This window comes from Triturus cristatus, chromosome 6, assembly GCF_964204655.1.
Source record: "Triturus cristatus chromosome 6, aTriCri1.1, whole genome shotgun sequence".
Classification (NCBI taxonomy): Eukaryota; Metazoa; Chordata; class Amphibia; order Caudata; family Salamandridae; genus Triturus; species Triturus cristatus.
In genome coordinates, this window is record NC_140589.1 from 370,310,300 (window position 1) to 370,454,478 (window position 144,179).

At 44.9% G+C, this 144,179-nt stretch overlaps 1 long non-coding RNA gene across 1 annotated transcript; it reads right to left on the minus strand.

Moving 5' to 3' along the window:
- Positions 1–16,883: 16,883 nt before the first annotated feature.
- Positions 16,884–102,201, minus strand: LOC146817179 (uncharacterized). Its single transcript, XR_014962499.1, has 4 exons — positions 102,132–102,201; positions 53,974–54,129; positions 17,680–17,836; positions 16,884–17,008 (listed from the first exon to the last, which is right to left on the minus strand). It is a non-coding gene; the product is annotated as an uncharacterized LOC146817179 (long non-coding RNA).
- Positions 102,202–144,179: the final 41,978 nt, after the last annotated feature.

Consider the following 144,179-nt stretch of genomic DNA (forward strand, 5'->3'; position numbering starts at 1 on the left):
ATGTTATCGCCGGCCCTTGATAATATGCCCCCTATTTCCCTCTTCTCTCCCACAACTTACCCTTCTCTATCCAAATAACTGAATAACATACCCACCACTCAAATTACTTCATACTTCACTATACTAATTTTCAACACTAATCCTTCATGGGTTCCGGAGTAGCGTCCTACTCACCAGAAAAGCGCTCCAACACCCATCAGGAGTAACAAGTGCTTCATGAATGCAAACCTTTCTTCCCTTTTATCCCTCCGCTACTCTTCTCACTCGAAATAACTGACTAATATCCACCACTCAAATTACTTTTATATTTCACCATACTAATTCAGCACTAATCCTTTATGGGTTTCCAGAGTAGCGTGCTTCAACACCCCATCAGTGGTAACAAACCCTATATAAGTACAAAACTTTTTTTTCCCTTTTCCATCCTTCTGCTATCCTTCCGACTCCAAATAACTGACTAACCTATCAACCACTTAAAATTTACTTGCATGTTTCACTATACTAATTCAACACTAATCCTCTATGGGTCCTGGAGTAGTGTGCTACTCACCGAAAAAGCGCTTTGACGCCGCGTCAGGGGTAGTAAGTGCTATATAAATGCAATTACAATACAATACAATACAAGGTAGAACAATGCTCTTTTTGGGTCAAGGCAGTGGAGTCTCTCTTTCACGTTAGTAGGATGTGATGGTGCATAAAAGGTAGGCAGAGTAATGGACTGACCTACATGGAATTGAGTTGCCACCTTCAGCAGGTTGGATGGTTGAGTCCAAAGGGATACCAAAGGGGATGATGGACGAAGCGCTTGAGCAAATCAAACACTCACCCCCCGTCAACTGATCTGGGTTTAATCCATCATCATTCTTTAGCTCACTCCACCACCCCAGTTCAGACATGGCCATATGCAAATCAGTCTGACCTGTGCCTCATGGGAACAGTCCAGGCCAAACTGCCAAGCCATGTCTTCCCTGGACCGTAAACAAGCATCCTAGGACCGGTTTCGGGTTCATAACCCTCCTCAGCCAGGCTATCTTGAATCCAGTGGCAGAGTGTGCAAGGGACCCACGTCTGGGCATACCCTGACAACTTAGGGCAAACAAAGCGATACCAAAGGGGATGATGGATGGAGCGCTTGAGCAAATCAAACACTCACCCCCATTCAACTGATCTGGGTTTAATCCATCATCATTCTTTAGCTCACTCCACCACCCCAGTTCAGACATGGCCATTTGCAAATCAGTCTGACCCTGTGCCTCATGGGAACAGTCCAGCCCAAACTGCCAAGCCATGTCTTCCCTGGACCGGAAACAAGCATCCTAGGACCGGTTTCGGGTTCACAACCCTCCTCAGCCAGGCTATCTTGAATCCAGTGGCAAACTGAGTAAGGGACCCACGTCTGGGCATACCCTGCCAACTTAGGGCGAACATAGCGATACCAAAGGGGATGATGGACGGAGTGCTTGAGCAAATCAAACACTCACCCCCAGTCAACTGATCTGGGTTTAATCCATCATCATTCTTTAGCTCACTCCACCACCCCAGTTCAGACATGGCCATATGGAAATCAGTCTGACCCTGTGCCTCATGGGAACAGTCCAGCCCGAACTGCCAAGTCACGTCTTCCCTGGACCAGAAACAAGCATCCTGGGACCAGTTTCTGGCTATTCAGCCATCATCAGCATGGCTAGCTTGAATCCAGTGGCAAAGTGAGCAAGGGGCCGACGTCTGGGCATACCCTGCCAACTTAGGGCGAACAAAGCAAAACCAAAGGGGATGATGGACAGAGTGTTGAACATTGCAAGCACTCATCCCCAGTCAACTGATCTGGATTTAATCCATCATCATTCTTTAGCTCACTCCGCCACCCCAGTTCAGACATGGCCATATGCAAATCAGTCTGACCCTGTGCCTCAAGGAACAGTCCAGCCCGAACTGCCAAGCCATGTCTTCCACGGACCGGAAACAAGCATCCTGGGACTGGTTTCTGGTTCCATGACACTGGAATCAAGCCATCCTGGCTGAAGAGGGGTGAAACCCCGAAACCGGTCCTACGATGCTTGTTTCCAGTCCAGGGAGGACCTGGCTTGGCAGTTCAGGCTGGACTGTTCCCATGAGGCACAGGGTCAAGACTGATTTGTATATGGCTGGGTTCAAACTGGAACGGCATGGTGAGCAAAGAAACGATGGATTTAGGACCAGATCTCTGTACTGGGGTGAATGTATGACATTGTTCTGCATTCTGTCTATCAACTGTTGTTTTTGCATTTGTCACCCTGAGTGGGAAGGGTATACCCAGACGTGGGTCCCGTGCTCTCCATGCCACTGGAATCAAGCTAACTTGGCTGAAAAGGGGTGAAACCCCGAAACCGGTCCTAGGATGCTTGTTTCCAGTGCAGGGAGGACCTGGCTTGGCAGTTCGGGCTGGACTGTTCCCATGAGGCAGAGGGTCAATACTGATTTGCAAATGGCTGGGTTCAAACTGGAACAGCATGGTGAGCAAAAAAACGATGGGTTTAGGCCCAGATCTCTGTACTGGGTTGAATGTATGACATTGTTCTGCATTCTGTCCATCAACTGTTCTTTTTGCATTTGTCACCCTGAGTGGGAAGGGTATGCCCAGAAGTGGGTCCTGTGCTCTCCATGCCACTGAAATCAAGCTATCCTGGCTGAAGAGAGGTGAAACCCCGAAACCGGTCCTAGGGTGCTAGTTTCCAGTCCAGGGAAGACCTGGCTTGGCAGTTCAGGCTGGACTGTTCCCATGAGGCACAGGGTCAAGACTGATTTGTATATGGCTGGGCTAAAACTGGACCGGCATGGTGAGCATAAAAACAATGGATTTAGGACCAGATCTCTGTACTGGGGTGAATGTATGACATTGTTCTGCATTATGTCCATCAACTGTTGTTTTTGCATTTTTCACCCTGAGTGGGAAGGGTATGCCCAGACGTGGGTCCTGTGCTCTCCATGCCACTGGAATCAAGCTATCCTGGCTGAAGAGGGGTGAGACTATGAAACCGGTCCTAGGATGCTTGTTTCCAGTCCAGGGAGGACCTGGCTTGGCAGTTCGGGCAGGACTGTTCTCATGAGGTACAGTGTCAAGACTGATTTGCATATGTCTGGGTTCAAACTGGAATGGCATGGTGAGCAAAAAAACGATTAATTTAGGCCCAGATCTCTGTACTGGGATGAATGTATGACATTGTTCTGCATTCTGTTCCTCAAATGTTGTTTTTGCATTTGTCATACTGAGTGAGAAGGGTATGCCCAAATGTAGGTCCCGAGCTCTCCATGCCCCTGGAATCAAGCAACCCTGGCTGAAGAGGGGTGAAACTATGAAACCGGTCCTAGGATGCTTGTTTCCAGTCCAGGGAGGACCTGGCTTGGCAGTTCGGGCTGAACTGTTTCCATGAGGCACAGGGTCAAGACTAATATGCATATGGCTGGGTTCAAACTGGAACAGCATGGTGAGCAAAAAAACGATGGATTTAGGCTAGGCGGAAAGCGCGAAAATGTCAAAATTTCCGCATTCTGTAGCTTAGCGATAATTTGGTTCTTACTCGCGCTGTAAAATAATACATTGTCGCGCGCGCGCGATTGCCTTACCTGAATCCCTACGTTCGGCAACAAGTTGTCTTGATCCGGTCGCGTTCTCCATGAGATGTTGTATTGTTTTTAGCCATTTGCGCTGTCTCGCGACAGTTCGCGCCCGCAGTGACGTCATGCGTCGCGCGATCACGTCTTTCTTCTCGCGATCATGCACCGCGAGACAACTGAAAACAAGATGGCCGCGCCCGCGAGCAACCACATGGGTAAGTTGGCGAGCCGCAACCATGCAGAAAATCTCGCGAACATGCGGGGAAAAAAACATCTTCGTGATATTGCCGCGTGTTTGCGATAATTTTTAACATTTTCGCGATAATTTGCGAAAGTGGATTTCGCAAATTCCGCCCACCCCTAATTTAGGCCCAGATCTCTGTACTAGGGTGAATGTATGAAATTGCACGTGGTTTAAACATTAAACAAAAGAACAAGGAACTCAAAAGAGAAAAATGAAAAAAATAAACTACATTTGGCTTCATCGAAAATTGTTGAGAAAAAAGCAGAAACTTTATATAAAGAGATGCAGAGTTGTAGTTCCCTTGTGTGTTTCCGACTACAATAGAAATAGATAAACAAATTCAAACCCCAGTTGGTCATAAGCAAAATAACATATCCTAAAATTCATGGGGGCATATCATCAAGCGGCATCGATAATTATCTCTGGCCACACTCAGCGGGAAAAATGTTATAGCCCTGCTAGCGTTGTATTAACAACGCATAGCGCAATGGCGATAATTGTCCAGCGATAGCAGTATTTCCCATGGAACATCGCGATAACCTTGCTGATACGACCCTGTGGCCGTATCAGCATAATCCACCCCCAATGGTAAGTCAGCATTTTTGCAGACGTTAGTTTTGGGGGAAAACCGCGTTTTTTGCTAAAAACTAACTTCTGCAAAAGTGTGTGGGCCTCCTTGTAAATATCGCGATGTGCACATCAGCGATAATTTACAAGGAGTAATGCCCAGTGACGCCCCCTTTGCATCTCATTAAAGCTGCAAAGCGAGGCGTCGGGAAAAAGGGTGCTAACATGCGATAATGCATGTTAGCATCCCCCTGGAGATAGGGCGATGTCATTTTCGCCGCTTTTTTGGCTTTTGAAGTCAAAAAAGCGTTGAAATGGCCCTTGATAATATGCCCCATGATATGTTAATTTAGGGGCCCAAATAATAAAGGGCTAAAATCACCACATCAACTGTTGCCCAAACCACATAATTCATGTAAAAACAGATATAGATATAGTATAATTTTTGTCACTATGTGTCAAATAAATTCAGTTTGTCACTAATCTTCATTCAGATTGAGTCAATGTGTCTTTGAGTCCAACTTTTCAAACCCTTAAAACTTTTCAAGTAAAAGTAAATTTGACTTGTCTCCACCTCTTGGGCCCAACTTTACTTGCTTGATCATTTGCCAGCGTATGTTCTCCGATATTTTGTTATGAAGCTGGAAAGGTTCGCCCATTGGCGCTCTTACAATTCCACATTTGATCTGGCTCCGATGTTGCAAGATCCTGTTCCTAACTTTCTTGGTTGTTTGACCTCTATCTATCAGGTCACAAAGGCACCAAACAACATAGATAACATCTTGTCTATTACAATTAGTGATTAGTTGATGTTCACATTATGGTGCAAACATACCTTTGTGTTAATACAGAATTGGCATGCTACACATTGCCCACATTTGAAATCACTGATAAGGGAAGCTAAACCCCAATGAGAGTCCAAATTGGATTTTGGTAGAGGGGATAGGGTGGGTATCACTAATGTATCCTTCAAGTTGGTACCCCTCTTAAAAAAAAAGGGGAGCTTCCTTACTGGGTGGGTGATCTGTAACCAAATAAAATCTTTTTTACTTTATTACTTTATTACTGGCAGTACAGAACGTAGTCACATAAATAATTTGATCAAGGTCTCTACCCCGTTCTCAGGGTTCCCTTGGCCAAAGTAGCCTGCACTTATTGAGAGTGCAAGGAGTGATGGTCCCCCATCAGCTGATCGTAAATGGGTGGCATGTGTGGTGAGGTAGTCACAAAGGGGAGGGAGGTCTGATTTCACAGATCGCCAGCGGGACAGATGATGAATACAGAGACTATCACACAGCGAGAGTCTAAAAGAGAGGAGGTAGAGAAACAGTGGAGTTTAAGAAGGGGACTAGAGGGATATTTTACAATCCTGGTGCCAAAGGAAGAGAAGCCTGAATAGGTAAGCACACTGACCTATTTTCATGAATCAGTATTTGAACACCAATAATTGTCTTTTCTTTATCAAAGTTGCTGGAAGATAGGGAACATTGCACAAGACCATGAATAACCATGCGACCCCTGACCCTCCTGGTAGGTCGCTCCCCGCTGCACAGCTCTGCCTGTGTGCTCCTGCCCCAACTGCCGCTGCTGAAATCTCGCCCGTAAGTGTGCTTCCTCCGTTTCTGTTCCCCGTTGCTTTGCTCCTGCACCACTGTTCTTTCCCCTTTGCTGCCCCGTTTTTTTGCCCTTTGTGCCACTGTTTCTCCCCTTTGCGGACCCGTTTTTTGCCTTCTGTGCCACTGTTTTTCCCCTTTGCTGCCCCGTTTTATGCCTTCCGTGCCACTGTTTTTCCCCTTTGCTGTCCCGTTTTTGCCTTCTGTGCCACTGTTTTTCCCCTTTGCTGCCCCGTTTTTTGCCTTCCGTGCCACTGTTTTTCCCCTTTGCTGTCCCGTTTTTGCCTTCTGTGCCACTGTTCTTTCCCCTTTGCTGCCCCGTTTTTTTTGCCTTTTGTGCCACTGTTTCTCCCCTTTGCTGACCCGGTTTTTGCCTTCTGTGCCACTGTTTTTCCCCTTTGCTGCCCCGTTTTTTGCCTTCCGTGCCACTGTTTTTCCCTTTGCTGTTCCGTTTTTGCCTTCTGTGCCACTGTTCTTTCCCCTTTGCTGACCCGTTTTTTTGCCTTCTGTGCCACTGTTTTTCTCCTTTGCTGACCCGTTTTTTGCCTTCTTTACCACTGTTCTTTACCCTTTAATGACCCGTTTTTTGCCTTCCGTGCCACTGTTTTTCCCCTTTGCTGTTCCGTTTTTGCCTTCTGTGCCACTGTTCTTTCCCCTTTGCTGACCCGTTTTTTTGCCTTCTGTGCCACTGTTTTTCTCCTTTGCTGACCCGTTTTTTGCCTTCTTTACCACTGTTCTTTACCCTTTAATGACCCGTTTTTTGCCTTCTGTGCCACTGTTTTTCCCCCCTTGCTGCCCCATTTTGCTTTCTGTGCCCTCGTCTCCCCCACCGCTGTGCACCCTGTGGCCCCGCCCCCTGACAGCCCATTCGCTGATCCCGCCTCCCAGCTGCACCTCCCTCCCACCTCCACCATATATGTCGGACGATGCGCGGTGAGGGGAGCGACCCCTGACCCTCCTGGTAGGTCGCTCCCCCGACGCACAGCTCCGCCTGTGTGCTCCTGCCCAACTGCCGCTGCTGAAATCTCACCCGTAAGTGTGCTTCCTCCGTTTCTGTGCCCCGTTGCTTTGCTCCTGCACCACTGTTCTTTCCCCTTTGCTGCCCCGTTTTTTTGCCTTTTGTGCCACTGTTTCTCCCCTTTGCTGACCCGTTTTTTGCCTTCTATGCCACTGTTTTTCCCCTTTGCTGCCCCGTTTTTTGCCTTCCGTGCCACTGTTTTTCCCCTTTGCTGTCCCGTTTCTGCCTTCTGTGCCACTGCTTTTCCCCTTTGCTGCCCCGTTTTTTGCCTTCCGTGCCACTGTTTTTCCCCTTTGCTGTCCCGTTTTTGCCTTCTGTGCCACTGTTCTTTCCCCTTTGCTGCCCCGTTTTTTTTCCTTCCGTGCCACTGTTTTTCCCCTTTGCTGCCCTGTTTTTTGCAATCTGTGCCACTGTTATTCCCCTTTGCTGCCCTGTTTTTTGCCTTCTGTGCCACTGTTCTTTCCCCTTTGCTGCCCTGTTTTTTGCCTTCTGTGCCACTGTTCTTTCCCCTTTACTGACCCGTTTTTTGCCTTCTGTGCCACTGTTTTTCCCCCCTTGCTGCCCCATTTTGCTTTCTGTGCCCTCGTCTCCCCCGCCGCTGTGCAGCCAGCGGCCCCGCCACCCTGACTGCCCATTCGCTGATCCCGCCTCCCAGCTGCTCCTCCCTCCCACCTCCCCATATATGCCGGATGCTGCGCAGTGGGCACACCACTGGTGCGCCAAAGGTGTGCCTAAGGCAAGCCCGTCTGCCCCCATCCGCTCCTGGACCACGCCCAGCGCCAGGAACCCTGGCCCCTGCACGCACCACGATGCCCGCCTCCGCTAAGACTCCAGCACCCTCCATGCACTCAACACCAGGCGATCACACACAGGCTGCCTGGCCACCCGAAGCGCACTCAAGGACCCTTCTCCTGCTGGAACTGCAGCTTCTCCAGCATCCGGCCCAGCAACCTGCCCAACATGGAAACCAACTCCCTCAGATGTATCCTGATCAACACCCGCTCCGCCCACAAACAAGCCATCGAACCCTAGGACCTACTCGACTCCACCTCCCCAGACGTCGCCTTCGTGACGGAGACCTGGCTGACCCCCTCCTCGGCACCCGACATCTCCATAGCCATCCCGGAAGGCTACAAGATCACCCGCAAAGACCACACCAACGGAACGGGAGGAGGAATCGCCATCGTCCACAGGAACACTCTCAAAATCTCGACACACGCCGACGACACCCTCAGCACCGCCGAACACCTGCGCTTCCAGATCCACACTGACCCCAGCACCACCCTCAGAGGTACCCTCGTCTACAGACCCCCCGGACCCCGACCACAGTTCAGCGACTCCATCACCGACCTCGTCAGCATACATGTCCTCGCCTCCATGGACTACATCCTCCTCAGGGACCTGAACTTCCACCTTGAGAACAACAACGACCCCAACTCCTCCACCCTGATCGACAACCTGGGCAACCTCGGACTCAGACAACTTGCCACAGCACCCACACACTCTGCCGGCCACACGCTTGACCCCATCTTCTTAGCGAGCACCCACGTCTTCTTCGACCCACCACCAAACTCCCCTGGACCTACCACCTCTGCATCCACTTCACCTTCTGGAAACCCACCACTACACCCAGCAGATACCTCGCCGCAGCTGGGGCAAGATCACCGAGGACCAGCTAACTGCCGCCCTCACCCAGAGCCCACCTACAGACCCAACCAACCCAGACGCCGCAGCCCACAACCTCAAACAATGGATCGACGCCTGCGCCAACACCCTCACCCCGCTCAAGAAACCCCCCAACAACCACACCAGCAAGAGAGCAAGCTGGTTCACCGAAGACCTCCAGGCCTCCAAGCGAACCTGCCGAAACCTAGAAAAAAACTGGACCCACTAAAGAACACCGGAAAGCTACACAGCCAACAGAAACACCACCCCCCGACATCACCAAGTCATCAGATCTGCCAAAAGGTCCGCCTTCAGAGACCGCCTCAACAACAACGCACACAACAGCAAAGAGCTCTTCAGCATTGTGAAGGAACTCTCCAACCCCAGCTCCAACCCCAACGACATCCCACCGTCACAAGAACTGTGCGACTCGCTGGCCACCTTCTTCCACCGCAAGATCACAGACATCCACGACAGCTTCAATGCCGTCACCACCCCGACAACAGCCAACACACCGCCCCGATGACCACCACCCGCACCAACCGCCTGCTCGCCTGGACCAACACCAACGATGACGACACCATCAAAATCATGAACACCGTCCACTCCGGATCCCCGGAAGTCCCCTGCCCACACCTGCCATCATCTTCAACAAAGCCAGTAGGGCCATCGCTCCCCACCTTCGGAAATCCATCAACATCTCCTTTGAGACAGCAACCTTCCCGGAGAGCTGGAAGCACGCAGAGATCAACGCCTTACTAAAGAAACCCAAGGCGGACCCCAAGGACCTCAAGAACTTCTGACCTATCTCCCAGCTCCCATTCCGGGCGAAGGTCATCGAAAAGGCCATCAACAAACAACTGACCAGCTTCCTCGAAGAGAACAACATCCTAGACCCATCCCAGTCAGGGGTCCGCAGCAACCACAGCACCGAAACTGCCCTCATCACCGCCACCGACGACATCAGGATCATGCTCGACAACGGAGAAACCACGGCCCTTCTCCTCCTGGACCTTTCAGCCGCCTTCGACACAGTCTGCCACTGCACACTAAGAGCACGCCTCCACGACACCAGAATCCAAGAGAAGGCCCTGGACTGGACCCCCTCCTTCCTCTCCGGAAGAACCCAGAGTGTCCGCCTCCCTCCCTTCCGCTCCAAAGCCACCAAGATCATCTGCGGCATACCCCAAGGCTCATCTTTCAGCCCAACGTTATTCAACGTCTACATGGCACCACTCGACCACGTTGCCCGACTACACGACCTAAACATCTACTACGCCGACGACACCCAGCTGATCCTCTCGCTCACCATGGACCCCCACACCACCAAAACCAACCTTCGCGAAGGATTGAAGGCCGTTGCCGACTGGATGAGGAACAGCCGACTGAAGCTGAACTCAGACAAGACGGAGGTCCTCATCCTCGGCTCCACCCCCTCGGCATGGGATGACTCCTGGTGGCCGACAGCACTAGGAGCACCCCCTACACCCACCAACCACACATGAAACCTAGGGGTCATCCTCGACTCCACACTCTCCATGACAAAGCAAGTCAATGCCGTCTCCTCCTCCTGCTTCAACACCCTCCGCATGCTTCGCAGGATCTTCAAGTGGATCCCCACCGAAACTAGAAGGACGGTCACCCAGGCCCTCGTCAGCCGCAGACTGGACTACGGCAACGCACTCTACGCAGGAGCCCCGGCCAAACTCCTGAAACGACTCCAACGCATCCAGAACGCCTCCGCTCGCCTGATCCTGGACATCCCCCGCCGCAGCCACATCACACCCCACCTGAAAGACCTGCACTGGCTCCCCATCAACAAGAGGATAACCTTTAAACTCCTCACCCACGCACCCAAGGCACTCCACGACACCGGACCAGCGTACATCAACAGACGACTCAGCCTCTACACCCCCACCCGCCAGCTCCGCTCCGCGGACTATGCCCTCGCCACCATCCCCCGCATTCAAAGAGTGACCGCCGGGGGCAGATCATTCTCCCACCTCGCCGCCAAGACGTGGAACACCCTCCCCTTCCACCTACGGCAGACCGAAGACCTTCTATCCTTCAGGAGACTCCTCAAGACCTGGCTCTTCGAACAGTAGCAGCATCCCCCCACCAGCGCCTTGACACCCTCACGGGTATGTAGTGTGCTTTACAAATGCTATGATTGATTGATCGATTGATTGATGAAGTTCCATTAAAATATTCTTTGCGAGGACTAATCTCCCATAATTGTCAGCATTTCACATTACAGTTTTTTTGGCAAAATGGCTGAAATTTTGCCACTATGCCCCATGGATGCACTAAAAAGTACCTGAGCCACACTGCCAAATACTGTTCAACCTAAGTAAAAAAGATGTGCATGGTAAAAGTAATTGTGATGTACAAAATGTGTTGTAATTCATCATCATAATACTTTGTTAGGGTTATGAGCCCATAAAAGTACACATAACAATACAGGCAAATAGAATAATAATACAATTGATTCCATAAAATTATGTATAAAATAACACATCCACAATAATACATTTGTAGGATAATTAAAACCATAACCATCCAGAGAATATACAACATGCTAAAAGAAAGCACTAACTGACAAGCTTTCGTGTGTCTCTTACATGACCCATTGTAGTTTTTCCTATGTTAGCCTCGATGTAGACATTGTAGGCTGCATTTTTGTACACGTTACTGCATAAGCATGCACAATGTGTCACATTATATTTTCACATAGACCCTGCATATGTTTTCATGTTCTGTTCTTTTCCTAGGATTTAGTGTTAACACTATAGACATTGTCAAGCAATAATGCATCTTGTTATTTCTCTGTGGTCTGACATTAGCACCTAGACATAACATGAGAATGCAGCTGCTGTTTGTGAGCAAACATGTTTTGTCAACTGAAGACAGGAATTCAAAACACACACTCTGAGCAAAGGTAATATTACCACATCATCTGGGATGTAGAATGTTCATCTACATATACTAAGGTATAGGGTTCGCCACTAATCTCAGAGATCTTTTATTTATAATCATTTAGCTTCCATAGGAAAGAGGTGGGGTCTTAGGATGATCTGTTTTTATAACATGACAGGGCTTTTATGGTATATTGTTCACCATGCTAGTACTGTATCTTAGGGCACGGTAGCTTAAATAAATATTCTATACTTCCTTTGTGTCTCTTGTTTATCTTATTGTGGACAAGTACGAGTGAGGCCGCTAAAGGGTGTGACCTGTTACTGCGATCCCTTGGAGGATCAAGAGTGTTGTGTTCTGGGGTGCCAACACACTTGTTTCTCTGAAAGCGTTAGGAGGGCAAGCAAGGCACTATAGCTAGTTTAACTCGGGCTCATATATACTGTGGTAGTATGGTGACTCAGTCCCTAAATGCAGATGATCAATTGTCCCAAGCACAGTTCTGTTCCTGAGCAGAATCCCTGCAACAAAGTGAGACCATGTGATAGTGCCATCAGACCAGACATTTAAACAGGAGAAAGTATTGGCACAGCATTTTGGTTTAAAGTGGCATGTGCAAATCTACACACAAATAAACATCCTCTTACAATTTCATGCTAAAAAGAACCCCTTAAGTACCATCATTTGATTAACCTAGGTCTGTGGTTCCAATGATCCAGCTCCAATGCAAGTAATTGGAAACTGCACACACAACTGATCCTCTTGTCTCAGTGTGCAACAATCTTCTTGGACGCTCGTATCTAGAGCAGAAAAAAATTAAAATTAACCAGTGTTTGTTCTGCTTGTAAACAAAATGAACACACTGGAGTAGGATCAGAACTAGACTTCCACTTGGAGCAGTAAGATCGAAGCGGTAAAGAACTGTACCGCAGTTTGCGATATAAAAGTCCGATAGTTGGAGAAGTTATATAGTCAAGGAATGGTTTGAATGTGATTTGTAACTTGATGTCAAAGAATTCGTTAGTTGAAGTGCAATGGTTGTGTTACGAATTTCCTGACTTCACATATGGGCATGGAGGGTAACCTTTACCTTTTCCTTAAGTAACTGTTGCAATTTTTCCTTATCCATTCAAACCTCATAAAAAAACAAGCTCTACCAATGCCTCCCTAATGTTTAACACCCACTTGATCTTCTAGAATTTATCAAGCGCCACAATTTCTTTGAAAGATTTATTGTACCCACTAACACCGGGGTATATTTGGGTCTACACCAATATAGCAAGGGTCTTAATTGGACTTTATGAAATATAGGTTTGATGCCCATGTCCGAGCGTATAGGCAATAGTGGAGTGCATTTTGGGTATTCCCACTGGAATCTCAGAAAGTTTTTTTTCTGCAGTGTCTAATTGGGCAAAACAGGAGGCCAACCACAGCTCAGTCCCATAAAATGCACTCCCTTCTTCTTTGGAACCATAAACCTTAAAGGCTGATGATATTGTTCTCACTTTAGTGGACTTATAAAGCATTAAGATTGCCGACGCAGGATGAGTTAGGTTCAGAGTGCCCTTATTAATTTCCAAGGACCAACTCATGTTCTAGTTAATTTAATACCAAGGTGTGCAAAGGCCAAAATCATCTCCAAGGGGACACCATCAAGCTTAATACCACCTTGGTATGTTTTGTGGTGGTTAATTGTCATGAGCTTTATTTTAGCCTTATTTATCACCAATCCTCGTTCAGTGCAACATACTGCAAATCTGTTCACCAAGCATTGTAGGCCGGCAGGGGTCTCTGACACCAACAAGGTGTGGTCTGCAAAAAGAAGTAGAGGAATCTTCCAGCCCGCAATCCTCATGGCATCGCACTGCCAATCTTCAAGTAGGGCAGCAACGTCATTGAGGCAGAGAAAACAAAGTAGAGGCAAGACACATCCCTGTCTTACGGCCTTGTGTATCTCAATGGGTTCAGTTAATTCCCCATTTTTACCCGAGCGTACTCGTATATGTCGTGATGCAAATGCATTAAGATAGAGAGCAGATCGTTGTGCTTGCCAGTCTGTTTTTTTTAAGTAGAGATGAGACTTTTGGAGTACAACTGTTTTCCAATAAATTGTCTGAAACTCGAACATTTGCAATGTAAAAAATGTGATGTAATTGTATTTCACGGTAATAAATTTACGGTAAAGGCTATTCCTGAGCATGGACCTAGTTGGCACCCAAGTTAGTGTCAAGTGACACTGCTTGGCTCTGTGTTGGAGCTGGGAAAATGATGGGGCTGTGCCACCTAGGGGAGTTGGTGGCGCCTGGGGTATCGGCACTGGAGCAGGCATCGAGGAAGGTCTTGGTCTCTCCAAAAGCTTTTCTGTGGAGCCAGCAAAGGATCAACAAGGACTGACTGGTGCTGAGGGCAAACCCGCAAGGGTGGATCCAGTAGGGACCCTTGCCACGCCCCTGGGGCCCAAAGGTGATACACAGGGGCCAGGACATTTAAATGTGAGTTGAATGCCTCATAAAACTCTGAGCTGGGTGGGGGTCACCCCAGCTCCAGGAAAATCGTGGTAGCCTGCAGCAAATGTAGGTTCAGATTCCACCAACACACAGGGCCTGGAGTGCCGACACTCCCACATCTCATCAAAAGACTTTGATGGGCGCAGTTGAAGATCTCGTCAACTTCTTAGTCTTCTCGTGTTTGTGAGACTTACCAGACTTCACAAATTATTTTGAGTGGGACAATGACTATCGGGACGAGCTCCATGAAGGGTACCGGGAACATCAGTGTGAACTTGACCTAGAGAGTTGCAGAGTTGACTGACATCAGGAGGGAAGGAGTGCTACCTCAGCATCTTTCGGTGCATGGCATGGTTTTCTTCGCAGGCCTTGGAGTATGTAGTGTAGTTCCTATATCCTCTGTGCATTTGAATAATATACACTATAGATTTGACATAGGACTGAGGTCAATATGTCTCTATAGAGTACATTAAAATTAATTACTTGTGTGTGCCAGCTAACTCAGAGGTCACTAGAAACTCCTTGAATATACAAGAAGGGATTAGTTTCTGACAACGGCATAAACATGACAACTTTGTTTCCCTTTGAGTCGGAACAATCTCAGAACCGTGGAAACAATAGATAACAGTTTCACTCAATCAATCATGCATGCTTCGTTTCTACAGAGTTGCACAGAAATAGAGAGACGGGCGTTTCAATAAAAAGGGTTTACTGAACAGTCTTATTTCTCATGCAAGAGATATGAACTGCTACAATTGTAAGACAGGCTGCGAAGTACAATATGTACAGAGTTAGCAGTAAGATAAAATAATACTGCAATAGCATGGTTTGTAGTCATGACATATATTTATAAAATACATACATAAATAACACAGGCTAAAATGTGAATACTCATCTGATGCTTCTAAATAGTTCTAACCCAGTGTACCTAACCTAATTGTAGTACGAGGTAAGAAGTAGGTGCTGTTTTCTAAAGCATATCTAGCTATAGCTATAGCTTTCCAAGAGATGCCAAAAGTTTCTCTAAGTTCCAGTCTGCTCCATACCTTAGAATGTGCGAGGTTGGAATCTCTTTTCCGGGACTCGATATCTAACACCCCGCAAGGGGAGTCAGAAACACTGGAGCTGGATTCTCTGCGACGAGGATGACAGCGTCTGGTCAGTGCATCAGGCTGGGACTCGATCTCCTTCCGAACCTGCCGTGGCGAACCACAAGTAGGCAGTTGAGCTGGACCGTACAGGAACCGTGGTTTGCCAGGGCAAGTGCAGGTATATTTATACCTTGAAGGTGTTTAGGAATGCCTGTATTGACGTAAAAGTCGGGCATCGGAACATCATGAATGAACCTCTAAGGAATAGATGTTCATTCATACTAAATGAGTTCTTGGAGAAATCAATATCTATTCAAGGGAAATTCCTAAAGGCTTAAGAGTCTGGTTTTCCAAGAACTCGTTGTGACGTGGATTAACGGATGTAGGAGACCATGCCTTTATTTGGTTAGCATGGACAATGCCTAAATAAGGGCTGGATTTTCTATGCCTAAATAAGGGCAATATAAAGTGTACCTATATAAGGGCATAAATTGGGAAACCTATATACGGAATCTAAATCTACACACAACAAGTCCTGCCTCAAGCACCAGAACCACACCTAGTGGGGTCTGTCATGTGCCTGTGACAGACCCCACATGGTTTGAAACCAGCTGGTTTCTTAGGTGACATACCTACACACCAGGAGTGATCTCAAAAAGGTCAGCACTATCTGGTGTGGAAAGGAAAGAACTGATGTCAGCTCGCTGAAGTATCATCTATATAAATACCAAGCACGTCACTTCTTGTGCGGATGGCAGGAACAAGTGCAATGACGCAATGTGGAGCTGAATGATGCCAACTACTGGCTTGAAGGGGGTACTGCTTGTATTTTCTTTAGATCCAGTCTGATGCCTGGGGGTAATGCTAAAATAAGGAATCTGCAGATAGAAGTCGCTTTCAGATAAGGTGCATCCAGAAAATAGAAGCAGTTTATACTGATAGTTTGTAAATGGCTTTTACAGAATGATGCAAGCTATAACAATGCTGGAAAAGATGGGCTGCCTTTTCCACACCCTTAATGAAAATGTTATTTATTTTGCATACAAGACCCCAGAGAAACAGAGCATTTTACATAGAACATAGTCTAGAGCAGGGTTGCTGTGTTCTCTGCCTTATGCTTTCTCTGTTAATCAATCACTATGATTTGGTTTATACATGTGTCTGTGTTCATCACATAATGGGATCTTAAATGTTACAGGGGGAGATTTGTTGGTAAAAGTGATTTGGGTCCGAATCGCATTTTTTCCCCAAAATAATGTTATAAGTATTGATCAAGTGATTGCACTTAGGTTAGCTTTTATTTCGCCAGATTAAAACAGACGCCTTAAGGAGTTGAGATACTCTAAATTAAAAAAAGGTAATCGTCTGCATCATCTATATCTTCTGTGTTAACTATTACTGCAATAATTGTACAGAATTAAGGAAATCAAACAACATAAGAATAATACAAGAATGATAATACATACTGTCAATTAGAACCTAAAAACAACAGTGGTTGTAGCAAAAATACAAAACAATTGTTATTATACATCAAAAATATATAAAAACAATGTAATAATTCTTGCAAAGGCTGACGTATCCATCATGCACACTTCCAATCATACGTTCAAGAATACAAAAACATATAAAGATTTATCAACAGTAACATATAAGTGATAATTAATATTGTAGAGATTTCATAAACGTTGTGTGGCACAATTTTGGTTGACTAGAATGTTTTCTACGCGCGTTTCGGCACACAAGGGTGCCTTTGTCAGGAAAAGTTGGCCACTGGGGGAGGAACAATGGCGATTCTGTAAAAATAGGAGATTAAAGAAGGGAGGTATAATTAAAAATCTGGGTTCAGCAATGACAGTAAAGATACAACATGATACAAATGGTGTGCATTGAACAAAGGAGTGTGTCCGCCATGGGAGTGGATAGATAAAGATAGTGAATAGTGACTGATAAATTGAAAGCAATAATAATGAAAGAAAAAAAGAAAGAATAGACTACCACCAAAAAGTGCAAGGGATAATACATACACCCTTATCATAAGTGCTTTTTAGTGCCTCTCTTTTTTATTTAATTTATAATGCCAAAAGTTACATAGAATTTCTTTATGGTAAAGGACCAAATTCTTATAATGGGGTATACACAATAAAATTGCGTTCAGAAACCGGATGAACTGTAAGAAGGAATATGAAATTATGTATTCGAAATCGTTTACAGTCTTCTTATAAATATAGTGTTATGTAAATGAATTGGTACCTTGAAAATTAAAGTCACAGGTTGTCTAGTAATATTCCTAGTTTTAACAAGGGAGGTGGTTATAGCATCTTGAAGAACAATGATTAAAGTTTACTGGAAAAAATAATAAATAATAATAAACAAAATGATATGTAAATATAGATATAACTACTCTAACTATTTGGTTTATGTAGCTTATTATGTGATTATTCTTGAAACTACCCAAATATATTACCTGAAGGCCTCTGATATGAAGACCAACAAGGGACGAAATGCAAATTCGTAAGGATGCGAAATGACGCAAGATTTAGGAAATCACAGCTCTAGATCGTCAGTAAGCTTCTAGGTCCACAATAATATGTTAGATCCATTGTTTCATGGTAAATTTATATCTGAAAAGAGAAAAGCAGTCGTGTAAGGCTCTTAGTCCGATTCGTGAGCTTTAAACAATAGATGTCGATTCACTATCTTAAATGATGGCAACTGTAGCTGAAACACCAATTTAGAGTGAGATGTGAGTTGATGTCAAACTACATAATCCTAATGAGAAACATAAACTGTTATAAAGGAGACTCGCTAGCAACAATTAAGGCATATCGAGTAGTGACATGTTGTGAGATAGAGGCAAATGAGCTGTCACTGACATGCAATTTTAGAGTAAGCGTCTCATAAATATGTAACTGAAAACTAGACGCCAATTCCGGCTGAGGACATGCTCGAAACGATTAATTAAGCGTGACTAGAAGTAGCAACCGAGCTAAGTACCAATGGCGCTAACGACAAGGAATGTAAAATGAGAATGAACTTTTAAGGAAACAAAAATGATAAAAAATAGTTTATAAACACTAAAGCATTCGACAGTGCTTACTTGATAACATCTGAGCTGCGGGGCAGCGCTTCCGGTATTGCGCACGTCTTTTCCTACGCTGATGGTAGCGTACGTGAAGTGTGGTCATATGACCAGCGTAATGTATCACGTGGATCAGGATAATCCAATGGATACAGAGTCAAAAAAAGGATTGAAAACGTAGAAATGTCAACTTTAATAAAGTGTTTATGTGCACACATCGGTATTGATAAGTACACATATCCGGGGCTAACTCGAGATTGAAAAAATGAAAAAATAATGCCCTCTATCTGAAAGATCTGTAATTGTCCACAGTGTAGACAACAGATGTATAAAACAAGAATTATTCAAAAACAGTGTAAAAGCAAAAAATTATAAGACGAAAGAAGTATAACAAACACTGTCCTATTGAAAGAATGAACCTGTAAAAATTCTGGCAGCCTGTAGTATCTTCCAAGGGTGGAAAAATAGAAGATATTGCTGTCAGTGATGTATCATGAAAAGTTTCTGCTAATTGTATGGCATGGGGCTAAACGTGATAAAACATGAAGGAAAGCAATAAAGGGGATCTATCCTGCATTATAGCGTATAGCCTGTTCCCACAGAATTTCCAGGTTTTACCCATTTTGTACTGTGTCTAGGGAGAAGATCCAGTAGACTTCTTGACTTTTTCTAATGTTGTCACTGTCTCTGCCTATTGTGGGACTGATTTTTTCTAAAATTAACCACTTGATGTCATCATGGCTGTGATCTTTCTCTAAAAAGTGCTTCACAAGAGGTGCTGCCATCTTGTGTGTCCGTATCGCAGAGCGATGTTCAGTAAGTCGTATAGCCAATGTTCTTGATGTTTCACCAACGTATCCTAGTTTGCATGGACATAATAATAAATAAACAACATTTTTTGTTTTGCAATTTGTCAGTAACTTTAATACAATGGGAACCCCACTGTATTCAAATTTTGAGGTGATGATAGCATTGTCACATGACTTACATTGGGAACATTTCTGATTTCCCCAAATGGGTACACTGCCGTCAATGGTTTTCTGAATGAATGGAAGTTTGGAGTTAATGCGCGAATGGACAATGTGATCCTTTAGATTTTTATTGCGCCGATGTGCAAACATTGGACGTGGTAAATTATTTGTTTCCTCAAGGTTGGCATTTAATATGTGCCAATTGGCACATATAATTTGACGGACTTGTTCATTTCCTGTCGAATGTCTAGTGACGCATACTGAAGGAGGTGTGGTTTTTTCTTTAGTCTGATTTGATAAGAGATGATCTCTATCATAGAATCTCGCTCGTTTGTATGATTCTCTTATAACACGTCTTGGATACCCTCGTGCACTAAATTTGCTTTTCATATTGTCTGATCTGTTATCATAATCAGTAATGTTCGTGCAGTTTCTCCGTAAACGGAGGAACTGCCCGAACGGGATACTGTTTTTTTGTTTCGTCGGATGGAAACTTTTGTAGTGTAAAAGGGTATTTCTTGCCGTGGGTTTAACAAAGAGGTCAACCTTTAAAATCTGCTTATTTTCTTTAATCTGTATATCAAGGAATTCTATGTTGGTGGAACTCATGTGTGCTGTAAATTTAAGATTTAAATCTCACATATTAATCCAACTTAGAAACTCCTGTAATGTATCAGAATCATTGGTCCAAATGAAAAATATATCATCTATATATCGTGCCCAATTTTGTATAGATTCAAAGAAAGGAGCTATTTCATTGTATATAAGGATGCTTTCAAAGTGTGCCATATATTTGCTACAGTTGGAGCGCATGCTGCCCCCATACTGACTCCTTTAGTTTGTCTATAAAGGGTGCCATTGAAGTCAAAGCTGTTTTCCTCTAGTACAATTTTCAGAATCTCTAGGATGAATGTAGAACAACAGTCAATTTGGTGGAATTCTATAAACCACTTAACAGCCGTGAGCTCTTGCATTGTTTGTATATATTTATCAGTGTCTACAACCACTATCCCACCTCCTTTGTCACAATTTTTTATTGTTACATTCGGATTTTGTCTGAGATTAATTAGTTCATCTAATTCTTCTCTATTAAGATTAGGTGAGGGACAATGAAAACTATTACTGCAATCTTCTTTCCTACTAATTTTTAGTCCTAAACTTTAGGAGGTCCTGGGATAAATTTTGTCTAAATCAGCAGTGAACCCTTGGGTCAGGGATACGATCCACGACCGATTCCTAGAAGCAGAATAGACGTAGTTAGATTTCCCCTGCACAGCGCTTGCGCTGTGCTTGTGAAATCTATTGTATTTGATATAAATCTTAAAAGAGGCTTACATCCCACCCCCTTACTTTCCTTGCTTTTCATTAGTTCCTGCACTTGCCACTTAATTTTCCTCCATTTCTATTGTCTGTAGCATACTGTTCCTCATATGTGTCTCATATCACTTTTACGGAACAATTTTTAAAAGATTTATACCTCCACAGACTGCACACATTTAAAACGTGCTTTCTCCAATATCTTTTACTTAAGCTTTTTTAGCACGCAATTCAAGCGTGCTTGCGAGCCGACAGCAAGACTCAAACCCAGCTCAAAAGTTGGCAGTTCTGGTGGTTACGCCACATCCTCTGTCCTGACCCCTTATGTCTGTTTGTTTCATTTAATCTGTAGCACTCCAAACGAGCACATGTTTTTGCAGACTGTTCTCCTCTCATCCCCGAACATTGTTGGCATCTGCCTCTAGCCCCGTCATTGCTTGTTCTTCTTTTTTCTCTTCTCCTCGTCATATGTAATAGCCCATAGCACACAGTCCTGAGACCCCCACAGGCTCATTCACATGAGTATCTCATACCTATTAGCACCACATCAGGATATTCGTGCCTGATCTATCATTTCTCACATTTATTCAACATTCAACTAGGGGTGGTTAAGAACCAGAGCCTTATGAGCCTGGCGGCGCAGGGCACGCCTTAATCTCCTGAGTTCACCTGCTTTGTTGAACAGAGACACAGGACATTCTGTTGAGCGTAGAAGATCAGGTTTATTAGCTGCAGCTAAGTACAGTTGTCCCAGAAGTACACTCAGTATGTTCTTAGGAGACTGCAACTTTACTCCGTGGCGCACAATCTTTTATAGCACATAGATTCACCAAGAACACTCCCAATGCATACATGGTTATCCAATCAGAAGAGTTTGAAAACAAGATATAACCAATGAGAAAAGTTTGAAAACAAGATATCAAGTAACCCAAATAAACCTCTCTTCCAACTGTTTTTGTCACCCCTCCCCACAAGTTAATCAGTGGTAGTGTCTACAACTCAACTTGCAGGTGGCAGGACATTCTGTATGCTTTGGAGGACAGTTGTGAAATGAGAGAATACAAGTAGAGAATAGCGAAGGCCAGAAGATAAGATAAAGTCAGGAAAGAATGGTGACCACCAACAGACAGTCGAGACAGGGTTTAGTCAAACCAGACAAGGATTAGTGGACTCAGCCAGTCCCTGACATCAGTCTCGTAAACAGAGAAAGAAGGTTATTTAACACGCTGCAGTAAGATCAGCAGAAAAACTTCGTTCATTGTGCTGCCTGAGTGAGGGCAACACAAAATGGCGGTGGAACACTACTGAATACAAGCGAGATCGAAAATCGAATTTTCTCAGACCCTCCTTTTGCCATAACTCAGGCAAAGCACACAGATTCACGTTAATCTGAATCAATGTCAATAGCCATGAGGTCGTCAAACTGTTGCTGCAACATCATTTTAATGTTCTCTGTTTTCTGTGACTCAGGTCTTGGGACACACAGAGTGGCACAAAGACCGCAGATGGCGGGGCCACACTGCATACAGAGACAACAGGAAAAAATGATGGCCAAAACCACTCCAAGGAAGGTTAGTACCTTCCATCCCCATTTAGATAGTAATCCCCAAAACCATCCTAATAAAGACCAATCTCCTTCGTCTTGATGAATCGATTCGGAGATCATGTGTAATTTGGAGATGGCTTGGTATACCGTAGGGGTGTCGTCAGGTACATAAATACAACAGCTAGATCCGATCAATTTACAGACTCCACCACGATCTGCAGGAATAACATCTAGTGCAATCCGGTTCTGCAAAGTCATGAGACAATCCGCCTGAAGTTCAGCTGTGAGATTACTCAAGGCTCCCACAGTGACATCTATAGTAGTCTCAACAACACGAACCAGCTGTCTCATGTTTCTGCTGTTGGCCATTGGGTCCCAAAAAGGAAGAAATCCTTTGAGGAAATCACTTCCCTCTTGTCCTGCCGTGTCTTTAGAATCAATAATCCCTCTGCCATATCTGTTTCTATGATGGCCTGAAAGTCAAGTGTATGTAGGAGGGAGAAGAAAAGCTATATAGCATGTTCCTGAAAAATCCGTTGGTAGCCACGTGTAAGCTCTATCGTGGCAGACAAAATATGTGCCCAGGGATGGCACTAACTGCGGTAAATTCTGAGACATGTAGATGTATGTATGGGAACAAAAGCTTTTTCTTTGTCCAGCGTCAGTAGTCTGGCCATTCATTTGTAAGCAGAAATTACCTTGATGAGGGACAGTCCAAATTGGTGGAGATTTTCCCTGTTTAGTTTTATCTGTAAGGCTAGTAATGTAACGAGTCACGTTCCAATTAGTATATGTTTGTCTCTCGTCAACAGGAACCTTATTATTCTCCACAATTTTAGTCATAGCCACCATTCCCTTTATCAGAGAATTATGACTAAAATCTGGCTTACTACCATAGGAACCAACTGGACGTCTAAATCGGCTCTGATATGCATTTGAAAATATTACAAAATAGGCCCAAGCGGAACCTTCATAAGAAAATGGAAGGACTAAATATGGCATCCCTTTATCTGTGGTATGAGGCATAAGTCCACACACCCAACAGTCGGTTGTGTTGACTACCAATTGGTGTTGGGGCAACAATTGGATAAATGAATTATTAAAATATTCTGTTCTCCTGATTAGTTCATGTTGGGGAAGTGTATATAATGATGTGGGGAGATAGTAAAATGAAGAGGCAAGGAGATAGAATTAGGGACAACTTTTTGCTGCATAGCATGAATAACCCAACCTACACAAGCCAATAAGATACACAAAAATATAGAAACACACAATGTTATGCCACATCGACTGTACAATATTTTACAATATTTCTTTCTCATCTCTTCCTTATTATCCTTCTTTCCTAATTTAACATCCATCCCCTAAAATTGTTGCTCACGGCAATCTTCCTTACTCACTTGGCTGTGATCATTAGCCCTCCTATGACTCTGCAAGTCCTGGGGGCCTAGCGCTATACAGGTCACAAACCAAGACCGTGACCCTGCAACCTGGACAGATGATAAATGTAGCAGAAGAGATGGAAATCTCAGGTGTTCTTGACCAATCTAGGTCTTAAATTGTATCTAGTCCTTGTTGGTACAGTTTGGTCTTGAAATAGGGTCTGTGGCTCTGTAGTGTTTAATCGGAGATGGGAAGGTATGGCTTCTTGTAGAATGTCGTCATCTTCTTTCTCCGATCGAGTTCACCCCAGGTGTGCACTACTGAAAGGTATGAATCGGGGGACTTTTTCTCCTTCAGAATCACCTATACCCTTACGAACCCACTGATCAAAAGGCAAGGGCAAGGGCACTTTCTTGCAGTGCACGCCGTGGATCCAGTTCTTTTTCCCTTCGACTTTTACTGCTGTGCGAGTTGTCAGAAGGACTTGTCGAGGCGTCCTCCAGCGAGGTTCCAAATTCTTTGTCCTCTGAAATTTTTTCACATAGACCCAGTCTCCAGGTTGGATCGAATGACCTGGGTCTGTGGAGGTTTCTGGTAAAGCGTGTTGAACCTGTCGGTGAAGAACACGTAATTTAGTGGTGAGGTCATGTAAATAGCATTGGATACTGTATATCAGAATACTTTCTAGGGTGAGGGACTCCCCATACATTAGCTGGGCGCTCAAAAACAATCTCGTATGGTCTGAGTCCCAAACGAGAATGTACAGCTGTTCTAGTGGACAGGAGAGCCAAAGGTAAAGCATCGGGCCAATTAAGACCTGTGCTGGCTTGTACGTTTGCAAGCTTAAGTTTGAGAGTGCCGTTATAGCACTCTACCAAATCTACCAAATGTGGATGATTTGCCGCATGAAACTTCTGCGTTATACCAAGACCGGTACACACCTTTTGCATAATTTGGCCTACAAATTCACTTCCATTGTCACTCCAGATAATGCGCGGCAAACCAAACCTAGGGAAGAACTCTTTTAGAAGAACCTTGGCAGTCGACAAAGCAGTGCTGTCTTTCAGGGGGTAAGCCTCTATCCATCTGGAAAAGGCACATACCACTACCAGAACATATTTAAGATTGTTACATCGATCCATGTGAATGTAGTCGATTTGCAACACCTCAAAAGGATATGTTGGGGGAGCAAAATGACCTGCCGGAGTTGGGGTTCCCTTTCCCGGATTGTACATCAAGCAAATGATACAATGCTGCACCACATTATCTGCACATTTTGGAATCCCTTTGTTCAGCTACACTGGAGCCAGAAGTTTACATATTCCTTTTGCACTGATGTGGGCTGGACCATGCGCCATAGTAACTACAGGCAGTACGTAGGTGTGAGAAGTTGGCCTGGTATATGATGTTCACTAGTTAAAGTGAACACCTTGTACCATGCCAAGCAACCCTTATGGTGTGGTTGTAAGTCAACCTTTTCGGACTAGCTGCCCTAGTGGTAGCGTAGGCTAAGCAGTCTTTCAGGCTAAACTCGTTTTGGCGTGTTAAGCAAGCTGTTTTACCATAGGTAACCCCCCTTTATACCAATGAAAGGACACCACACAGATATATATTCAAAATATATATGTATTTATTACTCAAAGTATCCCCTAGACTCTTTATGGGCACAGGAGCACAATTCGTTAAACAAGAAAGTATCACAATATACAGAAGTTGCACTTTATATGGATGGGCCCTGGTGGCCACTCAAACAATATACTAAAATAGTGGTATAAGTACCACGACTAGGAAAGGAACAAGGCCTAAGGCCTCTAGAATCGCTGGGCCTACAAGGAGCTAATTTCAGTTAGTGACCAGGAGGTCCACGGGTCGCGTGTGCAGTGAGGAAAGTTACACGCGGGCTCCCATAGGTTTTCAATTTTATTTATTTATTTATTTATTTAAGGATTTGTAAAGCGCCTGGTGACCCGTAGGCATCCCCGCGCTGTAAGAGCTAGAGTTGGTCAAGAGGGGAGAGAAGACTTATTTTGGAAAAAGCAGAGTTTTAAGTTGTTTGCGGAAACGCATGTGGCAAGGTTCCAGCCACAGACTGCGGGGGAGCGCGTTCCAGCGAGTGGACGCCTTAACGGAGAAACGACGGCCTCCAGCACGCACCCTCCTAAACCTGGGGACAATCACCAGTCCCTCATTGTCCGAGCGCAAAGATCTTGGTGCTTTGTAAGGGGTTACCATGTCTCCCAGGATCAATGGACCTTGTCCGTTGTGAAGCTTGTGAGCGATGCACATTGCCTTGAACTCGATCCTTTCTCGGACTGGTAGCCAATGCAGGGCCTTGAGCGCAGGTCTGGCAGAGGTTCTGGAGGGGAGACCCATCAGCATCCGGGCCGCCGCGTTTTGGGTTCATTGAAGCTTGCCCAGAGCGGCTTCAGGGGCTCCTAAATAGACAGCATTGCTGTAGTCCAATCGTGCCAGGACCAGTCCTTGAACCAGGAGTTTCCTGGATTGAGGGGGAAGCAGAGGAAGGATCTTGCGGACTGACCGCATAAGTCCAAAACAGGTTCCCGCTTTTTTAGTCGCCTGGGTTTTCATGGAGAGGTCCGGTTCGAGCCAGACCCCAAGACTCTTGATTTCTTTTTTAGGGACGGGAACCTCACCCATAATATCGGGCCAGACAGATGGTAGAATTGCTGACCACTTATTCCCCATCAGCATAACTTCTGTTTTGGACCCATTAAGTTTGAGTGAGGACTCGCACATCCAGAGATGGATTTTCTGGAGGCAGTGCAAAAGGTTATCTGGGCATTGCTCAAGATGAGAGAGCGAGACGACCAATTGCGTGTCGTCCGCATAGCTCACAATCTTGATGCCGAAGGGGGTGACTACGTCGTCTAAAGGGGCCATATATGCATTGAAGAGAGTGGGACTGAGTGAGGAACCCTGGGGGACCCCACTTGTCAGAGGAAGAGAGTCAGAGCGGGAGTTGCCATCCCAGACCTTGAACGTGCGGTCCGACAGGAAAGACTCTATCCAGGCCAGTGCGGTGCCCCCAAGTCCTGCCCTGGCCAGCCGGTGGAGCAGGACACGGTGGTTCACCGTGTCAAAGGCTGCACTAAGGTCCAGGAGGATCACTGCCACTGATCCACCCGAGTCCAAAATGCACCTTGCCTCCTCGATGACAGCGAGGAGGGCAGTATCCGTGCCTTGGCCAGGGCGAAACCCCGTTTGGGAACGTCACAGCAGATTGTTAGATTCCAGAAACTGGGACAGCTGGACGTTAACTAGTTTTTCGGCGATTTTGCTGATTCCCAGAAGGAGCGAAATTGGCCTGTAGTTGGCCAAATCGGCGGGGTCCAAGTGTGGTTTTTTGAGAAGGGCTTTGACTACCGCCCCCTTCCAACTAGGAGGGACGGCGCCTTGGGACAGTGAAGCATTAATCAGCTCCAAGACTGGAGAGACGATCACCGAGGCGACTGATTTCAGGAACCTCATGGGAGCAGGGTCACCCGGAGAGACACTTTTCATCTTGGCCAGAGTTTTTTCAACTTCGACCAACGAGACTGCCCTAAAGGCATTAAGCTGGGGGCGATGGTCACCTGCAGGGCAAGTGTCAGGTGTAACGTTATCCCAGCAGGGTGGCTGGTTCGGCTGTGGAAGTGAGGTTAAAATATGGGAGACTTTAGAGTCAAAATATTTTGCCAGTTCATTACTCCTGTCCGATGGAGTCCTGGTAGGTAAGGGGGGTTGTGGTATCTTTAGGAGTTCCTTAACAATGAGATAGGATTCTCTAGCGGAGTTCGTGGCATTTTTAATCCTATTGTCGTAGTAGGAGGCCTTGGAGAGTTTAAGAGCGGATTTATATATTCTCACAGTCCTCCGGTAGGAGTCTTTACTAGAGTGGAGCCAGTCCTTCCTCCACAGTCGCTCCGCTTTTTTGCATTCCTTGCGGAGGGCTCTGAGTTCCAGGCTGAACCAGGGGGCCGAGCCAGTCTTTCCACTCTTGTCTTCACGAGTTTTCATAGGTAGGATAGAATCGAGTGAGTCGCAAATCCATTTCCTAAAATTGCTATCAGCAACGACAAGATCCTCTGAGGGGGCATAGGTCGTTGATTCCAGAGCTCTGGCCCAGTCCTCAGTTGCGAGTCTGGACCATGCCCTGTCCTGGGTGTATATGACGGGCTTGTGGGGCTTCCTGAATTTACCTGGCCAGAAGAGAGGCACCAAGAAGTGGTCAGTCCAAGGGAGAGGGCAAGAGGGTTTGGCCTGGAGGGTGTAGATATTTGTAAAAACTGGGTCTAGCAGATGGCCCTTGATATGGGTGGCTCCGGTGTTGGCCAAATGAAGGCCGTAGGCAGCCAAGTCAAGTGTCAAATCTGCAGCCCCTGTGTCTAGGGGATCATCAAAGTGAATATTGAGGTTCCCTAGCACGGTGAAGTTAGGTGTGGAATGGGCAAATGCAGAGATAGATTCTAGAAGGGCGCTAGTAAAGGGACCAGGATGGCCGGGGGGGGGGCGGTACACTAGAAGACCTGACATAGAGGTTGTCGGGCCCAAAAAGATGGTAAAATGGCAGCTTTCTGAGTCTGTAATGTGGGCGTCGCTAATTTGGCAAGAGAGATGATCTCTGTGCAAAATGGCCAGTCCACCCCCTCTACCAGAGGGGCGTACTTGGGACTGGATGAGAAACCCCGGGGCCAGGGCCAGGACTATATCCGAGTCCGAGTGAGATGTGAGCCAGGTTTCTGTAAGAAACAGGATGTCTAGATCATGGTCCACGAGCAGGTGATTGATAAGCAAGGCATGCTTGGGGAGCGACCTACAGTTCAATTCCGCTAGTTTCAGGCCAGAGTAAGAGATTGGTGCCTGAGACAGTTGTAGGTTGACCGGGTGGCAGAGTGCACAGTATACAAACAGTTCATCTGCATCGTGTACATAATTGCACTGTGCGTTCTTTATGGGTCTAAGGCTGAGTAAGGCACGCCGCGAGTAGCTCACCATATTGGTTTCCACGCCTGGCATAGTTTCTGGCCCTAAGCCCGTTCGAGCGCGGACAGGCGCAGACGGGCTTGCCTTTGGCGCGCCTTCGGCGCGCCGGCAGCGCGCCCGCTGCGCGCGTCTGCTGCGCGGGCGAGGAAACCATCCCATTTAGGGGAGTGGGAGGGGGGTGTGGCCGAGCGCCAGGGGGCGTGGCCAGGCTCGAGGGCTTGTCTGAATGGCGGCAATCACCGTGGCAGCGCTTCGTTCTGCTGTGCGGTGTGAGGGGGATCAGGTGGGAGAGTGACACAAGAATTACAGTAAGTTTTTAAGACTGGTACAAACAAGTTAAAACGAAGTACGAAAGGTAAAACTCCCGGCTTCTGCCTCAGGAGACAACTGCAGCACTAATACGCGTTGGGGAGTAGCGCGCTTTAAGTAGTGTGGCGGGGGCGTGGCCGAGCGTCAGGGGGCGTGGCCAGGCTCGAGGGCTTGTCTGAATGGCGGCAATCACCGTGGCAGCGCTTCGTTCTGCTGTGCGGTGTGAGGGGGATCAGGTGGGAGAGTGACACAAGAATTACAGTAAGTTTTTAAGACTGGTAAAAACAAGTTAAAACGAAGTACGAAAGGTAAAACTCCCGGCTTCCGCCTGAGGAATCAACTGCAGCACTAATACATGTTGGGGAGTAGCGTGCTTTAAGTAGTGTGGCGGGGGGCGTGGCCGAGCGTCAGGGGGCGTGGCCAGGCTCGAGGGCTTGTCTGAATGGCGGCAATCACCGTGGCAGCGCTTCGTTCTGCTGTGCGGTGTGAGGGGGATCAGGTGGGAGAGTGACACAAGAATTACAGTAAATTTTTAAGACTGGTAAAAACAAGTTAAAACGAAGTACGAAAGGTAAAACTCCCGGCTTCCGCCTCAGGAGACAACTGCAGCACTAATACGCGTTGGGGAGTAGCGCGCTTTAAGTAGTGTGGCGGGGGGCGTGGCCGAGCGTCAGGGGGCATGGCCAGGCTCGAGGGCTTGTCTGAATGGCGGCAATCACCGTGGCAGCGCTTCGTTCTGCTGTGCGGTGTGAGGGGGATCAGGTGGGAGAGTGACACAAGAATTACAGTAAGTTTTTAAGACTGGTAAAAACAAGTTAAAACGAAGTACGAAAGGTAAAACTCCCGGCTTCCGCCTCAGGAGACAACTGCAGCACTAATATGCGTTGGGGAGTAGCGCGCTTTAAGTAGTGTGGCGGGGGGCGTGGGCGAGCGTCAGGGGGCGTGGCCAGGCTCGAGGGCTTGTCTGAATGGCGGCAATCACCGTGGCAGCGCTTCGTTCTGCTGTGCGGTGTGAGGGGGATCAGGTGGGAGAGTGACACAAGAATTACAGTAAGTTTTTAAGACTGGTAAAAACAAGTTAAAACGAAGTACGAAAGGTAAAACTCCCGGCTTCCGCCTCAGGAGACAACTGCAGCACTAATACGCGTTGGGGAGTAGCGCGCTTTAAGTAGTGTGGCGGGGGCGTGGCCGAGCGTCAGGGGGCGTGGCCAGGCTCGAGGGCTTGTCTGAATGGCGGCAATCACCGTGGCAGCGCTTCGTTCTGCTGTGCGGTGTGAGGGGGATCAGGTGGGAGAGTGACACAAGAATTACAGTAAGTTTTTAAGACTGGTAAAAACAAGTTAAAACGAAGTACAAAAGGTAAAACTCCCGGCTTCCGCCTCAGGAGACAACTGCAGCACTAATACGCGTTGGGGAGTAGCGCGCTTTAAGTAGTGCGGCGGGGGGCGTGGCCGAGCGTCAGGGGGCGTGGCCAGACTCGAGGGCTTGTCTGAATGGCGGCAATCACCGTGGCAGCGCTTCGTTCTGCTGTGCGGTGTGAGGGGGATCAGGTGGGAGAGTGACACAAGAATTACAGTAAGTTTTTAAGACTGGTAAAAACAAGTTAAAACGAAGTACGAAAGGTAAAACTCCCGGCTTCCGCCTCAGGAGACAACTGCAGCACTAATATGCGTTGGGGAGTAGCGCGCTTTAAGTAGTGTGGCGGGGGGCGTGGCCGAGCGTCAGGGGGCGTGGCCAGGCTCGAGGGCTTGTCTGAATGGCGGCAATCACCGTGGCAGCGCTTCGTTCTGCTGTGCGGTGTGAGGGGGATCAGGTGGGAGAGTGACACAAGAATTACAGTAAGTTTTTAAGACTGGTAAAAACAAGTTAAAACGAAGTACGAAAGGTAAAACTCCCGGCTTCCGCCTCAGGAGACAACTGCAGCAATGGGTGCGTAAAAGTTCAAAAGTTACTGCTAAAAGGGTCTTCTGGTTGAACTACGAAATCAAGACTTCAGATCTAGACATTAGAGATGTGACTCTACACTTGTGCACCGGAGTGCCAGCTTTACCTCACCCACAGGAAGCGGGTGCATAGGTCTCGAAGTGCGTCGGGTTTCGTCTATCTGTTCAATGGAGCCTGATGACAAAGATGCTGCAGGCGGCCGGTCCAGAAGAGATGCGGTGGATCCAAGGATGGATTGGAGTTGTAGAAGACCTGTAAGCAGAGGGGACAGTGTTCACAGTCACTAGCCAGTGACCGGCGTGGCACCAGGTAGGTACCAGGCGATGTTGGGTGCAAACAGGTGAAGAGGTGTAGCTTGTCTTTGCAGCCATGCGGTCCCTGAAGGTCGACGACGTCCAGGAGTTGGTTCACAAGCTGTCCCACGCAGGCTCTCGCTGTCGGCGGTGTCGGCGACTCAGAAGAAGCATACAAGCCTTGGCAAAAGCAGGAGTCGCATTAATTGAAGAAAGCTGTTTACTCTGACCAGCAAGGTCAGAGGGGCTGCTCCTTTGGAGGGAAGCAGGGGCCAATCTGGATCAACCAGACCAGCATGGTAGTTTTCAAAGTTGGTCGCCAAGATGGCCACTAGCCAACGGGCCAGGGTCCGGTTAGGCGCGTCGAGTTGCAGAGGGGCCCCACTCAGATCGTGGAGATGCTGGAGGGCTCACCTTTGGTGCAGATGCTGGAGGGTGTTGGGCTTCTCAGGTCCCAAAGCACAACTTGGAGGGAGCCTCTGTTGTCGCGCTTGCAGCTTGTCGAGTGTCTTCCAAGATGGCTGGCTCCACGTGTCTCGGTGCCTCCACGGGTTCCTTCTTTACAGGGACTGTGGATCGGGCGGTGAGAGGTCTGGAGGTCCAGTTCTTGTCAGTCTCTGGGCTCGGGCTCCGGCGGCAAAGCAGACGTCGATTCGATGGTTGGTGCTTGCGTTAGCAAGATGGTCACTCCCTGACCATAGGGGAGAATTCCTTCAGTCCTCTGTGCAGCAGAGCGTCAAAGTTCCCGTCTTCTTCTTAGTGTTAAGTTGATTCCAGGATGTCTGAAGTCTTAGGACACAGCTCCTACCTTTAAGCGGATTCTAGGGGCCGGACTACCTGCTAGGTCCCTCCCTAAGGGTGGGGCCAGGAAGGGGGTGGTTACACCCCCAATCCTTTGTCCAGCTCGCCCCAGGTCCGGGGCTGGTGTGCCCCAGGACCGGTTTGAACTGGCATGTGCACCGAGGCTCCTTGTGAGCCTCAGGCATGTCTGATTCTATTCAAGCCCTACCTGACCAATACACAAAATCCTGTCTGGGGTGAGGCTCGCACCTCCCCTGGCAGGAAACCCTTTGTCCTCGTCTCCCAAGCTGGAAGGACTCCCAGCAGCAGGAGGGCAGACTTGTGTCTGTGGTGGCAGCGTCCATTTTGTGGAGCTGAGGCTATGTCTGATTTTACCCGGGTTTCAGGATCTGTACATGTTGTGTCCCTCTAGAAGGGTGGAATGCTAACCCCGTCGCCAGAATTGGCGAGGGGTTAGTATTCCAATTCGTACGACACCTTACTCGACATGTTTTGATAAAGCCAAACCAAAGATAGCATTTAACCGCGAGGTTCATAATGCACTTAAGAGTATATGGTATGGCGATATCTGGAAACGGTAGAAGGAAGTTGTTCCGACCACTGCAGACAGGCTCAGCTCATGCCAGAGCACCATCTCACATGAAACCAAGCACTCTGCCTTCAGGATTGTTAAGGCCTGCCATAGGAGTGACTTATAGGTTAACATGTGTCCCATTTAAGGTTAGGTATAGATATACTACACCTAAGTAAGAGGTGGATACACCAACTTACCCCAGCTGAGTGATCAGCCAGTTGTGTCAAATTGTTAGGCCAGGCCAGGGGTGGCACAATACATGCTTCAGCCCCTGGTAGGCCTTAGATACACCAATGCCCTGGGTACCTAGTGTACACTGGTACAGGGGCTCACAGGGTGATCCAATTCCAATTGGGTATGCACCCGAAGTGCATAGTGTCAATTTAGTAGAGAGAACAGCAGGCTGGGGGTCTGATTAGCAGGCCCACAGCCTCAATATGTCAAAAAACAGTGAAGCAAAAAGCAAAAATTTGGGGTGACCATAGGATAGCAGACCCTACGCTCCTACAGTAGGCGTCTGGTAACAGCCAACGCTGGTGTTCTGACAATTCTATCCAACATCCTGTTGCATCTAACATTCCTGTACTCTCTTTCCACTTTCTCAAGTCTTTCTCTGTAGCATCTCCCTGAATCGATCTCACACTTTCTATTGTGTCCTCACACATCCCTCTTTCCCTGACCCAATCCGCAGGGCCCGCAACATACATGCGATTTGTAGCATCTCTGGCTGTCCTTTTTGCTACCTCATCCGCAAAAGCATTTCCGCGACCAACATCATCAGTAATCTTCTTATGCGCACTACATTTCACAATTGCTATCTGGGTAGGCAAAATAAGTGACTCAAGAAGATCAGTTACCAATTGACCATGCTGTATTTTAGTACCGTGGGAGGTAAGGAATCCTCTTTCCTTCCACAAACAACCGAAGCTATGCGCCACACAGAACGCATACTGGCTGTCGGTATACACATTCACTCTCTTTCCTTTAGATAACACACACGCTCTGGTCAAAGCTATCAGTTCAGCTGCCTGAGCTGAATTATGTCTGATGCGTGCTGTCTCCACGATTGTATACAAGGTGGTAACAGCATAAGCTGAAGTTGTCTCACCATTTGGGAGTTTGAACAAGACCCATCCACCCATAGGATCCCATCTGTATCCACTAACGGTGTATCTTTCAAATCAATCCTGCCTTTTGTCTCCTCCTCAGTATGGAGAAAACAATCATGTTGTTTCCGAATATCTTTCTCATCTGGAAGAGGTAACAGTGTGGCTGGATTTAAAATATTACATCGTTTGATGTGCACATGACTAGCCAAGAGCGTCAGCTCATATCCAGACAATCGAGCACTTGTAAGATGTTGTGTTTTCGTCCTATTTAGCAAGGTATCCACTGCATGTGGTACCATAACAATGAGAGTATTATCTAGCACCACTCCAGCAGACTGACAAATAGAAATCGCTGCTGCTGCTGTAGCTTTAAGACAACTAGGCAATGCCTTGGCTACTGGGTCTAACGTAGCTGAAAAATAGGCACATGGCCGCTGTTTGTCTCCAAATCGTTGTGTTAAGACTGACAACGCACAACCCTCTCTTTCATGGACATAGAGCGTGAAGGGCTTACTGTAATCTGGAGTACCCAACACAGGAGCAGAACACAGAGCAGTACGTAAATCAGAAAAACTCTTCTGAATTCGTCAGTCCAAGGAAGGGGTTGGGGTGTGTCTTTCAAAGTGAGGGCTAACAAAGGTTTGGCCAACAAAGAAAAATTCGGAATCCATTGTCTACAATAAGAAGTGATGCCCAGAAAGGCGCGCACCTCTCTTTGTGTAGATGGCACAGACATTTGCGCAATTGCTTGAATTCGTTCTAGGGTTAATCGCCTTCCCTCCTTTGATAAGAGATGACCCAAATAGGTAACCTCTCGACGGACATATTGTAGTTTAGAAGGCGAAACCTTATGATTAAGATCAGACAAGTGACGTAACAGTGCAACAGTCACATTCTTGCAGACATCCTCTGAATCAGCAGCAATCAACAAATCATCCATATTTTGAATAAGAGTAGCACCTGGGGGCAAAGGAAAAACATCGAGCTGACATTTCAGAGCTTGACTATAAATGGAGGGGCTTTCACAATAGCCTTGGGGTGCGCGCTTGAACCGGAGACTTCGGCCTCCTAGAGAGAAACCAAAAATATCCCTACTCTCTTTGGCAATGGGAATGCTGAAGAAAGCATTTTTCAGATCAATAACAGAAAACAAAGCCGCTGATGCAGGTATCATAGTTAACAGGGCAGTGACATCTGGAACAACAGGAAACTGTGGTACAACAATTTTATTGACCTCCCGAAGATCAATCACAAAACGATAAACAGGAGGCTTAGAAGGATCAGTGCGTTTCAGAACAGGAAGAATAGGACTATTACATACATTTCCTCTTGTTTCCTCAATCACACCCTTCTGAACCAAATCATAAATGATATCCATAAGCGCTCTGTCACCTTCATTGGAAATTCTGTATTGTGGAATGCATGGCAATTTAGCATTGGGTTTAAGAGTAACAACATAAGGCGGGATCACAAGACAACCAACATCATTTGGACCCGTAGCCCAGAGCGTTGCAGGAAGAGAGAGCAATTCAGGTGGGAATTGATCTTTAGACAAATACATTGAAGAAGTCAATTTCTGCCCTAAAGTAAGATGCACACCAGAAGGAGAACAATATATCGTTGCATGCATTCTTTTCAATAGATCCAAACCCAACAGATTCTCGCCGCAACCAGTCGTTAAAAGAAGAGGAGCTTCCATATCATAAGGGCCAATTGAAATAGGCAAAGGACAGGAGACCGGGTTACGAACTGGGCCGCCAGAAAATCCTACCGATACATTTGTTAAGCCAGACAAAGGTGCCCCAGGGAGTTTAGAATGAATGATAGAACTTCTCATCGCACCAGTATCTAAAAGAAATGGCTCTGAAACACCCATTGTAGTGACATTGACATAAGGCCCATCCTGATTTACTGGAATCGATACAACTCCCTCACTTTGTCTATGGCTGTCCTAATTAGCGTGAAGGCTTTCATTTTCACCTTCAACATGATAATCATCATTGTAATACTGTGTAGACTGAGTATTCTGCTGATCGAAGTAGTTCATAGAATTTGGAGGGGGTAAGGAACGCTGTTCTTGAGGCATCACACCTCGACCTCTACCCCTGTATATTATCTGGAAACCACCACGGCCTCGTGGAGCAGATAGTTCTCCCTTACGTTGCAATAAAACCGAGCAGCTATTCTTAAAATGACCTTCCTCTCTACAATAGGCACATTGGTCAGGACCTAATAAAGGTCGCGGAATAAAGGGCTCAGGCTTTTGATACACCCTCTGAAACTGTGGAGGCTGTTGAAACTGGCGCTGAGTATAACGAGGAGGATAAGCTTGTTGCAGAAGAACCTTCGTTTTTAATTTTTTCATCTTCTTCTCTTGCTGATCTTTCTCCTCTTTATCCCTGTTCTCATAATATTGAGCAGTAGCCAATATCTGGGCAGAAGAAGAAACAGCCCATGAACTCTCGGAATCTTTCAACTTATGTAACAGTTCGAGAAGCAAATTAAATACGAATTTATCTACAAATAATCGCTGTCCACCCTCCGTAGTCATATCCTGACCACTATGATCAACAAACGTCTCCTCAAAACGAGTGAAGAAATCAGAGACACTCTCATCTGTCTTCTGCTTACACGCAGCTAATTTATCCCAATTAACTCGCAAGGCGGGCATCATCGTTTTCATTAAAGTAATAATCCTACCAGGGAGTTCTGAAATCAAAACATCAGGCTTAGCACCACCCACTTGGGCTGCATCCGCGGCAGTTATAGCAGCCCAATCGCCACCCAATGCTTGGGCGTGATCCTCTCTACGAATCCGAGCCCATAATGCTTGTGGGACTACATTTCCCATCAACATACCGGGATCCGGTAGAGACTGTTTAAGAGCCAAAACATCAGATCACTTCCAGGGGACATGTACCCATATACGCTGGAAGTGCGCGGGAACAGCTGGATTAGCACCTGCTTGTGCAACCGCTTCTCTCCACACTGAGGAACCTCTCTCATGGGATAATGTTTGGATGTCAGCCTAACAGCAGGATCGGAATCAAAAAAAGTCTGTGAGGAAAATAAGGACCTAAAAGTGACAAGTGTCCTTACGGCATCCTCAACCTTAGAACCCACAATGAGTCCCTTATCGAAATTAGCCTGAACATCTAACAAACCCTCAGGAAGTAAACCCAAATCCATATCCTCTCATTCTTTAGCGAGAGTGTCACACATAACGTTAAATACATATCTCTGCATGGGCGCCTCCCACTGATGAAAGGTGGTCATGATATCTTTCACACTATACTGGGGACCCTTCTCGATCCATTTGCGAGCGAGAGAGTCCAATACCACCCGTTCATAGGAACCTGGGAGTTGACTACGAGACTGTGTTCGAGAAAAAGCCGGAGACATATTCAAAGTCTCAAAGAAAGGAGACAGAAACCCAGAGACAGTATCTGTGATTCGTTTGCGCACAGTAGGAGAATTAGACATAAGAACAGGGGACAAGGTATTAGGTGAACTAACAGAAGAATTAACAGTTACAAGGGGAGCCGAAGGCAAAGGAGATTGATGTTCAGGAAACGGAGGCAAAGAAGTCGGTGGCAGAAGAGGTGGGGGTGGCACTACCGGAAGGGGGTAATGCGGAAGAGCCGGAGCAGGCGGAGGCGCAACTTATGGCTGAACTGGTTGTAACAATGGGGGTGCATTAGCACCTTGTACATAGGGAGGAGGCAATCTCAATAAGTGAGACATCAAAGGGTCCTCCTCCGGATCCTTACTTTTATCAGAAGGGGAAATAGGCAACACCGGATAGCATTTATCTATCGCCATACGATGCTGTCTCTCTGAAATTTCCATTTCATGATTAATCTCTTTATCTTTAAACTGCTGGGCAGCCTGTATAATCGTCATACTTTGTGTTTTCTTATCTCGTTTTGCCTATTTAATTTCTCTCTGTTTGGCTTCCTTACCCCAGAGGCGGAAACATTGCCGGCCGGGCTTTTCTTTTAAACAAAGTTGCTTCCAAATTATCTAATATGTCAGGCTCAAAGCTACCATTCTGTGGCCACTGTAGAACACCATCGTTCTTTGTGTATCGGATCCATGCCTCATTAAAGGCAATGGGGCCAACACCATGTTTAGAATAAAGCTCATAAGTGGGAGTTCCAACCGGAGGAATTGGACAAGAGTCCTCCAGCCGGGAATCCCTATCACAACCAAAACAACAAAACTTTCTAAACTTACTCAGACCAGGCATCGTTATTTCACTGGACTGTTCACAAACATCAAGGGGCTAAATCAAATAACACAGCACAAACGTACTCACCCATCGGTTTCGGCTTTTGCAATAGCCGAATCAAAGACCCAAATCAAAACAAAATAGTGGGAGCTACCCACCAATACTTAACTAATTGTCTTCTTATGCTAACAGAGGCCCGTCTAACGTCTCGCGATACCATACATCACCAAAAGGGGCCAAAGCAAGGAGGCAGTCAGGGCAGCAGTCGTCAGCAGCCGTCAGGAAGGAGAACCGTGCTGAATAAGACCTTCGGACCACTTCGACATACAGGGGTCGCTTGACGTGGTTCGCGATTCCTCCAGAATTTTCATCACGACCCTCAGGCAAACTCGCTACCTCTGAAGCCGCCTCACAGAGGGCACCAATTGAAGAACCAGGGCTTATGGGCCTGCCGGCGCAGGGCACGTCTTAATCTCCTGAGTTCACCTGCTTTGTTGAACAGAGACACAGGACATTCTGTTGATCGTAGAAGATCAGGTTTATTAGCTGCAGCTAAGTACAGTTGTCCCAGAAGTACACTCAGTATGTTCTTAGGAGACTGCCACTTTACTCCGTGGCGCACAATCTTTTATAGCACATAGATTCACCAAGAACACTCCCAATGCATACATGGTTATCCAATGAGAAGGGTTTGAAAACAAGATATAACCAATGAGAAAAGTTTGAAAACAAGATATCAAGTAACCCAAATAAACCTCTCTTCCAACTTTTTTTGTCACCCCTCCCCACAAGTTAATCAGTGGTAGTGTCTACAACTCAACTTGCAGGTGGCAGGACATTCTGTATGCTTTGGAGGACAGTTGTGAAATAAGAGAATACAAGTAGAGAATAGCGAAGGCCAGAAGATAAGATAAAGTCAGGAAAGAATGGTGCGAACCAACAGACAGTCGAGACAGGGTTTAGTCAAACCAGACGAGGATTAGTGAACTCAGCCAGTCCCTGACATCAGTCTCGTAAACAGAGGCAGAAGGTTATTTAACATGTTGCAGTAAGATCAGCAGAAAAACTTCGTTCATTGTGCTGCCTGAGTGAGGGCAACACAAAATGGCGGTGGAACACAACTGAATACAAGCGAGATCGAAAATCGAATTTCCTCAGTGGGCGGAATTTGCGAAATTCACTTTCCCAAATTATAGCGAAAATGTCAAAAATCTCCGCAAACATGCGGAAATATTGCAAAGATGCGGAAGTTTTTTTCCCGCCCGGTATTTTCTGCGTGGTCGCGGCTCGCCAACTTACCCATGCGGTTGCTCGCGGGCACGGCCATCTTGTTTTCACTTGTCTCGCGGTGCATGATCGCGAGAAGAAAGACGTTACTGCGGGCGCGAACTGTCTCGAGACAGCGCAAATGGCTACCAACAATCCAGCATCTCGTGGAGAACGCGACCGGATCGGGAAAACTTGTCGGCGAGCGCGGGGATTCAGGTAAGGCGATCGCGCGCACGCGAGAATGTATTATTTTACAGCACGAGCAAGCGAAAAATATCCGGTAAAATGCGGATTGCGGAAATTTAGACATTTTCGCGCTCTCCGCGGAACGCGAAAATGTCAAATTATCGCAATTTCCTCAAGCGGAACAAATTTTAGCCCAGACCTACATTCAACATCACTCCTCCGGAGTTTTCAACACACATGAGCATGTGTCCCCATCATCGGCAGGACCATCCATTATTTACTTATTTGTTTTTGCCCAGTTTTTTTTAATCATTAGGGTCATTATGCATATTTATATATTTATTTAAGAGTTTTATATAGCTCTGGCAAGACCCGAGGGTATCTGATCACTTTACATCAGTATATGACAACAAATCACAACAAAAGAGTTATTTCAAGTCCAAACAGTGGATGCGAATAGCGAAGGAGATATAGTAGGGGGCTGGGGGGTGTCCAGGGAGAGCAGAGGACAGGCGAATGATGATCCACTAGCTGAGATGTCAGTTGAGGAGGAGAGCCTCTAACTGACGCTTGAAGTTTGAGAAGGAGGGGTTGGCCCTGATGCGCATTGGTAAGGAATTCCAGATTTTAGGGGCATTAATTCAGAAGGAGCTAACATGTTTTTTGATTGTGATGATTGTGGGCTTTGGGTGGGAAAAGAAGCATGGTGTTTGATCATCTGAGATTAGTAGTCTGTCCTGACCTTTTGAGCTAGAGGTGAGGTATGTCAGTTTTGCTGTATGTAGGGCTGTGTGAGTGAGACAGGCTGTTCTGAAGTTGCAGCAAGCTTCAATTGGGAGCCATTTTAGTTTGTTCCGGGCCGGAGAGATGTGGTCATATTTTTAGATTCCTATGACCATTCTGGTTTCTGCGTTGAAAGTGGTTCTGTGGGCGTGAGATGAGCTTTGCTCGTCATCCCGTAGTTCAATCTAGACAGTGCGTGCGCCAGTGTTTGTGTGGAAGAATTTAGATTTTCCTTTGAAGGTAGGGTTTGATTTTGTTCAGGAGTTTAAGGTTGTAGAAGGCACTCTTCACACTATTCTTTATATGATTTTTCATGGTTAGTTTTGAGTCAAGAGTGATGTCTGGAGATTTAAGGGAGTCGGCTAGTGATAGAGTGCAGTTTCGGACGTCTATGGAGTGTATCCATTCTAGCATCATGGGGGGCCGCTCTGCCTTTGATATGAGTAGAATTTCTGCCTTATCTTGGATGAGATTTAGGTGATTGTGGGATATCCAGTGTTGGACTTCATTGAGAGTGCCATTTAAACGGTTGATTTCTTCTAGCAAGAAGATTTCCATGTATAGTTGGCTATCTTCTGCATATAAATGGAAGGGGATTTCTGCTTGTTTGAGGATGGTGGTGAGAGAGTCCAGGTACAAAATGAATAGTGTTGGTGAGATGACAGAGCTTTGGAGGAACCCCCTGTGTTATCGCTGTTGTGTCAAAGGTCTGGTTGTCTATTTTTAGTCTTTTGAGCGCGGTTATGTAAGAAGGATGCAAACCAGCCTAACACCACCCCGTCTGCACCAATTCTCTTTTGGTCGGACTTCAGGAGAAGCTTGTGGTCGACCGTGTCAAAGGGCACTGATAGGTATAGGAGAATGAGTAGGCAGCATTGGTCCTTATCCAGGGATTTGTGTAAGTTGTCTATTATGGTGAGAATGGCTGTTTCGTTCTGCATCCCTTTCTGAAGCCCAATTGGTGAGGGTCCAGGAAATTATTGTTTTCAATGTGATGGTTAAATTGTGTGAGAACACATCTCTCCAGAGTTTTGGATAGGATGAGGAGATTGGAAGTTATTGATGTCGTTTGGATTTGCTCCCATTTTGTTTATTATTGGGGTGACTTGGCCACATTTGAGACAGTCTGGCATCACTCCAGTTTTCTGGGAGCTGTTTATTATCTTGGTCTAGGATGGAGTAAGAGCATGATTTAGTTTTTAGAGGCTGGGAGTGGGTCCACAAGGTGGGAGGAGAGTTTGGACGTAGCTAGCAGGGAAGCTATATCTGCCTCCATGAGTGAGTTGAAAACCTTCCAACTTCTATGGTTTATGTGGGGCCCTGGGGATTGAATGTGCTCGATGTTGTTCTGTGGGGTGCTCATTGATACGGAGGGCATGAAGCGAGAAGAGGGATTATCTTTATTTTTTTAAAAGGGCGTCCTCATTGGGGGTCAGGTTGAGATCGAGGGTGAGCTCGATGTTCGTGATTTTATCATTGAAGAAGGAGGCAGAATTTTTACATCGTTCTTTGGATATCTGAGGGTTTTCCAGGGATTGGGTTGGAGGTTTGTTGATTGATGATGTTGAAGAGTTCTTTTATGCATTTTATGGCCTTATCTAGGGCATTGCAGAAGAAGGAGGCTTTTTTATTTGTGATGTGCTTTTTATATTTTATCCCTCTGTGCTGTTCCAGGTAGGCTGTGAATGGATTTGTTCACTAGAGTCTTTCAGTTGCTCTGAGCTGTCTTCTTCAGGTGTTCATCTCTATATTGAACCAGAATCTTGAGGAAGTGTTTTTCACTTTTTTCAGTTTGAGAGTGTCTACTTGGTCTATGATGGAGGACATTGTTGAGGTATAAGGTGATGAGTCCAGTTGTTGAGAGGTTCTCTCCCGAGGGGGCTAGTAGAGACACCATTCTATCGTCAAGGTCTTGTATAAGAACTTCCTGAAGTTTCTCTTCCATTGGAAGGCTTTTTTCTTACGTGCTGGGAGGAGAGATACTTTGTTGATGTGAAATAGGATGATGTTGTGGTCTGACCAGTCAACATGGAGGATGCTGTCAATGGTGAAAGTTTCATCCAAAGCAATGATGGCATCCAGGGTTGAACCTTTAATGCGGGTTTGACCTGTGCAAGCTGTGAGAGGGGTTGTTGCAGAGTAATAGGTCATTTAGGGTTGGAACCAGGGTGTTGGTTTTATCGTCCCAGTGGAGGGTAAAGTCACCAAGGAAAATGTTGCTGGTATGTAAGAGTGAGCAGTGTGCTATCAATTCAATTCAATTCAATTCATGAAGCTTTATTCGGCACATGTAAATGACCATAAAAGCATAAACAAAAAACAACAATACATTTTAAAAAAGACATTACAGCTAAAATTTACAATTGATAGTTATAGTCAATGACTCATTAAACAATGCATATTATCTTCATAAATATGTGAGATTAATAATCAGAATTCATTAAAACTCATACTTTTCCTGGAATTGATGCACTGGTTTAAAAATGTGGCAGTATAAAAACAAATATCTGCCGATTGCAAATTAAAAATTAAAGCCATAGCATGTTTAACTGTACGTACTCCGTATTTAACAAACAGAGGTTTCAAAAATACTATACGACAGCTCGTGTACAGTTTACAGAACAGCAGAAGGTGCACAGTGCTCTGTGTAGATACATCATCGCACCTACATGGCCCAATCGGATGTTTCTTAATGTTTGGATGGGCTACTAAACAATGTGCCATCCCAAATCTTAGTCTGGTTAGCACAAATATGTGTGAACGCCTAGTCACCATAGTTAGGTAAGATGGAAAACTCTCCACTAAATTATATCTATTATAAAAAATGACAGAGGACAATGATCCGGCTATGATTGCTCGTTTCCTTTCCGCATAAGTCAGGAATATACTTTTCATTTCTAATTTGGAGATCGTTGATCCTGCGCTAGGGTTATTTAAAATATTCAGGTTAAAAATGTCTGAAAAACAGATGACAACATATTTAACCCAGGGAATATCTCGGTATTTATCCAAACGTAAACAATCCTCAACAATAAATCTATTAAGTGACTTCTCATCGCCAAGCCAAAAAGACCGCCAAATCATCAATGGTCTAAGCGATAACAAATCAATTAGGTGATTAATGGCTAGTTCTCGATGGCTTAATTCAGTTGAGACAGAGATGGGCAAATACAGGAGCTTTTTTAAAAACATATTTTCCTCTAACTGTAAGTTGTAAGCACAGCCATAGCCCCATACTCCCGCCCCATACAGAGCTATGGTCACACATCTAGCTTGGTAAATCTTGAGCATATCCCTGGTACGACGATCCCCAACTTTTGCAGCAAATCTATAAATACCATGGGCATTTTTTGCCATTTTATTCTGGATATTATTAAATTCATTGTTCCACTTCCTGTCGTTGGAGAAGGTAATACCTAAGTAACAAAATTTGTCCACCTGTTGCACCTTTTCACCGTCTATAAAAAAGGCAGTTAACCTTTTAGCTTTAGCTCCACAGGTCATGGTATGCGTTTTCCCCTTATTAATTACTAGTTTTTTACCTTTAATAAAGGAGGAGAAACTATCCATTAGTCGTTGTAGTCCAACAGGTGTTCTAGAAAGTAAAACAGCGTCATCGGCATATAGTAACACCGGCACCAGAACACCGTTGATCTGGGGAGCATCAGCATTAACTTTTTTTAAAATAGCATCAATTCCATTAATAAATGAAATAAATAGGAGGGGTGCCAAAACACAACCCTGTCTAATTCCTCATGTAACACAGATTTTTGGGGTACATTCTCCTCTGGTTCCAAAACGTACATTGGTTTTCAATTTCTCATATAACCTAGCGAGAAAAAGATTATGTCTTCTGGTGCTCCTAGCTTTAACAAGGTTGGCCATAGGATAGAATGATCTACCATATCGAATGCGCTGCTCAGGTCTGCAAAGCAGAGATACATGGAGCCGGGTTTCGCTTCAGTATATTTCCCGATCAGTAAATCAAGATTGATGCACTGGTCGAGCGTACCCCGTCCCTTCCTAAAACCATACTGGCTGTCGGCCGGTATGCTATCCTGCTCAACCCATTTCTCTAATCTCACTAGCATGACTCTACTCATAACCTTAACTGAAGAGTCAAGTAGAGAGATCGGGCGGTAATTCTTAGCATCAGACCTACTTCTCTTTTTATGAATTGGCACAATGATTGATTCGCCCCAGGTTACAGGGGCCTCGGCACACATAGCTGCATTAAAAACGATAGTTAAAAGTGGGCCCCAGACATCTGGTGCAGCTTTATAGAAATCTATAGGTACCCCATCCGGGCCCTGGGCTTTCCCTCCTTTGCTAGCACGTATACCACATTTAACCTCACTAATAGAAATGTCCAGGGGCAAAACAGACCACTTATTGGAACTAGCATCAGTGACATTATTAGAGTCAAAAATGCTAGAAAAATTTGCAATCCAACCCTCGCTTGATACGTTAGAAGTCAACTGGGGTGTTTTTTCATCCCTTAAAAAAGGCGAGGGGTGTAATTTGATAGCTGCTTGGTTAAGGGAGTCCCAAGCCTGTTGCTGCAGTTCACGCTTCCTCTGTTTGAGCGCACATTTATATTCCGTTCTCAGTTTAATTATCAATTTATTGTCCCTGGGCTTCACTGCTAGTGCCCGCTTGAGGTCAGTTAATGTGGAAGTGCAATGGTGATTAAACCAACCCGGTCCATTCCTACGTTGCCCGCTATTACGCCCGGTGAACTTGGCATCAATAGCTTTATTGATTAGGTTAAAACAATATAAAACCTTCTCAGAGTCAGAACTATTTTCTAAAATAGAAACAATGTCCAGCAGGCTCTCTTTAATTATGGAGCTAGTTGATTCATCAGCTCTTTCTCCTATCCATCTTAGCCTTACACCATTAGTCCTGTGAGGTTCTACATTAGTGATAGTGATTCCTACATCTACCGAGCTGCCAGCCCAAAGGGTGGTGTCCAGAATGATACAGTTGTGATCACTTAATGTAGTTACTTCAATTCTTGGTGGATCACAGTAAGAACTAATATTAGAAGGTATGATCACATGATCAATGACAGAGCTGGTGTGCCAATTTTTAAAAGTGGGAATGGATAAACCGTTAGCATCTTTACAACACTCCACTATTTCCAGGTCATAGCAGCCCATGAGCTTATGCAATGCTTCCCCATAGTTGCTATGCCCGAAATGCAAGACATCCCAGCCAGCATTATTAGTAACCCCACAGGCCCTTTGTGTGGACAATTCGCACAATGTGGTATTAAAATCCCCTACCCAGATAAAATCAAATACAACATTCACATCCAGACATAAATTTTCAATAGCGCCGGCTAAGTCTGTTACTACTTTGTCCCGGGTAACATCAAAAATATTGTTGTAGTAGTTAATCAGTAAAACATTATGGTCTTTTTCATCAACAAGCCAGAGGATCTGCACAAGATCCCCTACAGGTATATACTTTTTAACCACAATAGGACAACAAATCGTTACAAGTATAAGGAGACCCCTTTTGGCTCTACCTATACCGCCTCCCAGTGCTGGTAAATTATAAGAGACAAATCCCTCATAGTTAACTTCATCTTTACACCATGGGGCAGATTTATGTTGCACTTGCGCCTCATTTACGCCGCCGTTGCGTCACTTTTGTGACGCAGCAGTGGCGCAAATCCTGCGCCATGGTGCGGGGCATTTACAAACGTGACGCATCTCCCAGATGCGTCACGTTGTAAAGCCCTGCGCCACATGTAGGCGTTCCAGGGCAGGTGGGGGCGTTCCGGCGCAGGAACGCCTCCTAAAAGTGGATGAGTAAAATCTACAAGATTTCACTCAGTCGCTTTTAGGCCCATGCTGCGTCAAAACCCTGCGCCTGCTTGAAGCAGGCGTAAGGATTGACGCAGCATCGTACAGATAGGGCCCCCCAGATCATTGCTGGAGCTGTGTCACGCTTGCGACGCAACTCCAGCAATGCGCCACTTTTCGGCACAGATGCGTCACGCATCTGTGCCGTTTTTGCCCCATGGTGCGCCGCATTATAAATGCGGCGCATCCATGGTGGCGCAGCTGTGGCGCATATTAACTGGCGCATCCCTGCTGATATGCAGGGATGCGCCAGTCGTCATAAATCTACCCCCATGTTTCCTGAAGACATAAAATGTCATGGGCATTAATGAACGTCAACCATCCCGGGTCCCTCTCCTTTGATTTCAACCCTGCCACATTCCAACAAACTGTAGTAGTACCTTTACCCCTAACACAGTTGCTATCAAGCATCAGGCCATTATTTCGTCCCCTATTCTCATTCTGGTTTGAATTACATATGTCCCCACATTCGGGTGGTGCCCTTATATCCACCGCCAGTTCAATTTCTGTTTTGTTGGGGATCTCATGGGCCACGATATTATCTATACATGTATCCACACAGGGATTAATAATCTCCTGGGGTAAAAACTGCCCTGCCTGATTAAGTCAATCATTTGCATCCAAAAGATTTAGGGATTGAAATCGGTTTTGCATTAAAATGTCAGGGTATAGCCTTTGTATAGCCGGGCAGAATCTACTTCTTCTACTCTCATAGGGGGAGATGTTATGGTGACTATAGAAGAAAGCAAGCGAGCGGGCACACACATTATTATCGGTAATCGGTAATGAGGAAGCTCTCAGTAATATAGTGGCAGCATGTTAAGGGTTTTTAAAATTTATAATAACGCAATCACCACTAGAACTTTTCTTAGAGCTCCCTATCCAATTTACCCTTCTGGTAGTCAGAACTTGATCAGAAAATACAGTTGGGAATCCACAATGTCTGTGCATCCAGGAAACAGTTTTATTTTTTAAAGACTCGTGTGTTTCCTGATGATTCCCATTCACGACAGGGGGAACATTGGTTAAAACTACCACATATGGTGCGCAGTCAGGGGGGAGATTAATGGCGCGCCTTCGCCTTACCTCAATCCAGTCCTCATTTCTATCGGGCGTTAATACAGCCTGACTATCGTTACAGGCTGAGGGCTGGGCTGGCGGGGGATTCTGTACAGCATTCCTGCTAATATCTATACCTGTATCTCCCCCAGAGGGAGCAACATGAATATCATGTTTACTTTTTATTGAAGCTGATACACTATCCGCTTCCTCCACTGTTTTTTTAAGGAGATCACCTAATCTATTAACCTCTGCGGTTAGCTGATCAATTTTTACCATAAGAGGTTTGATAATACCCTTAATCTTTGAGTCGATAGTGCTTACTAAGTTTTTAATTTGTTCAGCATCCAATTCAACGGCGTCATTATTTGCCGTAATATCCTCGTCCTTATCTAAGTTCTTGAGAGGGCTAGCTGCTCTTTTTCTTGCGGGACGTGAAACCCCGCGTTTAATCTGGGTTTTCCTACATCCTCTGACCACTTTAGGTACTGGGGTCGGTGGGTGCTGCACTATAGAGTCAGTAGAAACCTCTAGATCGACTAAGGTGGAGGTATTCTGCTCCGTCATTTCCCTAACATAAACACCAGGATTAGTGCAGACACTACTACTGTCGTCCAATGCCAATGGGACAGGTAAAGGTTGCATAGTAGATAATGGGCGGGGACTACTTAATCCTAAGGACTGTCGCCTCTCACAATTGATTTTACTTACAATCTTCACTAAGTAGTTATCCAGAGTCTGAGGCATTGGGGGAACTTTTTGCTTTGACATGCTTAACAGTAACAAATTAGCACAAAAAGATCGAATAAAGCTTTTCCGAATTACACACAAATAATAAAATATTAAAAACCGTTTACAAGCAGGGTTTTAGGGTTAAGCAACATATATAAACCCTTAATTTGGAACAAATATGAAACCTCACTGTGTACAGGACACATGGACCGACGGCCTGTATGGATCAAAGTCTTTGGCCCCACCCAGTCTTATCCTGTCACAGACTGTCCGCCCTTTGTCCGGGCTTCGTCTGGCGCCGCCCGCGTGCGGTCCCGCGACCCGGGGGAAGTGCTGTGCTTAAGTGTGCCTCAGTGCGTGGAAGCGGCGTTGGCGGCTTTCCGGCCGCTAGGGAACCTGGGGGTTGTAGTCCCTGTCCTCCTCTCTGCGGCCGCGTTGGAGGAAGCTGCGGCGGCGGGAGGGGGGAGTTGGCCCAGCGACCAGTGCAGGAGTAGAGAGGAGTAGAGAGCCTGTTCCACACCAGTGTCTGCCCCTTCGGTGAGTCTGAGACTCACCCAATATGCAGAGGTGCCGTTTAATTTGTGCAGTCAGGAAGTATTCACATCCTATGTCCAAAGCTCGGTATTATAAAGCTGCAGTGTGGTAAAGAATGCAGCTAATCATTCTAAACAGCCCTCTTGCTTTTAATCTTTGAATGCTTCACATTTGTTCCATATTAGAGATCTGTTTCCTTTGTAGTATTTTGAATGCAGCTCGCGTACATCCAAATGGCCGCCTCCACCACGGTCTTTCTCGCCTGCCTCTCCTTACCTCCAGCAGGCCCCCATCCACACCTGATAGCTTTTCGTGAAGGCATTCGGGCGAAGGCGTTCGGGCGAAGATCGGGTGGGAGAGCTCAGAGCAGACACCGTTCCGAACACCGCCAAGCGGAGAACAAAATGCGCCGCTTTCACTTCGCTTCCCTGCCCCAGACACAGCTGCACTCCTTCCAAGTTAGAAGAGCGAGAACGCCAGCCTCCCGCACACACGCCAGGTACAATTCGCCATTGCGCAGTGTGCTATCATGTCTGCATGGTGTTCGCAAAATGATAGTGAGTTACCCTGATGGATGGTAGAAGAGATGACAGTTCATTGTTAAGTTGCCTTTCATCCTTATGGAGGTGCTGATATGTTTGAATGAAGTGTAGGAGAAGGTGTCTATTTCACCCATGTTGAAGTTGCTTTATGTATAATGGTGGTGCCACCACCGCAGTGGTCCTTCCTGTTTTCCTAATGATTCAGGACCCCGGTGGGACTAGAATATCCAAGATTGGGTAGGAGGAGTCACCTAGCCAAATCTCTGTAATGAATGTGATGTCAATGTTGTGATTCAAGATTGTTTCTGCTAGTTCTGTTGCATGCTTGGTTGCTGATCTGCAGTTTATGAGCATGCATTTGGTCTCTCTAAAGCTAGCAGTATCTTGGGAGGAGGAGGACAGGGAGATATTGATGAGGTGAGCTGGAAGCCTGCTCGTTGATTTTGCATGGGGTGTCTCCCTAGTCCTGTGTTCACCTGGATTTTTGATGGGGGTATGTGCCTATTATATGCCCAGCTGTAGGATTTGGTTAGCTCTGTTGCCATTTTCAGGAACATCATAGGGGTTCATCTTTTACACCTCTGGCCTTTGTTGTTGAGAGGTGTTGTGTTACAGCTGAGTGGTTGTGTCTTCATTTGTCTTTGGGGTTGTGTGCTGTTGAATATAGGGTGGATTGGAGGTGATGGGTAGGGTCTGAAACTGAGTTTAGGTTCTTAGTGATAATGTTAAGACCCTGAAGTCTTTTTCTAGTTGGTTCTCTATGCATGTTAGCCATTCATTTAGCTTGGAAAAGAGCATTTGTTTATGTGAAGAGTGATTGCAAGTAGATCGCTTCATGTTGTGCGGGGTGAGTCTATCTGTCGTCTGAATCACTGAATAAGTGAGTCTTTTCATGTTGTGGTGGGTTGTGTTGTCTAGGGTCATAGAGTTCATGCCACTGTCAGTTGGAGTCAGGGAGTAAGTGGGGGAGCAGTTGGAGCAGTTACTTAGGGCCATATTATCAAGGAACGGCGATAACATTATTGCCGCCTTAGCAGCAGGAAACTGCAGCTAAAGCGGCGATAATGGGCTTGATAATGTGGTTCTGGTGTGAACCTGGGCTTCTATGAGAATTACAAAGGGCATATTATCAAGCCCATTATCGCCGCTTTAGCGGCCGTTTCCTGCCGCTAAAGCGGCGATAATGTTATCGCCGTTCCTTGAAAATATGGCCCTTATTTCTTCGTTGATGATGGCAGGACTGGTGGATAAGTCGTTCTCTATGCAAAGGTGTCCTCAGGGCATTGGTGGGCGCAAGAGGTGGACAATGGGGGCTGGGGGCATGAGCAGCTCTGTCGGCATCTTGAGAGGTCTGGGAGGGCGGGAAGGGAGTATGGTTTAAGGGGGGGTGGATGGCAGAAGAATTGAGGGGTTAGGGTGTGGAATTGAGGGAGGAGATTTCACCTATACTGGTGTTGTGATTGGGGCAAGGGTGTGAGTTGGTGTGTGTGTCCTCCATATTTTGTGCACTAGGGTTAATTGTGTGGATCAGTCATCTCCCCAGAATATATGATTCTTTCCCTGCAGGGGTGAGTGGGATGTCTGTTGTAAGGAAGTGAGTTAAGTTTGTGGTGTGACTCATGAGTGTTTCAGGGAGGGGAGGGTGATTGGTTAGAGAGGGAGGTGAGTTAGTGCTGTGTCTCTGGGGTGTTTTTTTTGTTTATTGTTCTGTGAGGGAGAAGGGTTGGAGGGGAAGCAGATATGCGGCAGTGAATTTGGTTTCAAAAGTGCAGACGTTTGCACAGTTGGCTTGAATCATAATAGTCCCGTTATTGTAGATGCTTGTGGTGTTATTGCTTTTGAAAGTGGGTGAGCCAGAGATTGTTAGTTTGTGGTCATAAGGCATTTTAGTGGCTTCAGTGATGTGAAGGTGTTTAGCTAGTTCCATTTTACAGGACAGGTAGTGTGGAAGATGAGATCTGTTTTCCTTGTACCTTTTGAGGTGTTGCGTTAGACGTCTGCAAAAAGAAGTTCAGGGTGTTGTTCAATTAGATTGTGTTTGTTTTATTTGGCTGCTATGGTAGAAAGGTTGGGTTTCAGGACAGGGTAGTGTAGGGGAAGTGCAGCGTGGCAATGTTGTGTAGGAGGGAACCTGAGCTTGGTTGGAGGGTGGGCGGTGTGATGGTGCTGTTTAGTAGGGCATCTCTGCTTGGAGTGTATTAGGGCACAGAATGGCAGGCATCTTGAGAGTGGACCCCAGCGTTGGCTTTGTGTGTAGGGGGTGGACGGCGGTGTATAAGCAGGGATATATGCCAATTAGTGAGCCTCAATCCAGGGACTTCTTCCTAGAGCTCCAGCTCAACAGTCAGCTTGCACTGTGGACTATTGATTTACCTGTTGTTCATTCACGCTTATAAGTACAGGACCATTTGTAATTTTGATGTAGCAAGATATATTTGCTGTTGAACTAGTTGATTAAGTAAGGGGAAGAATTAGTGGTGGGTTAGCGAGAAGATGATTGTCTGTGGATGAGGAGAGCAAGTGGCATGGTGGGGGCCATGGCATAAGATGGGCGTCACCCTGGTCCGTCCGTTCTGTTCACAGGTAAGGATACCAAAGGCTGCAGATGTCACAACTAGTTCCACTGGGGGAGGGTTGTTGAAAAAATGCTGAGTATGCAGCAATGATCACAGGGAGCAGGATTGATTGTATGTCAGGGGAGTAGAGCGTGAGCAGAAACATGGACCCTGCCTTGGGCGCAGCAGTGGCGCAAAACCAATAGTTCACCTGGAAAGTGTTACGGGTAGGACCAGTGTGGGCAACCAAGTCAGATCATCTCACCAAAAACACCCAAACTGGCTGTGGGTTCCTTTCTCCAGGGCTGGTTAAGTAGAGAACACTGGCTAGCAGAGGATGTGGAGTACTGCAACCAGCGACAGTGCACAGCAAAGGCTAGGTGGTATGTGCCTCCAGCTGCCAGACTCATGTGATCAGTCCACATGAAAAATGGTGAGATAGGCAAGACAGTTTATCCAGCAGGGGAGACGGGCAGAGCAGTGAATACCACCAACATGGCAACTGGCTCCTTCCACCAGAGCCGTTCAGAGTAGGTGGTGAATTGCTAGTGCAGCTGCCTGCACAAAAACAAGCCTCAGACAGCAAAAGATTAGCTCTTCAAGAGACAATTAGGATATGTGTTTGGATCCTCCCCAGCAGGGCAGGGTAGTGTTTCTTCTGGTTTTATTGTAGTTCCTAAAAATACTAGAAATACGATCTGCTCAATCCTCAATTTAAAATTGTTTACTTTGACCAAAACACTACTGTAGAACTCAGGCACTGTTCTTCACTGGCTCATAAAAATCATATGCCCCCCGGGAGCTTTTTAAATGAGCTGCACCACTTGTAGTGCTTCCGATCACAACTGCTGTATATATGGCAGTCAGAGCACACACACTCAGTCACAACCCCTTTTTTTGAGACGCATTCTCAGCGCTTGGTAATTTTAATTGATTTCAGGAGCCTGCAGCTCCTTCACCATAGGATGGCAGTCTGCCACCATTGAAGATCATTTTGTGTCAGTTTGTGTTTATTTATATTTCCAGCCTACACCAATCCTCGATGGTGTCCATAGCATCAGGGTGAGTTTGGGTACCTTTGATGTTTATACTGCTTAGCATGCTGCTGGGGACTCATACCAATGGTTATTTTACCCCCACACTTTTCTTTTCATTCACCGATTACTTGGGTCGTTTCTCCCAGAGACACAGCGTCTCCAGAAACACTGATTCCTGATGGTGTTACTTTTGAACTTGGTGAGTTATTAACCCCTTGCATGCCATTTCTTGACAGTAGTTTCAATTAATCCTGCCACATGTATTTATTCATGTATCTTTCTTCCAGAGCCATTACCTCACACCATTCATGCAACCCTAGGAAAGTTCATTTTTAGGTTTTGCCTAGCGCCGTGCTTGTGATTAGGTTTCGCCTGCACCGCGCTTGCGCTTTATTTTGCCACTTCCTTTTCCTCAGTTTCTGCTGTACATCCTGCTGACAGGGGGCATACAATTTGTATACTGTCTGCTGGTGGGTACCTTCATTAACACCTGTTACTGCAAAATATGTTGTCTTTCTCAGTAAACAAGGCATACCATTTTTGGGGAGCTCCTTTTAATTGTATTACACAACTGCTCAACAAGCTAAAACGTATGGGGGCGTTGTGCTCTGAATAAATGGATCTTTAGAACCTTTCTGAAATGCATTAGGGAGGGAGCTCTTAATGGAAATGTTGGTGTAGATCCTTGGTGCCTGGTTGTTGAAGCATTGCTTTATGCATTTTTTATCAATCATCTGAAGATGTTCTGGCTCCTGCTTTGCCGCTGCCAGTCTTTGGAAGTTAATATCTTGGCCAGGTGATAAAACATTTGAGATGATGAATTCAAAAGAATGAAGCTGTGGTACAGAAGACTGGTCAGGAGCATACAGAAAGAGAATTAGAAAGAAAAACGTGTCCAGACAGTCTCAGTTTATGTTATGCAGATTTGTAGAGCTGACTATCACACAGGAGGGGGTATCCTACGGAGAAGTAGGTCAAAGTCTAGCCAAATCCAAGGCCTAGTGGGACAACTGGAAATCTCAGGTAAACTCAGGTCTTCAGCTTCTTGTGGAATTCAAGAAGTGAGAAGGAGGCTCTTATGTGTAGCTTCAGTTCGATCCACGCTATAGGACCGATTTAAGAGAAAGGCAAAGCCCAACCGTATTATCTGGTTGTCTGTATGCATGGGATGTGTGCAAGTAGGGGTCTGACAAGCGGACATGTCTGTAAGGTTTGTGATAGCAGATGCGATTGTCGAGGTACGTTGGGCCAATGTGATGTACTGCCTTTAAATTTTGGGTGAGGAATTTGAAACATGCTTGTAGGTGTATGGGGGACCAGTGGAGCTTCTTCAGTTGTGATGTGATAAGAGTGTGCGGTGAAAGGTTGAGAGTTATTCTCGCCGCTGAGCTCTGAATGCTCTCCAGTCGAGTTTTATTGATCCTGGCATGCAGGGTATTCCCGTAGGCCAGCTTGCTTGTGACAAGGGCATGTGTGATGGTTTCCGGGTGTGCCTCCTTTTAATATTTCGTTTTTCAAGGCTTTCACTGAATTTCTAAATTATTAACAGCATAATGTTCTCCTGTACACGGAACTGATTATTAGTCCTTCATTACCTATATATCTGATATGCTCAACTGCATCCGATGAGGAGTCTATTTCAAATTACCTTGTCAGTCGAGGCATCAAATCTCTTTCCATTTACTTCTTTCTTCAGCTGCTCTCCATAATGAATAAAATCTTTAAATGATTTTAAAGGTTCATGTATTTCATCACGTTCCTGAGCGCTGTGGCTCCTTCTTTTGGAACTTTTTTTCACTGGAATCTGTGAAAAGATAGTAATATTAATTAGGGATTCTGAAATATCCTGAGTTAGAGATATTGAAATTTGCTGAAGTACATTTGGGCCCGACTGGGTGCACCGCATGGCAAAGCCTCTTTGACCCGGTGCGTCAGACTCAGATTAGGTCATTATGCCTTATCACAATAAATGTGCTGCCACTAGCACAACCACAAATTCATGCCTGCCCTGGGATAGGTCATTACTGAAACCCAGACTGGCTGTTTGAAGCCACCAGTCTACCTTTCCATGCACAGGCGACATCCCAGGCTGCATTTTAAAAGGCTGGCAGAGATCCTACTATGAGATGGTACAGTAAGTAAATGCACCTGCCCACAAGGGTATATCTGAGGGGGGTCCATGGGACTCCACTGCCAGCTCTTTTGTTTCTGTGTCTTAATCTACAAAACCGGATATCAAAAAGTAAGGTGATCAATGGAATGCTTAAATTAATCTCAGGCACCCACAATCATTTGGGGCTTCTTTCGTATCCACTGTTTTTCACCCAACTTGCCACCTAAGTTTGGACCCAAGCATACAAATCAATCTACAACCTGCTCCAGCGGGAAGAGTCCTGCTTGATATAATAGGCCAGGTCCTCCTTGAACTAGAACACAAGCAATCGAGGAGCCGTTACACCCTTAATAGGTCTAATCAGCCAGGTATAGTATCGTTTCAGTGACACAGTGAGCATGAGACCCATATTTGGGCTTACCCATCACAACTAGGGCATCAAAAAACAAGGTGATGGATGGAATGATTGAATAAACCTCGGTCACTGCCAATCGCTCAATGCCGCATTCCAGTTAAAAAAATTTTTCAAACCATGATACTCCAGTTTTGACCCAGCCATATGCAAATCAGTCTTGACCCTACTCCAATGGATGCTTCTTGATCTGTTCATGTCCTTCGTCACATCATCCTCATACTAAGAAGAAGGAATTCTAAAGGGTGTTGATAGAAATTGATATATATTTTTTAAAGGATGGACTCACATTGATTCATATTATGTATATGTGGTTCTAATTTGTGGGTTTTGGATATCTATCTGTAGCACTAATGCACCTTATGTCACTTGGCTCACTAAAGTCACATTATCTAAGTTCTTTCTTTTTCCATTTGCAAATGTGACAGTCATATACTAAATGTATTATTATACATATACATGAAAAATGTAATCTTCGTTTACGGTGTGTTTTGACTTTCATTCATGTCTAAAGCACTTACCAGACATCTATTGACATTAGTTGTCATAAAGAAAAGACACTGTTAATATATCGTTATAATTTAGTTGTGTTTACTAAGCAATTGTTTCATCCAACAGAACTCTTTGTAGTTTATATTGCCTATACCTAGGTTCTGAGGGACACAGGGTTTATCCCCTTATCTTTATTGCCCTTCTCCAACGGGAGTATTCCACCCCAAAATGCCAGGCCAGGTTATCCCTGAACCTTAAATCAAGTAACCCAGAACTTGTCTGGCCCTTTTTAAGGCTCATCAGCCAGGTATAGGTTCCAGTGGCGCAGTAAGCAATGGAATCACTTAAAGGATATGACACCGAATAATTTCCAGTGACTGAGATTATTCAAGTATTCCATCCATCACTTATTTCTATACTTCAATGTGTTGCCCTAAGTAGGAGCGGTATACCCAGACATTAAAAACTTACAACATTCCACTGGAACCAAGCTACTGACTAATTTGAAAACGTCTTTATGCGTAGAACATTTTAATTCAATACTAGGCTGCTATTCAGAATATTCATAGACCATTTGGCAGCCCAGGGACTTACATGATGGCACACTTTTCTCATGTTATGCATGAACTCCAACAATTTTGTTATTCTGCCTGTCAAGCCGATTTTTCAACTAGACTCCAGTAGACACAGAACAAAACATAATTGGTTAATAAAGGGAGAGCTGTGCTTCAGAAAAGACATCGAGGAATGAATGGGTCCGTGGAGGAACAGAAAAGAGGGAGCTGGGCAAAGTTAGAGTATCAAGAAGCAGGCTGAAGAGAGATCAAAGGTCTGACACTGTAGTCATATGAGAAATTTTGACTCAGGAAAAGCAGAAAAGTCAATAAATGACCATCTCTCAACAGATGCAAAGACAATGTAAATGTGTGTCTATAGGTTGCAGCTTATGGTGAGATCATGTTTTGAAAGCAGAAGAAAGGGAGAGCAAGATTCTGGAGGAGAAGCAGAGTTCTTAATCCTTTAAGGGATGTCAAAACTAAGCCTGGGAGGAGTTCTCTGTGTGAAAAAAAAACTCTGCCACGCTACGCAGAGCTCCGCAAGCGCCAGAATGCATTAGAAAAATGCAGCTCACGATAATTTTTAGCACCGGGTGTTTTTCAACACTGTGAAATTATTGCGAATGGCAACATGCACAGCGCAAGCGGTTGCTGCTTCCTTTCTGCCGCTCGAGTAGATTTTCTATTCTAGCGGTAGCTTTCAGAACGCAAACGGACGGTTTCTCAATGCGAGCTGTCGCGAGCATACACAGCCACTTTGATTGAAAAACTGACCGCCTGTGTCGAGAAATGTCACCGGGAGGTTGATTTCCCTTGATCGCCAACTTGACGATGACGAGTGTGAATGTGGAATAATCTCGCCGGGAGGTAGATTTTCCTCGCTCATGCTCGCCAACTTGAGGTTGACGAGCACGAGCAAGGAAGAAAACTCTGCTCCTCATAACTCTTCGAGCTCCATGTAACGGAGAGTGCGGAAAACTCTGCAGACTCCGCAAGCAGAGCTGAGTTAACTGCCCAGGCTTAGTCAATACTAAAAAGAATACCAGAATTTGTAAAGCGTGCAGCTACCTCAAGCGAGGTGTCCCGGCGCTTGGGGCTGTCGGGAAGATTAAGCAAGCTATTGCCCAGACCTACTCATTTAGATTTTCATTTCATGATCTAATTCACTTGGCCGGGTACCAAATACTTCATCGTAGATTTTAGATTCATGGTCTCAATTATCATTTGGTGAGTGGACCGATAAGCTTGTGGAGTAGCAGAGCGCCGCCTCTGCCACCCTTACATATGACCGCGCCAAATCTATAGTTTCCTTTTGATTTTGTGGTTCTTTTTGCTGAGTGTTCTGCCTCCATCAGGTCAGGACCATGTTTAGTATAATCATATCAACAAAAGAGTATGCCTTGCAAACAAAAATTGTAGAGCATGACAGAAGAATCCGAATTGGATCTTTATAAAGCCCTCACTCACCAACCTGGTTGGTGACATGCTTCATCATTGGGCCCCACCAGGAGAGGCCGAGTGCCACCCTGGTGTGCTTCAACGCCAGAATTACTGCGGAGCTGGTTATTCGTGTATGGTGAATAGTGAAGGAGTGAGTATTAAAAGTATCACCATTGTGTCAAAAATAGGTTACATTTTATTAGTAGCCAATCGGACACATTAAAAACAAGGTGGAGGAGGAAACGCTGAATAAATTGTTCAGCAGAGTCCACTTATGAGGTGGTCAACATGTTTCTGCCTATGTGTTTGTAATTTAAACGGGCATTCTTCAGGACCAATAAGTGTAGACCCCGGCGGGAACCGACCAACTAGCGGTCGACGGTTCTGCCCGACCGATTACGATGCGACCAAACACTGTTCATTCGGAGTTCCACTGACTTCTATGGGAGTCCGTGTTCCACCCCACAACACAGGCTACTATGGGGAAATGGTGTGTGTGCGGAACAGGCTCACCATGGTGCCTGCCTCACAGTGCAGGTTTTACAGGGGTCCCTTAGATACCCCCTCAGGCCCAAACTGGAGGCCGCAGGATAAAGAGGGGCCTGCCGGGGCAGCTAAAGTCATTTTCCCTCAGCCTTTTTCTGTCGGACAGGCTGACTCGGAAAGGCGTTTGGAAATCGGCATCGTAATCGCTGAGTCAGAAGCGCTGTCCGTAGAGCTGTACAATGCGGTTCCGACAGACTCAAAATCTCCATGAGCCGGTCAGAACCAAGACGGTGTGGGTAACAATCCGACCATGAGCATCGTAATTGGTCGAGCAGATTGTGAACCAACCAAGTTGGTCGGAAGCATTCCGACACTGTCCAGGATGTTCCGACTGTTGGGAGGAGGCTTTCCGCTCGACATCGCAATGAGGCTCTTACTTGTGTAAAGCGGAGGCTTTAGCCTTAGCACATTTTTGTCATTTCCTATTCATTCATCAGTACCTTTCTGTGCACTTTGTAGGCATTATCAGATTTATTTTTTCAACTTAATCGATTTGGTCATTATAATCAAATTCTAAATGTTGTAATAAACATGGCACATGAAAAATAAAGTTAATATACAAGAGATATGCCACATTTTGCTACTAAACAGACAGCCACAAGTGCAGTTACCTTGTAGACAACAGGGTCCTCATGCGAATGGTGCAGCAGGTGTAGTAGCACCAGGTTCAAAGGTTGTCAGAACTCCTCTAAACACAAAATAGGGCTATGTTTGAATACTAAACAGGCAGTCCAATTACAGTTAACTTGCAAGTAAAAGGGGCTTGATTTCAATGATGCAGCAGGTGCAGTGGCACCAGGGCACAAACCACAAAGGCTCTAGCAACCCCACTACTCTCTGATTATTGCTAAAATTTAAAACTAAACGGGCAGTCAAAAGTGCAGTTACCTTGCAGACAACAGGGTCATGATTTAAATGGTGAAGCAGATGCATTGACACCAGGACCTAAAGCTCTGGGCACCCCACTAAACACCTAAAATTACAATATTTTACTATTAAACAGTCAGTCAGGTCAGGTCAAAAGGTACTTTATGCTGCAATTGAAAGCCATAAAAGCAGACATTTTTAAAAAGATATTTCATCAAAAAGACAATAAATTAATAGAACAAAGATCACACAAATAAATATAGTACAAATCCCTAAAAAACCCAACGTTATTGTTTCCAGGGTCACGTTTTTAAACAGAAAGGGATACAATATATAAGTTGCTACAGTGCTAAGCATAAAACCAGTTACTGCGATAGATATAAAATAAAGTGCATGTGATAACACATAGTGATCCTGTGAAGACAACTTCTTCCTGTGTCTAATGGCCCCTGTTAAGAAGCTCGCAACCACAAAACAGACCATGGTAGAAGATAACCTTTGAAGATATAATAGTGCAGGCCGGACTTGAGCAAATTGATAGTTTCTGAGCAGCGGAGGTATAAACTTTCTACGCAGAGGTTCATAATAGTCACAGAAAAAGATAAAATGTAGGGTATCCTGGTCTGAGAAGTTGTCACATGGACAAGGCTTTAATGTGCCAGGTGTCGCATATCCTTTGGACAACGCCAATAGCCAGGGGACGAAGTTCAAACGGAATCTAGTTAGCACAAAGCGATCATATGCATTGCTAATGAGGAGCAGATACAGTTGCGCCTGTTGTCTCAGACTCATTGTGGTAAACCTTCTGACAGAAGACTTGGCCAACTCCTTTTCTTCCCTGAACCCCTGCCGTTTGTCCAGGAACTGCTCTTTGATATCTCTGATGGCTACCTGTCCCACGGGCCCGGGGTTCAGGTACAGGTCAGGGCAGCCAAGCAATTTTGTGTGTTCCATTATATATTTTAGCCAAGGGATGTTTAAGGCCACCTGGAGCGCGGTGCAATCCATGATTATAGGTTGATTTGGAGTAGGTTAAAAGGCCCAGATTCTCAGCCAGCACAACAATGGGGCTACCGCTATCAAGTCTGAGATATACCCCACCCTCATTTCCTCTTGTAAAATGAATGCCGCGGTGGCAGGCGGGACTGCCAGGAGCTTGCGCACAAATTTATTCTCAGCCCCGTGGATGTCCTTCATGTCCTAGTAGCCCCAGACATCACACCCATATGTGGCCATAGGGATAAATTTTTCTTTATAGATCTTCAACAAGGCAGGGAGAGGTTTTGACCTCAGTCTTTTTGCAAAATCCAGTGTAGCCCCAACCGCTCTGGCTAAGACATTCTTTTTGTGTATTCTTTATGCACACCAATACCCTTGTTCGTCAAATAGCACCCCTAAATACGGAAAAGTATGCACTTTAGTTAATTCAGCCCCCTTGCAAAAACAACTTAGCCTTTGCAGCCTTTTGTGGGCCTATTTACATTAGTGTGTGATTAGGTAAAATTAGTGGTCAAATCGAGAGAATCCATAAAAACTATAAAACCATTTAAAAGTTGTTGGAGACCCACAGTGGTTCTGGCAAGTAGGGTCACATTGTCTGCATACCGGAGTGTCGGGATCATCTTAGTGCCAGCCCCAGGGATGTCTTTGCAGCTGGATAATAAAAAGGCCCCTCATTTGTTGATATACAGTGTAAACAGCAAGGTGGGCAAAATACACCCCTGTTGAATCCCTCTCTTAACTGCCCAGGAATCCGTCAGGCCACCATCTTTGTTATATCTAACGCGGCCGTAGTGTTTTCATGGGCAGTATGTAAAAAAGCCCCCAATTCTATGTCCATTCCCATATCATAAAGGATCGACCATAATTTGGACTTGTTTACACGGTCAAATGCCGATATTAGATCCATAAAAGCAAAATGTAAAATTCCCTTCTTAGCAATAGTGTACTTCCCAATCACTAGGTGCAGGTTAAGGCATTGATCAAACATCCCTTTATCCTGTCTAAAACCACATTTTAGGTCCGAGATGACATTAAAATGATCAAGCCACACTGTTAAATGATCCAATATCACCTTCCCCATTGTTTTAGCAGCCGAATCTTAAAGCAAGATCGGTCTATACCAGGCGGGGTCATCCCTTGCGCCCTTTAAAAATGGGGATAATAACAGCCAATGCCCACGAAGGGGGAAAGCCACAAGAGTAGGCAGCGTTAAAAACATGAGCCAATATCTTTGCCCAAACAACAGGGTCGGCCTTATACAGGCCTGCGGGTACCCTGTCAGGACCTGGTGCTTTCATTCCAGATGTGGAGTTGATGGCTTTGTGGACCTCGTCTCCACTAAAGTAAAGGGGAGTGCTGGCTAAGCTAAAAACCATTTGTCCCTCAGGCTCTTCTAAATTGGCTCAGCAATCGATATTTTCAAAGTGCTGTACCCAGTGCTCAGCAGATATTGTACAGACTATATTAGAGTTGGGCGTATCAGAGAAAAAAGGGCTATTAACCACGGTCCAGAACTTGGACATTGGCTTGACATAGGGCCTCCCAGGCCTGTTCTCTAATCAACTTCTTCCTCTCAAAAACTGTAGACTTATAAGCCTTCCTACAGCTCCTGACTACTGCTTCATTCCTCTAGTTTTGTTTGACAGCCTGCTATGGCTTCCTATGGGCAACAGAACAGGTGCCATTAAAGCACCTCTTGGTCTTAGGGCATCTTACCCTACGCTTAATGGTTAGGTTAGATGCCATCTGCTTAGTTATTTTGTCAAAAGCCTCTAAGATAGCTCTATCATGTGTACCAGGGTCCATGCATGCTTGACAACGTACAGGTTATCCAGGAAACTTTCTGGGGTAATCCTTTACCACTTCAACCTACATGCTTGGTCTTAGAGCTGATGTTTGTGTTTGAGATACAACAAGCCACTGCCCCTCTTAAGGTGGCTGAGTAAGAGAGCTTGAGTATAAGTAAGACAGCTAGAGTATAAGTCAGTCACAATTGCATTTACCTTGCAGTTAATAGGACCTTGATTTAAATGCAGCAGCGGGTGCAGTGGCACTGGGGCCAAATGTTGTCATAACTTCACTAAAAACCAAATATTGCTATATTTTACTACACAACAGGCACTCACAAGTGCAGTTGTCTTGCAGGCAACAGGGTCATCATTTGGATGGTGCAGCAGGTGCAGTGGCACCAGGCTCCAAAGCTCCAGACACCCCACTAAACACCTAGCATTGCTATATTTTATTCTTAAACAGTCAACTACAAGTGCAGTTACCTTGCAGGCACTTGGGCCATTATTTTAGTAGTGCTGCAGGTGCAGTAGCACCGGGGCCAAACGTTGTCAGATGTTCTCTAAGCACCAAATATTGTTATATTTAACTACTAAATAAACAGTCAAGCGCAGTTACCTTGCAGGCACTAGGGTCATGTTTTCAATGGTGCAGCAGGTGCAGTGACACCTGTGCCCAAAGCTCTAGAATCTAAAACCAAATATTCCAATATTTTACCACTAAAAAGGCAGTCATGAGTACAGTTACCTTACAGGCAATAGGGTCATGATTTGAATGGTGCAGCAGGTGCATTGGTAGTGGGGCCAAAAGTTGTCAAAACTCCTCTAAACACCAAATATTTCTATATTTTACTACTAAACAGGCAGTCACAAATGCAATTATCTTGCAGGCACTGGGGGTATGGCTTGAAAGGTGTAGTGATACGTAGCTCAAAAGTTGCCAGAACTCCTCTAAACAAATAATGTTGCTATTACAGCAATTAATTCTATTATTTCCCACTTTCATTTCATTTTTTTTAAATGTTGCTAATACTTACCTGCACTATACCACTAGTAACAGCATAATATATTGCCTTTTTGTACATAAACAAGTCATAACACTTTAACAGACTTTCTGTAACCTATATTGTACAACTACTCAGCAAGCTACAACTTACAACAAAAACAGCGTATTATTAATCACATAGGTGAAAACGAATGCATTTGCCAATGCTTGTTAACATTTTCCCTGGGTAACCTCTCATTTAAAGAATTACAGATAATCTGCCTATTTGTTGCATCCAGGTACCCAGCAAGAAGTATAAAGTTATGCTTTCTGCCAATATCGTCTTATGCTTTCTTGATAGGTCTATTGCTGCACTTAAAATAGAATTAGAAGTCTTTTCCAAGGTATCAGGATTCTGCATTAATTATAGTAAGTCATCAGTAATAGGACAGGCTGATCCAAAGCATTGCGTGAAGTTAAGCTTTCACTCAACAGGTTGTATGCATACAAAGATGGCTCTGCACTCTATAGGAGTTTGATTCCAACTCCAAAGTGCTGCTCTTCATAATTGCATAATTGCCATTTGAGAGCTCTGTCATGGACAGGTATAGAAAAAAGCATTAAGATTCATTTTCTCCTATGACTGCTGTATGTGGTACAAACGCATTCCTAAAAAGCTTCCCAAAAAGTAAAAATGACTTCTGCACTTTGTCTGGGAGGGAAGTTGTCCTAGTGTTGCAAGGGCTACTCTCTTTAAGGTTGCATTTGACTGCCTCTGAGAAACTGGGTTGTTGGTTGAGTAGAGTGATAGCCCTGCTCGAGCAACAGCCACAATTCTTGGCAGGCTGAACTACAATAATCCCGGGGCATATCAGCAAGGCGACGCAATAAAATTATCGCTGCTTTAGCGTCCTTTTGCGGACGAAAAGCGGCGATCATTTTATCGCCATATCAGCATGGACACGCTACCGCGTGAATCCATCCCTTAGCGCCTGTTTACTGAACGCCCAGCTTTGCATCTCTAATGAGATGCAAAGTGGGTGTTCCTTCCCGAAATAACTGGAGAAATGTCGCTAACCGCCATTTCTCCAATTATCAAGGGAATCGCTAACAAACATAGCGATAAGAAAAGTAGCGCTAACCATGGTTATCGCTACTTTCCTTACGCCTGCTTTAGTTCTGACTTAGCCATGTAATCCAATGGGAGGTGGATTACATGGCTAAGACCACCCTGTCCTATCAGGAAGGTATTGCCGGTCACAGTGCGATTATCACTGGATTTCCAGCGATAATCACACTGTTTTCCAGCTAACGCCTCCATTACTATCGCTTTAGAAATAAACGTTGCTGGTAGCACGCTATCTCCGCGATAGAAAGCAGCGTTAGCCGGCGATAATTATCCTAGCGCTAAGTGCGTTTAGTGATAATTATCGCCGGCCCTTGCTGATATGCCCCCCTAAATTAACCTGGGCCAAACCCTCTAGTATCTTAGCACAAAAGCACTCAGGCAGAACTTAGAGGTAATGTGCAAAGTATATATGCAGCACGCAAACAGTAATAAAGTGAAAATACAACACAAGAAAAATCCCATACCAATTTTGATAAGTAGAGCGATTTCTGTATACATTATTTGACACCAAAATGACTGAAATCCAACTGGAGTAATGCATTTTCAAACTTTAAGGTAAAAACTAGCTTCTAACAGATCAAAGTGCCAATCGTAGACATCTACTCACACAAGACCAGGCCAATGTCAAAAAGTACGGCTGACCACGATAGAGGTAAGTTGAATCCAAGAAGTGGATGGAGCCTTGTCGGCGCTTACCTTCGGACTTAGACGAAATTTTGAAACAATTGTCAGAGAAGGTAAAAAGTTCAGCGAGGCAAGGTGTTTGAGAAGGAGTCATCATCGGGGAGTCGTTGGATACATTTGAGGTGAAGATTTACATGTTCGGACTTAGTCTAATGTTTGGAAGTCGAAAACCCCCAAAGGAGGAAGGCTGCAGGCTGTAGCGACAAGGGACCCGTGAGGCGGGTCCCCCTTATGTGAAGTACCACTGAACAGGATTTGCTGCTGCTGAGAAGAACATAGTGGGAGCTGCCACAAAGTTAGGTCAAACAGCAATTCACCTTGGCCCCGGTTGCCTCTGGCACCTGTGAATGTTTAAAAGCTGGGGAGGATAATGAATTAGGAAGGGGTTGTTCGTTTAAATAGCAGCATTTCAAGGGGAGTGAAAGGTAGAAAAGAGCTGTGTTTTCTTAAATTAAAATTTAGAATGGAAAGGATTAATTCGCATGGTGCCAGAGGCTGTGTAACGAAGTGGTGACCGTAGGGTTCAGTGTATGGACAGTCAGAACAGCAAGCAGACAGGGATTAGCTAGGGGTTCAGCGATGGGGTTCTAGTTTTACCAATATGAGAGTTTCAAAAAATGATTTTGCAACTAATATGTTTTTTCAAAAAATGATTGCGCAATTAATATGTGATTTTATTGTTACTTGTAGTGACCCCTGACGAAGGGCTCGAGCAGCCCGAAATGCATTGGGTATTTTAATTAAAGCTGTCGTTGGATGAATTTAATGCTTCAGTACGTGTTATTGCAAAGAGGTCCGGATGGGCACATCAATGGCATTAGAAATTTGGAAAATTGGCATGACACTGCGCTTGTGGAACAAACGGGAGTTAAGAGAGAAAAATGAGCAAGCAAATGATTACACGTCTTAAGAAATGATTAATTGGTCCAAACACAAATTGAGGATTCAAGGATTTCGTCGCTGTGCCTTTGGTTGGGGCGCATGTCGCCCCAAAATTGTTTTTCATGTTATTTCAAGTGCCAAAGGGCAAGGCACTTTTCCCCAAGGAGCACGCTACATTGCAACATGAGGATTACTAAAGGATTACAGTTTGAATAGGTGTGCATTCCCTTCTTTGAATGAAGTATAAACCACAATTTTTGCCCACTCTGGGTTTGCACCCGCCCGCATTTCAATTAAATGAGTCAAGATGGAACAGAGCGGAGGTCGTTTTTTCCTCAAGTTCGGCGGAAGATCACATCCATACAGTTTGCAATAAGAAATGGGACAAACAAGTGACTTTTGATTCATGTTCACTTTATATTGTAATATGAACAGCGGATTTTACAGAGCATATGATATTTTATTTTTTTGCGAGTCTTTTGCATGATCACACTAAAATGTTTCTGTTTTTTGAACAGTGGTAAAGCCATGTCTTTGACGATCCAAATGTTGAACTGTGGGAGTTGTAGTGCTTTTGTCAGGAGGGAGGGGCGTTCTGAAGAGAGTTACCAGCAACAGGTGGTATCAATTAATTAACGGCGAACATGGGAGGGTTTCTAGCAACACAGCGAGTTTAAAAATGAAGGGCAAACAACAACGTCACCAATTCCTTTGAAAAAATAGATGAAGAGGGCAGATTCACGGCAGGTACGTGTTGCAGAGAGGTTTAAACTAGGCAGGCTTTAGTAACATTGAGCCCATGGAGAACAACAGTGGTTTCATAATAATAAGTAAGGTGAAGGTGTGCACCACAGGGCTTAGTTTAAATGTTTCAAAGGCGCTGTATATTTAGGTGCCATAAACGTGACAGAGCAGAAAGAGTAAGAACATTAGAGCAGCATTTTTCTGTGAATGTTTAAAAGCTGGGGAGGATAATGAATTAGGAAGGGGTTGTTCGTTTAAATAGCAGCATTTCAAGGGGAGTGAAAGGTAGAAAAGAGCTGTGTTTTCTTAAATTAAAATTTAGAATGGAAAGGATTAATTCGCATGGTGCCAGAGGCTGTGTAACGAAGTGGTGACCGTAGGGTTCAGTGTATGGACAGTCAGAACAGCAAGCAGACAGGGATTAGCTAGGGGTTCAGCGATGGGGTTCTAGTTTTACCAATATGAGAGTTTCAAAAAATGATTTTGCAACTAATATGTTTTTTCAAAAAATGATTGCGCAATTAATATGTGATTTTATTGTTACTTGTAGTGACCCCTGACGAAGGGCTCGAGCAGCCCGAAATGCATTGGGTATTTTAATTAAAGCTGTCGTTGGATGAATTTAATGCTTCAGTACGTGTTATTGCAAAGAGGTCCGGATGGGCACATCAATGGCATTAGAAATTTGGAAAATTGGCATGACACTGCGCTTGTGGAACAAACGGGAGTTAAGAGAGAAAAATGAGCAAGCAAATTATTACACGTCTTAAGAAATGATTAATTGGTCCAAACACAAATTGAGGATTCAAGGATTTCGTCGCTGTGCCTTTGGTTGGGGCGCATGTCGCCCCAAAATTGTTTTTCATTCTACCATAGGGGTGACCTATATGCAAAAAGGGGAGTTTAGGGCTTGGCAAGGGTAATATTACAATATACACAAAGCCCTTGGTAGGATGCTCACAATTTTTCTGTATAGGTATATAGGGACCATTTCATCTATGTCTGAGATAGTGTTATTCCAAGTATCTATCTAAGGGACATCCCACTCTCTTTTGTTGTTTAAAAAATTTCTAATCTCTATTACATACATTTTCTTCTTCTTTCTTGCCATTCCGTCTGCAGCACTATTAAGTTTTTACCCATTGTTTGAATAAGCTACGCACAGATCACAGAACTGCACGCTGTGATGATACTGGGAGCGAACTCCAGTGATGTCTGCCACGAGTTCCGTTTTCGGTGGTGAATGCGCCTACCGTATTTAGGAACCACAGCGAGTCCTGACTCCTTGTTACTCTACAACTGGAGACAGACTCGCGAAGTTCTCCCATTCTGCTCCTGTATCCAAAATGAAGCCGACAGCAGCGGCCTTCTCCGGATTCATCCTTAAGCCATTGTCGACTCACACATGGGTAAGAGTTTAGGAAGCCACAACTCAATTCTGTGGCCAGTCACACTGCACACACTAGAACCTACCCCTGCTCCCCCTTTATTAATTTCGTAGAGAACAATTCGATCAACATGGATTGTCGTGGTTGGGACTATTATTGAGCCACCCATAATTAATGGACTCCAATGAAGCTGACGCTCGCGGCTTCACATGCCTAGTTGATGAGTCATTTTTGAGGCTCACAGGTAAGAGCATCTGGCAGTTAACTAATTCATTTCAGTTTAGCAACCGCTTACACATGTATTGACCCTTGTTTTTAATTCTTTTTGTGAAGGCTCTACCTACACGGTTTGCCATGACACGTATAAATATTGATGCAGCAATTTATTTATGGCACAAAAAAAACTGTCAGTTCTTTCCACTCACTGGGGTAAGTTTCTCTACTTTTTAGCTATATTAATGATCAATAAGTATTGTACCATAATGAGTACTTATTATTCCCTGTCTTTTCTTATTCCCATTCTCGCTGGGTCCCATGTGTTTACTCTTCCATTTACCTTCACGTCCTTGGGGTGCACTCATTTCACTTTGAAGCAGATTCTTATTTCAGGTACTACCACCAGTCTACAGTTAGCATATCCCTACAGCCCTGCTTTCTTAGACAATTCACTGATACATTCTATAATTCTTTCACATGCCCCTGCATTGCTAGGTCCTGAAGAGAATCCTTATTGTTGGCGGGGTCGAAACGCCATGGACAAATCCAAAGCGAACCATTTATTAGCCTCTATTACTGCATTCGAAGGCTGTGTCCATTTATTATTAGTGTTATGGTCGACTTTGTAATTGTGGAAACTATTTGTTTATGTCACAAAATGTCACAAACTGTTATGTAGGTTCCATGTACACTGGGGACACTATGCACCTGATTCCGAATATATGTTGATAACTTTCTATGTAAACATTTGAATTCACAAATATCTTGGAGTATCTAGTCTTATATCTCTCTTCGACATCTACCTACCCCTGTCTATTGCCATTGTGCCTTTGAATATTATTGTCTATTAATTACAATTGTCCACAGGAACCACTGTTTCTGTTTCTATAAAACAGAATTCTAGGCTGCAATAAGAGACATGACACATTTTCTAAGGGGCTACTTAAGTGAGTGGCACAATAAGAGCTGCAGGCCCACAAGTATCATTGAGTGTTCTGGCCCTGGGTATCTGGTATACCACTTTACTAGGGACTTATAAGTAAATTAAATAGGCCAAACAGGTGTATCATTGGTAAAGTGCACAGAGTCCTAAGCCCAGCAAAAATGAATTCAGAAAAATAGGAGAGTGAAGGCAAACAGTTTTGGGGAAGACCACCCTAAGGCTGACATGTATAACACTGCCTGACATGCCTAGATACATAGGAGCAGCTCAGATTGGTCCAGTGATTATCTGGATATAGCCACAGAAGCAGACCGCCCGGCTACTATTAGAGAGAGCACTCTCACTTGCACCACTGCAATAGCTTCCTTTCTAGACCTGGCTACAGCAGAGCAATGTAGATTCCACAACTTCTCCAAAAATAGACAGTTAAAATTGTAGGAGAAATGTGAAGCCTTTCTTTCCTTCGCATAGGAAGGATAGATTTAAGCTCATACAGGTACTGCAATGGGCATAATTGGGTGGGTGGCAGGCCTCAGGGGGATGTGAACTGAAATACAAGTAAGTCCTTATTTGATCAAGTCTCAATCAGCAGTCTTATCTCAAGCCCATACCAGGCAATATATCTAAGCATTAAACCTGTGTGTCATACCTATATGAGTAAATGTAAAGAGGAATTGATGACTGGTATGGATGAAGAGGCGTGTGAGGCAATATGTCAAGTCAAGTCAAAGATAGCTTTATTCGATTTTAAAATTAAAATCATAAAAGCACAATCAATAAAACATGATTAAAAACAAAGTCAAATTACATAAAGGTTATATTCATCATGAAAAAAAGAAATGGCAGAGATAAAAACAAACATTAAAAGTTAATCCAGGGTTGATCTGCATCGAATTACGAATTTTAGAAACTTGGATACAGCACTAATTGTTAGTTCGTCATCTAATAGGAGTAACTTTAAATACGCAGGTCTGCAGCGTCTTAGGCCCCAGAACTTAAGAAGGGGAATCAGGTATTTCTTTCTTCCCCAGGCATAATACTTGCAAAAGAGAACACAATGTATCGAAGATTGCAGAGCAATATCATCGCAGGGACAATTAATTAATTTTGAAGACCAATCATTTCTGGCTGGAAATGTTATCAACCTATGATAAGTACCAGTTCTCAATCGCGATAGCAGCATTCTGTCATAAGCAGGGTAATCAGGGGACAGGTAAAGCTGCAAACCGGGGCTCTGAACAAGTGCATTGTATTGGGTTACTGATGTCTTAGTCCTCTCCTCAAGGCATCTTTTGTTCTCGAGGAAAGCAAGGCAACTTATCTTAAAAGCCTTTCTAGAGATCAGAGATAGCGAGGAGGGATTATCAAAAAAAGGTTCATGCCCCATGTTAGTCATGAACTCCTTTACATAGGAGATCCAATGAATATCTTTCCATCTCTCTAATTTAAGGCAGTCACTCAGAATAGTTCTATTAAAAACGGTTGCTTCTGAGGTCCATATCTTGTGCCATAGGAGTAATGGATTGATTTTAATGAGATCCGAAATATAGACCAAATCCAATTCCCTGTGACATATATATGTGGAGGTCGATTTAGGGACCGCTAACAGATAGCGTAGGAAAGTGTTTTCTTTTACTTGGATTTCCTTTGAGTCTGCGATACCCCATATGCCAGATCCGTATAAAGCAGTTGATGTGCTTTTAGCCTTATAGATGTCTAGTAGAATACGTACAGGTCTGCCTCCTAATTTATTGGCAAACTGTCTGATTGCTCCTAACGAACGGGCAAAAGCAAGACTCCTAGCCCTGATTGCTGCTTTCCAAGTACCTTTTTGATTAAAAACAATCCCCAGATATGAAAAAAAGCTAGTAAGTTCTATCTTAGACTTGTCAATAAAAGTCTTACAAGAGAGTTTATTCTTTGACGAGCAGCACATGGTAAAGGTTTTCCCAATGTTTATTTTTAAACCCCTGGAACTCATAAAAAAGAAAAGCTGGTTAAAGCCTTTTGAAGACCCAGCTGAGTTCTAGCCATGATAACTGCATCGTCAGCATATAATAAAATGGGAACTGGGGTGCCGTCAATTTGAGGATAATCTAACTCTTGTTTAATTAAAAATTCTGCCACTTCATTTATATACAGATTAAAAAGAAAAGGTGCCAAAATACAACCCTGTCTGATACCTTTCATAATTGGAAACTTGGCAGAACACTCCCCTTTGTTGCCAAAACGCACCTTGGCCCCTGCCTCTCTATACAGTGCTTTGATAAAATTAATAATATTTAGATCTATGCCCAAACCTATTAAAGAATCCCAAAGTACATCGTGGTCCAGGCAATCAAATGCTGAGCTAAGGTCAACAAAGGTCATGAAAAGGTTACCCTTTTTTGCCAACGTGTATTTGCCGGTTATTAAGGCCAGGTTGAGCCCTTGTTCAATAGTACCTAGGCCAGCCTTAAAGCCGTACTGGAACTTAGAAATAACATCGTGTTCCTCTGCCCAGATGTGCAATCTGTTTAAAATAATACTGCCTGCCACTTTCATCAATGAATCGAGTAGGGAGATTGGCCTATAACATTTGGGATCGGTTCGATCTCCCTTTTTAAAAATGGGCACCACAATGGCTTCCTGCCAGGTCAATGGGAACCCCTTAATATTAAAACTGTTAACACATTAGTCAACAAAGGGGCCCATAAAGGGAGAGTATCTTTATATATGTCTGTAGGGACCCCGTCAGGCCCAGGGGCTTTGTTTCTGGCACTTTCCTGTAGGACCAATTCTACTTCTGAGACAGAAAAGACAATCCCCAAGGGAAATGAAACAGGAACAGTAGGTTCAATATCAGCCTGCTGAATTAGGGGTTTAGAGGCTGTAACGAGCGAAGTATCTTTTTTGTAAAGCTCGGTAAAGTGATCCACCCAGATTGATTCTTCTATCGCAGGTTCCAGCTTATCAGAATTTCTTTCTGCGAAGAAGGGGGCGTTTACTGCTTTCCAGAATGCAGTGTTATCTCTCAAGGAGCTTGCCTTTACCAATGCATTCCACGCATTCTCCTTGAGCTCTTGCTTCCGTTTTTTTAACGATATTTTATAAGCTGCCCTGGCAGCTCCAACTTCCAGCCTGTTCCTAGGTTTTTTCTTTAAGATCTGCTTTAAGTCAGAGTGTGCTTTGGAACAATCCGAGTTGAACCACCCGATAGTTTTTTGATTAGCCTTGTCTCGTAGAGTTCCTGTTAACTTTTTGGCAATAAATGAGGTAATCTGGTCAAAGGCACAGATAATCAAACTAGGGTCTGGGTTGATCTCTAGACAGATCCTGACGTTTTCATGTTGATCCAGAATCAAGTTCTGGAGAAAGTTTGATGGGTCGACCTTCTTCCATTTTATGGCATAGCCACTTTGTCTTGCCAAAGAAATAGCATAGTGGGAAAGGTTTTCCACTACGCTCTGGGCAGATCTAGCACCCCTATCAATATCAAAGATTGAGCTGATCGGGAAGTGGTCACTCATTGCAGTGTCTAATGTTTTAAACAACAGGACTTTGCGATTATGAGTGATGCTAACCATAGTGTAATCTATGACAGATTCTAGACCGCGACCATTGAAGGTAGGCTGGAAATAAACCTGAGGCGTGCACGATTCATTTACAAATCCCAAGTCCCAGTCAGAAATTAAGTTATTAAACATATTTCCCAGTGAAGTGTGCTTAAAATGTGTACATGGATCGCCAGTTAGGTTGACCATTCCGCATATACCAGAGCTATTATAGGGGCACAAGTGGCAATTAAAATCCCCTGTCAGAATGATACACACATCATTTGGCTCCAAGCCAATTGTGCGGGCTATTAAATTATTTAGATCTTCAAATTCTTTATTCAAATCTTCCTTCGGGATATTATTGTATAGATTTATTAAAATAAATCGGTTTTCGCCTGCAGTTAAGCAAAAGACCTGATAACAGTTATGTCCCTCTGTGTTCTGTTGCGTTATTGCCAGCTTAACCATGTTGGAAATATAAGTACAAAGCCCCCCCGAATTTCTCCCTCTCCTGGGCTGGATTGCGGGGGTAAAAAACGTACGATACCCTGCAAGATGAATCTCGGCCTGTTCCCAGGTTTCCTGCAAACATACAATGTCGTTCTTCTCGATTGAATCACAGAAGATAGGATCGTTTACCTTATTTGCTAAGCCTGCTATATTCCAGGATAAAAGAGCCAGCTCTCCCCTTTCGGAATCTCGGTGACACTCCTTATTAAGGGAACAATCTACATGCGGATTTTGTTCCTTCACAGGAATATTATATTCCGTATCTGTTTCCTCGTTAAATGGACTAGCCACAGAGAAATGTGTTTCTGCCAGAGGGGGAATATGTTCCACGTCAGGCTGCACCCTGAGATGGTCAACTTTTGGGGATAAAAAAGTTTTTATACCAAAGCCGGGATATGTGATTGTTTCAGTCTCTTGTTTACCGAATTCGTCAAGTGAGGCTTTAGATGTTATTAGGGGGTCTGGCAAGTTTTTTATCTTCCCTTCATTTGCAACTCTTTGTGGGTCAATTAGCAGGAGATTTAAATTTTTGACCGTGGTGATCGAACTAAAACAATGCTTAGAGAGACTAGGTCCAGTCCGATGGAGTCAATCCACCATCTCTAAACTACTATAACGATTGGAGGTTGGTAAACCCCTCCAGTTGTCACTATCTGTTGGATTTCTATTAATTTGCCTTCCCCAATCCCTTATACCCATTGTTCTGTCACGGGATTTTACAGTAATCCATTCACGCTCATTGAATAGATAGGGATAAGATTTAGGAGGGTAAAAGAAAGATAATCTTTTAGTTTCAATACTCTCATTTGCGAAGTGATTTCTCCCGGAGCAGATATAATCAACCGTTTCCGGGTCCTCAAAGTTAACCAGGACACAGTCACCCTGTGTTGTTTTTCTTTCTGCCCCCACCCAGGAAACCCTGCGGACCATTAAGATCTTACTCGTCCTATTCGAAGGGAGTGGTCGATTTACATTGAGCCAGTATTGGACCTTGTTTTTCAAAGAACCAAAGGGTTCTTCTTTTCCCTCTTTCAATTCGGGAACCCCCGTTAAAATCCCCAAATAAGGAGATACTTCTGGGGGCAAATCTATAACTGAGTTACCCGGTTTAAGTCCCTTAATTAAATCTTTCTGTATGTTTGGCCCTTGATTATTATATCCAGGTGGATGGTTAATTTTTTCTTTTACAGAGTTCTCTATATTAGCAGTTGCCAAACTGTTTGCTTTTAAGGCGTAGGTTGGCGATTTAACTGTTGAACAACCCACTGTTGAATTTTTTGCGTGTCTTTGTCCCTCATCCAGAACCTTTGGTAATTCAATATTAGTCGAGATCTTTAATAAAGCAGCCACATCTGTTAGCTGCCTCTCAATCTTCTTCAATCTAGTTTCCAATGTAGTAAGATGTTTTTTAAAAAGCTCCGTTATGATTTCAATTTGCTTATGGTCAGCCTTCAGAGGCTCCAAATTTATAGGCGTCGTAGAGGAAATAACAACGCTCGACAATTCCAATGGCAGGCTATCCTCATTAGGACTACTTGGAAAAGAGGCGTCTTTTGACTGTTGTTCAATTCGTTCTATCCCTCTAGAGATAAGTTTGCCTGGCCCTTTTTCTCCAATAGGAATAGTTTTTTTTGTCTTAGTGGGCTTATTTATTTTAAGTTCATTTTTCTTATACTTTCTCCTGGAAAGTTTTGTCGTCTTTGGTATTGCCCCCTCTTTCTCTCTCACCGTCTGACTATTGATTGAATCTTGCAATCGTGGTTCTAATACCAAAGGCTCCGCTGGAAGAATCGGAGACCTCTCTAGTTGCGAAGAAGATATACATTCAGTCATTGAAAAGGACAAGTCCACTACATTAGGAATGCTATGTATATCCACGTGTACTGAGGGAAGGGGTGCTTTGTTACTTGTGTTATCGGGAGTTTTAGCTGTTGCATAAAGGCCCATAGAGGAGCGCTTGGCCAGTAATAGGTCCTGTGATACTCTTCGTTCCATAAGAGCTATTCCTTGGTCAATAACAGAGTTCGCTCTAACAATGAAGTTATCTAATGGGCCAGTAATATTACTAACATCCTTAATCACCTTACTCTTACTTCCTCGTGTGGTCGCCATGGATAATAGCATATAATTTCCACAACTAATAGTCAACCAATATTTACAAGACGACGTCCAATCACCTGGGGTATGAAATGTTAGAGGGGGGGCCCGGTCCGGTCCTAATCGGTCTGTAACGGGCTAGACGGGCCCGCCCTTGGCCCGGGCTTCGCCCGGCGCACGTCCTGTGCCGCGTCCCGCGCCGCGTCACTGGACAGAGAATATATGGGTAGTGTTCCGCTAAGAGGGGAGTGTCCGGGAAGAGGCCGCAGCTGTAGCTGGTTTCCCAGCCGCGGAGCCTCGCAGTCCCTCACGCCCAGGTAGAGCACAGAGTCCACAAACAAAGATCCACAGGCACGAACGGCTCCCGCGAAGCGGGGGCCGTGAGTCGTCCTCTTAAGGGCTGGCAGGGGGAGTGTCCGGGAAGAGGCCGCAGCTGTAGCTGGTTTCCCAGCCGCGGAGCCTCGCAGTCCCTCACGCCCAGGTAGAGAACAGAGTCCACAAACAAAGTTCCACAGGCACGAACGGCTCCCGCGAAGCGGGGGCCGTGAGTCGTCCTCTTAAGGGCTGGCAGGGGGAGTGTCCGGGAAGAGGCCGCAGCTGTAGCTGGTTTCCCAGCCACGGAGCCTCGCAGTCCCTCACGCCCAGGTCGAGCACAGAGTCCACAAACAAAGTTCCACAGGCACGACCGGCTCCCGCGAAGCGGGGGCCGTGAGTCGTCCTCTTAAGGGCTGGCAGGGGGAGTGTCCGGGAAGAGGCCGCAGCTGTAGCTGGTTTCCCAGCCGCGGAGCCTCGCAGTCCCTCACGCCCAGGTAGAGCACAGAGTCCACAAACAAAGTTCCACAGGCACGAACGGCTCCCGCGAAGCGGGGGCCGTGAGTTGTCCTCTTAAGGGCTGGCAGGGGGAGTGTCCGGGAAGAGGCCACAGCTGTAGCTGGTTTCCCAGCCGCGGAGCCTCGCAGTCCCTCACGCCCAGGTAGAGCACAGAGTCCACAAACAAAGTTCCACAGGCACGAACGGCCCCCGCGAAGCGGGGGCCGTGGGTCGTCCTCTTAAGGGCTGGCAGGGGGAGTGTCCGGGAAGAGGCCGCAGCTGTAGCTGGTTTCCCAGCCGCGGAGCCTCGCAGTCCCTCACGCCCAGGTAGAGCACAGAGTCCACAAACAAAGTTCCACAGGCACGAACGGCACTATGAACGAGGGCAACAATGACTTCTATTTATACTAAAGACAAAGACATTGCTTAAGGGTCTTACAAGAAAGTATTCATCTCAGCTAGACTCAAGGCCATGTTTGGAGTTTCTCATATGTGCTGGAAGATTGACTGCTTTGGGGCACAAAGTTACATATTTGGTGGTTTTGTCCGTTGGCACAGTCGTATTTGTCAGCCCTGTTAAACCACATAAAAGATATTACAGGAGTCGTTCTCGCACTCAACCAAGTGGTCATATTATTGGCCATCCAAAAGAATAGAGAATATCCCCTACGTGCTCTCCCGAGGGTCGTTTAATCAAACACTTTTTATTGGAGGACATGATAACGTTAGCACATCATTAGAACCAGAAAGTTTCCCCCCCCCCCTAGAACCAGAAGGCTTCAACCCCCCCCCCCCCCACACCCTTTAGGTCTATGGCGGGCACAGATTTGGCCTATCTATGCAATGGAAAAATTGGCAGCATTAATAACTGATGATGGAACCAATTTAAAAATCCTGTAAAAAGTCGGGAAGGCGGTTGGAGGATGGCCCAGCATGTGCTTGATTTGATGACGAAAAGCCGTTTCTATAGAATGTCTGGCTCCTCGAACTACAGCCCCACAGAGCTAGTGGAATAATTGGCAGACCAATAAACGTAAAGATTTTGTTTCTCTGTATGTATCAACTGCCCCCTATTTCTAGATAAAAAATGTAACCGATTTCGGCTCACTTCAGCTATGTTGGACGTGCTTTGCTCTATCTCCCCCTCCCCTTCCCACTGACAGTCTTGTGAGAAGCATGCTATCATTACCATGCACCTGTGTCGAAATTTTGTATTAGTGTGTACAGTTTGCTTTTTTGGGGTAATGTCATAAAAAAAGTAATAAACTATGAATAAAAGAACTAGGCAATATTTTTTGCACTAAAGAGCATTGGTTATGGAGATGAAATCCAAATGTAAACAGACTTGAATACAAACGTTAATTTAATGTAACGAATCAAAGCACTGTAGTATGCCTATTATAATTTGATTACATTCATAGATGAATTCTGATCTTTCTACTAAAATAAAAAAAATTCTCTAAAAAATATTGTGGCTTTATTTTGAAAACACAGTGTTAGAAATGGGATTTTTGATAGGTTAGGGCTTGCGCCAAAGCCAGGCAGATACCACCACCCATGTCAGGATAAGGGAGTTACACTCCTAAAATAATCCCTGTTCACCCTCTTGGTAGCGTGGCACGAGCAGTCAGGCTTATCTTGAGTAAAACATTTGCACATAACAAACAGTTATACAGTGTAAGCACTACAAAAGGACACTACACCAGTTTAGAAAAATATCCAATATTTTTATATACTTAAGACAAGAGCCAAAATGATAAAATCCACACTACAGTACCTAAAAATCTTCGATTATCAATCTATGCTTGAAAAACAGTTCCTTGATGTCGATCGCTCGGTCCGGGGCTATCACGGCGTCATGAGCAAGGCAATCCAAACAGTTCTGGCTGACCGCGGTGTTGTGGGCCAGCTACGGTGTCGGGAATACCCGCAAACAGTACCTTTTAGAAATGCAGGGCGTTGGAGATCTCTTATTGAGCTTACAAACAGCACGGTGTCCACAGGCGTCAGTTCCAGAGGTCGGTGCAGGAGTCGTCAGGCCCTCAAAGTCACACTTGTTGTAGATTGAACTCCTCTCTGTTGAAGTCAGGAGTGCTGGCGTCGGCAGGCGTTGGGTGCTGCGATGCAAAGTTCAGCGATGCAATGCCCTTAGGTCGTGGTGAGAGCATCGGCTCGGTGGGGGCATCAGATGACCTCATTGGTAAGACCAGGGTTGCGGTGCGAAGTTAATGCTGTGCTCGTCGCAGTGCTGGCAGGTCGCAGTGCAAGCAGCGTCGTCGTCGTTGCTGAAGCGCTGTCGTCGGCTGACTAACTGAAGCCGATGGTGCCGATGTCGGTAGACAAGGCTGTGATGCGGGATGAGGGCGGTGCGTCGCGTAACTTTACGAGTGTTACCCTCGAACCACGGTGCAAGCAGCAGCAGCATAGATTCCGGCGCGGGACAACGTTGTCAGGGATATCAAGGCATCGTCGCGAAGCAAGGTGGTGCGCAGTGCGGTGCCCACAGGTCTCGTGCAAGCAGCGGCTTGGTGGCAGCCTCAGCAGGCATCGTCAGTGAGACCAGGGTCACGGTGCGGTGTTGCCCTCTGCGGTGCCTTCAGAACACAGAGTCGGCAGTGGCATCGTCGACGTTGTTGGGTTGCTTCTTCTGTTGCAGCACCAAACACACAGTCTCAAGTCAAGGTCTTTGCTGTTCCTGAGACTTGAACAGGGGCAAAGCTTTGCTTCAAGCCCTTAGAGAAACTCACAAAAGTAGTTTGCAGAAAGTCCAGTCCAGTCCTTTCACTGCCCAAGATAGAAGCAGCCACTGCAGGCCAACACAGCAAAGCACACATCAAAGTGGTAATTCCCCCTCACAGCTTCTCCAGCTCTTCTTCTTGACAGTCTTCTTGGTCCAAAAGAGTTCTAAAGTTCAGGGGCCTGGGCCCCAATATTTATATTCCAAAATCCTTTGATCTCTTAGGTAGAGAGTGTCTGTGCCCAGCCAGAACGAGTTCAGCCTTCTCTGGTGTGACTTCCTGGCAGGAGGTGGAGACGGCATGGTCAGGGGCAGACCAGGCCCTTTGAGGTGCAAGGAAATCTCCCCACCCCTTCCCCAATTGCAGCCCATGTCTATTCAGCCCCTTGCTGACCCACCTAGACTATCTGGAGCCACTCCTGCTCCCCTGCCTTCTGTCATCCAAAACCCAGACAGGCAATCCAGATTCCAGCAGAGACACATGTGATGACTGAGCAAGAAAATACCTACTTTCTAAAAGTGATATTTTCAAACAGAGAATGTAAAAATCACCTTCACTTAAAGATGCATAATTCGATTCTGAGTTCAGGCATACTAAACATTATTCTCCTACCTAATTCCCAAGGCCAGTTATGTTTATAAGATGTTATAAACAAACTCCTTATTCTGTCCTATGGGGAACAGATAGCCTTGCAATAGCGAAAAACGAAATTGGCCGTAATTCGCTATTAGGACATGTTACACACACCAGGGCATGTCCTACCTTTCACATATACTGCACCCGGCCCACAGGGGTACCTTGGGCCTACCTTAGAGGTGGCTGACATGTAAGAAAAGGGAAGGTGAGGGACTGGCAAGGGTGCGCACTGGCCAAGTCGACATGGCAGTTGCAAACTGCACACAGACTCCGTAATGGCGGGTCTGAGTTACTTTTTCAGGGCTACTCACGCGGGTGGCACAATCAGTACTGCAGGCCCACTAGTAGCATTTGATTCACAGGCCCCGGCACACTCAGTGCACTTTACTAGGGACTAACAAGTAAATCAAATATCCAATCATGGAAACACCAATCCATATCCATAACACAATTTACCACAGGAGCACTTGCACTTTACCACTGATCAGCAGAGAGAAAAGTGCGTAGAAACACCTAAAGAGGCCAAGTCTAACACATGTCCCCTCCAGATGAAAGTTGGGAGAACTACTCACCCTCCTGGGAGTTCTCTTCACTAAGGCAGAAAAACCTGGACAGACCATCTGCATTGGCATATTCTATGGCAGGACGGGGTTCCACTGTAAAGTCCATTCCCTGTAGAGAGATGGACCACCTCAGCAGTTTTGGATTCTCACCCCTCATTTGCATCAACCATCTGAGGGGCCTGTGGTCTGTCTGAAGCCAGAAGTGAGTCCCAAACAGGTATGGTCTCAGCTTCTTCAGTGCCCAGACCACAACAAAAGCTTCCCTTTCTATGGCACTCCACCACTGTTCCCTAGGGAGTAGTCTCCGACTAAGGAAGACTACAGGCTGGTCTAGGCCCTCTTCGTTCAGTTATGAGAGCACCACTCCCACTCCATGCTCTGAAACGTCAGTCTGCACGACGAATTCCTTGGAGAAGTCGGGTGCCTCGAGCACATGGTGGCCTTCAGGGCATCAAAAGCCTTCTGGCAGGACTAAGTCTGGGTCACCTTCTTGGACTTCTTCCTGGAAGTCAGCTCTGTTAAGGGGGCAACAATGGTGCCATACCCATTAACAAACCTCCTGTAGTACCTGGTGAGTCCTAAGAAGGCCCTCACCTCTGTCTGAGTCTTGGGGGACTCCCAAGCCAGAATGGTGCCAATCTTGGGTTGTAGGGACGCCACCTGACTGCTTCCTACCCTGCCCGATCTGGCACTTACTGGCCTTGATCATGAGGCCTGCCCTCTGCAGCGCCTTCAACACTTCACCGAGGTGCTGCAAGTTTTCTTCCCAGCTGGAACTGAATACTACGATGGTATCCAGGTAGGCAGCACTGAAATCCTCCAGCTCAGCCAAAACCTGGTTGACCAACATCTGAAAGGTGGCAGGGGCATTATTCAACCCAAAGGGCATCATCAGGAACTGGTAATGTCCTTCTGGGATTAAAAATGCTGACCTCTCCTTGGCCCCATCTGTTAAGGCAATCTGCCAGTACCCAGATGTTAAATCAAACATGCTGAGGAACGTGGCAGCTCCCAACAGATCAATGAGATCATCAGCTCTGGGGATGGGGTGTGCCTCAGTCCTATTGACAGCATTGAGCCCACGGTAGTCCACACAAGACCGCAGTTCTGGAGTGGCACCAGGTGCAGCAGCCTTTGGGATCAAGACCACTGGGCTGGCCCAAGGACTGTTGGAATGCTCAATCAGTCCTAACGCCAACATCTGAGAGACCTCCTCTTTAATACTGGCCTTGACCCGGTCAGTCAACCTGTAAATATTGTGTTTCACAGGAGGGCTGTCACCGGTGTCCACGTCATGGGTACACCAGTGAGTAACATCTGGGGTCAGGGAAAACAGTGGGGCAAACTGTCCCAACAACTGGTGACAGTCGCTCTGCTGCTCTGGAGTCAGTGTAGGGGAGAGGATCACAATTTCCACTGACCCATCGTGCTCCTTGGTAGACAGGAGGTCAGGGAGTGGTTCACTCTCCTCTTTCATCCCATCATCTGTCGCCAAGAGTATGCTCACTTCGGAACTCTCGAAGTGGGGCTTGATGCAGTTCACGTGGAGGACCCTCAAAGGGTTCCTTGAAGCCCGCAAATCCACCAGGTAGGTAACATCACTTTTGCGCTCCACCACCTTAAATGGCCCATTCCACTTGTCCTGCAAGGCACAAGGTTTCACTGGGGCCATGACCCACACTTTTTGCCCAGGTTGAAATTTGACCAGAGTGGCATTCTGGTCATACCACTTCCTCATTTCTTCCTTGCTTGCTTCTAGTTTCGCCTGAGAAAGTTTCCTGAAGCTAGCAGTTTGCTTACTGAAGGCCAGCATGTAACTAAACTCATCCTGGGGAGTTGTCCTGGGAGCTGTCTCCCAGCCTTCCTTCACCAAACCCAGAGGTCCTCTTACAAGGTGACCATACAGAAGCTCAAAGGGACTGAACCCAAGAGACCTTTGTGGTATCTCCATGTATGCAAAGAGAAGGCACAGCAAGAGGACGTCCCAATTACACCTCATGGGTTCTGTTAGACCCTTAATCATGCCCTTCAAGGTCTGGTTGAATCTTTCCACTAGATGGTTGCCTTGTGGGTGGTGAGGGGTGGAATGTTTACACCCAGCAAGAAAATGTTATAATTTGGATAATCAGCTAACTACCACATGGACGGCGAAACACCTTGTTCATCAAGTATTGTTGGAGTCACCGTGAGTGGTTAATCATCAGGCATTGACATTGTGACCTCCCTTAATATCCTGTTCACTAAGAACTATTTGTGTCATCATCACATTGTTTATTAGGCATTCACATTACAAGTTTTTGAAATTCTGTGTGTTAAAATTTGTGTAATAATTCCTATTGGCGTACCATTTATCAGAAGGTATTATTTGAGAGTTGTTATGTTGGACATTTGAACCAATTGTATTATCGGAGTTGTATTTTTGCAAACTGGGGTTTTCTTTAGAGAGGGAAGATCGGGTGGCCAATTAGGCATCACTAATGAGGGAGGGGTTTGGGTGCAAGCATGAGGTTAAAAACGGGTGGGGTTTCATAAGGGAGGGAAACATTTAATTGAAATGGAAGTAACGGAAGTGTGAAGCAGTTGTGTCAGGTATGTGATGATTTGCGGCTGTAAGTGGCAGTAGGTGATTATGGCTGGGCTTCAAAGAGGAGTGAGTTTGTGAGAAGAAGATGATTGAAGGCTGGAAACACGACTGGGTATGTGGATGTAAAATGCAGAGTAGGTTTGGGGATGAATGCAGTGAAAGCTTGATGGCATTTTAGATGAATGAAGTGTAATTGTGATAAGAATTCTAGTGGTGTGAATGTAGAATGAGCAAGCGAATGCTGTATAAATGTGGGGAGAAACTGGAAAGTAAGATAGGAAGATTGGTGTGATTTGTGTTGTGAATTGAAAGAGGTGTAAGTGTGGGAGTAAGGGACGATTGAAATACATTAAGACGATAGGATAGAGAAGTGTGTTATTATCAGGAAGTTGAGTCAGGATAATAGACTTTAGGGAGCGTGTGAATGTGGTGTGAGCATGAGTGTCTTTAGGCATACGGAAGATATTTGGAAAGATTGTAAGGAAAAGTGGTTTTATTTGCAAGTTGTGAGGTGAGAGTGAACAGGAAGGCAGTGGGTGGAGATGGGATTTAGTAGATGGAATCAGATTATGTTAGGGACAAGGGGGATATATTTTGTTTTTTATAAAAAATCTTGTTTTCATGAAAAGTCGTTAACACAATATGAATAATTCAACAAAAGGTTTTTTTGGTACTCATGTTTATATTTATATAACTTGGACGGTACAAATTATTATATATGTATAATATTGGACAATGTAGTAATATTGAATGTTTGATGTTTGTAGTTACCCCTGAAGAAGAGCTTGTGAAGCTCAAAATGCATTGGGTTTAATTAAAGAACACTGCTTTTTGAAGAATCATGTGTTCCAAACTGTATTCTTGATAGAGGTCTGGATGGGCACATCTTGAGCATTTGAAGCTGTCAAAATAGCATGATACCTTACATGTGGATAAAACATGCAAAAAGCTTTAAAAATGGAGTAAAGTACAGAGTAAGTGGAGAAAAATAGACATAGCAATTGGAGTATTGCTATAAACCTACTTCTTTGGCTGTGCGACTGGGCTTGGGGTGAAGAGTTGCCCCACATAATGTAGAACGTGTAGGTTACACCACACTCCTTCCACAGGGATGTCATATACTTGAATATGAAATTGGTCCCCCTGTCAGAAACCACCTCTCTGGCCAACCCCACTCGGGTAAAGATCTCCATTATCACCCAGCCCACCACTGGTGCCGTCGTTGTCCTGAGATGGATTGCCTCCGGGTACTGGATGGCATGGTCCACCAAGATCAGGATGTACCTGCTGCCCATGGTTGTTTTGGGATCCAGTGGCACCAAAGTGTCCATCCCTACCCTTTCAAAGGGCGTTCCAACCACTGGAAAAGGTTGGAGAGGAGCTTCGACCTTCCTCACACTCTTACCACTTGCCTGGTAAGTTTGGCAAGACCTGCAATGTCCATCTGACTGCCTTGGCATTTGGGGCCAGAAGAAGTGGATGACAAGCCTGTCAAAGGTCTCTTCCTGCCCTAAATTTCCAGCCAAAGGCACCTCATGAGCCAGACCCAGTAGGAAGGTCCTGAAGCGCTGGGGTACCACCAGCACACGGACTGACCCAGGCTCAGCGACCTTAGGCTCACTGTACAGGAGGTCATTCTCCCAGTAGATCCAATGTGATACAGACTGATCACCAGCTGTCTGGTCTGCAGCCTGCTGCCGCAGACCCTCCAGAGAAGGGCACTCCTTCTGCTCATTGCAGAATTCCTCCCTGGTGGGGGACCCCCTTCTTGCTGGCAAAGGGTCAGCTCAGAGATGTTCCCCAGTTCAGCTCCCTGCTCCCCTGTAGGCACTGGGGCGTTCCCCTTAAGGTCCACCTCCTCCCGGTCCGTGGGAACTTCAGGGGCTGGTTTCCCGCGCCCCTTGCCCTTTCTCTTGGCAGGGACTTGGGCCACTGTTTCAGGCTCCAAGTCTTCTTGATCACCCTCTTTGGTCGCCATTGACCAAGTGGACAAGCATGCCCACTCTGGGAACACAAGCATCTCCAAGTGAGACAAGAGCTCAACATCCTTCCATAAGCACTGCTCCAGGCCATTACCTAGCAGACAATCTACAGGCATGGAAGGGCTCACAAGCACCCTCAAGGGACCTAAGACCCTCCCACTCGAAGGGAACCTGCACCACCAGAAACTGGCGCTCTGAATTCTCCACCGCAATTACTTGGTGGAATGCCCCTGGGACTACCTGCTTCTTAGAGACTAGGTGACACCGGACTGAGGTCACACTGGCTCCAGTACCTCTGAGAGCCTCTACCCTTTTCCCATTGATGGTGACCCACGTGCTGTATTGCTTAGTGTTAGGGGGCACCGGATTTGCTTGGACCATCTCACTGTCCCCTAGTGAGACAAGGGTCATTTCTGTGGGGTCCCCACCCTCCTGTGGGTACTCCTCCTTCCCAAGCACTATACTAGCCAACACCTTGGACTGCCCAACGGTGGGTGGCTGTACCCCCTTAGGGCACTTGGGGTCCCCCTTCATGTGACCCACCTGGTCACATGCAAAACACTTGCGGGGGCCGGTCTCAGCAGGCTTTCCTGACGAGACCCCTTGTTTCTTATCTCCTGGGGATGGTAACCTTTACCCTGGGTGTTAGTTTGGTGCCCTTTAGAGAACTCCTGTGTTTTAACCATGCCCCCCCACTTTTCTGCTGGGGACCCTGCCCACCTTTGGCTGAGTCTACCCCGTACTCTTTCCTGTGGACCCTGGTACTCACCCAGTGGTCCGCCACCATAGCAAGCTTCTTGGGGTCAGTCAGCTTACTATCAACTAGGTGCTGGCGCAGATCTGCAAAACATAGACTAGACAAGTGCTCCCATACAATCAAATTGGAGAGCCCCTGAAAATCTGTCACATTACTGCCCTTCACCCAGCCATCCAGTGACCGGCAAAACACATCCACACATCCCAACCAAGTGTTGGCATCAGACTTCTTACTAGACCCCTGTACTTTTCAGGAGTAAGACCATACTTAGTGAGAAGGGCGTCCTTCATGTCGGGATAGGTGAGGTGATACCCCTTACCCAAAGCTAATAAAGTATCCCTGGCTTCTTCCGGAAAGGGAGGCCACCATCCTGCTCCCCAATTCCCCTCAGGGACCCCATTCATGTGTATCGCTGCCTCGTAACCCTGAAACCACCTTTGTATGTCATCCCACTTCTTGAATTCCTTGCCCACATTCTTAGGGATGTGCATAATTCTGTCTGCCTGACTTGACGGGTTGCTGTCACCATCTGAGCTGGCTCTACTCCTCTGATCCAGCTCCCTTATCCTGATCTCATGATCTAACATCATCCTTTTCTCCTCCATGGCTAACTTACGTTTGTACAGTTCAACTGTAACTCGTGTTGCTTCCCGCCTATCCTCTAGCTCCTCTGGGGACAGGTCACTGCTGCCTGGCCTGGAGGGTTCCTCCCTCCCAAAAGCACATCCACCCTAGGAGCAGGCTCCTCTGCCTCTCCACTGAAATCACCAGAATTCTTGCTGGCATGTCAGGCTGCTACCCAGGCCATTTTTGCCTTTTGTAGCTCCTCCTTCCTACTGAGGCCTCTGACTTGGAGTTTTAGGTTTTTGCAAATCGCTTTCAATTCCCTAACAGTGTAGGATTCCAACCTATCCTCCTCAAAGGCAACTTCCAGGGATGCAACAGATTATGCTCTTGATTCCAGCATGATAAAGTAGCAAGTTCAAACTGGCAAGATCAAAAATAGGCCAAAAAGAGAAAGAACCAGTATGTGGCATGTAACGGTCTGTGATATGGGAGTAGGGCACACCAATCACTGTAAGTCAAGTGCAACCGCAAGTCCTATCCTCACCGCTGACAATCAATGCGCCAAAGCCAGGCAGAAACCACCACTCTAGTCAGGATAAGGGAGTTCCACTCCTAAAATAACCCCTGCTCACCCCCTTGGTAGCGTGGCACGAGCAGTCAGGCTTATCTTAGAGGCAGTGTGTAAAGTATTTGCACATAACCAACAGTAATACAGTGTAAGCGCTACAAAAGGACACCACACCAGTTTAGAAAAATATCCAATGTTTTTATATACTTAAGACAAGACTAAAAACGATAAAAATCCACAATACACTACTTAAAAATCTTCAGTTATGAAAATATGCTTGAAAAACAGTTCCTTGATGTCGATAGCTCTGTCCGGGGCAATCACGGCGTTGTGAGCATACCAATCCAAACAGTTCTTGCTGACCGCAGTGTTGCGGACCAGCTATAGTGTCGGGAAGACCCACAAACAGTACCTTTTAAAGATGGAAGGTGTTGGAGCCCTCTCATTGAGATTCCAAAAAGCACGGCGTGCACAGTCGTTGATCCCGGAGGTCGGTGCAGTAGTCTTCAGGCCCTCAAAGTCACACGTGTTGTAGATTGAACTCCGGTCTGTTAAAGTCAGGAGCGCTGGCGTCGGCAGGCGTTGGGTGCTGCGGTGCGAAGTTCACCGGTGCCCTCAGGTCATGGTGAGAGCAGCGGCTCGGTGGCGGGGTCAGATGGCAGCGTCGGTGAGACCAGGGTTACGGTGTGAAGGGAATGAAGTGCTCGTCGCAGTGCTGGTATGACACGGCGCAAGCAGCGTTGTCATTGTTGCTGAAGCGCTGTCGTCGGCTGTCTAACTGAAGCCGATCGTGCTGACGTCGGTAGACAAGGCTGCGATGCGGGATGAGGGCGGTGCGTCGTAACTTTACGAGTGTTACCCTCAAACCACAGTGCAAGCAGCAGCATAGATTTCGGTGTGGAACAGCGTTGTCGGGGATACCAAGGCGTCGTCGCGAAGCAAGGTGGTACGCAGTGCGGTGCCCACAGGTCGCGTGCGAGCAGTGGCTCGGTGGGGACGTCAGCAGGCATCGTCAGTGAGACCAGGGTTACGGTGCGGTGTTGCCCTCTGCGGTGCCTTCAGAACACAGAGTCGGCAGCGGCATCGTCGACGTTGTCGGGTTGCTTCTTCTGTTCCAGCACCAAACACACAGTCCCAAGTGCTGAGAGCAGAAGAGCTTGATGTCTTTGCTGTTCCTGAGACTTTTTGAACAGGGGGCAAGCTCTACTTCAAGCCCTTGGAGAAACTCACCAAAGTAGTTTGCAGAAAGTCCAGTCCAGTCCTTTCACTGCCCAAGATAGGAGCAGCCACTGCAGGCCAACACAGTAAAGCACACAGCAAAGTGGTAATTCCCCCTCACAGCTTCTCCAACTCTTCTTCTTGACAGTCTTCTTGGTCCAAAAGAGTTCTAAAGTTCAGGGGTCTGGGCCCCAATATTTATATTCCAAAATCCTTTGATCTCTTAGGCAGAGAGTGTCTGTGCCCAGCCAGAACGAGTTCAGCTTTCTCTGGTGTGACTTCCTGGCAGGAGGTGGAGACGGCATGGTCAGAGGCAGACCAGGCCCTTTGAGGTGCAAGGAAATCTCCTCACCCTTCCCTAATTGCAGCCCAGGTCTATTTAGCCCCTTGCTGACCCACCTAGACTATCTGGAGCCACTCCTGCTCCCCAGCCTTCTGTCATCCAAAACCCAGACAGGCAATCCACATTCCAGCAGAGGCACATGGGATGACTGAGCAAGAAAATACCTACTCTCTAAAAGTGGTATTTTCAAACAGAGAATGTAAAAATCACCTTCACTAAAAGATGCATCTTAAGATTCTGAGTTCAGGCATACTAAACTTTATTTTCCAACCTAATTCCCCAGGCCAGTTAAGTTTATAAGATGTTATAAACAAACTTCCCCTCCTCTCCTATGGGGAACAGGTAGCCTTCCAATAGCGAAAAACAAAATTGACCGTAATTTGCTATTAGGACATGTTACACACACCAGGGCATGTCCTACCTTTCACATACATCGCACCCGGCCCACAGGGGTACCTTGGGCCTACGTTAGGGGTGGCTGACATGTAAGAAAAGGGAAGGTGAGGGACAGGCAAGTGTGCACACTGGCCAAGTCGACATGGCAGTTACAAACTGCGCACAGACTCTGCAATTGCAGGTCTGAGTTACTTTTTCAGGGTTACTAACATGGGTGACACAATCAGTGCTGCAGGCCCACTAGTAGCATTTGATTCACAGGCCCTGACACACTCAACAAGTAACAAGTAAATAAAATATCCAATCATGGAAACACCAATCCATAACACAATTTACCACAGGAGCACTTGCACTTTACCACTGATCAGCAGTGAGCAAAGTGCGCAGAAACACTACGCCAGCAAAAAAGTCAAAACCCTTAGGTCAGAAAGCAAAAACTCAGGGGAAACATACCAATAGATGCCAAGTCTAACACACAGTGTGCCAATAGTTCATAAATTAATATTTAGTTATTCTAAGGAAGAAAATAATAAAACAAACACGTCCTTTTCAATACAGTCAATTATTTTTCTGCAGAGCAAACACGAGGAGATGATGGATGGAGCGCTGAAACTTTTCAGACACTCACCCTAGTCACAGATCTGGGTTGAACCCATCATCATTCTTTAGCTCACTTCGCCACAGCAGTTCAGACCTAGCTATATGCAAATCAGTCTTGTCCCTGTGCCTCATGGGAACAGTCCCGCCCGAACTGCCAAAAAAAGGTCTTACCTGAACTGGAAACAAGCATCCTGGGACCGGTTTCGGGGTAACACCCCTCATCAGGCAGGCTAGCTTGAAAACCATAGCAAAGACAGCAAGGGACCCACACCTGGGTAAACCCTGCCAACCTAGGGCGAACAAAGAAAACACAAGGAGATGATGGAGGGAGCACTGAAACTTTTCAGACACTCACCCCCAGTCGGTGTTACCCTGAAACCAGTCCCAGGATGCTTGTTTCTGGTTCAGGGAAGACCTGATTTGGCAGTTCGGGCCGGACTGTTTCCATGAGTCAGAGTATCTGAAAAGTTTCAGTGCTCCGTCCGTCATCTCCTTGTGTTTGCTTCAATTATTTTTTCCGACCATCTTTGATTTACAAAATTATTAAAAATAGAATACTCTTCAGATAAGGGAGAAGACTAGGCATTCATTGATTATTGTATGGCCTATCCTATAGTCAACTGAAAAATAGTGTCGCTTTTTATCTTGTCTCTACATATTTGTCAGTACTATGGTCATTTGAAACCTATTAAAGGATTATGGGGTTAATCAGTGTTTCTGTTGGGTTCTCTGGTAAAGGCTTAAACATTCCCAGGAAAACATTGAATACATGGTGGCAAAACGTTGATCTTTAGAAATAATATCTCCTACAAGTTGTTTAAAGAGTGTCATGTATAACATACAGTCAAAAAATGGGGCCAAGCGTTATCACATTGCTTAATTTCAAAATGTCTTTAGCACATTTCTGCATTTTTGTTCCCTATATGTTCCAACCAGGCCATTCAAGTGGATTCTTGGGGGTAGATTTTCAAACATTTTGCGCTGGGTTAGTGTCACAAAAGAGACACTAACCAGCACAGTTTTTTTTTTTACCGATTACTTACCAGTGAAAAACTTGTTTTGCGTTGGAAAGTAACGCAAAGCAGCTTGAAGCATTGCTTTGCTTCACTTAGTGCCAAGGGGGCATTACATGGGGGATACATGGGGGTTCCCATGCAACCACCAATGCCTTTTGATGCAAAACCCTATCTACAAACAACTGTAGACAGTGTTTAATGTCCTCTGAAAGGAGGAGTTAGGAGGAGACATTTTTAATTTCTCCATTCTTTTCCTACTTTGCATGCATTCTGCACTGTGCAGCACACATATAAAGTGGGAAAAGTGTTTGAACTTGCTAGACTCAAGCACGCATATGGCGCTAAGGTATGTGACAGGCACACAGAAGTTGAAATCAGCGTCAGCCCTAGAGAGAGGGGAGAAGAGAGCCACATATCTGTAAATATAGCACTCTCCTGTGCCCTCCCTGTCACGCAATTCAGCACAGCATTTTGGGCTCCCGCGCTGCGTGACTTATTTGAAAATCTGCCCCTTAGACTCATCTTATAACTGAGAAGCTTGTTTAGATATTGGCAGGTGGTCCACTAGGTTGGGAGATTTTAAAATGCAACGGTACTGAAAAACATTTGTTTTCATGTCATTTTGCACAATTGTTTGGAAAAATCTGTTGTTTGTGGAGTTTTTTGGACAGTGTCTTCTAGTCTTCCAAAGGTACATGGCTATGATGCCACTGACTCAGCCTGCACCTTTTTTAAAGAAAGATACAACCAATATGCCATTCTCACGTGTGGGGCTTTTGCTTCCAAGACACTTCTGACTTTGCAAAATAGAGCTTTCCAAATTACTTATCTGACACAGAGATCTTAAGATTAGAAATATTGCTACTGCTGAGACTCCCTATCTTCAGATAAAACAGAAGACTGGGCTTTTTTTCAATATTGTATGCAACTATCATATGGTCAGCAGATAAAAAGTGTCACTTAAATTACATAACTTCCTTGCCTTTAACATTCTTTCCATGTTCCTCGTTCTTTAGGTGCCTACCATATTGTGTTAACTCTTCAAAAGATTTTATGGGCAAATGTCTCTCATCATACTAGTGAGTAGTATGGCCTTTTGGGCCCTGTTAAAGGATCGATGTGTTAATCAGTTTTATCGTTAGATTCTCGTTTAAAGGCACAAACAAGCTTGTACCATCCTCCGCACTGACAAATGGGATCGGACTTTACACATAAGCTCCATCAAAGTTTTGTTTCGGAAAATATGGGGAGAAGTTTTGGCAATAATATACATGCTATCGTTCTTCTAAAAATAATCATAGGTAGGCAATATTTATACCACCATGTTTAAAAAATAAACGAATCGCGGTGCATACATGATCAAGAGAAAATCCTGCTCCTCCAAGGAAGCGTAAGCAGCTTCACTCTGGGGACCGCGCACTCGATCTAACGACAATTCAGCGGCCTCCTGATAGGCACCTTCCTTTTCCTAGTTATTTGTATACTTGCTAGCGCCATAAGCAACATCACGCGTTGTGTCACCCTAGTCTATTGCTCGTTGCATTTGTAAGCACATCTTTTATGCCAGTCGCCTCGTGCTTTCTACATTTCAAATTCATGATTTTAGGTCCTAACACTGATGGTTGGTTCCTTCCCCGTTTTTTGTTCTCTCTAGATTTATTGAAATAACCCGCTGCAGTCAACCGTGATTGGTATCACTCCTTGACCGATGGTTTTTCCGATGGTGTTTCCAGCAGTAATCATAGTGCACTGGAGGAATAGTATGGATTTCTTCCCCCTTTGTTGAGTAAGTTTGCCTTGTAACTGTTATGGGCTGTCTTAACACAGTGATCCTTGATTCATTTAAGGGTTTTTGTCAGACACCTTATTTTACAAGTGTACATCACTCTCTCCCCCCTATTCCGGTGCCATTGAAGCCCCCATCGCCTGTGACGACATGCTGCACCTACAAGGCTTTTCCTTTTAATTCAAATACGGTGGTAAATAGAGTGACCCTTACCCACCATACGTCGTCATCTTAATTCATTTTTTGACCTGACCATTCCTCATCTCATTGTACCCCTAGGTGCCCCTGCCCCTCAACTCTCACATCTGTCCTGAGGAAGACCCCGCCAGTAAGGATTTGAAGAAACCTACTTAGTTTCAGGGGTCGAAACGTCGACACATTACTGATGCCAGTATTGCCAACAGTGCATGCCACATTGTGACTTTCTACTGTACATGGCTACGTAATTGATTATTATCTATCTGTTGAGGACTGTTTTAAGAACATGTGGCATTGAATAGCATGCCCAACAATTTGATTTTGATACCTATTAGAATTGTTTGTCACTTGCCTCACTACCTCACTTAAGTCACCTTCCCCCCTCCCCTTGCACTTAGTTGGGTACATCAACTACGGTTTTTAATGATGTTTGTAAAATGTTTCTCTTTAAAATTGCATTATGTGTTGAGTGTGATTAAATAACACTCTAGTACTCATTCAACTTCTCTTGCTTTATTGTATCTGATTTAATTTCATTGCTCCCTTTTTACACTTCTTTTGATGTGTTAGTACTGGGACCACCACGTTCTATACCCTCCAAGGAAGAAGCAGATAGAAAATGCTATAAACAGCAGACTCCTAAATGTATACTGTGGCATGCCAAACAGCCTTAATTTTCTTGTAGGTGCTGGGACCCACCACTCTCAGGAAAATGAAAAAAACATGGTGGCAAAAAGTGGATCTTTTGAAAAATTAACCCCTAAAAGATGTCACCTATAGTATGCAGTCAAAAGATTTGGCCAAGAGAAATCATATTGCCTATTTCAAAAATGTCTTTAGCACATGTCTGTATATTTTTTCCTTACATCTTCCATTCAGGCCATTCCAAGTAAATTCTGTAAAGTGGTGGGCCATAGGCCCACATACTGTGTAAATAAGTGACACGTAGACTTAGGTATAGTACTTGTAACTGGCTACGAGCATATGCACTCAGGCTCTTTTATTGGCGGGGTCACCTGACCAGTGACGCCTATTTTGGAAGGGTGTGGGGTGGGTGTAAAAGCCAGCCCTCTGTGAGTGGCTTGTAAAAACACTGGAATGTGTCCAGCAGGACACAACATTCCTCCCAAATTTTATTACAAACAAAACAAGTCCAACCTGTGGGAAGGAATCAAAAACAATTACAAAAACACTTGGTCTCACTGCTTCGAGAGGCATTCCACAGGACAGCAGTGGAAAGGTGCAGCTGGAAGCACCTGGGCATCTCCTCAATCTTCTATAATTTAACCAGGTAAGAGTAGCGGACCGTGGTGGGAGTGCTGGCGGGCGGTGACATGGGGAGGGGCAGGGTGGGTGGTAGTAAACTACGCATTACTGCTGATTAGAGGTAAGTAAACATATAAATAAATAAAACAAATGTTGTTGCGCGCGCTGCATCGCCAAATGCGATGCAGCGCCCAATGATATTTGTTTTATAGTTCACTTACCTCTAATCGCCTGTAATCCGTAGTTTACTACCCCTCACCCTGACCCCTCGGCCCCACGGCAGCACCCGGCAGCACTCCCACCACAAGCCGCTACTACCAGGTACCTCTGGAAACAAACATTGCTGGCGAAGTCCGGATCCCACTGCATCACGTAAGTTGGGTGACAGTTCACCCATTGTGATGTTGATCAGTCCAGTGTGCTCTTGCTGTGATGCAGTTGGTGTTTTACAGCTCAAACTTGGTGCATCAGGAGCGTCAGTGGAGTCCATTGCGAATGTTCGACAATGGTATTGCTTGATCCTCTGAACACAGTTTTGGCCTGCTGTGACCTGTTGAAGTCTCTGTTACATGGCCTGGCTACCTCCTGGAATCTATCAGTGGAGCAAAGGCAAATCCATCTCTTGCACTTGGGGGAGGCCCTTTGATTGGGTGGGCAAGGTACTGCCTGTGAGCTGTACTGGAGCTGCCTATGTGCTTGCATCTAGCCAGCCTCAAGACTACCTCAGAGCCACTACAAAGTTCCATGTGTAACCTCGGAGGTGGATGTGTCCCAGTCGGAACATGATCTTGCTGCCAGGATCAGGATGCAAGTCAGGTCAGTAGGTAGTCACTGGTTCTTCAGATCGTCACTGGTGCTTCTTGTCAGTTGGTATGACAATGGTGCAGGACGCCGGTCTGGTTATTTGATGCACCAGCAGGGGTGGGGATGCACACGGCAATGATGGCGTGGCTGCCATTAGACGACCTGTATGACAGGTGGTGATAAATTACATGGACATTTATACAAAAAGGTAGTAGTGTTCCCAGCTTTTGAAAGAACCGCACATCAAACAAGCAGACAAATGTCAAAAAATCAAGTAAGAGGCGTATGTAATAAGAAGTAGATGTAAATACAGCAGGGTGCATGGTAAGCCGTGAACACTTACTACCCAAAAGTGCCATAAGCAGATTGAGACAACAAACTGCTGGGAAATTAACAAGAAAATCAACTAATAGAGCACACCCATACACAGTAAAGTAGGTCCTATGCACAACCCAATTTTCAAGGACCAATGTCACTATAATAGATGATTTATCTAAAGTCCTCATATAATGCAAGATATCCAAAATTTCCAAATGTTGAAGTGAACAGTCCACAAAGCTCCAATGTGTGATGTTACTTTTATTGTTCTTCAGCACATAATCGATATAGATAACAGCCAACACGTGTTTCGTCTGTACCAAGTGAGTACAATGACTTTCTCAAGGCTGTAGAAAAATGAAATATAAAAAATGTATACAAATAAAATAATTATATGTACAGACCAATGAACTGCTAATACAAGAGTGATTACAGCAAATGATCCAGACAAAAAAGAATTATGTGCAAAAAAATATGTATATCAATCAATCAAAAAGTCTTTATTTCGATTGTATAAAATCATAAAAGTACATATAAAACAATTCATTTAAGAACATATACAGTTAATAAAATATACCATACTAGTAAAAAAAGAAGATGGCATACAGTTTAGTCGACTAACAAGGGCCTTTTTAAGACAATCAATCAGGCTATATTGTTGCTTAATAGTTTCGTACGAATTAGCCACATCGCAAACAAGAACTTGGAAATTGCTATCACAACAAGTGGACTTTGGTCACTTCGCAGGATCCTGAAAAAATCCAGGTAGCTTCTAATACCCAGGTTTAGGCATAGCTGGATAATCCATTTTTTCCGGATACCAGCATATGCGGGGCAAAAGAGCACAACGTGTATCAAGGTTTCCTTTTCAGATGAGCAGCCCGGACAACTATGCTCGAGGGCACCCACCCATTTATCAGTGAAAGAATAGAGGGGGAGTGTCCCGTATCTGAACTGTAGAAACAGCTTCTTTGCAAAAGTGGGCTGAATAACGTCGAGGTCAGGTACAAAGGCGTAGTGACATTTAACATCTAAAAAGATATCAGTCAGGCTAGAAGGCTTGACTACACTATAAGCTTTTGTTAGAAAGTAATCTTTAAGAGTGATGGCAAGGTTTTTTTTGGAAATGCCTAAAGTAGAAATCTCTGGGTTAGTCCAGAGGTGGGCAAGACCAATGTTGGTTAATGTCTGCCTAACATACTGGAGCCAAGGAATCTTGTCGGCCCCTAGTAAGCTCAAGATTACTTTCAATTCGTCTCTGTAACATGCCAACTCCGGTGTACTCCACAATCTTTTCCAGTACATCACCGGGCGAGAGGCAATGACCTCTAAAATAGGACGGATGTTAAGATCCAGCCTCAATGGCATAAGCGGGGTATTAATTGGAAGTGATAGAAGTTTCCTCAAGAAATTATTTTCAGTGATAGATAAGTCCTTGGGATTAGTGTGTCTCCATAATTCCGCCCCATACAATGTGGAAGATCTAGATTGGACACGGTAAATTTCTAGTGGTGCACTTATAATTTTTAAACAGCATTTTTTGTGGACTTTGAGGATGCCCCCCACAGCCTGGTTGAGTTTTAAATTGGCTTTGCTAATTTGAGGGCACCAGCCCATTTTGTCATTTAGGGTCAGGCCTAGGTACTCGAATACAGAGACCCGATCCAAGGCAACTCCTTCCATTTTGGGATGTGGGTAATTGGAGGATTTTACATTGAAGGCCATATATTTAGTTTTGCCTATGTTGACCACCAGGTTCCTTTTTTTACAAAAGGTGGTGAACTGATCTAGCACCCGCTGCATGCCCATTGGGGACTTGGACAGCAGCAGGGTGTCGTCAGCAAACATAAGGGCAGGGAATTTTCTGGAGGCCAATTTTGGCGCATCTATGTCAGTGGCATCAAGGAGGTCAGCAATAAGGCCATTAAGGAATAAAGAAAACAGGGTTGGGACAAGAACACAGCCCTGCCGAACTCCCTTTGCAACAGGGAATGGGCCGGTCAGATTGCCATGTTTTCCATAACGAACTCTAGCGTAGGTCCCGTCGTGAAGAGTCTTCAGTTGGTAACATAAATATGGCGGGACGCCCATGCCCAGCAATATATGCCATAGCTGATTACGATCCACCATGTCAAATGCGGATTTCAAATCCACAAAAGTCATGTATAGGCTGCCCCCATCTAGTATAACATGCTTCCAGTGGAGCATCTGGAGCCTGAATAGTTGGTCCATAGTGGACGTTTTGGACCTGAATCCAGCTTGTAGAGGGGTTAGTGTATTATTCTCTTCAATCCAACTCTGTAGGCGTTGGAGGAGAAGCCTAGAGTAGATTTTTTGACTCACATCTATTAGGCTTATGGGCCTATAGTTGCCTGGATCAAGGGGGGATCCCTTTTTAAAGATGGGAATGATTTCCGCACCCTTCCAGGTTGGCGGTACAGGTGAGCCTTGTAAGATGGCATTGAAAAGGATTTGAAAGTAGGGTGCCCAGATCTTAGGTTCGTCTTTATACAGGTCCCCTGGAATACGATCTAACCCCGGAGCTTTATTAGCTTGGAGCTGGTGCAATGCCAAATCTACATCTGATAGGGTCCAGGGGGGGGCAAGCCAGGAAGGATCCTTGACCATTAGGATAGCTGGGGGATCGATACACCTACTTGTATCAATCGAGTAGAGATTTTCAAAGTGAGAAGCCCAAGCGTCTTCAGAAACGTTTGGGTCGATCAGGGTGTTGCCCTCAGACTTCCCAGAGTGGACAAGATTCCAGAATGTTCTTGGATCTTTTGCTACGAGTGCTAGTCTTAAAGCAGCCCATCTTTTCTCTTCCCACTCAGACTTAGCAATAAAAATTAACTTTTTGTAAGATCGCCTGGCTTCCCTGATTGATAGGGGATTACCTCCTCTAATAGCATAGAGTAGATCGTGTTTGGCTAGCCTGCATTTCTTGGTGAACCAAGAATTAGGGTTGACCGGCTTCTTTGTATTTTGTGAGCCGGATATATAAAAGGAACCACATAATGTGTCAACTAGGTCTTGATGAATTTTAGCCATGTCCAAAGTTGCGTAGACAGGACTAGGATTAGCCTCTTCATTAAACACCTTAACAAATAGGGGAAGTATTTGAGAGTACATACTGGCTATTGCCGTTTCAGACTGATTTATAGTTTGCCAGCGAATCCTCTTCCCCCCTTGGATGATTCTTAAATTACCTACTGGGGGAGTAGGTGTAGCTAACCCTGTGTTCAATAGGTAAAGGTTTAAGGCAACTATCAGGGAGTCATGGTCACTTTCAGTACGTCTGATTATTTTAAAATCCAAGACATTGGGCCATAAGTCTAGGCTCACCAGAACATAGTCAATCACAGATTCGTGACCCATTCCCCTGTATGTTGGCTGTCCCGGAATATCTCCGTTAAGACGCCCGTTACATGCTCTCATGGAGAAGGCATAGGTAAGGGAGGTAAGTTGAAGGACCTTCGGTGTCCAATGTTTGACTGGGTACATACTTAAGGGAGGAATAAGTCTGGCCTCATCCTCTTCCAGTGTAAGGGAGATCACTCCAGACAAAGGCTCAAAGTGACAATTAAAATCCCCTCCAATCAACACTACCTCGTCTGGAAGTGATTCCAAAAGTGATGACAAGGAGTCTAGGGTGGGGGAACGACCACCTCCTCGGGTATAACGGGAATAAATGTTAATAAGTGCAATCTTGGGAGTCTTTTTATGTGACAAAAGAATGCATAATATATCGAGGCTTGCCGTATCGACCCGCTTGATGTTAAAACCAAGATGTACAGCCACCCAGACACACAAACCCCCCGAAGGCCTCCCTCTATGACCTTTTACAGCGGGATGCATAAATGTAATGTAACCCGATCGATGTATGGGTTCGGTTGACCAGGTTTCCTGAAAAAGACAAATCCCGAAAGGGTCAATAAAGGTGCACCAATCTGGGTTGGCAATGTTTGGGGCAAGGCCCGCAATGTTCCAATTAAGAACTTTAAGCTGACTTTCAGTGTTTGGGGGAGTTTCTACAAAATTAGGATAGACAGGTGGTGGGACAACGGATTGGGTCCCGGAAACACCCCTCAAAGCCGGGTATTCAATGTGAGCATCCCTCGTAGAAGCGACGGGAATGGAAGGAATGGCTTCAGCTACTGGGGAAGTAGGGCCCTCGGTAGTCAACACCAGCAATTCGCCAAGATCACTCTTGGCGTCGGGATTGTCAGTGGTACGGGTATGGGGAGGAATGCAGTTCGCTTGGAGCTCCAGTCATTCTACATCGTCCAACAGGCTAAACCTATTAGAAGTAGGAATGGCTGGGGCTTTGTTGATAAGATACCTACTCCGCAAGCCATCCTTGGGAAACTCCCAGGGGGCAATTTGTGGGGGTGGAAAAAGAGGTCTGGGACATAGGGGGGGGGGGTTTAATGGGCGGGGGATAAAAATAACCAAGAGGGAGTGTTTTGATGTTGGAAAAAACATTATCGAAAGCAGGACTTCAAATGTGGTCTACCACCTCAGGGTTTTGGAAGTTGACAATAACACAATCGCCTCCTACATTTTTTCGTATGTGACCCACCCCACCAACTCTTCTAACAAATAGGATAGAGGATCGTATATTTGATGGCAGTGGTCTATAGGTGTTCAGCCAGAACATTACTTTATTTTTAAGTTCATGGAAAGATTCTGGTCTCTAGGAGGTCAATTTAGGAACATTTGTTAGAATGACCACATAAGGTACGCTTTCGGGAGGGAGATCTATACATGGGGGATCCAACAAGTGGGATACCTTGGAAGGAATTTCAGGGCAATGATTGGTTATTGAAAGGATGCTATCAGGGAAGTTATTAGCGGGGGGGTTAGTTGAGAGAGACCCTCGTCTAGGACTCTGACGATGATTAGATGCAGCACCCTGTTGTTGAGTCGACAGGGTGTTGATTGGAACTTGTACAGCTGAAGGGATTTCAGAAATATCAGGGTGGTTTAGGGGTGGGGGTGGAAGTGATGGGGAAGATTGTATGTTTTCATCAATTTTAACCAAGACAGACTCCAAGGTAGTGAGCCTGTTTTCTATGGCAGTTAGTCTATGATCAAGAGGTCGAATGGCTAACTCTAGTATAGAAGACATTTTCCCTAGTAGCGTGTCCAAATCAAATGGTGGTGTTACTACAACAGGAGGGGAACACTCTAAACGAATTGGACTGGTGGTAAGTGTAGATACAGTCACGGGAGTGTCCAAGATATCAGGATTTCGTTTCTGCAGTTTGTTCCTCCTACATTTAGGTGATAACCCAGTTCGTTTCCTTTTGGGGATGGTGCCAACTTCCCGAGTTGGGGTTACAGGCTTATTAGAGGGACCCAAGACAAGGGCAGGGACGTTGGATGCCGTGTCCATTGATGGGACAGTAGAAGCAATATTAGGAATTGGTGGACATGGATGGCCTATATCATTGGACATGGTCGCCGTAGTGTCAAAGGAGGTAACAGGAGAACGACAGGAAGCAATAGTACCCAAAGAGGAGCGTTTTGAAGCTAGGGGTTCCATAGACAGCCTGCGCTCAGTTATAGCAATTTCATGCTCTAGTATGGAAGATGCTCTTACGATGAATTTGTCCAACGAGCTAGCAACATGGTCAATGGGGCTAGGTTTTAACACCCGTTTGTTTACCATATTTACCCGGGGTTCTAATCAGCCTCAATGTGTTCACTGAACCCGAACAACCAAGGGGTGTGGCCGGCCCGGACTCTCTCGGACACGAACGGGCACAAACGGGCCCGCCCTTGGCCCGGGCTTCGCCCGCACTGCGATCCGCGCTGCGGAAATACGTGGACGGAAATAAAAGGGGAAAGGGGGCGGGGCGTTGGGAAGAGGAACAGGTGAGCAGTGTTAGCGGAGCGCAATGCTCCGTGGTCCTCGCAGTCCCGTGGGTTTGAAGATCTGAGGCCAGCCCCCAAAAGCAGCGTAGCGTCCTGGAAACACAGGGAGCGTCGAAGAAACCCAGACAGAAGTGCACCAACCAAGATTTTATAGTGCTGGAGCCTACGAGCGGCCCCCGCGCAGCGGGGGCCGCGAGGCGCGGCGTTTGAGGAGGAACCAGCGGGAAGAGGAACAGGTGAGCAGTGTTAGCGGAGCGCAATGCTCCGTGGTCCTCGCAGTCCCGTGGGTTTGAAGATCTGAGGCCAGCCCCCAAAAGCAGCGTAGCGTCCTGGAAACACAGGGAGCGTCGAAGAAACCCCTATAGCGTGCAGGCTGTTTCGTCAATGCGGGGATACTTCTTTGGTTTAAGCAGATTGAGACAACAAACTGCTGGGAAATTAACAAGAAAATCAACTAATAGAGCACACCCATACACAGTAAAGTAGGTCCTATGCACAACCCAATTTTCAAGGACCAATGTCACTATAATAGATGATTTATCTAAAGTCCTCATATAATGCAAGATATCCAAAATTTCCAAATGTTGAAGTGAACAGTCCACAAAGCTCCAATGTGTGATGTTACTTTTATTGTTCTTAAGCACATAATCGATATAGATAACAGCCAACACGTGTTTCGTCTGTACCAAGTGAGTACAATGACTTTCTCAAGGCTGTAGAAAAATGAAATATAAAAAATGTATACAAATAAAATAATTATATGTACAGACCAATGAACTGCTAATACAAGAGTGATTACAGCAAATGATCCAGACAAAAAAGAATTATGTGCAAAAAAATATATATATATATTTTTTTTTTTTACATTCAGGCAACAACAAACATCGTGCCATTAGTAAATGTGTTTCAGTCGAGGAAGAGAAGTGCATAAGTTTATCTTAAATTAAAAGAAGAGGAGAAGAACACCAAGAATGAAACCCATAATGAAAAAAGTTAAAGAGAAAAGTGCAAAAGTATACGTGTTCCTAGACACGGAATCAAGTGCTATTAGTTTGATAATAAAGACTGAGCTACTTAGGCAAAGATAGAGAATTGAAAAGTTAAAAATAAAATAAATACAGAGCCCAGAAAATATAATAAATCTGAAAGAAGCTATAACGACCAGTTAAAGTGTTGATAAGAACCTAATTCCTTACAAATTGAAATTTATAACTGTGCCCGACTTATAATCGGTTTCCAAACACCAAAAAAGCAAGTTAAAAGCCAGAGTTATAGGACATTCATAAGATATCATTAACTATGGAGAAACCCGACAAGAAGGGTATTTGTGTAGAGGAACCCACCAAATAATTAGTATAAGACGATGTCAACATGTTTTTCCAATAGGTGTAGCCGATGAGCTGTAAAATCCACGAACAATCCCCAACTTATGTATACTCCGTTCAGGTAAGTCTATTATAGAAGATATAAAATATATAAATATAGACCATGATCTATGTCCAGTTGGAGCCCAATTGTTCACCTGTATAGATAGTCTATATTGCACAATTGTAATAAAACGATCAATCATTAACAATAAAAAACTAATTTAAAGAGATAGTACCTTGAGACCCAACACCGGTTTAAACAAAATAACCATATGTGTAGTGCGTAAACAGACCTGCATTGCAGATACGCATCAGGTATTAGGTCTATAAAGAAAGGATAAAACAACCCAAGTTCTAAAGGAATTAACAACTATTCTTAAGAAAATAATGCATGATTATATTGCGATGTTAAAAAACTCACCCTCACAATCAATCGAGCAATCAGTGTATTCCACACTATAATGAGTGTTCTAATGTAAATCCTTGAACATAAAGTCAATTTTAGAAACCTGTAAAAAAGTGAGAGGAAAAAGGAGAAGGCAACATTTGCCAATGTGTCCAATAACCATATCGTGTAGCATGAGAGCAATGTGAAACATCGCAACAATAGGCCGAGTACATGTCGATATATTAGAGAAACTCGACGTCATAAAAGAGTTATGTTGCGAGCCCCCCCCCCCCAAATATTCAATATTGTTAGTGGCAAGTAGCCAAACTAACCATGCTAGTAAACACCCCTTAGGTATATAATCTAGCAGGTATATATCTTTCCAAAATTATGAAAAGAGTAATCAGATGCGCTAAGCGCGGCTCATGCTAAACCTAAGTAAAAAGAAAAAAGAATTAACTTGGCAATGCTGACGAAATACTGATGAATTCAGTGCCGGACTCACCTCCTGAAGCACTGTCAATCCTAATGGCAACAGGAGGTCATATCACAATAAGCAAACACAGCGCACAGTGTAACTTTCTGCAAGGTCACAAGAAAATCCAAATAAGCAACAAACCCCATTTAAAAAAAAAAGGGCAAATAAGACGTGTAATAAAAAGGATAATGTCTAACACCACGCTTACCGTACCCCTGAGCAGGTATACAGAGATCAATCACCACGCATGATAACGCCGAATGGAAAAAATCCACCAACTCGCCACCACGGAAATAGACGAATGTGATTAGGATTTCACAAACGTCATAGAGTCACATGACCGCGAGCGAATCTGATGGAAAGGAATGTGTAAAAACACGGGCACCATATTAAAACATTCAAATATAACGAAGCTGCCATAATAGTATTCGAGTGTGTATATGAAAAAGAGAGGGGGGTTTTACTGCAACAATCGTAATTGGCAAGATATGTTGGAGCCAGAGTGTGTCAAACAAAACCACATTAGTTAAGCATGATAAGATTGATCATTTGCTCAACAATATAAAAAAAGAAAATTAATAAACGTCTATAAGATATGTAGCATGTCAGGCCATTCCTTTTAAAATAATTGTGACTCACAATATATAAACGCTGAAGGATGTGATGGTAATTCGTACCCTTCCTGGAGTAGCATAACACAGACTTAGCGGTATAGATAGATATTAAATAACATTCAAGAATATTAGTAGTGAATATCAACATCATAGATCAAAAGTGCTCCAATGATGTTAGTGTAAGATAAGGTAGAAGCCAAAAGAATATTCCATCCCAAATGCAGTGATGCATATGAGATATGTATATGGTTGTAATCAGCATGCATGAAAAAACAACAACACAGGCACTGAAATAGATCATAGGATATGACAAAGTAAATGCCTGACTAGTGTAGTAGACGATTTGCGAGCCGGACACTCTGGCTCGCACAGGCTGTCCGACGCGTGCATTGTACTGGCTCGGTCTTGAATCGCATCCATTGCACGCCACTGTTAGCTTCCGACCGAGACTTACGGAGCGGTTCGGACATGGAAACAAATCGGTCGGTGAATGTCATGTAGCTAGCAACGTACTTGCTCGCTCGTACAGCTGTACGAGTCGGGCGGAAAACATGCGTACGGCGTGTAGTTTTGTCGGCCGGATCGCGTTCGGTGTCCTTCCAACCCGGATCGGAATCGGCCCCTCAGGGTGCGATTATGGGGGCCATTGCCAGCTTTCCTTCATGCTGGGCGGCAGGGTTTCTTGCAAGTTACTATTGTAGGGTGCAGTGTAGCAAAGCATCCACTAGGTGGTGCCAACATCCACCTCTCCACTCAGGTTGCAGCAGTCAGTCTCCGCTTCACACCAGTAGACTCACTGCACTTAGGATGACTGTGGTCCCTTCATTTGTAAATCATTCTTGCCAGGTGGGTGTTGTATAAAAAGTAGTTGCTAGGTGCTGCTACAATCATTTCAGGAGGCCACAGCAGCAGTTTCCCTGATGCTGCAGTCATTGTGTGACTCACGCAGATACAGTCAATCTTCAGGTGCAGGTTTTACAGAATGCACAGGCATAAGCGAAGAAGTTAGAGCCCATTGCATTGCAACCCACGTTCTCTGTTTAGGTGCAGTACTGCAACTACCGGCTCAATGGCACTGCTTTCACTGCAGGAGGCCACGGCAGCAGCTTTCCTTGTGCTGCCGGCCTTTAGCTTGTGTAACCCCAGAATGATTACAGCAGGAGCGAGGCCAGTCCCACGGCGAGCAGATTGCTGCAACCATCAAAATCCTGGTAATGCTGTCACGCTTGAACAGCAGCCCTCAGTGTGCTTCACGGTTCAGGCACAGGGGCATTATGTAGTGTGCTTTATTTAATTATCTACATGGCCACCGCATGGCACAGCAAACTGCCACTCAGTCAGTCCTGACTACACCGTCCCCTCCTCAGCAGCCTCTCTATTTTTTTTGCAGTTTTTTTATAGCATGAACTCGACTGAAGCTATCAGAGCGCTTTACATGAGCACCAGTTGCATTACAGATGGACACATTCATTTTATAGGCACAGGGAGATTAAGTGATTTGCCCAGAATCACAGGATGTTTTAGCCTCCCGCCAGATTCGGACCTGGTTCCCCAGCTTCAAAGTGGGACGTTATAGCCATTAAGCCACATGCTCTTTTTTTTACCCTACGGGCTGCATGGGGGCAGGCGCTACAGACAGGGCACCCTCAGATGCATGGTTGCAGGACACCACAGGCCCATGATTACTGCAAGGCATCAGACCTGTTCATACAAGCTTGGCTTCACTGTCGTCGCTGGTGCTATCCCCTCACGGCACTCCTCCTCCAGGCAACAAGACTACAGGTGGCATACAGCCACCACCTCCAGACTCAACAGTCATGCACCAGAGGGTGCTGCTCCCTCCTTCCTCCCCTGGATGGCTCCTTGGGCCGCTGACTGTTGCTCCAGCAGGTTGCGGGCCCGTTGAGGATAGAATTGGTTGGGGCAGCATGGGCAGCCCTTTCTTCTGTTTAGATGTGCCCACTCTTCTCATGGAACGGTGCTTCACCCAAGTGTTATATTCCATATAGGTACCTTATATAGGCGCAGGTAAACATCACAACCTTTTACCTATATTCTTCACTAGATTACATACATAATGGTTCTTAGGCACTAACCTTTTACTTTGATACAACACTGCATTCAGAACGCAGGTTTTTCCCTGGTTCAATACTCATACATTATGCACGAGGCTTCTTGGAATCACAGCAGGACTCAGAGTAGGACGAACATCTCCTGCATAATATCTATGTTAAAGTTCAAGCCCGACGTCATCCTTTAGGCCAAAACAGTAACACAGCAAGGTAGGACCCCTTGGGAGACCTGTGGGTATATATACATCATGACTTGCTTAGAGAAACAGAGGAGACCGTGACTTCCCGGCTGACACACTGACCAGAGACGCTGAGGTTCCTGCATGCAGATGCTCTAGCTAGCAGTGGTCTAACATCCTTAGCGGGGTATCCAACTCGAGACCAGGACAGGGTCCCACATTCTCTAATTTTCATGTAATGGGGTGGACTAGATCCTAGAGGGATTCTTGGCATAACACCTACACAGATGCTAGGTACATTTAGGAACATCTAGTTAGGGAGACATCATAGGAGTATGCACTATTTTATCATGTGTATTATGTACTTGTATATATTCATGATTACTTCAAGATGGTAGAACTGTACCATCCTTTTACTTTCATAGTACTGATAACCATATATCTATGCTACTGTCTGATGGTTGTTACAGCTCATATATTCTACACTAGAATAACAATTGTTCAATAAATACTTATTGAAACACCCAGACTGTTTATTTTGTGTATTTCTGAGACAAACTAAGTGAGCCCGAGTGACTGAGCGAAAATTAGTATATTGTTTTCACGATCCTGGGGGATGAGGGTTGTCTTGTTCTGAGGTTGCCAGAAACTATTCTCTCCCCGATCAGAGGAGATTCTAGTGGTGCTGTGAGCTAGCTAATGTAAACAGGCTAACATATCTGGTGGGGGTGCTAGGAACCAGTCTGCCACCAAACCCACAGTTTGTATGTGTAGTCTTTTTTCTGCCCACACAGTCATTGCTGGAACGGGGAAGGCTTCTTGCAGGTGGGTCAGTAGAGTGGAGGTGCCTCGAGCATGCTGCTAGCTTCCCCTGGTTTTATAAATTCACCTACCTCATTCTACAGGTCCTGTCAGCATTATGACTGAAGGGGTCTCACCAGAGGACACCAGTGCATGCTTTGGATGGCCTTCTTCTCGCTCTGCAACCATCGACACCCAGATGGCAGAAGGTGCGGGTGAGCCTTAGACTCAGGCCACTCTTCCCCCCACAGGAAACTGAGAGGCCAAGTGGGAACAGACCAGCTCGTCGCCAATGTAAAGTTGTACGCTCTAGGCCCACATATTGTATAAATAAGTGACACAGATGCTTAGGTATAGTACTTGGAACTGGCCACCAGCACTTGGGCTCTTTGATCGGCAGGGTCAACTGACCAATGCCGCCAGTGTTGGAAGGGTGTGGGTGTAAAAGCCAGCCCTTTGTGAGTGGATAGTAAAATCACTAGAATGTGTCCAGCAGGACGCAACAGATTCTTCTACTCATCCTATAACCAAAGGGCTGAATTAGATATTGACTGGTGGCCCATTAAGTTGAGGGATACCTTGTCTTTACAAGTGCCATATTTAGAGATCCCTGCTTCCATTGCAGGGTCCCTATGGTGAAAGTAAATGCAGCAGTGTAGGCATTATCGTTTTTCAAAGAAAACCCCAGTGTGGAGATTTTTCAGCAAAAACCAAAAGACAGTTGTGCTTGACCCATAGTGAGCTTTCTCTCTGTATGTCAGGGTCATTTTCTTTGCTTTGCATGGCAAAGAAGGAAAATATCAGTGATAGTTGACCTGTCCTAAATAGAGATGGGTTAACTCTACTGTGACCCAGCAGTCCTGTGGCTTAATGGCTGCCATTTCAAGGCTCCACCTTTAAACTTAGCCAGGAAACTGAGAGTTCAATGGAATAGGAACACCAAAGTCTATGTGAGGCCCAGAAACTCTTATAGGAGGGCTAGGGTGAACAAAGACACCAGAGCTAGACAAATCTGCAAGAATTATCCAGCAATGCGTTTGTTAATTTAAAAGAGACTTCAGGAGTTGAGTGGGTACAGCAACCTTGCATGCAAAGACCTCAGACAGCTTCAGTAAACAAACATGCTTTATGAATATAGATGTCAAAAGGCTGCAAGTCATGAAATAACCCAAACATAGCGGTAAGTGCTATTTGATAGAGGGAATCTAAATCAACAATGAATCTGCTGAATTCACAAAACATTACTCAAAACATCAGGTTTTGACCACGTCTCAGAAATGAAATTATGTTGCCATTTAGATACAAAAATTTGCTTGCTTCCTTTAAGCAAACGCTTTCTATTTTCATGGTTTGAAACAGTATTTTTGATTTGAAACAATCATTTTTTTTTATCGGAAACATGGCATGACCATTTAAAGTAAATACATTGTTGGTCCCTCAAGAGCAGCCTACCATTTTACCACAGGCAATCGCACATAATAGTGAAACACATTGACTGATTGTTTTGCCGTGTCAATTTAGCACATGTCAGAGTTGACGATCATATCATAAGGAATTCAGCACCATAATAGTCAGGGGTAGCAGCAAGTAACCGAGAACACTCACACATTTTCCACTAAGGAGTCACCATTATGTAAGGGTATTATGTAAGGCATAGCTAGGCTTTCGCCTAGAATGCTCACAAATATATGGTTGACGTGTGACCATTATTGAGTGATAGCTAGCATGTAGCTACTACTACACACTATTTACACACACATGCCACAGATGGCTCCATTAGAGATGGGTGAACCTTTCTGCCCCCAACCAGAAACACGTAGGGCCTGATTCACAAAGGTAAACGTACTCTTAAAAAGATAGAATTGTCCTATCTTTTTCCGTGCGGAGGCCTACAGTCGTAAAGATAGTAACAGTAAAATACCTTTGAGAATAGCTAACAATTTCCCTTTGTGCAGTAGGTCCTCATACATGTGCACACACACTTAATGAGAAACATGCGCACATAGACCCACAGATGTTCACTGACACATACACTCACTCTTGTATAAACAAGCATTCCACTCTTGTTCCTTGCTCACTATCTCCATTTGCACGACTCACCACCAAGGGGCAATAGTGATCACACATTGGAAGCCCCACGAGTCGATGTGTTCCTCCAGATGCCCAGCTTACAGCATGCTTGAACCCTGATGTGGCAGCTGCTTGGCTTGATGGGAGAGCTGCACAGCCTGCTGTATAGCAGCATTCTGCTAGGTAGCTCCATGGCATATGAGATGGAGTTCTGCCTGCTGCGACTCTCGTGAAGCCACATGGAGGAAAGGCCCAAAAGGGCCGTGGGCTGGGGAGAATTTAGACATAGAATAAATGCTATGGGCTTAAAGCCACTCCATGGAGCCAGCCAATCAGGTGAAGTCGGTGATGCCTCTTCAGACTCAAATGCTTCCCACCTTGTCACAGGTTGGGTGTACAATCAACAAATACGTTGGAACACTCTAGTTTATGAAAAGTTGGGAAAATGTGCTTCTGTCTGTAAATCATATTGCAGAAATGCATAACATATTTAACAGTGATGCACTTTTAACTCATATCAAAACATACTACAATGTTTAAGCCATGCATTTTAAAATTATAAAGTAACTGTGAATAAATAAATGAATGAATGAACGTTAAGAGGGGCTCAAATTTAGGAAAAATGCAACGCATTTGACAAGGCATTCAATTGTATTCGAGGAGATGGCATGGTTGTTTCAAAAGAAAAAATGTTGAGGGGTTCGCTACTGGCTCTTCCAACAGATAGTCCTTTCCACATATTTCTTATGTGAACCTTTCCCATTACATGGGCTTGGATTAGGAAGTTATTCATAGCAGTTCTATTCAATGGCTCCACATGGTGATGTGTGACATCACCTCTCAAGAATCCAAAGAGGGAGGGAGAAGTTAAAGTTCCACTCAACTTCCCTTAAATGAACATGTAAAATCAAAAAGATTGGAAGAGTTGTGTTTAGATGGGGGAGGGGAGCGGGGAGAGGCAGACAACACCAAAATTGTTGTGAGAGCCTCAACAGTGTTGTTCCGCCAAAGGCATGTCTCTTGTTGGTGTACTTAGCCTCTGATCGTTACATCATTAGGTCTTTTCCTCCTCTACCTTTGATCTTCTTAATAAAAGGCATCCTTTCTAAAGGTAGGAGGTATTTTTAAACATATTTTACTCATATGGTGGATCCCATAGGGTTTCAGATTCAAGGCACAATCTCTACTAGGGCGGAAAAGACCCCCACTGTGTTATCATTCATAAATCTGCAGAGCTTCACAACTGTCATGAATCCCTTCTAAAATGTACAAGACCTTACAACATTTGTTTTGTATGTAATTTATAACAATTGTTAGGAAAAATGTGTTGTTTGGTGGTTGTTTTTGGGACAGTGTCTTCAAGACTGCCCTAGTACAAACGGCGCCACTGACTCAACTGGCTTTTGTTTTGAGGTAGAGAAGACCACTATGCTTTCCTCACATGTGGGGCTTTCATTCCCAAGATATTTATGACTTTGCAAAAAAGAGATTTCCATATTAATTTGAGAGGAAAGATATGCCAAGGTTAGAAATATTGCTACTCCTGAGAATCCTTACTCTTCAAATAAAACATAAAGCTGGGCTTGTATTGATTATTGCATGGAACTATTATATGGTCAATTAAGAAAAAGTGTCACTTAAATCACTTAACATACCTTGTCCTCCTTGGCTTTAACATTCTTTCCATTAACCTCGTCCTTTAGGTGCCTACCATATTGTATAAACTCATTACAAGATTTTATAGGCTCATGTTTCTCATCATATTTGCGAGTGATATGATCTTTGGGGACCTGTTAAAGGATAGAGGCATTAATCAGTGTTTTTGTTAGGTTCACGTTTAAAGGCAAAAACAAATTCACAGTTCAAAGTTTAATGATGGATCAATAATATGCTCCCATCATCAAAACATATCAGAAACTATCAAAAAACAAAAATAAAAACATAGCACTAGATCAGGGGTCGCCATACTTTTCGGTAGTGAAAGCTACTTCTCATGAGTAAAAATAATCATGAGCTAGTGAAGGCTAAACAACTCATGCATTGTTACCAGCAACCTCACACCCAGCTTCATTGACTTTTAAACCTGATGTCCATAAAGCCAAATACTATGGTCTGAACAAAATACTTTGACTAGAGGCACTATGACAGTGCTGCCATGTGTGTCAGTAAGAGCGTGGTCTTTGGGAATGTATGTGCTGTGTGCGTATAAATGGTGTGTATGGGTGACTGAGAGCCTTTGTCGTAAGCACTGGTGGCACATGACAACCTTTTTACCACATGTAGCACCGTTGCATGTATAGTACAAACATACAACCATTTATTTCTAAATGGGAGAAATTTAAAGTGCAGAAAAATGTTTTGAAAAAGCATTACAAATATGGACAAATTTCCTGCACTTTAAACTTCTCTCATTGAACAATTACTGTATTTTTCAGTTATACATATAGCACACTGACTGCAGACTAGGCCTGGGCGGCAAATTCCGTTCCGCTCGCGAAATTTGCGGAATTTGCGTAATTTCGCGTTCCGCGGAGAACGCGAAATTGCTCAAAAGTCTGCTTTCCGCGATTTCGCGAAATTTTTGCTTGTTCGCGTTCTCAAAATGCGTGTTCGCGAGATATTTCTCCCCGAGCACGCAAACAGCAATTGTGAACAGGAAAAAACCACCGCGAACAAGCAATTCCGCGTGTTCGCGGAATTTCTGCGTGTTCGCGGAGATTTTTTACCGTTTCGCGGAGATTTGCGTAACGCAATTACGCAAATTCCGCCCACCCCTACTGCAGACCACTGTTTTTAAAAGCAACACTTCAAAATGGAAAAATATTAAAATCAAGATATAACTTAATCATTAAGTTAACTTTTCATTTTCATTTTATACTATGAAAAGGTATTCAAAACCATCATTTTATTCTGGCTCCAGTACTGCATTGATGAGGACGTTACATTTACAGTGCCCTTTACCATTTTTTTCCTAGAATAGGTCAATTGTTTAGTTTTAGTAGCACTGATTTTGAGACCATATTCAGAGTAGAACAGGCTGAAATCATCCACAAGGTTTTGGAGGCCCATCTTAGTTTTGGCCAGTAGCCGGGTATACTTGGCAGAAAAGCGAGCCGGAACTTTCTGGTTCGCCAGGGCGGAGGAGTCAGTGACACAACTTGAGAAATACTTTACAAAAGAGTTAATATAAGGAAGAAAGAGGGTAGGAACCCTGTTGCACGCCCTTGCAATCCAGTGTGCCACAAGATATCTTCCCTCTGTTGTGCCAATTTAATTAGTTTTTTACCTAAATTCTGCCTTTACATCAGATAGAATATGGTTTTCAATTGTCCTGTCCAAAAGCCGATTCAAGACGTGTTTACAAAAAACATTTTGGAGGTTGTCCCAGAGGCTCATTGGGTGGCAATTTGAGGGGGAGCTAGGGCTCCCCTTCTTGAAAAAAGGGACGGTCGCTGCTCCTCCATGTAGCAGGCATAGCCACCCTTGCTGCAATTTCATTTGTGACCACATTGATATAAGGAACCCAAGTGGTAAAATCTGATTTAAAAAGGTCAGCTGGGATCTTATCTAATCCAGGGGCCATCCCTTGTTTCAGTGAAGCTATTGCACAAGTGGTCTCCACTAGAGAAAACACAACAAGAGTGGAGTTTAAGGTAAATGTGGAGACGTCCTCCAAGCAAGTAGAGGCATGATCTAATTCCTGGGCACAAAATGAAAGGTTCCCAAAGTGGGTAATTCATTCACAGGGCAGGACAAGTGACTTTGAAGGCTTTCCAGATTTCCCACCGTCGTAATTAGCTGAGGCTTCAAAAAGATCAGATCCTCCTCTGATGAACCACTGACACCCTGATATGTATAGTCAATGACCATCCTATTTTACCCCACTGAGACAATATACGAAGTAACTGCCTGGTTTGCGAGTTTGTGACACAGCTGTAATTAATGATTGACTGTATGCAATGACCAATCCACCTGAATTGTTCAATAAAAAGATTTTATTAAAAAAAAAAAAAAAAAAAAGATCAGATCAGATCAATTTTTACTCTCCCATGCAGCTTTGGCTTCGTTTACTTCAAATCAATTTTGAAATCTGCATGCCCTTATATCCTAGCTAACTCCTTTTTTAATTGCTCAAAGGGGAGTAGTCTTTGCCTTTCTACAGGATTGGTTGAACCACCCTTTTGTATAACTCAAATTCAAATTCAAAGACAACTTTATTCGATTGCTGTTTCAGACAATCATAAAAGCGCATGAAAAGCACATAGTTCATTACATGAAATAAAACACCAAAAAAGAAGATATTATATACAGTTCATTTAAAAATTTGGAAGTTAATAGTATTATACCAGTTCTTATTTCTAGAGTCAGTGCATTAGTTAACCATACTTTTCCTTGAACTAAGTACTTTTTTTTCAAGAACTTTACTATCCCATAAACTCGGTGGGGCATATTCTCAAGGAGTTATTGCAGAGTTAGCGGCATCTTATCGCAGCCAAAGTCGCGATATCACCAGTTTTCCGGCAATAGCATCCTCAAAAACATCGCCACGGATGACCCCGCAACTATCACTAATGAGATGCAGAGTAGGAGTTCCCAAGCAAAAAGCCACGACAACACCACACCTCAAAATTCTCAGCGACCAGCCAGATCTGCGATAAGAACACAAAACATGAGATAAGGCATGTTAGCAACAGGAAATGAACAACTGCTCTGACCTGGTGCAAAGTCAGACGATAACCGGCACCAGAAAAGGGAACCCAGCCCAGAGCCACACCTGAAGGCCAACAGATGCCATGGAGCCACTGATCATGCAGCACGGAGCCCCAACAGGGCCACAACACCCACCGCCACCACACCCAGGACCGCCACCCCCTGTACCCTCCCTCCCCCCGGACCACCAATGAGGCAGAGCAGTCCAAGACAGCGGACCTCCAGAAAATGCACCAGCCTCGCAGACCAACACCAGAAAATGTCATTGCCCACTACAGGCTCAAAAAGACAACCATCCTACGCATCCTGACCACCATTATCCACGGGCTGACAATACCAAGACAGCGGCCAACCAACATCCCTCCTCAGACAAAGCTGCTGGCTGTGCTGCACATGTTGGCCTCTGGTACCTTCCAACCAACAACTGCCAGAGTCGGAGGAGTCTCACAGCCAGCACAATCCAAGTTCATCACAACTGTCTCGGATGCCATCATCAGCTTGGTACCCCAGTACCCATACTCCCCCCACACTGTGTATGAACAGCTGGAGACCAAGCAAGGCATCTACACCATAGCTGGCTTCCCGCATGTATCAGGGGGCAATTGACTGCAGACATGTCCTACTTGTGCCCCCTGCTGACACTGCACACAATTACCTCAACAGAAAGCACACTCATTCCATCAATGTGCAGGCAAGAGTGGACCACCTGGGAATCGCCACCAACGCCGTCGCCAACTACCCAGGCAGTGTGCATGATTCCTACCCCTACCCACAGTCCATCATCAACTAGCGCTAACAGGATGGCACCCATGAAAATGCACTGCTCGTTGGCAAGTACCAAATAAACACACCACACCCCCCAACTCCTCAATCATGCAAATCACAACTCTGGGAATGTACACATCACAGACTCACATTCAACATGCCAAACAACATGCCCACCCACCAGTCATGACAGCACAACTTACGGCGGCAACCTGGGCTAGCCATGTACATGAGCCATCAATGGCATGGCTCCTCAGCCACACAATAGCGGAATGTGGGGAGAGGGGGGAACCAGGCATGTGCAACAGAGGCAAGTGACCCATGAATGAGAAGGTACACAACGCCAAGTGTGGCGGAGGTGTGCCGGACAGACTGCAGTATGCAGACCACAGACATATCCATGTCCACATACGCAACTGGTGTATGGAGTGAATTGGACAGTGGATGCAACCATGTCACCCCAGCCATTGGGGAAGATCGTGGACATGTAGCTTGTGATGTCCCCCCTGTAAGCGTAGCTCTGGGTGTGGTTCTCTTCCGGAATACTCAACATCTCTGCCAGAGCGGCGCTTCCCAGCCCGCCACGAGGCTGACGCCGTCGCCGTGAGCGGTGTTGCCTGCTTAAATGTGCGTCTGCTGCACCCCAGGCCGCTGGTCCACGACCCATCATGCCCACCTCCGTGCAGCCAGGCCTCACTGCTCACCTGCCAACACCGGCGTGTGTGAAGGAGGGATCACCACTTGCCGGCGCAAGCCTCAAGCCCAAGGCCCGTGAGCTTAGCAGCCTCCTCAGACCATCACGGCCTCTGCGACACAGGCCCGCAGTACTCCTTTCTCGTTTACATACTCCACCGGCCTACACAGCTGCCAAGTCGGTCACACATTTGGAACTGAGTCTTGATTACGCAATGGCAGAGTACACACGTTATGGTTGCGTTTAAGTCACTGTACTCCCTTTGATGTGATGCCACCAACTCTGTGCATAGCATTCTACATGACACCTGTCTGTGGTCCCTTTCTGACTACTGCCTTTGGCCTACACTGAGGTCAAGTAGGTCACACAGTTAGAACTGAGTCTTGGTTTGTGTTTGGCAGAGTTCATATCATTGAACACATGGAGAGGAGTAGTAGGAAGACATTGTGCAGTCCGAGGAAAAAAGGATCCTAATTACGGAGGTGATCGAACACTGCCAACAACTGCTCTGGGGTCACTATGTGCATCGCGAGCCAATGACACGTGGCTGTGGGCCCCTGCTGACCACTGCCTTGGGCCTACACTGCGGTCGATTAGTCACACATTGGAAACTGAGTCTTGATTTATTTATGGCAGTTTTTATATCATTGTACTGGCCTCATCGCAGACTGCATACCCCTACAGCTCCGGTACCACTAAGTCTGTTCCCCGACAGCCATGGACACTTTCTGGTTGAACTTTGGTGGCGACTCAGTCTATGGACTTGGGGTAGTCTTCATCATCATGTCAGTGATTTAATAATTTTTTAATGAAAACGAGGCTGTAGCATTCCACTCCTCCATTTTCCGCTTCTGGGTGGCTTCTACCCTCTGCATCATTCCCTGGAGGACACCTTCCGCTGTCACCTGCAACCCTCGACAACATTCACCTCAGACATCGATGAGGACCCCCTCAGCTCGCGTGGCCCATCTCACTGCACCGCAAGTCACAGTCTTGTGGTGGTGTGCCTGTGCAGGCTGCAGTGCATCCAGGGCCACTAACTCTGTGCAGCTCAAGTCAGGGTCCCTGTCCGGTGAGATATTTGATGTCCTCTGAGATGATGGCCTTGGAGTCCTCAACGCCATGTGTCTGTGGCCCTGCGCTGTCCGCTGCCTCAAGACTCAAATGCGGTCCACCAGGGCACACACATCAAATTGAGTTCTGACCAGCCAGGAAGTAGCATCACTGTAGGAGGCACACGCCACCACCGCCAGGCCCACCTCCAAACGCCAACTGCCAGAGTCGAAACAGCCGTACTGGCAGATTAACGGAGTTGCTCACACCTGTCGTGGATGCCATCTTCTGCCTGATACCCTGCTCAGCACTCCAGGTGCCACTAACTCAGTACACCATGACTCATGGACCATTTCTGAATGAGTTGTGTGCTGTGGTGAGCTCACACAGCAATGTCACCTCAGGCAGTGTGGGAGACCTGGGATGATGATGAGGAAGATGATGCATGTGTAACACACACCACAGAAGCTGCATCAGGAATAATCCGAAGGAACACAACCCTCGACATTTTTTTCACATGAGCACGCTCATCTCTATTGCCCCAGCCCCAGTGCACTGCAACTCACGGACACTTCTCTTGGCATATTGGGTGACCTCTGTACTTGCTCCGGCTACCACCATGATGCTCTGCAGTTGTCTCTGAAATGCTGGTGTTTTCTGTTTCCGTTTTAAAGGTGTTCACTGTTCAAGTTGTTGCCAGCACCAACCACTCCGTGCGGGCTGGCTTAAACTCATCCCACACCAATCCAGCACAGGCATCACTGTAAATGTGACCCTGCCAATAAAGAGGCGGGGCGCAGGCGCCCGTAGCCAGTTCCACGAACTATCTCCAGGGCCTCCAACATCACATTGTGCTGTGTACAGCAGATGCAACCATGTCACCGCTGACAGTGGGTAAGACCTTGGACATGTAGCTTTGTCGTCTGCCACTCAATGCGTAAGAGGAGTGGACTGGGCCGTCGTATGGAGGTCCAGCGTGGGGGTGCGAATGATGATTTTGTGGCTCTGGGCGTGGTTCATTGCAGGAAATGTCGTGGTGTGGGTCTCCTTTGTGGGGTGTAGGTGGTCCCTGATGGGACTTGAACACCCACGTATGTGATCTACTTCGGCTTCCATCCGCACCTGTTCGGCCACCTCCTTTTGGCATTCTGACACCTGGCATGGAATGCGATGTGTGCCTAGGTGAAGGGTTGGGAGCCAGCTGTGGTGGCGGGTGCTTCCTGCTGTGTGGCCTGTGCAGGGGCCTCCTCTGTGTGGCTTGGCTGCCCTGCTCCTGGGGGTGGGTTGCCTAAGATGTCCATGGGCTATTGTAGGGCATTGGTGTTGAAGGTGTGGTGGTCCTCTCCGGCATCACTGATGAGTGGTCTGGTCTGAAGTCTGCTCTGCTGGAAGTGTTGCTTGTCCATCTGCAATGTGAAGAGGAGATGCATGTTCTAGTTTACATGCAGACTGTATGACTATGTACATTGTGACTGTTTGGGAGGTGCTGTATATTTCATGCGGGACAGTGGACATTTGGACTACATGACCTATGTGTGGCTGTAAACGTGCATTTCCGTCTCACATTTTCCTGCTATGTTAGATGTGATTGGCCTGTTTCTGCGCATGGGGGTGCACGGAACCAGTCCGCCATCAAACCTACAGTTTGTCTGTGCAGTCTTTTTTCTGCCCACACAGGCACTGCTGAAACGGGGAAGGCCTCTTGCAGGTGGGTCAGTAGAGTGTAGGTGCCTCAAGCATGGTGCTAACTTCCCCCGGTTTTACAGTTCCACCTACCTCATTCTACAGGTCCTGTCAGCATTATGACTGAAGGGGTCTCCCCAGAGGACACCAGTGCATGCTTTGGATGGCCTTCTTCTCGCTCTGCAACCATCGACACCCAGCTGGCAGAAGGTGCGGGTGAGCCTTAGACTCAGGCCACTGTTCCCCCCAGAGGAAACTGAGATGGCAAGTGGGAACAGACCAGCTCGTCGCCAATGTAAAGTTGTACGCTCTAGGCCCACATATTGTATAAATAAGTGACACAGATGCTTAGGTATAGTACTTGGAACTGGCCACGAGCACTTGGGGTCTTTCATCGGCAGGGTCACCTGACCAATGACACCAGTGTTGGAAGGGTGTGGGTGTAAAAGCCAGCCCTTTGTGAGTGGCTAGTAAAACCACTAGAATGTGTCCAGCAGGACGCAACAGATTCTTCTACTCATCCTATAACCAAAGGGTGAAAGTTAATGCAGCAGTGAAGGCATTATCGTTTTTCAAAGGAAACCCCAGTGTGGAGATTTTTCAGCAAAAAACAAAAGACAGTTGTGCTTGACCCATAGTGAGCTTTCTCTCTGTATGTCAGGGCCATTTTCTTTGCTTTGCATGGCAAAGAGGGAAAATATCAGTGATAGTAGACCTGTCGTAAATAGAGAGGGGCTAACTCTTCTTTGACCCAGCAGTCCTGTGGCTTCATGGCTGCCATTTCAAGGCTCCACCTTTAAACTTAGCCAGGGAACTGGGAGTTCAATGGAATAGGAACATCAACCTCTATGTGAGGCCCAGAAACTCTTATATGGAGGGCCAGGGTGAACAAAGACACCAGAGCTAGACAAATCTGCAAGAATTATCCAGCGATGTGTTTGTTAATTTAAAAGAGACTCAGTAGCTGAGTGGGTACAGCAACCTTGCATGCAAAGACCTCAGACAGCTTCAGTAAACAAACATGCTTTATGAATATAGATGTCAAAAGGCTGCAAGTCATGAAATAACACAAACATAGCAGTGTGTGCTATTTGATACAAGGAATCAAAATCAACAATGAAGCTGCTGAATTCACAAAACATTACTCAAAACATCAGGTTTTGACCATGTTTCAGAAATGAAATTATGTTGCCATTTAGATACAAAAATTTGCTTGGTTCCTTTAAGCAAAAGCTTTCTATTTTCATGGTTTGAAACAATATTTTTGATTTGAAACAATCATTTTTTTTTATCGGAAACATGGCATGACCATTTAAAGTAAATACATTGTTGGTCCCTCAAGAGCAGCCTATCATTTTACCACAGGCAATCGCACATAATAGTGAAACACATTGACTGATTGTTTTGCCGTGTCAATTTAGCAAATGCCAGAGTTGACGATCATATCATAAGAAATTCAGCACCATAATAGTCAGGGGTAGCAGCAAGTAACCGAGAATACTCACACATTTTCCACTAAGGAGTCACCATTATGTAAGGGTATCATGTAAGGCATAGCTAGGCTTTCGCATAGAATGCTTACAAATATATCACTCACGTGTGACCATTATTGAGTGATAGCTTGCATGTAGCATACACTACTTACACACACATGCCACAGATGGCTCCATTAGAGATGGGTGAACCTTTCTTCCCCAACCAGAAACACGTAGGGCCTAATTCACAAAGGTAAACATACTCTTAAAAAGATAGAATTGTCCTATCTTTTTCTGTGCGGAGGCCTACAGTCGTAAAGAAAGTAACAGTAAAATACCTTTGAGAATAGCTAACAATTTCCCTTTGTGCATTAGGTCCTCATACACGTGCACACACACTTAATGAGAAACATGCGCACATAGACCCACAGATATTCACTGACACATACACTCACTCTTGTATAAACAAGCATTCCACTCTTGTTCCTTGCTCACTATCCCCTTTTGCACGACTCGCCACCAAGGGGCAATAGTGACCCCATGAAACCAGCAGAAGGTGCACAGTCCGTTTGCAGAACAGAATAGCAAAACAATGGTTATTGTAGAGAGATGCAAGAGATCCTACAAATAGTTGGGACAACCCCTCACAGGAGGTAGGAGTCCATCAGCCCACCCTTATTGGCGGAGCATCGTCATCTGGTACTCCTGGGAATCACTGTCTAGGCCCAAACTCGCAGATCCGCAGGGACTCTGCCTGGTGCACAGATCAGTGATACCCAGAAAGGAAATAAACTCCTGCCAGGGTGTGTACCCAAGTAGTCGAGGGCTCCAGTGGTGTGCAGTGCAAAAAAGTGATGTGGAGTTAAAAATGAATACTTGGTCAAAAAATATGTTTAATGTGGATCAACCAAGTTTCATGTCTAAAAGAACCTATAGTCTGTTATATATATTTACAGGCTAATCTTTGGTTCGTGTGAAAGTGTGGTCGACATGTTTCAGCCGTTACGGTGACTTAACCCGGCTTTCATCAGGACCGAAAGAAAAAAGCTACTGCCAAACTAATTATGAAGTGATAAAACTAAGCCCATACACCAAATGTGAGTGTGGGTTACCAGTGTGGGGATTGCCACCCTACCAGAAAAGGCTCAAACTTGAGCGTAAGAACAGTGTCTTCATTCCTGAAAAAGAAAAAATATGAACCTCATGCATATCAAAACACAACTACTGATTGCCAAACGGCAGAGCTGATTCAGCATCGCCCAGGTTAATAACTAAACTCAAAATGATGTTTTAAATACTCAATTTGTATAGAAAGATGAAAAAGACTCACCCAGCTTTATGTGGGAGAACAGCCTCACCTCACCCGGCTGACTGCTCGGAGAAGGAGGCAACGCTCTGTTTAGATGTGGAGAAATAAACCAGACAGATTGCCAATTGATACCCATCTGCTCAAAGCTCAACACACATATTTTAAACAAGTTAAAAAAAGAACCAAAATTGATTAAAAAAGTTCGAGACCTCGTGACCGCCCATATAAGTCTAGTATTGTTAAGGTGATGTCTTTTTAGAACAACCTATCAGACATCCAGTATGACCAAGCTCAAACATAACTATGAATGATTGTTTATTAAATAGATGAAAAGCTAACTCTAGTCATGGAGTCTGTCAGACCTTGTGACTAGGTCTGTGTTGTTAAGTTAATGTCTCTTCAAAAACCTGTCAGGCATCCCGTATGACCAGGGACAGATATAACTATGAAAGATTGTTGGTAGATAAAAGAGAAACTAACTCTAGTAATAGAATCTGTACCAGTAATCACCAACCAGTTCTATGTCAAGGAGTATATCCACCAATGAAGTGAGCACAAAGCGCACGCAGCCTGCCACCTTACCTGTCCGTCGATACCTCTGACTGACTCACAAGCTGTCTGGGAGGTATCGACAGGAAGGGGAGGCTGCTATTAGTAGCGCTCGTATGAGACGCGTGCGTCTTGAATTGAAATCAGCTGTGTGTTCACATTCACAGAAACGGCGTCTATGCACAGTAGAGCGCATGCGCCTGAAGCGAATGCTGATTAAAACGCGCATGCGTTAGTGCTAGACACTACATAGAGATACCTTGTCGGTGCGAGTTCAAATGTGTTGCAAAATAGTAAAACGAAGCGAGTCACCACATAATGAGACCGCCAGCGTTTAAAGTGCGGTGTGGGGTATAAATCGCGTCACTAGTGGGGACCTCGTGTGTCTAGCGCGCATGCGTCATGGAGTAGTAGAATCTACCCACGCATGCGCGAGGCATCGCAACACTCAAGGAGGATGGAAAGCCCAATCTTTAGTGCCGATCGATCGGAACACTCGAGTGTAACTGATCTAGCGCGCATGCGTCGTGGAGTAATGGAATCTACCCATGCATGCGCGAGACACCGCAACAACCAGGAAGGATGGAGAGCCCACTCGAGTGTAACTGATCAGTAGTGTTAGAAAAAGTAGTCATGTCAACTTGCTACTTGATCAGGAGTTGGTTCAACAGTTTGAAGTTATTTGGACATAAATAAGTTAAGTCCTAGAAAAGGCACAAGGAGTGGTTGACCCACCATGACTGTGGGATAGTTGATAATGTATAATCCCTGCTTAGTTTTCAAGTAGTGTCAGTGTGCCCTAGGCTCCAGAAAAAGATCTCGTGTTAAAATCGAGATCGAGATAGGTGGAACTGAAGCACAACATATCCGCACGTTGTGGGGTGTTGTAATACTCCCACTCCCACTGATGAAGACATCTCATAGTGATAAAGTAACTGAACTGGGTCAAACATCAGTGTTTATTTGAATAATTAACACTGAGACAGTCTAACTGATTCAAGTGTAGACAGAAGCCCACGGTATGTTGTCGTTCAGTCCTTCGGTGTCAGTCTTCAACTTAAAAATCCATTGTTGTTCTTTGGAAAATAAGAACTGGGAGACGTCCGATATGTGTTGAGGAATAAACGGGCGTTCGAGTACAAGCCACCTAAGATCCTCAGCCTTGTGTTTTTTGGCTAGGAAATGCTCCGTCATCCGGGTGGATTGTCTCATGCAGCGGATGGTACTCTTGTGCTCGCTTATACGGAGCTTCACTTTGCGTGTGGTGTACCCTATGTAATGTAGGGTACACGGACACGTGATTCTGTAAATTACGCATTCTGAATTACAGTTCGTATGGTTGCGTAATATCCAGGGGCGTTCTGTGCCTATGTCCACTGAGGTGGTCTTAATAGTTTGTGGACAGACACTACACGTTCCGCAAGGGAAGTGGCCACGAACTGGAGGCAGTGACCACAAAGTGTTGGTCTCACCTGTGGGAAGTGACAGCGGTCTCGTATGGACCAGACTGTCGCGCAAACTGGGACCCCTCTTGAAGGCAAATAAGGGGGGCGAAATCTTGCCATCCGCTATGTTTAATATTTGCCAATGTCTCCGTACTGTTTTCTGTATTTGGCTGGACATAGTACAGAAAGTGGTGACAAATGTGAGTCTCTCATTGGCAGTCTTAGGCACGTCAGTGTCCAGTAGGGCATCACGATTGTTGTTTGACGCCCGTTTCCAGGCTTTTCGTACCAGACGTTTCGGATATTGCCGTGATTCTAGTTGTGTGGCAAGTGCCTCAGCATGTTTGTCGAACAATTGTCTGGTCGAGCAGTTCCTGCGAATCCGCAGAAACTGACCAACTGGAAGGTTCTCCCGGAGTGCCCTCGGATGGTGACTGTTAAAGGACAACAACGAGTTTCTGGACATGGGTTTCTTATATAGTTCAGAACTCAGTGAGTTATCGTGAACAAAGATAGAGATATCCAGGAAGGCCAAACGATGTTTGTTGTACTCGATGGTGAAGCGCAAATACGCGTTCTGTTGGTTTAGCCATGAATGAAATGCATGAATTTCGTCGCCTGTGCCCCGCCAAACCACCAAGATGTCATCTATGTATCTCTTCCACAGCAACAGCCTCAGTGGACATAGGCACAGAACGCCCCTGGATATTACGCAACCATACGAACTGTAATTCAGAATGCGTATCTCTATCTTTGTTCACGATAACTCACTGAGTTCTGAACTATATAAGAAACCCATGTCCAGAAACTCGTTGTTGTCCTTTAACAGTCACCATCCGAGGGCACTCCGGGAGAACCTTCCAGTTGGTCAGTTTCTGCGGATTCGCAGGAACTGCTCGACCAGACAATTGTTCGACAAACATGCTGAGGCACTTGCCACACAACTAGAATCACGGCAATATCCGAAACGTCTGGTACGAAAAGCCTGGAAACGGGCGTCAAACAACAATCGTGATGCCCTACTGGACACTGACGTGCCTAAGACTGCCAATGAGAGACTCACATTTGTCACCACTTTCTGTACTATGTCCAGCCAAATACAGAAAACAGTACGGAGACATTGGCAAATATTAAACATAGCGGATGGCAAGATTTCGCCCCCCTTATTTGCCTTCAAGAGGGGTCCCAGTTTGCGCGACAGTCTGGTCCATACGAGACCGCTGTCACTTCCCACAGGTGAGACCAACACTTTGTGGTCACTGCCTCCAGTTCGTGGCCACTTCCCTTGCGGAACGTGTAGTGTCTGTCCACAAACTATTAAGACCACCTCAGTGGACATAGGCACAGAACGCCCCTGGATATTACGCAACCATACGAACTGTAATTCAGAATGCGTAATTTACAGAATCACGTGTCCGTGTACCCTACATTACATAGGGTACACCACACGCAAAGTGAAGCTCCGTATAAGCGAGCACAAGAGTACCATCCGCTGCATGAGACAATCCACCCGGATGACGGAGCATTTCCTAGCCAAAAAACACAAGGCTGAGGATCTTAGGTGGCTTGTACTCGAACGCCCGTTTATTCCTCAACACATATCGGACGTCTCCCAGTTCTTATTTTCCAAAGAACAACAATGGATTTTTAAGTTGAAGACTGACACCGAAGGACTGAACGACAACATACCGTGGGCTTCTGTCTACACTTGAATCAGTTAGACTGTCTCAGTGTTAATTATTCAAATAAACACTGATGTTTGACCCAGTTCAGTTACTTTATCACTATGAGATGTCTTCATCAGTGGGAGTGGGAGTATTACAACACCCCACAACGTGCGGATATGTTGTGCTTCAGTTCCACCTATCTCGATCTCGATTTTAACACGAGTCTTTTTCTGGAGCCTAGGGCACACTGACACTACTTGAAAACTAAGCAGGGATTATACATTATCAACTATCCCACAGTCATGGTGGGTCAACCACTCCTTGTGCCTTTTCTAGGACTTAACTTATTTATGTCCAAATAACTTCAAACTGTTGAACCAACTCCTGATCAAGTAGCAAGTTGACATGACTACTTTTTCTAACACTACTGATCAGTTACACTCGAGTGGGCTCTCCATCCTCCCTGGTTGTTGCGGTGTCTCGCGCATGCATGGGTAGATTCCATTACTCCACGACGCATGCGCGCTAGATCAGTTACACTCGAGTGTTCCGATCGATCGGCACTAAAGATTGGGCTTTCTATCCTCCTTGAGTGTTGCGATGCCTCGCGCATGCGTGGGTAGATTCTACTACTCCACGACGCATGCGCGCTAGACACACGAGGTCCCCACTAGTGACGCGATTTATACCCCACACCGCACTTTAAACGCTGGCGGTCTCATTATGTGGTGACTCGCTTCGTTTTACTATTTTGCAACACATTTGAACTCGCACCGACAAGGTATCTCTATGTAGTGTCTAGCACTAACGCATGCGTGTTTTAATCAGCATTCGCTTCAGGCGCATGCGCTCTACTGTGCATAGACGCCGTTTCTGTGAATGTGAACACACAGCTGATTTCAATTCAAGACGCACGCGTCTCATACGAGCGCTACTAATAGCAGCCTCCCCTTCCTGTCGATACCTCCCAGACAGCTTGTGAGTCAGTCAGAGGTATCGACGGACAGGTAAGGTGGCAGGCTGCGTGCGCTTTGTGCTCACTTCATTGGTGGATATACTCCTTGACATAGAACTGGTTGGTGATTACTGGTACAGATTCTATTACTAGAGTTAGTTTCTCTTTTATCTACCAACAATCTTTCATAGTTATATCTGTCCCTGGTCATACGGGATGCCTGACAGGTTTTTGAAGAGACATTAACTTAACAACACAGACCTAGTCACAAGGTCTGACAGACTCCATGACTAGAGTTAGCTTTTCATCTATTTAATAAACAATCATTCATAGTTATGTTTGAGCTTGGTCATACTGGATGTCTGATAGGTTGTTCTAAAAAGACATCACCTTAACAATACTAGACTTATATGGGCGGTCACGAGGTCTCGAACTTTTTTAATCAATTTTGGTTCCTTTTTTTAACTTGTTTAAAATATGTGTGTTGAGCTTTGAGCAGATGGGTATCAATTGGCAATCTGTCTGGTTTATTTCTCCACATCTAAACAGAGCGTTGCCTCCTTCTCCGAGCAGTCAGCCGGGTGAGGTGAGGCTGTTCTCCCACATAAAGCTGGGTGAGTCTTTTTCATCTTTCTATACAAATTGAGTATTTAAAACATCATTTTGAGTTTAGTTATTAACCTGGGCGTTGCTGAATCAGCTCTGCCGTTTGGCAATCAGTAGTTGTGTTTTGATATGCATGAGGTTCATATTTTTTCTTTTTCAGGAATGAAGACACTGTTCTTACGCTCAAGTTTGAGCCTTTTCTGGTAGGGTGGCAATCGCCACACTGGTAACCCACACTCACATTTGGTGTATGGGCTTAGTTTTATCACTTCATAATTAGTTTGGCAGTAGCTTTTTTCTTTCGGTCCTGATGAAAGCCGGGTTAAGTCACCGTAACGGCTGAAACATGTCGACCACACTTTCACACGAACCAAAGATTAGCCTGTAAATATATATAACAGACTATAGGTTCTTTTAGACATGAAACTTGGTTGATCCACATTAAACATATTTTTTGACCAAGTATTCATTTTTAACTCCACATCACTTTTTTGCACTGCACACCACTGGAGCCCTCGACTACTTGGGTACACACCCTGGCAGGAGTTTATTTCCTTTCTGGGTATCACTGATCTGTGCACCAGGCAGAGTCCCTGCGGATCTGCGAGTTTGGGCCTAGACAGTGATTCCCAGGAGTACCAGATGACGATGCTCCGCCAATAAGGGTGGGATGATGGACTCCTACCTCCTGTGAGGGGTTGTCCCAACTATTTGTAGGATCTCTTGCATCTCTCTACAATAACCATTGTTTTGCTATTCTGTTCTGCAAACGGACTGTGCACCTTCTGCTGGTTTCATTGTGTCTACTTGGGATTGGAGGTGTTTCAGTCCTTAAACCAAGTCCCTCATCTTGACCCTCTTATAAATTTGTTGTATGGCAATAGTGACCCCACCTTGGAAGCCCCACGAGTCGATGTGTTCCTCCAGATGCCCAGCTTACAGCATGCTTGAACCCTGAAGTGGCAGCTACTTGGCTTGATGGGAGAGCTGCACAGCCTGCTGTATAGCAACATTCTGCTAGGTAGCTCCATTGCACATGAGATGGAGTTCTGCCTGCTGCGACACTCTGTTTCCTGAAGCCACATGGAGGAAAGGCCCAAAAGGGCCGTAGGCTGGGCAGAATATAGACATAGAATAAACGCTATGGGCTTAAAGACACTCCATGGAGCCAGCCAATCAGGTGAAGTCGGTGATGCCTCTTCAGACTCAAATGCTTCCCACCTTGTCACAGGTTGGGTGTACGATCAACAAATACGTTGGCAACACTCTAGTTTATAAAAAGTTGGGAAAATGTGTTTCTGTCTGTAAATCATGTTGCAGAAAGGTATAACATATTTAACAGTGATGCACTTTTAACTCATATCAAAACATATCACAATGTTTAAACCATGCATTTTAAAATTATAAAGTACCTGTGAATAAATAAATTAATGAATGAACGTTAAGAGGGGCTCAAATTTAGGAAAAATGCAACGCATTAGACAAGGCATTCAATTGTATTCGAGGAGATGGCATGGTTGTTTCAAAAGAAAAAATGTTGAGGGGTTCGCTACTGGCTCTTCCAACAGATAGTCCTTTCCACATATTTCTTATGTGAACCTTTCCCATCACATGGGCTTGGATCAGGAATTTATTCATAGCAGTTCTATTTAATGGCTCCACATGGTGATGTGTGACATCACCTCTCAAGAATCCAAAGAGGGAGGGAGAAGTTAAAGTTCCACTCAACTTCCCTAAATGAACATGCAAAATCAAAAAGAGTGGAAGAGTTGTGTTTAGATGGGGGTAGGGGAGCGGGGAGAGGGAGACAACACCAAAATTGTTGTGAGTGCCTCAACAGTGTTGTTCCTCCAAAGGCATGTCTCTTGTTGGTGTACTTAGCCACTGATCGTTTCATCATTAGGTCTTTTGCTCCTCTACCTTTGATCTTCTTAATGAAATGCGTCCTTTCTGAAGGTAGGAGGTATTTTTAAACATATTTTCCTCATATGGTGGATTCCATATGGTTTCAGATTCAAGACACAATCTCTACTAGTGGCGGAAATGACCCACGCTGTGTCATCATTCACAAATCTGCAGAGCTTCACAACTGTAGATGTCATGAATCCCTTCTAGAGTGTCCAAGATCTTACAACATTTGTTTTTATGTAATTTATAACAATTGTTAGGAAAAATGTGTTGTTTGTGGGTTGTTTTTGGGACAGTGTCTTCAAGGCTGCCCTAGTACATACGGCGCCACTGACTCAACCGGCTTTTATTTTGAGGAAGAGAAGACCACTATGCCATCCTCACATGTGGCGCTTTCATTCCCAAGATATTTATGACTTTGCAAAAAAGAGATTTCCATATTAATTAGAGAGGAAAGAGATCCCAAGGTTAGAAAATTTACTACTCCTGAGAATCCTTACTCTTCAAATAAAACATAAGGCTGGGCTTGTATTGATTATTGCATGGAACTATTATATGGTCAATTAAGAAAAAGTGTCACTTAAATCACTTAACATACCTTGTCCTCCTTGGCTTTAACGTTCTTTCCATTAACTTCGTCCTTTAGGTGCCTACCATATTGTATAAACCCTTTACAACATTTTATAGGCTCATGTTTCTCCTCATATTTGCGAGTGATATGATCTTTGGGGACCTGTTAAAGGATAGAGGCATTAATCAGTGTTTTTGTTAGGTTAACGTTTAAAGGCAAAAACAAATTCACAATTCAAAGTTAATTGATGGATCGATAAAATACTTCCATCATCATAACATATTCGAAACTATCAAAATACTAAAATAAAAACATAGCACTAGATCGAGGCTCTCCATACTTTTCTGTAGTGAAAGCTACTTCTCATGAGTAAAAATAATCATGAGCTATTGAAGGCTAAACAACTCATGCATTGTTACCAGCAACCCCACACCCAGCTTCATTGACTTTTAAGCCTGATGTCCATGAATCCCAATACTATGGTCTGAACAAAATACTTTGACTAGAGGCACTATGACAGTGCTGCCATGTGTGTCAGTAAGAGAGTGGTCTTTGGGAATATATGAGCTGTGTGCATATAAATGTTGTGTATGGGTGACTGAGAGCTTTTGTCGTAAGCACTGGTGGCACATGACAACCTTTTTGCCACATGTAGCACCGTTGCATGTATAGTACAAACATACTACCATTTATTTCTAAATGGGGGAAATTTAAAGTGCAGAAAAATGTTTTGCAAAAGCATTACAAATATAGACAAATTTCCTGCACTTTCAATTTCTCTCATTTAACAATAACTGTATTTTTCAGTTAAACATATAGCACACTGACTGCAGACCACTGTTTTCAAAAGCAACACTTCAAAATGGGAACATTTTAAAATCAAGATATAACTTAATCATTAAGTAAACTTCTTATTTTCATTTTACACTATGAAAAGGTATTCAAAACCATCATTTTATTCTGGCTCCAGTACTGAATTGATGAGGACATTACATTTACAGTGCCCTTTACCCTTTTTTTCCTAGAATAGGTGAACTGTTTAGTTTTAGTAGCACTGATTTTGAGACCATATTCAGAGTAGAACAGGCTGAAGTCATCCACAAGGTTTTGGAGGCCCATCTTAGTTTTGGCCAGTAGCCGGGTATAGTTGGCAGAAAAGAGTGGCAGAACTTTCTGGTCCGCCAGGGCCGAGGAGTCAGTGACACAACTTGAGAAATACTTTACAAAAGGGTTAATATAAGGAAGAAAGAGGGTAGGAACCCTGTTGCACACCCTTGCAATCCAGTGTGCCACAAGAAATCTCCCCTCTGTTGTGTCAATTGAATTAGTTTTTTACTTAAATTCTGCCTTTAGGTCAGATAGAATATGGTTTTCAATTGTCCTGTCCAAAAGCCGATTCAAGATGTATTTACAAAAAACATTTTGGAGGTTGTCCCAGAGGCTCATTGGGTGGTAATTTGAGGGACGATCTCTGCTCCTCCATGTAGCAGGCATAGCCACCCTTGCTGCAATTTCATTTGTGACCACATTGATATAAGGAACCCAAGTGGTAAATCTGATTTAAAAAGGTCAGCTGGGATCTTATCTAATCCAGGGGTCATCCCTTGTTTCAGTGAAGCTATTGCACAAGTGGTCTCCACTGGAGAAAACACTACAGGAGGGGAGTTTAAGGTAAATGTGGAAACGTCCTCCAAGCAAGTAGAGGCATGATCTAATTCATGGGCACAAAAGTAAAGGTTCCCAAAGTGGGCAATTCATTCACAGGGCAGGACAAGTGATTTTGAAGGCTTTCCAGATTTCCCACCGTCGTAGTTTGCTGAGGATTCAAAAAGATCAGATCCTCCTCTGACAAACCACTGACACCCTGATATGTATAGTCAATGACCATCCTGTTTTACCCCACTGAGACAATGTATGAAGTAACTGCCTGATTTGCGAGTTTGTGACACAGCTGTAATTAATGATTGACTGTATGCAATGACCAATCTACCTGAATTGTTCAATAAAAAGATTTTATTAAAAAAAACAAAAAGATCAGATCAATTTTTACTCTCCCATGCAGCTTTGGCTTGGTTTACTTCAAATCGATTTTGAAATCTGCGTGCCCTTATATCCTGGCTAACTCCTTTTTTAATTGCTCAAAGGAGAATAGTCTTTGCCTTTCTACAGGATTGGGTGAACCATTCTTTTGTATAACTCAAATTTAAATTCAAAGACAACTTTATTCGATTGCTGTTACCTGACAATTTTAAAAGCACATAGTTCATTACATGAAATAAAACACCAAAAAAGAAGATATTATATACAGTTCATTTTAAAATTTGGAAGTTAATAGTATTATACCAGTTCTTTTTTCTAGAGTCAGTGCAATAGTTAACCATACTTTTCCTTAAACTAAGTATTTGCTTTAAGAACTTTGCTATCCTATAAACTCTGTGGGGCATATTTTAAAGGAGTTATTGCCGAGTTAGCGGCATCTTATCGCAGCCAAAGTCGCGATAAATTTATCACCCCATTCACAAGCTGGTGCTAACAGCCGATATCACCAGTTTTCCGGCAATAGCATCCTCATAAAACATCGCCACGGATGACCCCGCAACTATCGCTAATGAGATGCAGAGTAGGCGTTCCCAAGCAAAAAGCCGTGACAACACCACACCTCAACATTCTCAACGACCAGCCAGATCTGCGATAAGAACACAAAACATGCGATAAGGCACGTTAGCAGCACGAAATTAACACATGCTCTGACCTGATGCAAAGTCGGACGATAACCAGCACCAGAAAAGGGAGCCCAGCCCAGAGCCACACCTGAAGACCAACAGATGCCATGGAGCCACTGATCATGCAGCACGGAGCCCCAATAGGGCCACAACACCCACCACCACCACACCCAGGACTGCCACCCCTGTACCCTGCTCCCCCCCGGACCACCACTGAGGCAGCGCAGACCAAGACAGCGGACTTCCAGAAAATGCACCAACCTCGCAGCCCAACAGCAGAAAATGTCATTGCTCACTACAGACTCAAAAAGACAACCATCCTACGCATCCTGACCACCATTAGCCACGGGCTGACAGTACCAACACAGCGGACAACCAACATCCCTCCGCAGACAAAGCTGCTGGCTGTGCTGCACATGTTGGCCTCTGGTACCTTCCAACCAACAACTGTCAGAGTCGGAGGAGTCTCACAGCCAGCACAATCCAAGTTCATCACAACTGTCTCGGATGCCATCATCAGCTTGGTACCCCAGTACCCATACTCCCCCCACACTGCGCATGAACAGCTGGAGTCCAAGCAAGGCGTCTACGCCATAGCTGGCTTCCCGCACGTGTCAGGGGGCAATTGACTGCACACATGTCCTACGTGTGCCCCCTGCTGACACTGCACACAATTACCTCAACAGAAAGCACACTCATTCCATCAATGTGCAGGCAACAGTGGACCTCCTGGGAATCGCCACCAACGTCATCGCCAACTACCCAGGCAGTGTGCATGATTCCTATCCCTACCCACGGTCCATCATCAACCAGCGCTAACAGGATGGCACCCATGAAAATGCACTGCTTGTTGGCAAGTCTGATTTGTGTTTGGCAGAGTTCATATCATTGAACGCATGGAGAGGAGTAGGAGGAAGACATTGTGCAGTCCGGAGGAAAAAAGGATCCTCGTTACGGAGGTGATCGAACACTTCCAACAACTGCTCTGGTGTCATTAACCAATGAAACGAGTCTGTGGGCCCCTGTTGACCTCTGCCTCGGGCCTACATTGTGGTCGAGTAGTCACACATTGGGAAATGAGTCTTGATTTATTTATGGCAGTTTTTATATCATTGTACTGGCATCATCGCAGACTGCATACCCCTACAGCTCCGGTACCACTAAGTCTGTTCCCCGACAGCCATGGACACTTTCTGGTTGAACTTTGGTGGCGACTCAGTCTATGGACTTGGGGTAGTCTTCATCATCATGTCAGTGATTTACTGATTTTTTAACGAAAACGAGGCTGTAGCATTCCACTCCTCAATTTGCCGCTTCCGGATGGCTTCTACCCTCTGCATCATGGCCTGGAGGACACCTTCCACTGTCACCTGCAACCCTCTTCGACATTCACCTCAGACATCGATGAGGACCCCCCTCAGCTCACTTGGCCCATCTCACTGCACCGCTAGTCACTGTCCTGTGGTGGTGTGCCTGTGCAAGCTGCAGTGCATCCAGGGCCACTAACTCTGTGCAGCTCAAGTGAGGGACCCTGTCCGTGAGATATTTGATGTCCTCTGAGACGATGGCCTTGGAGTCCTCAACGCCATGTGTCTGTGGCCCTGTGCTGTCCACTGCCTCCAGACTCAAATGCGGTCCACGAGGTCTCACACATCAAATCGAGTTCTGACCAGCCCGAAAGTAGCATCACTGTAGGAGGCACACGCCACCACCGCCAGGCCCACCTCCAAACGCCAACTGCCAGAGTCGAAACAGCCGCACTGGCAGATGAACGGAGTTGCTCACACCTGTCGTGGATGCCATCATCTGCCTGATGCCCTGCTCAGCACTCCAGGTGCCACTAACTCAGTGCACCATGACTCATGGACCATTTCTGAATGAGTTGTGTGCTGTGGTGAGCTCACGCAGCAATGTCACCTCAGGCAGTGTGGAAGACCTGGGACGATGATGAGGAAGATGATGCATGTGTAACACACACCACAGTAGCTGCATCAGGAATAATCCGAAGGGACACAATCCTCGACATTTTTTTCACATGAGCACGCTCATCTCTAGTGCCCCATCCCCGGTGCACTGCAACTCATGAACACTTCTGTTGACATATTGGGTGACCTCTGTACTTGCTCCGGCTACCACCATGATGCTCCGCAGTTGTCTCTGAAATGCTGGTGTTTTCTGTTTCCGTTTTAAAGGTGTTCACTGTTCATGTTGTTGCCAGCACCAACCACTCCGTGCGGGCTGGCTTACACTCACCCCACTCCAATCCAGCACAGGCATCACTGTACATGTGACCCTGCCAATAAAGGGGCCGGGCACACGTGCCTGTAGCCAGTTCCATGAAATATCTGCGTGTGTCTGTGTGGTCATGATGTATGCATGAGGGCCCCAGGGCCTCCAACATCACATTGTGCTGTGTACAGCAGATGCAACCATGTCACCGCTGACAGTGGGTAAGACCTTGGACATGTAGCTTTGTTGTCTGCCACTCAATGCATAAGAGGAGTGGACTGGGCCGTCATATGGAGGTCCAGCCTGGGGTTGCGAATGATGATTTTGTGGCTCTGGGCGTGGTTCATTGCAGGAAATGTCGTGGTGTGAGTCTCCTTTGTGGGGTTTAGGTGGTCCCTGATGGGACTTGAAGACCCACGTATGTGATCTACTTCGGCTTCCATCCGCACCTGTTCGGCCACCTCCTTTTGGCATTCTGACACCTGGCATGAAATGCGATGTGTGCCTAGGTGAAGTGTTGGGAGCCAGCTGCGGTGGTGGGTTCTTCCTGCTGTGTGGTCTGTGCAGGGGCCTCCTCTGTGTGGCTTGGCTGCCCTGCTCCTGGGGGGGGCGGGTGCCTAAGATGTCCATGTGCCGTTGTAGGGCATTGGTGTTGAAGGTGTGGTGGTCCTCTCCAGCATCACTGATGAGTGGTCTGGTCTGCTCTGCTGGAGGTGTTGATTGTCCATCTGCAATTTGAAGGGGAGATGCATGTTGACATTGTGTTGAAATGTACGTTGGCACATAGTTCTAGTTTACATGCAGACTGTATGACTATGTACATTGTGACTGTTTAGGAGGTGCTGTATATTTGATGCGGGACAGTGGACATTTGGACTACATGACGGATGTGGGGCTGTACGCGTGCATTTCCGTCTCACACTTTCCTGCTATGTTAGACGTGATTGGCCTGTTTCTGCGCATGAGCGGAACCCAGTTGTGTCCTCTGTTCTGCAGTGTCGGTGTTGCACTTTGTGCCACATTGTCATCGGATGTGCTGTTATTGCTATATGTGTGTGCTGCAGTGTGCCACCGGGATCAGGGACATGATTCAGGGTAATTGTGGGTGTGCAGTGTGCTACACATCTTTGAGCATGAGTGACATTGTGCCCATCTCCCCCGTCACCCAGGCCCTGGTCGTTACTCACACTGTTCATGTTGTGTCAGGTCCTGTCGAGCTGGTCAGGAATCCCAACTCCATGCCCCGTCTCCACCCTGATGACTGTGGTCTCCGTTTCCTCTAGCTCCTCCTATGGCGCAGGACTCCCACCTCCTGTTGCCGTTGCTGCCTTCCTGTTGGCAGCGGGTTTGTGCTTGGTTTGGCTGTTCACCTTATGCCAGCACCTCATGCCCTCCTCCATAGACCTCCTTGACACTCCAACTCTATTCACGTTTGTCATTTTGACGTTCAGTGGGTTGTAGTGTTATGTCACCTCCGTGACACTGATCTGGTTTTCCTGCGGACTGCGGATTGTGGGGTTCGGTTGGCCTCTGTACTCGGTCCGGGAGCATCAATGGTGCTACGCAGTTTCTTTTTTTGTCCCTTTTTTTTCTCTGCTTTTATAGTTCATTTTCCCGCATGACGCGTAGGAATTGCAGGCCTGTCGCTGGTTTTCGCTGATTTTTGTATCGCTCTTGGCCTAATCACGCCTTGTTTTGCATTTGTGTTTTGCATTTTTGCGGTGTCTCGTTGACTTTATCGCGGACATTTGACGTGTTATCGTGAGCCAATTGCATGGTATCGCCGGCTTGTGAATACCACGTTACCTCGGTGTTAATTTCCCGCGATAGACTGCGATGTGAAGAGTTGAGTTAAGCTAATTTTGCGATGAATATCACGTTCTTGAGAATATCCCTCCTAGTGCATTATCCAAGAGTTGTAATACAATGAGAGCCTGATGACATTGTCGAAATCCCAACGATTGGTTTTTGGGTCAGTGAAGTATTCCATGCGACCTAGATTGTGAAAAAAGTCGCGAACACATCTTACCCAAGGGATCTTTAGGGCCAAATTATCTAGCAAAATATCATTGTTTATCTTTGTTTCTTCTCTAGTCCAGACGCTATGCCATAAAAGAATAGGCTCTAATTTCATTAAAATCAGAGGTGAACGGAAAGGCCCAACTCGGCATGACATACATACAATTAAGTGCTATTCGGTACAGACAGAATGTATCTCAAAAAAGAGTTTCCTATCCGTTGCAACGGGTGCAAATCAGCAGAACCCCACACCCTGCCCCATACAGCGCAGTGGAGACACACTTTGCTTTGTAAATTTGGATAAGCTCTACTGGTGGTCTGCCCAATTTTTTCGTGAAGTAATCAAGAGCATTTGTTATCCTTAGGAATGCAAATTGTTTTGCTGAAACAGCCTAAACCCTAGGAATCGTTTTGGTCGAAGATTATTCCAAGATACAAGAATCTCTTAGTAACCGTAATCTTCTGTCCTGCCACGAACATATCCCTGGACTTCTGACTGGCATGTCCACACCTCATGAATATAAGTCTTCGAGGTGTTCACTCTGAGGCCAAGGTTTTTCATAAAATTGGAAACACTATCTAAAACCCTCTGGAGACCTATTTGGGTACGAAACATCAGTACTGCGTCATCTGCGTATAGGAGGGCCGGTATTGGACGACTGGATATTTGCGGGACGTCTTGAGTATCTTTCAGAAGCGCCTCTCCCAAGCGATTAATATAAAGGTTAAAAAGAAAGGGAGCCAGGACACATCCTTGCTTTACCCCTCTCCTTATTGGAAATAAGGCTGAGAGCTCACCGTGCAAGCCACAATGTACATACACCTTAGCATCGCTGTAAAGGTGCCTAAGAAAGTGGATAATCTGTACGTCTACCACAATAGTTTTTAGGGTCTCCCAGAGCTTACTGTGCCTCACACAATGGAAGGCTGCAGTAAGGTCCACAAATGGTAAAAACAACCTTCCCTTCTTCGCCCGGGTGTATTTCCCCACTAAAATAGATGCATTTAAACTCTGTTCTACCATCCCTAAACCCTCACGAAAACCATTTTGTAAGTCTGACAGGACCATGTAGTCCTCTGCCCAGACCTGTAGGCATTCTAAAATTATTAGTTCGACTACTTTGGTCAAAGCGTCCAATAAGGAAATGGGCCTGTAACATCCACGGTCCTGTCGGTCCCCCTCTTTAAAGATTGGGAAGATGATGGATTCCGCCCAAGTCGATTAAAATGGGGAACGACAACTAGCGGTAATTAACTGGGTGGCCCCCATGAGGGCATATTTAACAAGTCTACAGTTACCCCATTCGGCCCTGGGGCCTTACCACCCTGACTTGCAGAAATTGACTGATTCACTTCCTCCAGAGTAACCTGCAGGTCTGAATAAGGAGCCAAGGGATCCAGTTGGCTCCCCTTGATTATAATTAAGCGTCACACCAGCATTTTCCTCGCCATTATAAACCCTAGAAAAATGGTTCATCATTGGTCCTCAGTTATAGCGATTTCAATAGAAGGACCAATGCCAGTGGTCAGAAGAGGTGTTTTAACTGCTTTCCAGAATGCCAAACTATCTTTCACTTGAGAGGCCTTGGGCAAGGCTTCCCAGGCCTCGTTTCTCAAAACAGTTTTCCTATCTGTAAGTGCTTGCCTATAATCTCTTCTTTCCTGCCTCACGCCAGTAGGATTTCCAGGCATCTTGTGTAACTCATATTTTAAGTTGGTGTACGCTCTGGTACACTTCGAGTCAAACCATCCCTGAGATTTTCCATTGTTTCGTTTCTGAACAAACAACACTTCCCTTATTGCACTTGAAATCAAATGAAAGGAAGATAAAATACTATCTGGGGCGGCTGTTTCACTCAAACATATCTCAAAGGCAGATTTACATTTATCAACCACCCGCTTAGTTATCACTGATGGATCTACTATCGACCAGCGCAAAGTGTAGCCATTACTTCTCCCAATTGTTATGTTTGCTAACATCTTATCAACTTTATCATGTCTGCCAAGTTTCCTGTAATGGAAAATGGTCACTCAATGAGTTGTCAGCTAAAGAAAAGTAATGGAGGCCACGCGCATGACTATTTTACATTAAAAGGTAATCTATAGTAGAACATAGACCCCTGCCAATAAAGGTGTAGGGCATGGTAGCAGGTGTTGGGTATAACTGTTTTGCAAAGCCCAGACCAACATTAAAAGCTACTTCATTAAGTAACTCTCCCAGCGAGAGTGCTGAAAATAAGAGTTACTTATCCCTTCTTCATTTATAAAACCACATGATTTAACATCAACGTTGGTACACAAAGCACCGTTAAAATCCCCCCCCCCCCAAGATTAACATCGTATCTTTAACATTATCACTGCGCACAGATTTCAAATCCCTATCCAATTTTTTTACAATAACCTCAACTTTATCCGGGGTAATGTTGTTATAAAAATTTGTCAGAGTGATACAGTGTTTTTTGTCTACATGGATTATAACCACTTTGTAGAACGCTTCCTCTCCAAACATCTCTACCTTTTTTATTTTCAGACTACTTGATAAGTTTTTTTTTAAAATTCTTTTTATTGAGAGTTCATAAAAGCAGAATAAACGATACAAAGCACAGTTGTAATAGAATTAATATGGTACAAGGCACGTAGGTACAAAAGCCTTTTAAATTTCATCACTTCCGAGCTTGATTATAAAGTGCAAAGTGTAGAGAAAAAAAAAAAAAAAAATCAACAATTCAGATCTTAATTGTCAATGTTCAATTTGTAAAGCGCAGAATGCATAATGGTAAACAGTCTAGCAGACTATTATTTAAGATAATATAGTTAAAATTGAATGCTGTCAGAAAATACAATAAAAAAGACTATGTTTCAAACACACTCCAAAACTTCTCATATTTCTTAAGCGCCCCTGATCTTAATGCGTATTTTCTTTCCCTACCCTGGATTCGTAGTAATTTTGCCTTCCAAGCCTGAAAAGTTGGTACTTGATCGGTTTTCCAGGACTGCAAAACAAGGGATTTGGCTATTAAAGAGGCTCTGAAAAGGGACGCGTCATATGGAGTATGGTTCACAGAACAGCCTAGTACAGGAATTAAATCGTCAAATATTATAGTGACTTTGAGCTCAAGGGAGAGGTATTTTTCAATTTCCTTCCAAAATGGCTGGATTTTAGGACATTCCCAGACAATGTGTTTCCAGTTCCCTTTCTCCTCACACCGGAAACATTTATCAGCAACTAGGGGGAAGATACTATGGAGATAGGAGGGAGTTCTATAAATCAACCATTTATTGTAAAATTGCATGCGTCTAAAATTCGCGCCACGGAAAATTGTTTTATTAAATTTATTTATCTTATCCCATACAAGCTTGTTGATTTCAATATTTTCCCTCTTTTTCCACCTCTCAATGATCCTACTGGAGAGTACCTGCCCTTTGTCCTCTTTTAATAATTTAATCCAGAAACTCATCTTTTTTTGAATTTTATTATTCAAAGCTGTCGAGATATTTTCTTTGTGGTATAGATTTCCTATATCCAACTCTCTAAGCCTTGGATTGAACATACAGAAAGACCAATTCAAGGTGGAATAAGAATGATGTGCCTGTCTGGAGATTTCATTCCATGACTTCCACCTATTTCCGGTGAGGAAGTCTTCAATCTTCACAAAGCCATTTTCTTTCCAGAGATTTAATATTTTACTATCCATACCTCCCTCTTCTCCAAAGTTAAAGTTGTTCAAATCCGTTGTATTACTTATTCTAGGAATAGAATAAAAATTTTCTGTTTGAAAATCCACTGAAGGGACTTGTAACGAACTTTCTTTGGGTCTTTTATAATTCTAATCGGATCAATTATTTTTACTTCTGACAACATCTTCATCATAGAAAAATTGTCTGCCACAATAGTGTCTGAAAAAAAAATCCTAAAACTGTGGTGTGCAATGGATGCAAAATAATATTCTCTAATATTTGGAAGGGACAACCCTCCTTGTGCAAAAGGAAGGTATAAAGTGTCGCGTGCAAGCCTAGGAGATTTTTTAGCCCAGAGAAAAGAGGAAATCAGGGCGTCCACTTTATTAAAAAGGGAGACCTGGATTGCGCAAGGTGCGGCGTCGAACAAAAAATTAAAAAGAGGTAAGACCGACATTCGTATTAATGCTGCTCGCCCCATTAAGGTCAGGGGTAATAAATTCCAACGATCTAAAAGAGACCCAACCTTTTTGAACAGAGGTGAAAAGTTCAATAAAAACAGATCTTCCAAATTATCCGATATAAATATTCCCAAATACCTCTTTGGGGATGGGTTGTATATTTGCCTGAATTCTGGTACTAAAGTGTCTACAGTGCAGTTTACTAGAATCATTTCCATCTTATTAACATTAATTTTATAACCCCCTAGTTTTTGGAAATCCGAGAATATTTTTAAAATTTTCAATTGGCTAGAGGGTTTAGAGTCTAAAAAAAGGGCAATATCATTGGCGTATAATTTTATATTAGTCATGCCATCTACTGGGACTGTGTCGGTCTGTATTTTCCTAATCGCAATCGCCAAAGGTTCGATAAATAACGCGAATAAAATTGGCGACAGGGGGCAGCCTTGTCGCGTGTCTCTAGTGACCAGACATGTCCCAATATGAGAATTGTTGATGATAATCTGTGCCCTAGAATCCATATATAAATGTTTTAAAAGAATGATAAAGGCCTCCGGGAAATTAAAGCTGTGCAAAATAGCAAAAAGGCAGTCCCATGACACTAGATCGAAGGCCTTCTCGCATCTAAAAGCCAGATTTGAGCCTTCACTTTATTAGTTTTAAAAAAATCTAGTGCCTCCAGTACAAAGTTCGTGTTTGAATGGAGCAACAAAACCACACTGGTCGTTAGCTACCAGACATCCCACTATTTTATTCAATCGGTTTGCGAACAGTTTTGTAAAAATGTTATAATCTGTATTTAGGAGACTTATGGGTCTATATGAATTTATATTCTCCTTGTTCTTTCCTTTTTTTAAAATGCTAACCACCACAGCTGAATGAAATGAATCTGGCGGGGAGCCTCCTTGGAGTAGGTCATTTAGTAAAAGTAAAAACTCTTTATGTAGGGTTCCTCTGAATTTTTAAAAAAATTAAATCGGAAGACCATCATCACCATTAGCCTTACCGTTGGGGAGGGAGCTAATGACCCCATACAATTCTAACAGTGAGAAGTCCTCTGTGAGGCATTTCTTGCCCCCATCATCTAATTTCGGTAATATGAGTCGCTCTAAGAACACCCCAATGGAAACAGAAGAGGCCCCTTCGGTCGCTTGATAGACTCCCTCATAGTGTTGTAAAAACAACTCGCCAATAGAGGCTGTGGTCTTAGCATATAATTTAGTGATGGGGTTGATTAATTGATCTATTCTGGTACGAGCCTGCTTTTCTTTGGCTTGCCAGGCCAGGAGCTTTCCTGTGTATTCGCTCTCCTCATAGATCTTCTGGGCATAGAGATTGCTATTAGTTTCACCTAAAACATAATCAAAATCCCTCATCCTGCTCTTAGCCTCGTAAAGTTTTTGCCCAGAGTGCATTGATCTGACCCTGTAGTGTTCTTGGGTTGCCTCCGTGAGATCAGTTTGAAGTTTTATTTTCTCCTTCTTTCTTGCCTTCTGCTTTGGTATTTCTTTAGATGTTATTAACCCGCGAAATGTAGCTTTAAATGCGTCTACTTGATATGTACGTACAGGGCCCACCCTTTGCCCTTCCACTCGAGCCCTCAATGGCTGGCATATGATATGTTCTAAATCCATTCATATGGATTTCTTCCTTAGTCCATGTTTCCTAGAAACATAATCTGTCAAATTTTGCTACAAAATCATACCACAAAGGATTGTTCAGCTTAGAACGTAGACCAGAGATGTTCCAGGACACAAGATTACAAAGGGCTGCGTTGTTATTGTTTGCGACGCTAGTTGTTACTGCCATAATATTTGATGAACCATCACTATTTGTAAGTTCCTGGGCTGATCTTAAATATTCTCGAGAGTCGGGTGAGGCATCCAAGATCGAGCTTGTTATGCCCACACCCTCTTCCCCCTGCTTCCTAAGAACTGGAGAGGGCAGGTGGTTATCTCTAACTGAGTGTGCCCGACCCTTTTCCTCCGGATCCCTAAGAACTGGAGGGGGAAGACCATTATATTTAACTGAATGGGCCTGTCCGAGATTGATTTTCTGCTTACGGGCATGAGCACACGACCTTCATACAGGCTGGACTTATAATTTAAGGAGAAAAGCCTCCCCGAGGTCAGTCAGTCTATATCTTCTAATGAATTCAAGATATCGTAACATGTTACTCACTGGGACCGTATACCTAGGCTGTCTGCTCCCTGTGAGTCTCTCCTCCACGGGAATGTGCCATGGAGGTCTGGGGGTTGATAAAAATATTCCAGTGGTAGTATGTTTATGCCCTGAGCCATAAGAGTCTGATTACCTGCCCTGTTGAGGATTGACTGCACCAGACTAGGTGATCTGAAAGTTAGAACTACACAGTCATCCACTAGAGATTTTGCTGTTTTGCCCACCCAACCAATTCTAAGACTCATTTTAAATTCTGAAAAAATGGTGTTAGTTATACCAGTCCTTGCACTCAAAAAGTGCAGGGATGTGTTCCTTCAATGTTGACCAGTGTTTGAAGGCATTAGATGATAATGATGGGACATCTGCCAGTACAACTGTATAAGGGGTTGCATCTGGCGGTAAGTGCAAATTCTGAGTTGCACAAAGTCTCGCTGGTTGAGCCTCAGATGGTCCTGTGTGTTTCTAGGTCTCCCTCCTTCACCTTGTGTGAGGCTCCCTTTAGCACTAGGTACCCTGTTTGATGGATTGACAGCCTGACCAAAAGTAGATTTCGTATCATCTATACATTGTAGATGTCCTTGGAGATCTAATGGGGGGGTGATACTCTTGAAGTTAATACCCAGGCCGAACAGAGGCCTTGGATGCACTAATATTGCTATTCCTAAAGGTGCTCGGATGGTGCACTGTCCATTTGCGGAACTATTTCCAGCCTGATATGCCCCCATTTCCATCCACCTGTTAGACAGCATATCAGGGCCTTTACATGAACAAATATCCGGGTGAACCGGAAGAATGCTGGTAACAAGCTCCTCCAGCTTAGTTAGTCTAGCTTTCACTTGAGATAGTTTTTGTGATAGTGGATCCAGCAGTACTGATAATATTGTTTCTAGCCTCTTCCAGAATTCCTCCTCATGTACCCATGGAGATGCTCCTTTTGTTGCAATGGTTGGTGTCGTTGTAATGGGCCCCTGAATAAAATCTCTGTCAGTAGTTCTAGTTCTAGTTATTATGCCCCTTTTCTTTGAACCAATGTGATTTTGTTTCTGGGCACCGCGGCCCTTCCTCTTCTTAGGTGGTGGTTCATGACTATTGCCCTGGCTTATTTTGGCCTTGTGGCCTCTAGTGGTTACCTTAGACCTATCAGGTCTACTTTCTAATTTGGAAGATATAATAGAGACTAAATTTATCTCTGAGTGTTGTGTCTGAATAATTCGGGGAGAGGAGTTTTCGAGATTACGTTGCGTAGGAGACCCTACAGGAGCATATCTATTCTGGGAGGACAGGGGCTCCAACGATAATCTCGCTCTGTAAATTCAGTCACATGGATAGGTGCTGATTCCACCCTTAGAAGAAAAGCAACAAGTGTCCCCACAATGCCTTGCCCGGTGCATATCTTTTGCCTACTCATAATAAAGTTCCCAAGGCAATATCAAAGACAAGAATTAGCACAATACCTTGCCACAAAGAAATAGATTGTCCCAAAGTCAAAATATTAGGGAAATAGCCCAGCCCATGCCTCATCCAGCCAGTACCATGTCCTTATCTAATCACAGCGCCAAAACGCAAGCACTTATAAATTCACCATGCGCTGGTATTGGCTATAATACATATCGGCCGTGTCATGATGATTGTAAACAAAATATCTATATATAGCCTAAATGCTGAATGATTGAACATGACCTAATATATATATATATATATATATATATATATATATATGTATATATATATATATATATATATATATATATATATTATCTACTGGCGGTCGCCAGTAGATAGTTATAGTTAGGACCCTGTTTCCATAGGAAATCCGCAACATTCTATTTGGAATAACTTTGGCGCCGGTCGATGAATCCACGCGAAATTTTCAAAATAGGTGGGGCGCTACGCTCCGCTCCTACCCTGAAAGTCTCGGGGGGATTCGTCAAGCGGGGCTGAGAAAAAAGGGGGGTCCCAAAACGCGTTTTTCCCATGCATTTTTCCATAGGACCTTTAGACACAGCTACAGCCCGAACGGCTGAACAGAGTTACTTGAAATTTGGCAGAGAGGTAGTCCTCAGATCAAGGAAGTGCCTTTTGTAGGTCTGGTGTAAATCTGTTCAGTAGTTCCTGAGAAAATAGCATTTAAATCAATATATATATGTGGGCGGAGCCTAACCACACATCTCATCCTGAGATCTGATTGGCTGTCAGCACTTCATCCAAGAAGTGTTGGCAGCCATCTTGGAACCAATATACATGATAGCACCTCATTAAAAAGCATTTCAGTTAATAGAAGATTTTAAGACTTTAGTTACATTATAAATCATTTGTTGATGGTACCATACTCATTTTAGGAATTGTGGTATGTTCTAAGGTGATTTCACCATGTGAAAAAGCCTTCTGCTGGGATATCATGATTGAGAGAAAAATATTTTCTCATGCTTTTACCACAGAGGTTTGGAAGGTGATCTATAAGCTAAACTGAGAGCTTATTTTCTGTAAATTCACATTATCTTTCTCAGTCATGTGAGAATGAAGTCTGACATTCTCAGTAAAACATGTACATCCAACAAGGGCAGAGACTGTCAGTTGATTCCTTTGTGTTCTACTGCAGCTTTCCAGAGTGTTCCAAAGAACTACTAGAGCGCTAACCGTCCTACTTATGATAAATGTATGGCACACCTGAAGCCATCTTGCTTGGATTAAAGTGGTAACTCTTAAAACATTTAATTTAAAAAGGAACAAAATGAGGTGGTTCATTTTTCCATAAAAAGTATGATTAGTGCTGCATAAAGAAAAATTAGGGCACATTTTGAGTGACTTCTCAAATCCTGGCATGCAGACTGAAACATGCACTTTCAATACCAGCAGCAGTTTTCCCTGGTGAGCAGTAGCTTTACTACAGTGATCTAATGAGCAAAAAGAGTGCTAACATTCTGATTTTATGGCAAATGTGTGACACATTTGAATGCCTTCTTGATGGAATCAAAGTAAAAAACTGAAAGTATGTCCTACTGAGGAGACTGCAGTAAATGAGGAAATTAGGAAACTTCATAACAAATAAGTCTCCCAAGATGGCCACCAGAGACAAAAGAGCCCAAATGTAGCCCAAATATCACCCAGATGTAGCCCAAGTATAGCCCAATGACAGAATGTCCAAGAATGTTCTTAAAAACAACTAGAGCACTTACTGTCTTCATTATGACAAAAGTATGGCACACCTGAAGCCATCTTGATTGGAATAAACTGGTAACACTTAAAACATTTAATTTAAAAAGGAACACAATGAGGGGGTTCATTTTGCCATAGAAATTATGATTAATGCTGAAGAAAGAAAATGAGGGCACATTTTGAGTGACTTCTCAAATCCTCTTCTATTTCATTAAAAAATTCTGACATGCAGACTGAAACATGCACTTTTAATACCAGGAGCAGACTTCCATGGTGAGCAGTAGTTTTACTACAGTGATCTAATGAGCAACTAGAGTGCTAACATTCAGAATTCATGGCAAATGTGTGACATATCTGAATACCTTCATGATGGAATCAAAGTAAAAAACTGAAAGCATTTCCGACTGAGGAGACTGCAGTACATGAGGAAATTAGGAAACTTCATAACAAATAAATCTCCCAAGATGGCCACCGGAGACAAAAGAGCCCAAATGTAGCCCAAAATCACCCAGATATAGCCCAAATATAGCCCAATGACAGAAGTGTGCAAAACACTTATTATTTTGTGTTTTTGCAGTGTTATATAGTGCAGACTTGTCAGGTATTGGAGTGCTTTACATGAGCATTGGTTACATCACACAAGAACAAATTCATTTTGGTTGTAGACATGGGGAGACTAAGTGATTTG